This window comes from Heptranchias perlo, chromosome 2, assembly GCF_035084215.1.
Source record: "Heptranchias perlo isolate sHepPer1 chromosome 2, sHepPer1.hap1, whole genome shotgun sequence".
NCBI lineage: Eukaryota > Metazoa > Chordata > Chondrichthyes > Hexanchiformes > Hexanchidae > Heptranchias > Heptranchias perlo.
Window position 1 is genome coordinate 78,212,140 of NC_090326.1, and position 129,363 is coordinate 78,341,502.

Consider the following 129,363-nt stretch of genomic DNA (forward strand, 5'->3'; position numbering starts at 1 on the left):
AGCACCATCCTTGGCTTCAATGAGAAGGAAAATGGGGGTGAGGTGTGTAATGGGTGGCCAATCTGCTGCCACCTGTTTTGTGCCCCTGCCAAAGCTGAATCTTACCCTCTAACATCCAGCATGCCTCACATATTTTTGAGCACCATGGAACTCCAATGAGTACAGCAATTAGGTGCAACAGCTGCATTCATTCTGACATGGGGGATGACCAATGGTGGATTAAAATGAAAATGAAAAATACGAGCACATTTAAACCCAAAAACCACATAGCAATAGGATTTTGTGACTTCCTTACAATGTTCATTTAAAAAATGTTTTCCTCTATTTTTTGCAGAATGCAATAACTGGCCATCAAAATGGTAGCTGAACCTGATTTTTCCAGCAGGTGTTTTCGTGAAACACAGCCCTTTCATTCAATCAATCACAATGTAGAAATGCTGTTTTCACACCTTCCAGGTAGCCAATTAGCCAGTATTTCTGGTGGAAAGTTTCAGCACTGACACTATTTTGTTTGTGAAATCTATATTTAATATAAAATCAAATTCTCACGTTGAATACAGGCAGCACATATGGAGGATAAGGTGCAAATCCAGATTGAAAAATAACACAAAAAAGAGCACATACAAATATTTTCAAGGCTAATATGTTTCTGACTCACTCAAATCCCTCAAGAAGCCCTTAAACACATGCCAGATGTCTATTTAATTCTATGAAAATAATTAGACATTATAAATTCAACGATGTTCTGAAGGTTGAGCTGTACTATTTAAAATGTGTTATTGATTTATTTATAAGAAATAATGGTTTTTAAATCAAGCAATTCAATCACAACTGGTGCAGTCAATCTATAGCTATTAAAGAAATTGCACTTATGGCTTTTGGCATGTCTTGAGGACGTCCCAAAGTGCTTCACAGCAAATAAATTACTTTTGCAGTGCCGCCACTTTTGTTATGTAGACAAACATGACAGCTAATTTGCACAAAGCAAGGTCCCCCAAGTAGCAAATGAGATAAATGTCCAAATAATCTGTTTTGGCGATGCTGTTTGAGGGAGAGGATGCCACGAATACTCCCTGCTCTTCAAATAGTGCCATGGCATCTTTTAGATCAAGCTGAACAGGCACCTAGGGCCTTGGTTTACATCTCTTTCAAATGGCACCTCTGATAATGCAGCACTCGTTTAGTGCTGCACTAAAGTATCAGCCCAGATTATCTGCCCAAGTAATGGTTTTTGACTCAGATGAGAGTGTTAACACTAAGCCAAAATAAACCATTTCAATGTATTTTATTAGTACAATTTATTTATTTACGTATTTCCTCAAAACGTATTGAAATTTTACAATATATCAGGCACATAAAAACCACAATGCATGCTTAAATAACATAATGGCAATATTTTATTAAGTTGTATCATGGCATTTTTATAAAACATAGCTGAAATATGTATACCACTCTTTTATTGGACAGCATTATATTTAGTTTATTTTTTAACAATAAGCATTAGATGTGCTGATGCTTAAAAATGTGGACCTTCTGTTGTGTAACTAACACCAGCTCTGAATGTGAGTGCAGGACTCACATTATATTATCTAGTTATGCATTGATGATAAATAACTTTGGCACATGGCAGTGGACTTGGCCATCTGGAATATCAAAGTGGCTAGAAATGCATGCTGAAGGCAGACGTCAGTCACGTAACTGATGAGGGCACAGAGATATGGAACCGACAGCTGCTGGAAGGCGTTAGCTGGAGGCTGGATATAAGAACATGCTTTCACATATACAGGGCTTAGTACGTACTACGAATGGGTTGCAGAGAGGCCAATCTACAAGTGGGGATAGGAGGAGGGGGGGGGTTGGGGAGGGGATAGGAGGAGGAGGAGGAGGAGGGGGGATGGTGTTGGGGAGGGGATAGGAGGAGGAGGGCGGGGGGTGTTGGGGAGGGGATAGGAGGAGAAGGAGGAGGGGGGGGGGTGTTGGGGAGGGGATAGGAGGAGGAGGGGGGGTTGGGGAGGGGACAGTGTACCCATGCTGTGGTCAAGATGGTGGTGATGTATACATGTATTTTATAGAATCATAGATATTTATGGCACAGGAGGCGGCCATTCGGCACATCATGTCTCTGCTGGCCGAAAAAGAGCTATCAAACCTAATCACACTTTCCAGCTCTTGGTCTGTAGCCTTGTAGGTTACGGCACTTCAAGTGCATATCCAAGTACTTTTTAAATGCGATGAGGGTTTCTGCCTCTACCACCCTTTCAGGCAGTGAGTTCCAAACCCCCACCACACCCTGGGTAAAAAAAAAATTCTCCTCAGCTCCCCTTTAATCCTTCTACCAATTACTTTAAATCTATGCCCCCTGGTTATTGATCTCTTTGCTAAGGGAAATAGGTCCTTCCTATCCACTCTATCTAGGCCACACATAATTTTACACACCTCAACTTCCTCTGTTCCATAGCTAAAATTCTCCAGTCCTGGCACCATCCTCCTAAATCTCCTCTGTATCGTCTCTAGTGCAATCACATCTTTCCGAAATGTGGTGACCAGAATTGTATGCAGTACTCTAGCTGTGGCCTAACTAGTGTTTTAGACAGTTTTAGCATAATCTCCCTGCTCTTATATTCTATGCCTTGGCTAATAAAGGAAAGTATCCCGTATGCCTCCTTAACCACCTTATCTACCTGGCCTGCTACCTTCAGGGATCTGTGGACATGCACTCAGAGGTTTCTCTGTTCCTCTACACCTCTCAGTATCCTCCCATTTATTGTGAGCTCCCTTGCCTTATTTGCCCTCCCCAAATGCATTCTCACACTTCTCTGGATTGAATTCCATTTGCCGCTTTTCTGCCCACCTGACCAGTCCATTGATAGCTTTCCTCCTTTTATTTATTTGTTCATGGGATGTGGGCGTCGCTGGGGAGGCCAGCATTTATTGCCCATCCCTAATTGCCCTTGAGAAGGTGGTGGTGAGCCGCCTTCTTTAACCGCTGCAGTCCGTGTGGTAAAGGTTCTCCCACAGTGTTGTTAGGAAGGGAGTTCCAGGATCTTGACCCAGCGACGATGAAGGAACGGCGATATATGATACAAAAATTGACCTAGTGTGGCTTGGAGGGGAACGTGCAGGTGATGATGTTCCCATGTACCTCATAAGAACATAAGTAATAGGAGCAGGAGTAGGCCAATCGGCCCCTCGAGCCTGCTCCGCCATTCAATAAGATCATGGCTGATCTGATCCTAACCTCAAATCTAAATTCACCTCCAATTTCCTGCCCGCTCCCCGTAACCCCTAATTCCCTTTACTTCTAGGAAACTGTCTATTTCTGTTTTAAATTTATTTAATGATGTAGCTTCCACAGCTTCCTGGGGCAGCAAATTGCACAGACCTACCACCCTCTGAGTGAAGAAGTTTCTCCTCATCTCAGTTTTGAAAGAGCAGCCCTTATTCTAAGATTATGTCCCCTAGTTCTAGTTTCACCCATCCTTGGGAACATCCTTACCACATCCACCCGATCAAGCCCCTTCACAATCTTATATGTTTCAATAAGATCGCCTCTCATTCTTCTGAACTCCAATGAGTAGAGTCCCAATCTACTCAACCTCTCCTCATATGTCCACCCCCTTATCCTCGGGATTAACCGAGTGAACCTTCTTTGTACTGCCTCGAGAGCAAGTATGTCTTTTCTTAAGTACCTGTTGCTCTTGTCCTTCTAGGTGGAAGAGGTCGCGGGTTTGGGAGGTGCTGTCGAAGAAGCCTTGGCGAGTTGCTGCAGTGCATCCTGTGGATGGTTCAAACTGCAGCCACGGTGCGCCGGTGGTGAAGGGAGTGAATGTTTAGGGTGGTGGATTTGTGCCAATCAAGCGGGCTGCTTTGTCCTGGATGGTGTCGAGCTTCTTGAGTGTTGTTGGAGCTGCACTCATCCAGGCAAGTGGAGAGTATTCCATCACACTCCTGACTTGTGCCTTGTAGGTGGTGGAAAGGCTTTGGGGAGTCAGGAGGTGAGTCACTCGCCGCAGAATACCCAGCCTCTGACCTGCTCTTGTAGCCACAGTATTTATATGGCTGGTCCAGTTAAGTTTCTGGTCAATGGTGACCCCCAGGATGTTGATGGTGGGGGATTCGGCGATGGTAATGCCGTTGAATGTCAAGGGGAGGTGGTTAGACTCTCTCTCGTTGGAGATGGTCATTGCCTGGTGCTTGTCTGGCGCGAATGTTACTTGCCACTTATGAGCCCAAGCCTGGATGTTGTCCAGGTCTTGCTGCATGCGGGCTCGGACTGCTTCATAGATCATAGAATCATAGAAGTTACAACATGGAAACAGGCCCTTCGGCCCAACATGTCCATGTCGCCCAGTTTATACCACTAAGCTAGTCCCAATTGCCTGCACTTGGCCCATATCCCTCTATAGAATCATAGAGGGATATGGGCCAAGTGAGGGCAATTGAGGGGTTGCGAATGAAACTGAACACTGTGCAATCATCAGCGAACAACCCCATTTCTGACCTTATAATGGAGGGAAGGTCATTGATGAAGCAGCTGAAGATGGTTGGGCCTAGGACACTGCCCTGAGGAACTCCTACAGCAATGCCCTGGGACTGAGATGATTGGCCTCCAACAACCAATACCATCTTCCTTTATGCTAGGTATGACTCCAGCCACTGGAGAGTTTTCCCCATGATTCCCATTGACTTCAATTTTATTCGGGCTCCTTGGTGCCACACTCGGTCAAATGCTGCCTTGATGTCAAGGGCAGTCACTCTCACCTCACCTCTGGAATTCAGCTCTTTTGTCCACGGTTGAACCAAGGCTGTAATGAGGTCTGGAGCCGAGTGGTCCTGGCAGAACTCAAACTGAGCATCGGTGAGCAGGTTATTGGTGAGTAAGTGCTGCTTGATAGCACTGTCGACGACACCTTCCATCACTTTGCTGATGATTGAAAGTAGACTGATGGGACGGTAATTGGCCAGATTGGATTTGTCCTGCTTTTTGTGGACAGGACATACCTGGGCAATTTTCCACATTGTCGGGTAGATGCCAGTGTTGTAGTTGTACTGGAACAGCTTATCTAGAGGTGCAGCTAGTTCTGGAGCACTAGTCTTCAGCACTACAGCCGGGATGTTGTCAGGGCCCATAGCCTTTGCTGTATCCAGTGCACTCAGCCATTTCTTGATATAATGTGGAGTGAATCGAATTGGCTGAAGACTGGCTTCTGTGATGGTGGGGATATCGGGAGGAGGCCGAGATGGATCATCCACTTGGCACTTCTGGCTGAAGATGGTTGCAAACGCTTCAGCCTTGTCTTTTGCACTCACGTGCTGGACTCCGCCATCATTGAGGATGGGGATGTTTGCAGAGCCTCCTCCTCCCATTAGTTGTTTAATTGTCCACCACCATTCACGACTGGATGTGGCAGGACTGCAGAGCTTTGATCTGATCCATTGATTATGGAATCGCTTAGCTCTGTCTATAGCATGTTGCTTCTGCTGTTTAGCATGCATGTAGTCCCGAGTTGTAGCTTCACTAGGTTGGCACCTCATTTTTCGGTACACCTGATGCTGCTCCTGGCATGCTCTTCTGCACTCCTTATTGATCCCCTGGCTTGTTGGTAATGGTCGAGTGAGAAATATGCCAGGCCATGAGGTGACAGATTGTGCTGGAATACAATTCCTCACTATCAACCACACGGTCAATTTTTGTATCATCTGCAAACTTCTTAATCATGCCCCCTTCATTTAAGTCTAAATCATTAATATATACCACAAAAAGCAAGGGACCTGGTACTGAGCCCTGTGGAACCCCACTGGAAACAGCCTTCCAGTCACAAGAACACCTGTCGACCATTACCCTATGCTTCCTGCCGTTGAGCCAATTTTGGATCCAACTTGCCACTTTCCCGACCAGTCTGCCATATGGGACCTTGTCAAAAGCCTTGCTAAATTCCATCTAGACTACATCAAACGTGCTGCCCTTATCAACCCTCCTTGTTACCTCCTCAAAAAATTCAACCAAATTAGTCAGACATGACCTTCCCTCAACAAATCTATGCTGACTATCCTTGATTAATCCATGCCTTTCTAAATGACAATTAATACTGTCCCTCAGAATTATTTCCAATAATTTGCCCACCAACGAGTTTAGGCTGACTAGCCCGTAATTATTTAGTCTATTCCCTTTCTCCCTTTTTAAACAACGGTACAATGTTAGCATTCCTCCAGCATCATGCCTGTAGCCAGGGAGGATTGGAAAATGATGGTCGGCGCCTCCGCTATTTCCTCCTTTGCTTCGCAGCAGCCTGGGATACATTTCATCCAGTCCTGGCGATTTATCTACTTTCAAAGATGCTAATCCCTTGAATACTTCCTCTCTCACTATGTTTATCCCATCCAATAGTTCATACTCTTCCTCCTTAACTACAATGTCTGCATCGTCCCCCTCTTTTGTGAAGACAGAAGCAAAGTGTTCATTTAGAACCATACCCACATCTTCTACCTCCACACAGAGGTTTTGGTCTCTACTCTTTCCTTAGTTATCCTCTTGTTCTTTATGTATTTATAAAACATCTTTGGGTTTTTCTTGCCAATAATTTTTCATGCCCTCTCTTTGCTTTCCTAATTTCCTTTTTAATTTCACTCCTGCACTTTCTATACTCCTCTAGGTTTTCTGCAGTATTGAGCTCTCCGGTATCTGGCATAAGCTTCCCTTTTTTGCCTCATCCTACCCTGTATGCTTCTTGACATCCAAGGGGTTCCAGATTTGGGAGTCCCACCCTTTTTCTTTGTGGGAACATATTTGCTCTGAACCCTCACTATCCCCTCCTTAAATGCCTCCCACTGCTCTGACACTAATTTAGCTTCAAGTAGCTATTTCCAGTCCACTTTTGCCAAATGACATCTCAGCTTAGTAAAATTGGCCTTTCCCCAATTGAGAACTTTTACTCCTGGTCTATCTTTGTCTTTTTCCAAAATTACACTAAATCAAAATGAATTATGATCACTACCACCAAAATGCTCTCCCACTGATACCCCTTCCACCTGCCCAGCTTCATTCCCTAAAACTAAATCCAGAACTGGCCCCTCTCTTGTTGGGCTTGCTACGTACTGGCTAAAAAAGTTATCCTGAACGCATTTTAAGAATTCTGCACCCTCTATACCTTTTACACTGATTCTATCCCAGTTAATATGGTGACTACAGTACCTTAAATCAGGCATATAGGATTAAAAGGAGAGCAGGCATTTTTGCTATGATCGTTTATCGTTTTTTTACATCCAGTTCATCAGTTTTGAAACCAATCATTTTTAATACAGTTCCAACAACACATTGCTGAGAAATCCTGTTGTTTGCACTTTTATGACCAGCTGCAATTATCCCAACAGATAAAAAACTAATTCCATATAATTAAAAACATATACAGTATAAGGTTAGCAACCAAAATTCCCACATCTTCCAGCAGCCACTTCCTGCTCCATTAAAATGCTGTGTAGTTTTCTTCAAGGGAGCAAGTACCGTACTACAAATGGTATGTTCGTCATGCACAAGCACGGTTCATACTTCAAAAGTCCTTCATTGGCTGTGAAGCACTTTGGGATGTCCTTAGGACTTGAAAGGTGCTATATAAATGCAAGTTCATTCTTTTTATTCCAGGTCTGCACTTCGGTAAGAAATTCACCTTACGCCGTGTCTCCATAACCGGAACACAACACCAGTGACCTTTAACAAGGCATTAGGTTTAACTGGCTTTTTCACATTTTGGAAGCCTTTCAACCACATTTTTGTGAAGTATGAACACTCATCATGGATAAATAACAATTTAATTGCCATATTCTCTTTTGGTCTCACCACAAACTCCGTTCCCTTGCCATCAACTCCATCCCCTTGCTTGCGAAGCTGAGGCTGAACCAGACCGTTCGCAACCTCGGCGTCCTATTCGACCCTGAGCTGCACTTCCAACCCCTTATACTCTATCACCAAGGCCGCCTACTTCCACCTCCCTAATATCATCCGTTTCCGCCCCGCCTCAGCTCATCTGCTGCTGAAACGCTCATCCATGCCTTTGTCACCTCCAGACTCGACTATTCTAATGTTCTCCTGGCCGGCCTCCCACCTTTCACCCTCCGTAAACTTGAGCTCATCCAAAACTCTGCTGCCTGTATCCTAACCTGCACCAAGTCCCGTTGACCCATCACCCCAGTGCTCACTGACCTACAATTTGCTCCTGGTCCGGCAATGCCTCGATTTTAAAATTCTCATCCTTGTGTTCTAACCCCTCCATGGCCTCGCCCCTTCCTACCTCAGTAACCTCCTCCGGCCCTACAACCCTCCACGATCTCTGCGCTCCTCCAATTCTGGCCTCTTGCACAGCTCCGATTTTCATTGCTCCACCATTGGTGGCCATGCCTTCAGACATCTTGGCCCTAAGTTCTGGAATTCCCTCCCTGAACTTCTCCGCCTCTCTCTCCACCTTTAAGTTGCTTCTTAAAACCTACCTATTTGAGCAAGCTTTTGGTCACCTGTCCTAACATCTCCTTATTTGGCTCTGTCAAATTTTGTCTAATAACACTCCTGTGAAGCGCCTTCGGACATTTTTACTAAGTTAAAGATGCTATATAAATGCAAGTAGTTGTTGCTTATCATTCTACTACTTTTTAAACCACATCTACTGTTTCGTAAAGCTTCATGAACCGAGCAATGTTGGCCCCTGGAATTAACTGTTGTGATAATTTGATTGTCTAGCAATATTACTGTTTTTCATGTTAAATTTCTCACTGCTTTCAATTAATGTAAGACATTACAAATGGAAGATGACATCTACACAACATCCTCCAGCAACATAAATCATCAAACAGCTGCAAACTTTGCTTAATGATGCAGCTTTTCAAAATGTAACTTAAACAACAAGCATATTGTGTGAAGCCTCAGGACAATAGAATATAAACTCTCAATGGAGTGTTTTCTATTGAAATCATATTGTATAAAATATTTCATCTTTACAGAGTTGAAAATATACTTTCAAGTCACATTATCATTCTTTGGACTGTGAAACAGATGAAGAAAAGATCTGTTAAAGACGCAGCTAATCAGCCAACAAATATTCTTGGATCAAAGTTATGGTTACATCAGGATTTTTATAAACTACAGATTAAAAACAATCAATTTGCTATGCATTATACCATACACCATTAATCATTGATTCTTAAATCATTCTGAATGAAAACAACAGAAGACACCTTAAAATAATTTATTGTACTCAAAAATCATTAGACTTTTAAAATGCTATTTCTAGGGGAAATTAGGCAGAGAATTGAATATGTTTAGTGAGCTAAACATTAAAACTAAATAACCGGGGAACATTTTACGCTTGGACAAGAAATTTGCATTTAGATGTTATTTTTATATTGGGATTTCCATAAATGAAAAATATTTGGTACATTTCAACTCTGCTTGAAGTCAGTACCCATACATCAATAGATGACACTGTTTCCCAATGCATTAACCACATGGTTAATTGGGAATCCAGATTTGGATAATTGCATTTATGATTAGTAAATAGAAAACGAGTAAGATACCTTCCTTGGGCACATGATCTCAATATTCATATTTAGACAGCGTATGCATGTGTACTTTAATCTTTTGGTGCATTTGTTGGTAAAATTGTAATACGAAAAGCAGAGTGTGCAAGTGTTTTATCATTGAGAGTGCTTTACTTCCTTAGTTACTGAATGGTGTTAGATGTTTGTTAAGTAAATATACGTGTGTAGTACATTTACCTGTTTTGTGTGTGTATTAAGGCATTTTGTATGAAAATTATGCATGTAGCTAAAATGGTATCGCCGTAGCCACAATTGTGGCTAGTCATCAATTTCCATTGGACAACACTGGACTGGTAGTAACTGGCTGAAGCAAAAGAACCAATTAATAAAGGTTCTTTAAGTTAATTGATTGAATTAATAAGGGGCCATGAAATGGTAAACAATAATGTTCAAACAGAAGACAAAGAATGAAAAGGTTAGTGCCTTCTCCAACTTAATGTTAAAATCATTTATTAACTAGAGGAATTATTCCTGGAAGGTACAGAGTGGGTTAAAATTGAAGACTCTCTCACAGCCTCAGCTCACTCTATGGACTTGATAAGATGGTGCTCTCATTCCCTCTTACTTTGCAATCATATGTGATGAAAGTTTTCAATCTCCAGAAGAACCATAGCTCCGTTGTTCAGTAATGGAAATTTAAAGATTATGGGGAAGGGAATTTGTTTTCCTTATTTGGGATAACAGAAGAAGTTGCTTCATTAAATATTTACTAAGTAATGGTTCGCTTAAATGTTGTCAAAATCCCCAAATGTGACCTTCCAGATAATAAATCATTCAAATATTGAACTTGAGCATAATGGCTGTTCTTGGCAAGGCTAACTTCCTTCATACCAATCTGTTTTTTGCCTTAGTGCTGCAGTACAATAAAAGTCATTTAGTGTAAAATATCTGCAAAACTTCACTATTATAACTTCCTTATGAGTAGAATGATATGTACTTTGAGTCCAAATGGATGGAAGACTATTTGATTTGCAAACATCCAGTTACTCCAAATGGATGACTTAGTTTATGTAATTATAAGGTTCTGTGTAGGATTCACTTCTCCTTTATTGCAATTTTTTGAATATATAACAGAGTTCATAGCCGAGATAAGGCAGTGGATATTAGATATGCTGATGTTTAGAAAGCAAGAAGTAAGGTCTCTTCCAAGTTATTTAAAGCTACAGAGAAAGAATTAAAATATGAACATTAGAATTTTTAGGAATAGAAAAATGTTATTAGACAAACCTGTCCCTTTTTGATAGATCAAGGCCAACTACCTACCTTTTTGACATATGTACAAGAATATAAGTTTTAATGAAAGCTCATTGGATCCAAAGTGCAGATGCAAATAAGTTATTAATTGTCAAAGATGACAGGAAACACAACAGTGCTATTTGTGGTAATACCTCCAATTTAGCAAGTGATTATTGTAATACCTTAGGGATTGCTCCTATACTCTTCATTCTTGATTATATTTAAGAATGGTCCCTACAAAAGTATTTCAAGCAGAATGCCGAAGGTTACAGTTGACACAAATTAATGAAAGAAAATCAGCCAATTAGAACGTGATAAAATAAACCAAAGGCTAAAGTTAGGTAACAAACATGATTTTTTTTATTGACTTGAACAGGCAGCTTAGTGAAGCTAACCCCAGTTGGTTCATTTTAAATGAAAATGGGCCTAATTAATAAAAAGTAGAGGGGAGATTGTTTGGAGTAGGAAAATGACCAGGACCTGAGTAAACTGAACAGTCTTTTCTCATTGAATCCTGTACGGGAACTGATTACACATCTCATTTACACTCCATGTGAGTGCAGCACTTTGCATGAATCATTTACTACTTTGAAACTGAAATAAATAAAGTTAACTGGAAGTTCTCCCGATCTCATGCTGTAACTTCAATGAAAGATGGGTGGAAACAGCAGAAATGGCCATTAATGCAGGGTTCCCACCGAAGTCACGGTGGGATATCGAGAAAACCCCCTCTGAAATTCTACCCTAGTATCCTTATGATAGCATATTCTTGAGGAAACATCCAGCAGTCAATATCCTACTCATACTATTTCAATGATCTTCAGTACCATTATCACCTAGAACTTCACTCAGATAAATCTGTTTAAAACGTTTAGATTCAGCACAGGTTGAAATCTTTTGTATTCCTAGCCCAATAAGTTTTTCTATGCATTGATAGTTTTAAACCTTGAAAGCCAAAATCTCCCACAAAAAAGTGACTCACTTTCCCAAGAATATAATACCCCGGAATGGTGAAAGGTTGAGTAGATCAGCTCCTCAGTCACCTCTCTGTGATGCCCTGTATTTAAGCCAAAATTAATCCAGACATCTGAGCAATTCATATTTTTAAAACTACTACCAGACTGCTCCTACTTCCTAATCCAGTACACATGGGGTTTGGTCTGCTGGTTCAGTGGAAATTGATTTTTTTTCCCCAGTGGCAAAACTGGTGTTTCACTTCCCCATCTGTCCTCAGTGGGGTCCAGGCCCAGAAGGAAATAAACAGCTTTTATTAATGACAGAGTGATGATATTAATTTTTTTTCAGTGCCAATGAACTCTTAGCCCCCACGAATGCAAAAAGGTCCATGATGCACCATCTTAGTTTCACCCAACACCATTCAGTCCCGTCAACTGAAGCAGTTCAGTTTCGACCAGCATGTGGTGCCAGTGTTTCCTTGACACTCTGCATTGTTGTATATTCAGTAACACTTAATTGGCGTGGCTGGATTTCTAAAGTTTAGTGTGCTTGCCTACTGTGTTCTGAATTGTACAGAGTAATTAAGCCTTTAGCTGATTTTGTAGAGGTAAAAATATAGGAGAATGTTACCAGAATTGCGAGGATGCAACTATCAGGAAAGATAGTGTAGGCTGGGCTATTTTTCCTGGTAAAGAGAAGATTGAGGAGACCTGATCGAGGGGTTTAAAATTATGAAGGGGTTTGATAGGGTGGATGTGGAAAAACAGTTTCCATTTGTGGGTGAGTCCAGAACAAGAGGACATAAATATAAAATAACCATTAACAGATCAAATTAAGAATTTAGGAGGAATTTCTTTACACAGAGTGGTGGAACTCGGATAGCATTAACACACTAAAGGGGAGACTTGATGCTTACATGAGGGAGAAGGGAATAGGGGGTATGGAAGCAGGGTGGGAAGAGGTAATTAGAGGAGTATTAGCACTGGCCTGTTTCTGTGATGTAGATTTTATGTAATATGGGAATGAGCTTGATGTGGTCTAGCCAGATCTGGTGATGGATAGCTTAATCAGTTGAGCACCAGATACGCCCAAGCTTATTGCCCAAGTGTTGTGCACCAGATGTGCCCAAGCGTTGTGCACCAGATGTGCCCAAGCTTGCACCCCTTGGACTTGAGGAGGCAAAGATGGGGGCCATACCAGGGAGATCGACCAGGATGGGAGAGGGAGTAAAGGTGTTGCTGGGGACAGGGGCATCAAAGGTGGACATGAGAGTGTGGTTAAGCAGATAGAGTTGGAAGGGGGTAGAGGGGTGTGGATAGTGAGGGACACAGGTGGTTGGAGATGAATGACATTAAGCTGCAGGTTGTTTGTCCCTGCAATCCTCTCCAATTTCAAGTCCCACCATTCACCCACACTGCACCGTTCTCCATCCCCAATGTTTCATCCTCAGTCTCAGTCTTCATCTGCCAATGACTGGTCTCTGAAATTATCCTCTTGAACCTCTTTGCCTTGTTACATCTCTCCCCACTTTCAGAATCCACAAAACTTACCATGCCTTTGGCCATCCCCCCTTGCAATCTGGACCAAATATCACATTCTACTAGTTCTTAGGAACTTCAAATGAACACTTGAAGGAGTTTCTACCACTACTAGTGACAGCCCACTTACTACCTTCAACAGTTGAGGTGTTAGTGACTATTTTGTTGAGCTCACAACAGCAGTTAGATTTTAATTGTTTATTCAGCACAATGTAAAAACAGGCCAACACATTGCTGGACAAAGTATTACAAAACTGGAAAGTATGTTTAACTTTTACCTTTCCTTCTGAAACAAAGCTGTGTATTTCTTCTTGCCTCTTTCTTCCTCAAGAGGACACATGTTTATCAGTTGACTTTTCTTTTGCAGTAAGGACTTCAGTGGTAGCAGTCAGTGTGTTTTTTTTAAAAATGCTCTCGATCATATTCACAATTTTTTGAAGGTTATTTATCTTTTTCCCAACATAAAGTACACGTTAAACCAAAACATAATACAAGTCTCTCATTAATGGCAAAAACATTCACCACTTGTCAATCTTCTACATCAAAAGGTTCTAGCCCTGGCAAAAACAACTTCACGTACAGGTCATGAATGAGGACTTTCACCTAGTCATTGAAAAAAGCATGTCAGGAGTAGTCCAATTGGTACTTGGCTTTCCTTTACAAAATAATTGTGTATTATAAGTGAAAAAATGGCAACAGTAATGAACAACATACATAGGTTGGACTGTCCATTTTCCAGTAATTTTTGCAAGAAAAACCTTAAATTTTTCTCAAATTAAATAGTACCCTCAGGAGAAAGAATCAAAATTTAAAAAAGTAATAATGAAAAGAACTCCACCCCACTACCGTTCTTCATTGAAAACACTTTCCCAAAGTTGTGCAGAGCACCAAAAGGCTGCCTCATAAGTTCTCCCTCTCCATTACTAGCCTATTGAAGTCACCAGAAGCATTGATAAAACAAACCTTATTTGACACAACTAATGAAATTACATTGCAAAACATAAATCTGGGAAAGGATTTATGTTGCAGCTTCACCCAGCAGTTCTGATTTGGTTTCATCTGCAAAGGCACTGGCCACAACGGTTTCATCTGATACAAAAGTATTGGTTTCTTTGTGAACAGTGTCAGGAGTTTCAATCCCCCAAAAAAAGTCATCCTTTAACACCTGGTCAATTCTCAATCTGTCATTAGGGTTGAAACAAACCAACCTTGACACCAGGCTCAGCAGTTTGGGATCCTTAGGGAAAAAAAAGGAAAAATTACTTTTTTAACACACAAACTACGGAAATGATTGTGGCACAGATACTCTCAATTCACTGTTACTAAGTGTCAAGTTTCTGGATTTTTTAACCTTTTTTTTCCCCATAGGAAATGATCTAGGTATTATTTATTTCAAAATGTGCTTATAAGTCAAAGCTTGCTTTAAAGGGGTTAAATCCACAGCACGGCAGGACTGGTAGCTGTGTGTTAGGTTTCAGACAGGGCATCTGACACCGACATCCTGGAGTTGATGAAAGTTAATTTGACATTCCAGGCACAGTTCACATTCATTGCTACTGTGACAACCCTATTAGTTTGAACACAGCAGGGGTTTTTTTTGGCGTGGGGGGAAGGGTAGTCGGTTTTGACTAAAAGCTGAAGCAGTCAGGTTTTTAATAAAAGAGACACCAAAAAGCAGTCTGGCACTTTGACATAGGGCACGACACAGGCAGTTAGGCAGAAAAACACTGCAACGAGAGAAGGTTTTCCCTCAGGACAGTAGGGCAGAATGCAGAGCGGTTATTCTGTTTAAGATGAGCCAAAATAAGATAGGGTCAAGTGTTCTTTATTCCATGTCATTACCTGAATGTAGGTTGTACCAACTGAACTAAGCAATACTGCTCATAACTGTTATGCTGCATATTTTACCTCACTGTGGAATACAGCAGCTTATAAATCAAACAAATTTCACATCATTTAGTGTTACCTCAGTCCACCTTCAGACATTGAAGGAACACGAGCAAAAAATTCAGACATCCAGCCCAGATTGCAAAGTGGTACTATTGTTACTTCCCTTGGTATCACCTAGGGGAGCAACTGACACCACTGAACGTGATGTGGAGATGCCGGTGATGGACTGGGGTGGACAAAAATAAGGAGTCTTACAACACCAGGTTATAGTCCAACAGTTTTATTTGAAATCACAAGCTTTCGGAGGCTTCCACCTTCGTCAGGTGAGTGTAGGATTCCATAAAGGTATAGCATATATAGTCAGAGAACAATGCCTGGTGATTACAGATAATCTTTCCAACTGCCCGTTCACAAAGCAATCAAAGGAGTTGAATGGTGTTCAGACAGGGAAACATTACATACAAGACTACCGAATGTCCTTGACTGCTGAAGTGTTCCCCGACTGGGAGGGAAGGACAGCCGTCAAGGACGTTCAACCTCCGATCTTCGGGTAAGCGTTCTCCAAGGCGGCCTTCGGGACACACGACAATGCAAAATCGTCGTGCAGAAATTGATAGCCAAGTTCTGCACCCATGAGGACGTCCTCAACCGGGATCTTGGGTTCATGTCACGCTACGTGTAACCCCACCAGGGGAAAAAAAAGTTATCTGCTTTTAATATAACTGGTCATTCTATCTCTTTCTCTGCCTTTCGGGTGTGTCTCTCTCTCTCTCTCTCTTTGTGTTGTGACCGTTTGTGTATTCGGTAGTCTTGTATGTAATGTTTCCCTGTCTGAACACCATTCAACTCCTTTGATTGCTTTGAGAACAAGCAGTTGGAAAGATTATCTGTAATCACCAGGCACTGTTCTCTGACTATATATGCTGTACCTTTATGGAATCCTACACTCACCTGACGAAGGAGGAAGCCTCCGAAAGCTTGCGATTTCAAATAAAACTGTTGGACTATAACCTGGTGTTGTAAGACTCCTACCACTGAACGTGAGAAGGTATCTATGGCAGACGTGGATTCTTAACATAACACTTTTAAAAGGGAATTGGATAATTAATTGAAGGGGAAAAATTGCAGGGCCGGGAGAAAGAGCCGGGGAGTGGGAATAATTGGATAGCTCTTTCAAAGAGCCGGCAAAGGCACAATGGGCCGAATGGCCTCCTTCTGTGCTCCATGATTCTATGAAGGAATTGCCAATAAAATGCATTAACTCTTGTATATGTAATCATTCTGAAGAGTACTTAACGAGCTAGTATGGCTCTATTGAGTAGTTATTCTTTCCAGAAGCTGTACGAAGCACGTGCTGTATTTGTAGCAACCTAAAGATTAAATGGAACTTCAGAAAAGCATGAATTTCAGGCTCCTTCAGGAGACGTCACCCACTGCAAAATTCAGATGGGTTCATCTGAGAGAAAAAAAATTCTATAACTGTGAGCAGTTCAAGTGAGATGAAATTAGCTGCCCCCTCCCCACACCAAAATTAAACTCAGTAGCCCTTTTATTAAATCAGTTGATATTACTAATATGCACATATTGAGTTTCAAAAGATTACTCATCTAAATGCAATGAGCTGAATGCATACATGCTAGGCATTATGGGTAAACTGATTACTTTGGGTAAATCATTTTGTGCAAATATCGCATTTATATATATATATATATATTTAAAATGTCCTCCGTGCCACCATGGCACAATCCCCCTAAGTCAGCACTGCAGCATTGCCTGCAAGTGGGTGCAGCCAGGTTTCAGGCCACAGCTATCTGTTACGTCACCGCACGTGGCAGCTCTATGCTGCAACGTTGTCTCATGCCAAAGCCTGCAGAGAGGTGCAGCCAGTCAAGTAAGGCTGGTTCTTGATCATGCTGGCATGCCCTCCAGCATAAGAGTTAGTCCCAGAGTCTGCTGAGACAGCTTCAATTAGAAAGAGGAGCCTCCACCAGCACAAAGCCTGCCAAAAGCGAGGTAAATTCACCTCTCTCTGCAGATGCGGGGGTGTGGGTATCAATGGAGTAGCATGGAGCATCCCTCGGACCTGACTTGCCTGTCGTCCTTCAGCACAGCCTCCTCTTCTTCCAAGCACCTCAGCTCAGGGGATCTCTACTGGCAAACTTACTGGTGCTAGTAAAGAGGGCTGAGAGCCAAAAATAATTAATGACAACTGGCACAATGGCTCATGAAAGCCCAAGTGCCAGCTGGAAAAAAATTACAAGAACCGAGAAAGGGGCCACTTATCTGAACCTCAGTGAGCCCTTTAAAAGCCCTCCTGCCCAAAGCAAGCTCTGAGTTTGGCCTCCAGCACACCCATGAGCCGGAAAATGGAGCAGTGCTCTTCTCTACCCCTTTCGAAAACCTTAATGAAGCTTCTGCTTGCTGTGGACAGAGCTTCCAACATACGTACAAAGCCTAACTACAGAATGGAGTGAGGCCAAGACTGGGCAGCATTCAGCAGAATTGGTTTCTGACAAAATTCACACACTCATATGTCCAGTCTGCACCCGAAATTTGGGGTGCACTGGATATTAAAATCAACCCTAAAAGTGTACGGTAAGACCATGTACCTTTACCAATGACTTAGTAATTGGCTAATTTTTTTTCCATTCCAACAAAGTAAATTGCATTCTCAGAGAGTGCAGGTTTCAAAACCACAGGTTCACACAATTTTGTTAATGGACCAAAAACCGTGATGGAAATGGACATTTTGACAAAAGATGAAAGTTGGGCCCACTCTCTGTGCCAGTGGTCATGCTGCACTAGAGAGTTTAGGGAGCAACAAATCCTGCAACCAAAAATCAAATCGGAAATATAGCTTCACAAAACTAAACTTGCTTTTAGTGGAGAAAAGACTGACGGGGCATGATTCAGCTCTTGAAAATTACATGTAATAAAAAGTTATGAATTGAAACCAAACCTTATTAGCTACAAATCTGCTTACCATGCTTAGCTCACTAAAATCTGGAGTTCCATCAGGGTTTACTGTGAACTCAGTCTTGGGAACATTCAGCTGCAAAAGTATGAAACAATATAATGGATAGTTTCAAATTTAAGCATTTTGAAGTCCCATTAATTCATTATTCGATATAAATTAGAACATACCCACAGAAGCAGGCATCCATAAGCAAAAACATCAGTTGCGGGGACAGCAGATTGGCCTCTTCTGACTTCCGGGGCTACAAGATCCAGCTTATCAGCTACCATCCAGTTGGCAATATTACGCTGATCCTACGCATGCAATAAAAGAGGTTACACTCATGGAATAGGTGGTTAATTCTTCACAACAGATCTATTTCTTTGCTGCGCTATGTGAAATTTATGCAATTTTGACAAGTCTATGGTGACACAACAGTTCCTTATTGTTGAAACTTAAGGGGGTTGATTTTGGGAGGCAAATGCGGGTGCGTTGGGGGTGGGGGGGCTCCGAAAATCGCGGAAATCCCGTTCGGGTTCGGGTTCGGGTTCGGAAGCCGGCTCCAACCCATCGACTTCCAAGTTTCCCAGGGACCCACCTGTGTGCCCACGGGCGACCCAAAAATGGAAGTCCTGCTGGCAATTAAAGCCAGCGGGATGACAGTTAAAGAGCCACTTAAGGCACTTTACCTGTGACAGAGTAAGTAGTTATAAAGATTTTTTAACTTACCTGGGCGGCTTGCCCACCACTTCTGATTTGCGCCTGGTGAAACCAAGAACGAAGGGCCGAATCAGGGAAAAAGAAACTAAATAAATTAAACAAAAAACCTGCAAGGAAGTGAACACACTAAATGCACCTACCTTTGAAACCTGATCCGATGTCCCCCTCTTCACCCTCCCGATGTTCCTCTGATCTTCCCCTCTCCACTCCACTCCACTCCACCCTGCCCCCCGGTCTTCCAGTCCAGCACCGGATCTTCCATTCTCTTCCCCCCCCCTCCCCCTCCCCCAGTCTTCCATTCCAGTGCCAGATTATGTCTGGATCTGTCTCTTTCTCGGCCCCCCCCCACCCCCCTCGCGTTGCAGCTCCTGACAGCAGCCAGCCTGTCAATCAGGCGAGCTGCCGGGTGCGAAACCCGGAGAGGACGTTAACCACTATCAATCAATGTGCAATCGTGTCGGAAACAGTAAGTTTGGTTCATGCGGGTTTGGCACGTGCCCAATCGCCCCCTGCTTCCATCCCACCTCCCCGCTAATATCGGAGCCAAGATTTCTATTAACTTGTTTATAGTGGCAAATGGGAGTCAAATTAGTCAGAAATTGGACTATTTGCCACTACAAAGATCCAAAATTGCCCATTTCTGAATCGGCTCCAGAATAACAAATTTTACCAGATGTATGTTGAGAGGCACATTATAAATGGGATAGGTAGCCTATGCTATTAAATTCCCATGCTATAAAAATATAGCAGATAACATCCTGATTGTCACCATTTCCATTTTGTCCCATAGCCAAAAAACTAAGTCCAAAATCATAGAATGTCACAGCGCCAGTCTGTGCTTGTATTTTTCTTTGCATGACCACCTAGACTAATCCCACTCTCCTGCTTGTTTCCCATATCAGAGACCTTTACAGGAGGATTGTAAACAATTTTACAACTCCAAGTTATAGTCCAACAATTTTATTTGAAATTCATAAGCTTTCGGAGGTTTCCTCCTTCCTCAGGTGAATGTGGAAATGAAATCCTTGAACCCTTCGCATTTATAAATCACAGAAAAATACCTGGTGATTACAGATAGTCTTTCCAACTGCCCGTTGCCAAGGCAATCACAGTGTGCAGACAGACAGGTGTTACCTACAGGGCCACCGAATATACAAACAACCAAAAATAAACAGAGAGAGAGGCAGAAACATAGAAACATCCGGAAGGAAGAGAAAGACAGCAAATGACCCGTTATATTAAAAACAGATAACTTTTGTTCGCTGGTGGGGTTACGTGTAGCGTGACATGAACCCAAGATCCCGGTTGAGGCCGTCCTCATGGGTGCGGAACTTGGCTATCAATTTCTGCTCGACGATTTTGCGTTGTCAGAAGGAGGCTATTTGGCCCAGTATGCATGTGCTGGCTCTCTGAAAGAGCTAACCCACTTAATTCCATTTCCATGCTTTTTCTTCTTAGAAATACAACAGCCAAATGTGATGGAAATAACATGACACGAGGGAGTGCTTGCTTAATGCAAAACATACACTAGTCAATCTCCCACTGTAACATACATAGGGAGTCAAGACCAAGTGTTGTCTTCGGGTAAAGCTTGGTTAGAGTACAGGAATAAATGGACCAGGACCTGCAAAGATAATTCTATCCTTGTTTATATATTTCCATTATAAAATTCTATGTCCACATTTACAATGAAAACCGCCTAAGTAAACCGGTCACACAGTAATTCTACCCACCCTCCAGTGGTGGAGGAGGGTGTAGTTATGGTAGACATGTTTACATCGACCATTTCTATTCTAAATGTGGTCACAGGAATCTATACTTTAAAAAATTTCGTAAGGCAGATGATTCTTTATTACACACACAAGACGACTTCCCACAGCATTGCTCATGATAAGTGAGAGAATTATCTGTTTTAGAATAGAAGTATTCATGCCATGTAAGGAATGACATTAGGGCCATGGATTTACAGTAACTAAATAAATCAATTTTTTTTATTAAATGATATATTGGGATTTTTATTGGTGCTTTGGGGACTGAATTCCACAACTCTAGCTATTACTCTGTGAAAACCAAAGTTTCCTATCTAATTCTTTATCTTTGTATTTAATTTTTAAAGCTGAGAATACACATCAAGATGGTATGCAAGATGTAACAATTGGAGGCATACATCTGGTATTTAACAAGGAGGGGAAATGAGGTTTAGTTGCACTCAGGAGTCCTGGACTTTGGTTGCACTGGAGAATGCTCCTGGGGTTTGGCAGAATTGGGGTGGGAGTTCTCGAGTTTAACAGTACTGCAGTAGTGGGTCTGGAATTTGATGCCAGATCTAAGAACTTCTCGTGCTGCCAATATGGAGGGCAAACATGAGATCGGGCACAACTGGGGAATGGAATGTGATATTTGGCTCATAGTGGACTCCTGATGTCTGTCAGCTGTGAGGGGAGAACAGGGCGTGGTCCTGAGAGCACTCTGTGTGGATATCCCATGTCTGACAGCACTGGGTTGTGACTTTCCTAGTGATCTCTGTAAACATTGAATTTGATGTTTTCTGATTGGTCCTTGGACATGTACCTCTGTGTCTGTCTTTTTGTGTCTCTCTCTTTCTCACAGCTGTAAGAAAATGTAAACATTCTAATATTATTGACAAATCACAGGTAATGATCAGAGCTTTCTAAATTCAACTTAATTTTGTTCTTTTAAAATTTGAAAAAATAATCAAATTAAGGTGAGTAAAAACTATTTCTCTCTCTGTTGCCCCCTCAGTAACTGACAGCTGTTAGTGTAAGGAACATTTACATTTTCTAACTGCCGCCATAATTCTTGTAATAATCAGAGATAATTAGAGGCTGTTAGCTCCAAGTTAGGGCATTCGATATGTAGATTGAGGTGGGGGGGGTGGGAGGAATCAGGAAGTTATGGCACCGGACAAGCCTTTGGGAGCATCACCAGCAGGTCCAGCTGAAGATTTGAGTTCAGTTTAAATTTTGGATAATACAGTTGTCAAATAAATTACCATGGAAGGCCTTTAAAGCCGACGATCTAAATGGGTTCAATTGGTGCTTTCCGGAAAGAGAAGGGAATAAGGCAAGAGGATCAGCTAAAAAAATCTATTTTTAAAAAAGGGACAGACTTGTTGAACTTAATCAAAATGTTGACCTACTAAAGCCTTCCAACCAAATTAGCTAAAACTGTTCACAAAATAAATGGGAAGCTTCGTACTAAATCATAAAAACAGCTAAATGCAGAAATAAGCAGATATCAGGTTGTAATTCTCTCAGAAATTACATAATTTAATATTTTGCACCACACGAAAATACTTACAGCAGTCTTGGTAAAATCAAAGTCTCCAACAATTCCACGTTCACGGTTTACAGCAAACACATTGTGCGGATGGAGAGCGGCATGAACAATGCTCAACTTGTGAAGTGTCTGTAGACCAACTGCCACGCCTTGCATCACTTTAATTACCTCCTTTAAACATAAATGTGGACGGTATACAGTTTAAGTAATAAAACGGATCTATTTAGTGAAGAGGTACACAAATTACCAGGGTTATTTTCCAAATTCGTTTCCGGGAATTGTGGGTGCACTCCATTAATTTTGGACAGAGTATTATTGGCAATCCACCCACAATTTTCTGATGATGCTGCTGGAAGGTTAGGGTCCTCGCCAGTAGTTTGAACTCAGAAGACTATCCCCACAATTGGAACATGCATTCACATCCAAGATAACCTGGGTTGGTAATTCTGAAATCTTATTACAGACCCCCCCAAATAAAACCAAAGCAGCATTACACAGAAACCACAAGGAACACGTGTTGCACATAAATCTAACCTGCATCAAGCCGCTCAGTTTTCAAAAAGATGTATAACAATTCCCAAGTATTAACACTAGTAATGACTTCCAGCACTGTTCACCAGCAAAGTTTGCTTAAATACAAGACCTTCTTTATTCATTCATGGGATGTGGGCGTCGCTGGCAAGGCCAGCATTTATTGTCCATCCCTAACTGCCCTTGAGAAAGTGGTGGTGAGCTGCCTTCTTGAACCGCTACAGTCCATGTGGTGAAGGTACTCCCATCAGCAGTGTTGAGTCACCACTTTCATTAAGCAATAGAAGTGCTAACAGGGTCTACGTAAGTAATAATTCCACCACTACTGCACATTTAATGTAATTTCTCAGCAAGAATATTGATTAAGTCAGAATTTAGTAGCTATAAGTGGACAATATCAGATTGAGGAAAGAAAATATGGCAGCAAAAACTAAATGAGAGAGAAAAAAAAGCAAAATTATTGGGGTAAACAAATAATCTTTAGAGGATGGGGTAAGAAGTTAATTAAAATGTTCTCTTCGATGTTCTCAGTAATGCTGACAGTTATGATTAGTCCCTTAATGTTATCAACATTTCAAACAAGACAGCCATAAATTAAAAAATGTATAGAGTTAGAAGATCTAAAGTATTTCAAGCACAGGACGTAAGACAATGGTACAAATTATTTATCCACTCAATGAAAAATATAGATATTGAGTGCTCTGGTTTTGAATACAACTGGAAAACTAACACCTGAAGAAACTTCCTTCTGTCAAAAATGATGTGGCCACTGGATGTGACTATCCAAATATGGTGTAGAATCATAGAATTTTATCATCCAGGAGGAGTATTTATTTGTATCCCTAATAATTGCTTCCAGCACTGTTTCTGGGAGGGTGTTCCAAGTCTTAACAACCGATGGTGCAAAAACATTTCTCTTAACCTCTCTCTTTGTTTTTTTTGATGATTTTAAATTTAAGGCCTCCAGTTACCAACTCATGACTAGTGGAAATAGTTTTTATTTTCTTCTTACAGTCTCAAAACCCATAAATTTTGAACACCAATTTCTTTAATCCTTCCTAACAACTCAAGGCGCTTATCCCTGGTATCATTCTAGTGAAATTCTTCAATACCCTTTCCATAGTCTTGCCTTCCTTCCTAAAGTAGGATGCCCAAAACCAGACATAATGGCCTTGATTTTAACTCCCCCCACACTGACGGGCAGGCAACCCGACCCCATTGCTGCCACTTTAAATTTGCAGAAGTCAGGGCATGGACGGGGCTTCCGTTAAAGGCAGGCAGGCGGGGGGCCTAATTAACATACCAAAGTGGTGGCGTGGTAGCCTCATGACATCATCGGCGCCGCAACTTAAATTTATTAGTAAGTGAGGGGGAGGCCCGACCTGTAGAATTCCCGGCAGCTGCCGACTCCCTCAAGATAAGTGGCTCTTTCAGCATTCCTTGTGGGCCAGGAGGAGAAGGAGTGCTTCCCCCAGGCCCCACAAGGAAGCCTTCGACTTCACGGCCCGATCCCCAGTCTCCACCCCCCTTCCGCCAGCCCTCGCGATCCCCAGTCTCCCGCCCCGCCCCCCTCCCCTCCCCTCCCGATCCCCAGTCTCCCGCCCCGCCCCCCTCCCCTCCCCTCCCGATCCCCAGTCTCGCCCCCCCCCGATCCCCAGTCTCGCCCCCCCCGATCCCCAGCCTCACCCCCCCCCCCGATCCCCAGCCCCCCCGATCCCCAGCCCCCCCGATCCCCAGCCCCCCCGATCCCCAGCCCCCCCGATCCCCAGCCCTCCCGATCCCCAGCCCTCCCGATCCCCAGCCCTCCCGATCCCCAGCCCTCCCGATCCCCAGCCTCGCCCCCCCCCCAATCCCCAGCCCTCCCGATCCCCAGTCTCCACCCCCCTTCCGCCAGCCCTCGCTATCCCCAGTCTCCCGCCCCGCCCCCCTCCCCTCCCGATCCCCAGTCTCGCCCCCCCCCGATCCCCAGTCTCGCCCCCCCCCGATCCCCAGCCTCACCCCCCCCCGATCCCCAGCCCTCCCGATCCCCAGCCTCACCCCCCCACCGATCCCCAGCCCTCCCGATCCCCAGTCTCCACCCCCCTTCCGCCAGCCCTCCCGATCCCCAGCCTCGCCCCCCCCCCGATCCCCAGCCCTCCCGATCCCCAGCCTCGCCCCCCCCCGATCCCCAGCCCTCCCGATCCCCAGTCTCCACCCCCCTTCCGCCAGCCCTCCCGATCCCCAGTCTCGCTCCCCTCCCGATCCCCAGTCTCGCACCCCACCCCCGCCAGCCCTCCCGATTCCCAGTCTCCAACCCGCCCCCCAGAACCTCAGTCTACCCCTTCCCTCAGCCCTCCCAATCGCCAGTCTCTCCCCAGCCCTCCCGAGCTGATGTTCCCTTCCCAGTTCCGGGACCATCCCACGGTTCCCCGGTTACAGCATCTTACCGCTAGCGTTCCCTCCCGCCCACCAAGTTGTCGATTTGGCCAGCTGCCATTCAATATGCTAATGAAGTCCTGTGGTTAAGATCAGCAGGGTCCCCACCTCCCCGGGTTTTCAGACACCCTCCCTGCCTCCTCAGAAATATCAGGGTCAATATTCTAACTGTGGTGTTACCAATGATTTATGTAGGTTTAGCATTAGCTCTTTGCTTTTGTACTCTAAGCCCTTTTATGAAACCTGTATCCATATACCTTTTATTTTAAAAAAATGCTTTATCAACTTGTCCACACACTTTTAAAGATCATAGAAAATGTTCCATGGCATTATACGCGAGGAGTCAAGGCCAAGTGTAGTCTTCAGGCGAAGCGGAGTAAGAGGATGGGGATAATTGGACCTGGTTGCGCAGTTGTAACTCAGTCTCGTTTTAACTTCATACTTATTTTTATATAATGTTTGGATTTTATATTGTGGCAATTTTGGAAGCAAACAAGTAGTTATTTGGAGTGTAGGAGTTTCTCTTGAGTACATCATGAGGAGCTGGGTAATGCAAAAGTGAGGTGCTACAGTACCACCATTGGCGGGGGTGTAACTACAACGTGACTAGTTTACATAGGCAGTTTCCATTAAAAACGTGAACACAGGAATTTATGGTGGAGAAGTTGACAACAGAAAGTAAAGTTTTGTATATGCAGATATAAGATTTTTATTATTTAGATGTGTACCTGAACTAAGTCTCTCCATTATGCTGCTACTCTTAACGTTTTATCATTTAGTTCATATTTCCGCTCATTCTCCTAAAATTCATTATCTCACACTACTATGCTTAATATTTTAAAGTGCTTTTCACCTCTGCTATATTTGTTGTTAATCACTGCCTCTGTCTTGCCAGTTTGATTCCTCCCATATTGTTCTAAATACTGTCTCTGTAAGGGAGTTGATACAAGTTCAGTTTAGATGAAGCCTTGCCTGTATTTTAATTTGTTCTTGGAGTGTGTGAGACATTGGCAAGACAGTATTTATTGCCCATCCCTGGTTGCTCTGAGGGCATTAAGAGTCAACCACAAATTCTAGGACTGGAGTCACACGTAGGCCAGACTGGGCGGGGGGGCAAGTTCCTTTCCCTTAAAAACATCGGTGAACCAGTTGAGTTTTTAGCACTTTCGGGCAGATTTCGTGGTCATTTTCTGGTGCTATCCCACAAATTATCAGATTCTGAGTTCAATTTCACAATTGCCATTCTGGGATTTGAACTCACGATCTAGTCCACTAACCAAAACCACTAAGCTACCATACCCGAACTCGTCCCCATGTCCTATGAATCTGAAAACTTCCCTTCTATACCATATTTCTGTCCACTAGTTGATATATCTAGGCCTAGAAATTGGGTTGCATATTGCCCATTTTTCAGGCACTGTGCAGCCTCCTAAGTCCCCAAAATGGCAGGCATGAAACGTGTGAACACTTCTGGTCAGAATTGGCCGCCCACCATATTGGATAAGGACAAAGAGGCGTCCTTTACCCACGCCTAAAGCAGGCGTTAGGCCTCTTGCATATGTAAATAAGGGGTCTAACACCCGCTTCAGATCCCAGCTGCAATAATGGCTTATCGCTGGCTGCACTCAGGGAAACCAACAGTGCTGTTAGGAAGGGACTTCCAGGATTTTGACCCAGCGACGATGAAGGAACAGCAATATATTTCCAAGTCAGGATGGTGTGGGACTTGGAGGGGAATGTGCAGGTTGTGGTGTTCCCATGTACCTGCTGCACTTGTCCTTCTAGGTGGTAGAGGTCACGGGTTTGGGAGGTGCTGTCGAAGAAGTCTTGGCGAGTTGCTGCAGTGCATCCTGTGGATGGTACACACTGCAGCCACAGTGCGCCGGTGGTGAAGGGAGTGAATGTTTAGGGTGGTGGATGGGATGGGATACCAATTAAGAAGGCTGCTTTGTCCTGGATGATGTCGAGCTTCTTGAGTGTTGTTGGAGCTGCACTCATCCGGGCAAGTGGAGAGTATTCCATCACACTCCTGACTTGTGCCTTGTAGATGGTGGAAAGGCTTTGGGGAGTCAGGAGGTGAGTCATTCGCCGCAGAATACCCAGCCTCTGACCTGCTCTTGTAGCCACAGTATTTACATGGCTGGTCCAGTTAAGTTTCTGGTCAATGGTGACTCCCAGGATGTTGATGGTGGGGGATTCGGCGATGGTAATGCCATTGAATGTCAAGGGGAGGTGGTTAGACACTCTCTTGTTGGAGATGGTCATTGCCTGGCACTTGTCTGGCGCGAATGTTACTTGCCACTTATCAGCCCAAGCCTGGATGTTGTCCAGGTCTTGCTGCATGCGGGCTCGGACTGCTTCATTATCTGAGGTGTTGCGAATGGAACTGAACACTGTGCAATCAGCAGCGAACATCCCCATTTCTGACCTTATGATGGAGGGAAGGTCATTGATGACTATAAGAAAAGGGTAAGTTACTTATCTGCAAAGCAGAATCCCGATCACTGCCGCTCCTGGCCCCAACATCCAGACTCCCAAGCCCTGGCCCCGACTTCCATCCTCCCAGGCTCCGATCTTCCTTCCCCCCCACCACCACTCCCCTCGCCCCCACCCGACCTCCAGTCCCTGATCCCGCAGACAAGCTGATAAATGGCAAGTATCATTCGCGCCAAGCAATGGCCATCTCCAACAAGAGAAAGTCTAAGTACCTCCTCTTGACATTCAATGGCATTACCATCACTGAATCCCCCACCATCAACATCCTGGACGGGGTAATCACTGACCAGAAACTCAATTGGACCAGCCACATAAATGCTGTGGTTACTACAGCAGGTCGGAGGCTGGTTATTCCGCGGTGAATGGTTCCATCACCTGCAAAGCATATGTCAGGAGTGCGATGGAATACTCTCCATTTGTACCAATTTTGTGGCTCTCCTATGCACCAATTCCCAAGCCTCTATGCATCAAAATGTGAGCTGATGTGGCATGATTTTTATATGGGGAGGGACTGAATTAAATGTCCAATTTTCCAAGTGCCCTTCATAAATAGATATCATGAGATATTCCCCGACACAACTTTGCAATCCAGAGGAACGCAGTAATCTGAAATGCCTGCCATGTGAATGTTAATTGAACTGGGTTTGAAGCTCCGGTTCAGCAACAACTGGACATAAAGATAAGATTGTAATGATATCATTAAAGACCTTGTGGACATTTTCTGGATGCCACAAGAGACCTATAAAATGGTAGCGAACCAAATGCAAATCTCATAATGCCGTGACGTGCTGCAAGAGATTTTGGAATTAAAATTCAATTGAATGCTATTTTTAGCTCACAGGCTAATGAATATGTAGGGAATTCCCCCATGAACTATTTTAATTAAGTTATTAATCCATTTACTTTACTCCAGGAATCAAGATCAGACTAATCACAAAATGAAACTCACCACTGAGATCAGAGGGTTGGTGGCCTGCACAGTTTTCAAACACCACCCTGGATAAAATGGTACCATGACATAGGCCACTGGTTCAGACTAGAGAAAAAGTATAGAATAGAAACACAACCATTTCAGTCAATAAAATAATTCTTTAATCAGATTTACCATTAGTGTATCTTGACAGATTTACTATTATTGAATGCACTGTAACAATCATAGTAAGCTAGAAAATACACAGCAGGTCCATCAGCATCTGAAAAAAACAGTTTAACGTTTTGGGTGGTACTCTTTGTCAAAACATGTTCTGAATATTAGTTAAAAAAGTCCCACTGGAACATTAACTTGTCTTTTCCCTTTTCAGATACTGGTAGACCTGCTGTGTATTTCCAGTATTTTAGAACATAAGAAATAGGAGCAGTGGTAGGCCATGTAAGAATTCTGGGAATTCTACCTTTTCCCTGAGTATGGAAAACTTTGGCCATTGACTAAAATCCTAAGATGGAAGGATAGGTGAGAGGTCACCAGACGAATCAACACACACACAGTGGAATGTGGGAGAATTACCGCTTCAGACATGTCTGTTTTAATGCAAAACCTACAGCAGGTGGTCAAGATCAGAAAGACAGGAGGCCATTGAAAGAGGCAACTGCTCCAGCCATAGTGGGTCCATGTCTTTGTTTTAAAGCAAAACCGATCAACACCTAGGACGTTGGATACAAAAGGAGCCCTGTGTACCAGGTGATCAACAAATCGGAAAGAACAATGGCCCATCGAGAAAAGCAATTGCAACTTGATGAGAGACCATCAAAGATTCTTAAGGACTTTGTAAGAACAGTTTAAAAAAAGGCACTTCATGTCTGTTTAAAGTGATGATGTGGAGATGCCGGTGATGGACTGGGGTTGACAATTGTAAACAATTTTACAACACCAAGTTATAGTCCAGCAATTTTATTTTAAATTCACAAGCTTTCGGAGGCTTCCTCCTTCGTCAGGTGAACGATGTGAAAATCGTTCACCTGACGAAGGAGGAAGCCTCCGAAAGCTTGTGAATTTAAAATAAAATTGCTGGACTATAACTTGGTGTTGTAAAATTGTTTACAATTGTTTAAAGTGATGAAGACCATTGTAAGAGGAGGGACATATAAGTGGAAACTTGAAACCCCTCTCTCTCGTGTGCTCTCTCTGGCTCTTGTGTTCTGCCTGTCTCTTGGAGGAGAGCAGCTTCAAGCGAAACCAATGAACCCTACATGAGAAAACCAGTCAGCCAGACCTACAAGTGCAAAGGATTGGTGAGCCTCGACCATACGTGTGTGTGTGAGAGAGAGAGAGAGAGAGAGAGAGACTCCAGGGTCCCCACCAACCTCTTAGTTTAGCGGGATAAAGTACTGTAGTGGGTGTGTGTAACTCAGTGTATTGTGTAAGACCGTTTGTATTGTTATTTTCTTCATATTGATGGTATAATAAAACCAACATTCCAATTCCATTCAAACACAGAGTTTGTGTGTTCTCTGTGCTATTTGACTGCGTGATCAATCACCGGGTGCGTTAGCGTAAGTCCTGTTTTCCTGAACCCCCGGTCTGTGAGGTATAAGTGTTCCTTGGCTAGACTGGGGACCAGATATCTGCACTGATCAATAGGGTGAGAACAACCCCAAAACACCCTACAAGGAAATGGCGAGTCAGGCAGGAGAAACAGGCAGTGTGCCCATTGGATCACTGAGTCATAGCACAGTAGAATTGAAAGGGATGGAAAGGCAGATTAACAGCTATGCCGACACGAAGATTAATGTGGCTAAGCAGTGGGTTCTGGACTTGGTACACTCCAGCTGCCCCAACAGAGTGCGGCGGTGAGGACGGGGTCCAAAGACCATAAGAAGTCTCAGGAGAAGGCCGTTTGGTTGCTGTGTCTAGTGAAACAAGTCCAGCTGTTAAGAGAGCAGCTGGACCAGCTAGAGCAGATAGGAAGCAGAAGCAAGGGGTGTAGTGTCGAGCCAGTTGTTAGAAAGGCTCCACTACACAGAGCATGAGATGAGTAACCAAGTAATAGCATACAAGGCTACGGACCAAATGCTGGAATATGGGATTAGAGTTGACAGGGCTTGATGGCCGGCACGGACACGATGGGCCGAAGGGCCTCTATCCGTGCCGTATAACTCTCTATGACTCTAAAAGCCTCCCCAACAGGTAGAATTCCTAAGGGGTCAGCTGACCGAGGCAAGAACCCTGGTTAGGAACAGTCCAGATGAAATACGAGCATTAGAGTATGAGAATGCAGAGCTAGAAGAACGTCTCAGGGATATGAGGGGCACGTATATGGTGATGAAAGAAACGACCCAGGGAGGGAGACAGATCACAGTCTGTGCCAGGAAAGGATTCAGGACTTAACCCAAGCTCTGTCCAACGCCAGAGGAATGGTGTGTCTGGTAGCGCAGGGGGCAGCCTCGGTGGCCAGGGATGGGAGACGATGGGGAGGTAGCATAGCTGAACCCGAGGTGAGGGTGGCTGTAGGGTCCCAGGGTGGGACTGACGGGGGGAGCCTGCCCCAAAGGGCGGAGCTGAGCATCCCCGATGGTCCGACGGGGCCAGGGAGACTCAGGGACATGGGAAGTCCGGAGCATCCAGGGAGGCCTGAGGATCCCATGGGTGCGGGGAACCTGGAAGGCCCGACGAGGTCCGGGAACCTCGGGTATGCGAGAGGCCCCGATGGTCCGGTGAGGCCAGGGAATCTCGGGAACACGGGAAGTCCGGAGGGTCCGGGGAGGCTCGAGGATCCCATGGGTAGGGGAAGTCTGGAAGGCCTGAATTGGTCTGGACCCTCCGTTGGGACCAGAGGGAGGCCCCTGGTAGGTCCAGTGAGGGCAGGGGAGCTCCCGGGAAAGGGAAACCTAGAGGGTCCGGTCAGGCCGAGGCGACCCATGTACCCTCTGTGACAGCAGAAGTTCGGCCCGCCGGCAGTAAACGGGGACCGAGGGCAGTTGCAGAGTGACGTCGTGATTCCATTCGACACGCAGCAGTTACAGGCAATGGTGGTGGGGAAACCGCACCTAACCAGAGAAGGGGATGCCTCCATCCATTTTGCTACAATAGAGCAGGTGGGTGGGCTCCACAGGTGTAATGAGGGGGAGATCAACAAGCTCTTGTTGTTCTCCCTAGATGGGAGTCTGTACAGAAGCCTCCCGTCCACCGTTAAGCACGGGGGCGGACGTACAGAAGAGCTGAAGGAAGAAATCCTCAGAGCCATGGGTCATCATAAGGGTAGTCCGTTTGCCCAGGTAGAAAGGACGAAGCAGCTACCGGACGAACCACCGGAAGCCTTCGCGATTCGGTTGTGGCCAGTGTACAGCCGGGCCACGGTAGGAATAGTGGGAGACAGGTTCCAGCTCGCAGAGGATGCGAGGAGTCGTTGGCTGCGACTCTTGGTGGCAAACTGCCTACCGAGGGTGTGGCAGCACATCGACAACCGGTTCGATGGGGAAGACCCCAATCTTACCGAGGAAGTGGTGGTGCGCCGGCTCACAGCGGCGTACCAGAATGACACCGGGGACGAGCCAAGGGGAAGGGGAAACTCCATGAGGCTCAGCATGGGGAGAAAAGGAGAGAATGGCATCATGAAGGGGGTAGTGGGCCCCCGATAGAGCGTAAAAAGGTGTGGTGCACCAATGGGGGTAGTGGGCCCTCAAATGTAACATGCTTTGGGTGCGGGAAGACGGGCCACTACCGGAGGGACTGCCCTCGGCCGATGCAAAGACCCTACCAGGAGCGCGCACAGGAGGGCGATGCTTAGGAGCTCACCCTGTTGATGCGTGCCGTGAGACAGGTCCTGGCACAGGGGAAGGGGAAGCTGGACGCAGCCGTGCCCAGCACTGCCCCTGTTGCAGCCCCACAGCCCTGACCAGAGAGCACCCAGCCCGTACTCCTGTGTCCATTGCACTATGACGAATGGGGCAGACCCTGCGTGGAGGTGGAGGGGGTCAAGGGGGAGTATCTGATTGACACCGGGGCATCGAGCACAGTGATCAAGGAAGATAACCCGGCCACTTCACCCCTGTCCAGCGGGAAGCCGTTCGACCTAGTGGGCTTTACAGGAGACGAGCAGGCGGGCACGATTTCCAAGCCACTAGAGGTCCACCTGGGAACCCTTCGCACACGGTGGAAGGTGGTGCTTCTCAGGTGGAAGCAGCCGGGATCCGGTGTCCTCGGGGCCGACTTCATGTTGGCGCACCGAGTGATAGTGGATCTCCGGAACCACTGCTTGTGGGGAGTAGGGGGTTCCGAGAAGGCAGAGAAAGTGTTAGTTATCCCAAGGGCTAGGGAGCTGCTGCACCTTGTGGCAGAAGGGGAGCTACGACCTGGGGAATCTGGTCGCAAGCACCCCAGCCCCGTTCCAAGGGATTGTCCAGGCGAACTCGGCAGCGTTCGCCTTGCACAAGCATGATTGTGGCCGAATGACGGGAATGGAGGTCCGGGTCGAGGGGGACCCGATGTCACGGCCACAGAAGCAGTACCACTTCCCGAAGGAAGCCGAGGCGGACCTGGAGACAGTACTTGGGATCCCTTGTAGAGCAGGGGGTGTTGAGAACGATAGCAACCCATGTGAACTCGCCATTGTGGCCGGTTAAGAAACCGGACGGTCGTGGCGAGCTACAGTGGACTACTGCGTCCCGAACAAAAATATCCCAGCGTGCGCGCCCATGGTCGCAGCCGTAGTCGAGTTGATGGGGGAATTCCAGCCACCGCTACAGTGTTTACGGTGCTGGACATTTCCAACGGGTTCTGGTCCATACCCCTGAAAAGGGAGGACCAGTACAAGTTCACGTTCAAGGGACAGCAGTACACGTGGACGTGCCTACCCCAGGGGTTTCACAATAGCCCCTCCATTTTCCACCAGAGCATGGCTGAAGCCCTGAAGGCGTTCAGCCAACCCCACCAGTTGGTACAGTATGTAGATCACCTCTTGCTGTTCTCAGAAGGGGAGGAGGAGCATGGGGCCCTATTAGACAAGTTACTTAGGTTGCTCAGGGAGGCGGGGTTGAAGGTTAACCCCAAAACGGCCCAGATTGGTCAGGAGGAGGTCAAGTTCCTGGGTCTGACCATACGGGCAGGAGAGAAAGCGATAGATGAGGCAAGGAAGGAGGCGGTATGTGAGTTGGCGGAGCCAAAGGACATTACGGGGGTAAGGTCTTTTGTGGGACTCACCGGGTACTACCGAGACTTTATTGAGGGCTACGCCGCCACAGCAGCCCCTCTACTTCGGCTCCTCCACAAGGGAGTCGAATGGGAGTGGGATTCCAAGTGCAAGGCGGCGTTCGAGTGCCTCAAAGGGGATCTCCTGACAGCGCCGGCACTCGGGGCTGTGAATGGGTGGGAGGACTTCTCACTGGAGGTGGCTGCGGGCGAGGACAGCTTGGGGTCCGTGCTGCTGCAGGAGAGGCACGACAAGCTGTGGCCCATAGCGTACGCCTCCCGAGTCCTCACGGATGTAGAGCGGGGGTACTCCAACTGCGAGCGGCACCTCTTGGCCACGCAATGGGCCGTGAAGCGCTTCCAGGATCAAGGACAGCACAGTGAGCAGTGCTCGCATTGCGCACTGGACCTTGCTTCTGTCTCAGCTAAATCTGAAAGTGCAGGGACTCACGGAGCCCCGCTTGGCGCTGAACCTCCTTTATATGGGAGAGCCCTATAGGTGCTCGGTCGAGGGGGTTTGGGACCAGGACATAGGTTTCAAGGCCGGTATTTGTCCTACCAGCTGGGATATCTATGTTGATGGGTCCAGTTCAGTGGTGAAGGGCGAGGGGCTCACAGGTTGTGGGATTTATGACCCCGAGAACCAAGTGGAAAGGGCGATTAAACTCCCGGTAAAGTTGAGCGCCCAACAAGCCGAACTTGCGGCGGTAGCGTACGTGGTCACGCACCCCGCGCTGTTTCCCCCTCCTTACACCATTTGCTCAGACTCGATGTTCACGTGTGACTCGTGTACTGAGTATCTGGCGATCTGGAGCCGCCATGGTTTCAAAGCGGCGGATGGGAAGCCCCCAGTAACAGCACCATTATTAAAGAGAATCCGGAGCGCCGTTGAGGGGAAGGAAGGGTTTTATATCCATAAGGTCAAGGCCCACTCAGAGAATGAGCCCCGATGGAAGGGGAATTCTAGGGCAGACGAGCTGGCCAAGAAGGGGGCCAGAGAGGGAGATGTATGGGACCCCTATCCGATAGGCCCGGTAGGGGCGATTCGAGACAAAGGAGGGACACGGGGTAGTGTTAACCCCAGACCTGCACCGGGAACAGGAGCAGGACCCCGAGATCAAGGCGGTCATAGGGGCGTTGAAAGAAGGGAAGAATGTACAAGGACTGTATGGAGCAGCTGATGTAACGTTGAAGCAAGGAATGCTGTTTAAGGGCGACAAATGGGTAGTCCCGGAGCAGCACCGGGAGGATTTCCTCCAGCTGGCACATGGGGGACCAGGAGCGGGGCACCCCGGGCCAAAGACAACGTGGAAGCGGGTAGAAGAGGCCGGGTGGTGGCCTCAACTTAGAGGGGACGTACGGGAGTTCTGCACTCACTGTTTGGTGTGCGCAGCAAACAACCCTGATCCCCAGCGAAGGAAGGCAGTTTTGGGCCACGTTAGAAGGGCAGAGGGGCCATGGCGGTCCCTGCAAATTGATTACATTGGGCCGCTGCCAACCACGAGGTCGGGGCACAGGCATTGTCTAGTGGTGGTAGATGTGTTTTCGAAGGGGGTGGAAGCATTGCCCTGCAGGTCGGCCACAGCATTAGCAACCGCGAGGTTGCTGGTGAGGAAGGCGTTCTCCCGGTGGAGGTTGCCACACGTGGTGTAGTCCAACCAGGGGAGTCACTTTACCGAAAGGGTAATGCAGGCCACGCTTCAGCTTTTGGGGATACAGGGGAAGTGGCATGTGTCCCACAATCCTCAGTCGTCGGGAATTGTGGAACGCATAAACCGGACTCTGAAGGAGAGATTAAGGAAGGAGATTGGCGCTTTTCCCATGCGGGGGGATGAGGCCCTTCCTACGATCCTCATGGGGGTACGGGCCAGCCTGGTTTGTCAGTACCTTCACGAGACGCTGCGGGCGATTTACCTGCAAGCTGCAGGTAATATAGGGAGGCAGCACAGGCAAAATCAGTTACTGCTGGAGCCACAGCGCTGCCAGGAATGGAAGGTCGGGGACCAGGTGATGGTCCGTAACTACGCCACTGTACATGGGGCCATTTAACATCGTAGATAAGGCTAGCCCCATGGTTTATGCAGTGAAGCTCCCCAGGAGGATGAGATGGCTGCACATCAATCAGTGCAAGCTACATACTCCTAGGGAGGAGAGAAGGGCAGCCAAGGTGAAGGACGGCACAGGTCAGGTGTCCTCGTTGGCGAGCCGTGGTCTCCCACTGATCATGTGGGATGACTAGGACGAGGCCAGGTTGGGGTGAGAAGGAGCGATTGGGTGCGTCGGCCGCCGGAGCGGTGGATGCCACCAAACTCACCCCCGCGGTGTCGCAAAAACCCCGGCTAGTTTCCCTGTAGTCGTGGGTGGCTTTGTCGACAACCATGTATATAGTAGTTTCAGTTTGTGTTGTACAGTTTCACAATAATGTTTGTTTAATAATCACGGACCTGTGGAGGTAGTCGCCTCGCACCGAGGATTATGGTGGAGTTTGTTTGTTTTTTTGGGTTTCAGAGACCACGAAGGCCCAGCGGAAAAGGCCAGCACACGGCGCCATTATTGACAATGGCATTCATCCCGGGAAAGCTCCAGACCGGGAGCGCAAAGAGGGGAGATACTGAAGCATCCTTCGTGTACGGATGTACTGGAGGACTCGGACCGACGGTGACTAAAGGGGGCGTGGGGATAGTGGACGGACAGGGTCAGTATTCCCATGTGGGGAGGTGGCCTGGGTGGGTAGGGTCGAATTCGACGCGCTACCTGAATGAGACTGGGTACACCTTCGGGGAAGCATCCATGCCATGTCTCCGGACTCGGATAGTCGCCAACTGGGTTGGGGTAGCTGAAGGCAAGTGCGTCGGCCTCAGATGCGCGGGACACAATTCCCTGGAAAGATGGTGGTGGTTGAGGAAGTTAGATCAGGACAAGGGCAATGCCACAGCAGCCTGGAGAGGCTAGGGAACGACACCGACCGGACTATCACAGGGAAACAAGGGGGTGTAGAAGTGTGTTGGAAAAAGTGGTGGAAGGAGGAACAAGGGATGTGTGTGTGTGTGTGTGTGTGTGTGTGTGTGGATCGTTGTGGGTCTGTCCGAAGGGTGTGTCGATTGCCTTCCAGAGGCAATGGCAGGACGAAGGGACAGGTATGGGATGGTACAGGAGTCACATTTCCTGTGTGTCCCTGGATCCCTACAACACAATAAATGCCACCGAGATTGTGACACAGGAGAAGAGGCCCCCGCCAACACCCCGACCGGTTAGGGAGGATGAGATAGGATGTCCGCACACCACACCGGGTTCCGGGAATGGGTTAGTGTTAGTCCCCACGGGAAGGGTATTATACCACGAGGTACACCATCAGATCACCTGAGTGATTCTGAACCTCACGCGAGTCCAGTCTGGTAGAGACGGAGCAATTGTACGATACATTGCTCAGAACCACATACCATCACAGTTCTATGAATTAAGCTACGGTGAGGATCATTCAAATGTTGAGAGAAGCGCCAGGGAAGGCGCCGGTTCTAGTAGGTCCAAGCGTGGACTGATAAACGATGCAGCGACTGCATTCAGTACGGGAACGTCGGTGATTAACAGTCTGGATAATGCTGAGTTACAGGTACAGATAAACACCCTCAGGAACCAGTTGCGAAAGGTCCTGGGGGACGGGAACGAGATTGTCACGAATGAGTTGCATGAGGACCAAGCAATGACCATCCACTTGCATGAAGTGATCGCCCAGCTTGAGTCTCATGCTAGTACCATAAATGCTTTAATGATGGAAGATAAGAATACCTCTGCTCAGGCGGCGCGGAACGACTCTCGCGTGTTTTACGGTGCCTGGCTGTTAAATGAAGGATGCAGTAATTTGGAAGACCTTAGGGAAGGTTGTGTCCCTTCACGGGTCACAAACATGCACCTCGCAGCAATCAGTCCGTACCACAATGACCTGAGTTTGTGTCAGCTTCGGTCGGCCTCGGAAGTGTTCCCAGTTCCGATGGACTGCGGCCAGTCGAACCACACAATTATGGGGATAGTGTTACGGTTACCGGTGTTCAGCAGGGGTCAGAGGCCTGCGCCGGTATACCGAGTTGAGAACATTGGGGTAATAAGGAACGGTGTCCGTGTGCGACACCGGGAGGTCCAAGCATACGTGATCCAGTGGGAGCACGGTCTGGATGGGAGTGACCCGCAGGGATGTCAGATGCGTGGGGAACACCTTGTCTTGTGCCCTCAGCATCTGAACCCATTTGATCAACCGGTGTGTGGGTTTAAATCAGAGGGAACTGAGCCGTTGAGTTGTACCATGGAGGCGATGGATGGGGATCACTTATCGCCTCAGGTGGCGTACTCTGGGAACGGCACGTATTGTGTCACCGCGGGGGTGGACAGGTACAGGGTTCACGAGGACACGTGGTGTCCTGCGACCGAAAGCACCTTCTGCTTTAAGCCCAGCACCAAAGTACAGATTGGGAATGAGCAACTGCTTCCGATCGCAGGGAAGCAGTTACGGTTGGAAATCAATGATTCTGTGGGGGACTTACAGAGGTATCTGGCCACATTTGGGGACGACATCCCACCTCTGCCTGATCACCTCACAGCCTTGATTAAAGCAGTGGAACTGGTTCAGGCTCATTTTTACAAACTGGAACAGCACAGTAGAGAGATAGGGACAGCGATCCTGGATGTGGTATCGCCACCGTGGTGGGACTTCGGTTTAAATATAGAGATCCCACCGTGGATCCAAATAATTTCACATGTTCTAGTAGTGTTACAGCTTCTCATGGTTCTGTACCTGATACGAAAAGCTTGCGTAGGGAATCGAGACATTCTCCGGCACAGACGGGACCGGTTGCTGGAAAGACCCACCGGGGCCCCAATATACAGCCCATGAGATGCACGACACGCTATGATGAGTTGTTTTAAACTCTGCAATTAAAGGTTTCTAGTTCTCTGTAATGAAAAGTCCAAAAGCTTGTACCATCCTCTGTAGACAAAAGTTTGACCAAAGGGCATCTTCTGTAATGTAAGGTCAGATGCCAGTGTTTGTGATGTAATGTTTCACATGTACAGTTAAGTTGATTTTGAAAATCTGTATGTAACTGAGAGGGGGGGAATGGACGAGGCAATGCCTCCCCGAGTTAGTGTAATGGGGGAGGGAGAGCTTGGTTGGCATCGCTGCGGGGGGGGGGGGGGGGGGGGGGTAGGGGCCGACTCACACACGCGCCGCACCAGGAAACATCAACCAGGGAAAAGTATGTTTCGAATAATCCACATCCTTTGAGGGACTCGCTTCCTCGTAGGGGCGACTGTAAGAATTCTGGGAATTCTACCTTTTCCCTGAGTATGGAAAACTTTGGCCATTGACTAAATTCCTAAGATGGAAGGATAGGTGAGAGGTCACCAGACGAATCAACAACACACACAGTGGAATGTGGGAGAATTACCACTTCAGACATGTCTCTGTTTTAATGCAAAACCTACAGCAGGTGGTCAAGATCAGAGAGGCAGTAGGCCATTGAAAGAGGCAACTGCTCCAGACATAGTGGGGCTATGTCTTTGTTTTAAAGCAAAACCGATCAACACCTAGGACGTTGGATACAAAAAGGAGCCCTGTGTACCAGGTGATCAACAAATCGGAAAGAACAATGGCCCATCGAGAAAAGCAATTGCAACTTGATGAGAGACCATCAAAAGCCATCAAAGATTCTTAAGGACTTTGTAAGAACTGTTTAAACAGACATGAAGTGCCTTTTTTTAAAAAAAGTGATGAAGACCATTGTAAGAGGGGGGATATACAAGTGGAAACTCGAAGCCCCTCTCTCTCGTGTGCTCTCTCTGGCTCTTGCTTGCTCTTGTGTTCTGCCCACTCACTTATCCTGTCTAAATCCCTTTGCAGCCTCTTTTCCTCTCCACAGCTTACTTTTCCACCTAGCTTTGTATCGTCAACAAATGTGGATACATTACACTCGGTCCCCTCATCTAAGTCATTGATATAGATTGTAAACAGGTAAGGTCCAAGCACTGATCCTTGCGGCACCCCACTAGTTACAACATGCAAACCTGAAAATGACTTGTTTATTCCTACTCTCTGTTTTCTGTCCGTTAACCATTCCTCAATCCATGCTAATGTATTACCCCCAAACCTGAGTCCTAATCTTGTGTAACAACCTCTTGTGTGACACCTTATCGAATGCCTTTTGAAAATCCAAATATACTACATCCACTGGTTCCCCCTTATCGACCCTGCTTGTTACACCCTCAAAAAACTCAAAGATTTGTCAAACACGATTTCAGTATATATTTCGGAGTTCCAGCATTTACAGTTGACATTGTCAGTGAATTTGACCATGGTGTATTTTCACTCTTTGTCCTCCTCGACCTGCCTGCAGCCTTTGATACAGTCGACCACATCATTCTCCTCCAACGCCTTTCCTCCATTGTTCAGCCCAATCGAACTGCCCTAGATTGGTTCCACTCTTATCCATAAAATTATCACGGGGGTATCTTCAGCAATGGTTTCTTTTCCTGCTCCCGTACCGTTACCATGGTGACCCCCAAGGATCAATCCTTGGTCCCCTCCTCTTCCTAATCTACATGCAGCCCCTTGACAACATCATCCGAAGACATGGGGTCAGATTCCACATGTTCGCTCACGACATCCAGCTCTATCTCTCAATCACCTCTCTCAATCCTTCAATAGCCTCTGTGTTGAGACTGCTGGTCCGACATCCAAATCTTACATGAGCCACCATTTCCTCCAGTTAAACATTGGGAAGACCGAAGCCATCTCTTCGGCCCCCGCCACAAACTCCGTATCTCTCGCCACTAATTCCATTCCCCTCCCCAGCCATGGGTTGAACGAGACTGTTTGTGACCTCAGCATCCTCTTCGATCGCCAGCTGACCTTCCGATCCCATGACATAATCACAAAGATCTGATATTTCCACCTCCGTAACATAACCTGCCTCCACCCATCTGCTGCTGAAACCCTCATCCATGCTTTTGTTTCCTCCAGATTCAACTATTCCAATGCTCTCCTGACCAGCCTCCAATCCTCTGTAAACTTCAGCTCATCCTATGCTCTTATGTCTGTATCCTATCCGGCACCGTCCCGCTCACCCATCATCCCTATTCATGCAGAATTACACTGGCTCCCCTGTCCCCCAACGTCTCCAAATTAAAATTCTCATCTTTGTGTTTAAATCCCTTCATGGCCTTCACCCTCCCCATCTCTGTAACATTCTTCAGCCCGACAACTCCCTCAGAACTTTCCATTCCTCTGACTATGGCCTCTTGTGCATCTGGGCCTTCCTCCACCCCACGATTGGCAGATGTGTCTTCAGCCACCATGGCCCACCCACAATCAAATTCTCTCCACCTTTAAAGACTTGCCTTAAACCCACCTCTTCGACCAAGATTTTGGATACCCCCTCTTAATATCCCCAATGCTTTGGTTCGGCATCCATTTTTCTCTGATTATGCCAACTGTTAAGTACCTTGGTGCTTTTTTCTACATTAAAGGCGTTTTATAAAGGCAAGTTGTTGTTGCTGTTAATGTTTTTATCTCTACCTGTTTATTATATTGTATTGTTTTACCTACCTTGCAAGCAAACAGGTAGAGAATAGGCAGAAGTCCAGATTCTTCTTTCAACACAGACCAAGCTTCATGATATTTAGCAGCTCTTTCTATCATTTTGGCTTCTGTGGCAATATCTACAGAATAGCCCTATTAAAAGAATGACTGAATATATCACTGTTATCAGGGAACCCACGAGAAAAAACACTGAAGCAGTCCATAGCAACAGGAGAACAGGAGTTAAAGTTGTCTCCAAGCTATTTATGAATTCAGAAGTCATAAGGTGGGGGTGGGGAGGAGGAGGAGGAATCGATATTTTATAGCAAGATTTAAAGAGAATTATAAAAAAAACCATCATTAGGAGTTTATCTGCAACAAATACTACCTTCAAGAGGATTCTCTGGGATTTAACTTCAGAGCACACCAATGGTCGCTTGCTGCTCAGTTCCCTCATGGGTTCGGGATCAAACAAATCCCGTTCTAGGCTGTCAGTGAGTAATCCAGCAGATTGCTGGAAAAAAAATAAGGCAATATCAGAACAAGTTAACTACTCTATGAGAAAGATATTTTGGTGTGGAGGCAGGGACGGAGAAGGAAAAACTATTGAAAACCATACCTTAAATAAAATGCTTCATTTTATATTTTTATCTTCAAAACCATTCCCAGAGCACGGCCACATATTATCATTACACTCTTATCAGCAGAATTTTCAGCCTATAGCTTCAATTCAGTTATTTAGAATCACATTTCTCATCATCCTTCCAATTCCACAACAGCCTGTTACAAATTACATGTTATAAACTCCCGGAACACATTAAAAACATATTAGATTACCAGGTACATAACAGTCAGGGATTGTGCAAAACAGTTACTCGTGTGTTTGGGAGAGAGTTCGTCTTTAGGTTTGCTAACTGTATAAAAACAAAATATATAACCTGGTAAACATCCTCAGGATACTCCTATACACACACAGTTCAAGCCATCGATGTACATGTACTTTTTCATTCAATTTGTTCACTCTCCCTCCCCCCTACCACAAAAAAGAGAGCTACTATGCCCTAGGTCTGTCATTGCCTAGCATATTAAATGCACAGTCAGTGGCAGTGCATTAGAACAGAAGAACATAAGAAATAGGAGCAGGAGTAGGCCAATCGGCCCCTCGAGCCTGCTCCGCCATTTAATAAGATCATGGCTGATCTGATCCTAACCTCAAATCTAAATTCATGTCCAATTTCCTGCCCGCTCCCCGTAACCCCTAACTCCCTTTACTTCTAGGAATGAGATTAGTACTATAGAAACTACTTTTCCAGTTAAAAAATGTTTTGGGGCAACCTTTTCCCCCTAAAGGTTGAAAAGGCTAAAAACTGTAAAAATGAAAATTTGAACATTACGCTGAAGCTCATTACCATGTAAGTTTTGATCCCTGCTTCAGGATGGAGGAGAGGGAGTTCAGGAAACCAATTCTGAACTACATTGCCAAGTCTCTCCTGTAAAGCAAAAACAGACCCATTAATCTAGAAGGCCTGACAAAATCAATGAAATCTTAGACACATTTCTTCTAGATGCACACACAATCTTGCAATTGCCAATCTGCCAACCTCCATATCTAAATTTCCTGTAAGTGGGCTGGATATATAAAATACATATAATTTAGTAAAGTGAAGCATTTCTCATTCTTTCAGCTCTTGGAGTTGGGGTCACAATCTTAGGGAAGCTCACTGACTACAAAGGAGTCGAGGAATTACAAGAGAAAGGACTGATGTAGCTTTTAGCGCAGATGTAGATGAAGGCCTGTAGCTGCTGCAAGGCAACACCGACCAAAGCTGTTAAAGTGTTGTCCCTCTATGATTTCCTTCATAGGATGATGAACCTGAATCTTGATTCATGTTCCCCTCTCCCTTGTCTAATGCACCAACTGCAGCACTCTTAGAGTAATGGCATTAGCTGAAAACAATGACTTCCCATTTTCCCTCTCAATCTCCTTATGAGAATACGCTTGGCTTCTGCTCAGCACCGCCATACAACGACAAGGAAACCAGGAAGCCAAGAGTGGCAGTGAAGAACCTGCATCCCACCAAGCAGTAGCATCGCGATGTTGTGCTCCAAGAGGCACCACTGTGCAGGAGTTTTCTCTGCACCTTCCCTTTACATAAGATGGATTTGTAACTGCAAGACCTCATATATAGAGCTTGAGACTACATAAATGAGATGTATAAATTTAAATCTGCTAAGCTCTTCTACATCTAAATTTTAAAAGGGGTCAAATGCATCATTCTGAGGTAGATTATAGTTCAATGACTCTACAATATTAGGAATTCACAGAAAATTCTGTTTCCAGAAATCATTTGGAAGACAGACCATTTTCTAAATTTAAGTACTGCAGATGCTGGAAATCTGAAACAAAAACAGAAAATGCCGGAAATATTCAGGTCAGGCATCATTTATGGAGAAAGGAAAAAGCCTAAAGTAATATGTTACAGATGAACAGCTTTTAAAAAGAAACAAAGTAAGGGAAAGAGAAGAGGGGGAAGATCACACACACACAAGAAAAGAAGAAGAACGACCTGTAAAGTGATTAGGTGGAGAATAGGAGATGGTTTGCTGATAGTGATAATAACGTAAGACAAAAGGAGGCATGATGAGAGAAATTGGAGAAATAAAAAACATATACGAGAGCCAGAAAATGTGCAGAGTGTCTATTGACACCACTGTGTCACCAATGAGTTGGAGGTGGGGCAGGACTTATGGCTGGACTCACAGCAAACAGTGTATATTACAGCAAAAAAAGTCTATTTACTCAGCAAAGAGTCTGTTTCAACAGCACACTACAGCAAACAGTCGACAGAGTCTATTTAAAAAGAGTCTCTATGAACTTCAGCAAACAGAACTCATGACCGAAACCACAACAACGTCTCCCAATAAAAGCAGGGTGATTTCTCCAGCAAAATGCTGTGAGTGGAGAATAGTTACATATAAATTATGTGCATAAAATCAATCCCAGTCACCTATAGCAGTGCAGTCTCCAGGCATGATTGACAGGAGAATTACTGAATCATCTCCATTCAGGTCAGGAGTAGTGGTGTCCCTATATGCAGCCGAAAATATGTGAACAGTTAAGGCAAGATAGCAAAGTGGGTAGAAAAGCATGAAAAACTGGAAAAGCAGAGCATGCTTCAGTGGTCCACGAGTTTGGTGGAAGAAAAAGGCAGGTCGACACCAGGGAAGCAGAACACCACCACCCCCCCATCCCCGGCAATGTACCAATTGGAGATCCCCATCTCAAGCACCAACCCGGTCCCTGCCCCATCCCTGGAAGCAGTGGTACACCCACCCTAATTTTTTCCTTTCTCCATAGATACTGCCTGATCTGCTGAGTGTTTGTAGCATTTTCTGTTTTTGTTTTAAATTTAAGTGTTTGAATACATTCGGAGTCAATTTTAAACTTCCAGCTGTAGCTTTCCGCATGATGCAAACTGGTCTCCAGAGTACTTTGGCTAGAATTTTGAAGAAGTAAAACACCAATTGGTTTCAATATATATAGATGTGTGTTCAAAAAGCAGAAGAACATCACTGTGCTCCAAATTAAAAGAGATACTCAAATAAGGCTCACAAAAACCATATTTATGAGCATCCCTGCATAGCTGATAGTTCCTTAAATTAAAACAAAGTTAAATTTAAGCTTACCCAGAAAAGTTGTTTTATTTCTTATTTCTCCAATGGCTGTCTGACATATGGGGGTCATTTTAACCCTAAAGAACAGGTAGGTTGGGGGCAGGTGGGAGATAAAAATAACAGATTTTTGAAGTGGGACCGCAACCCAGCTCCAACCCGCCCACTTCCGAGTTTAACCCAGGCGTGTTTGGATGCGTGCGCATCCGAAACCCAGAAGTCCCGTTCCTACTTAATGCTGGCAGGCAGATCGTTAAAGGGACAATGTACCTCATTGCAATAGCTGAGGCACTTCATTTTTTGTGGGTTATAACGGTAAAATGTATTTAACCTTTCCTGCATAGGTTTCCGATTGCTTCTGATTCTTGTCAGGTGACAGGAGGCGAGAAGGGTGGGATCCATGAGGTGAGTCCCTTTATTGCACTGCTTGCGGGCCAAGAGCAGGAGTGCTTCTAGACACAAAAGGCATCAAGGGACATGGGGAGAGAATGGGAATATGGTATTGAGATAGAGGATCAGCCATGATCATATTGAATGGCGGAGCAGGCTCGAAGGACCGAATGGCCTACTCCTGCTCCTATTTTCTGTGTTTCTATGTCTAGACCCAACAAGCTCACCTAGTGTGATCGGACCCCTGCAATCGGCCAACACACCCCCCCCCCCCCACCCCTGATGGTGGAGAGCCCCCCCCCCCATGGCCGACCCCCATCCTCCGATGTCTCTGACCCCTCCCTCCGGTGTCTCCGACCCCCACCCACCCCGGTGTCACCTATGCTCCCCACTCCAGTGACTCCGACCTACTCCCCCCCCCCCACCACCCGATGTCTCCGACCACCCCCCTCCCGGTCATCAACCAGCCTTCTCCGACCATTCTCCCGACACGAGCACCTCCCCCCACAATGTTGTCCACAGCCCACGGTCTCTCCCTCCCTCCACTCCAATTCATGGCTCCTTTCCCTCCTGACAGGCAGACAGCGTGTCTATCCGGCTGGCTGGCGGCGCGGGGAACCTGGAAGCATAAATAATTACCTCCAACTGAATCGCAATCACAGAATGCGACGCACTCACATAACTTCCGGGTTCCTCACATGAACATCTACCCACGCGCTGAGTTCCCGGCTCCGAGTGAAAATCATGCCCAATGGGTCAACTGCAATCAACACAAGGGTCCAATGCTAATTTTCAAAGTGCTTTGCAACGGAAAATGTCATGATAATGTGGCAGGATGATATCAGATACATGAACACGGCCACAAATATGGTTATTGCGCACTTCCCAGAGTGTTCCTTCAAACTTCTGTGTAAACAAAGCTTTTATTTCCACATCTCCTACCTTACACTGAAGCAGTGCCATTGCCAGAGAGTTTATTTCAGTTTTTTTCCTGAAAGTTTTTAAAATTTAAAACAAAGGTGTTATAAACAGAATAGCAAACTGATGAAATAGAAACAGAAAATGCTGGTGACAGTCAGCAGATCAGTCAGCATCTGGGAAGAGAACAGCCAAAGTTGACATTTCAAATGTGGATCCCTCATCAGAACTATTGGGACTTCTCTGTTCTCTCCATAGATGCTGACTGACCTGCTGAGCGTTGCCAGCATTTTCTGTTTTTGTTTGAAATTTATAGCATCTGCAATTTTTTGCTTTTTCCTGACACCAAACACATGCCCTATTTTTAAATTTATTATTTTGACTCATGATATCAAGTCATGACCTCCATCACAGAAATAAAAGACATTTAACAGCCATTCAGTACCTTGTATAAAAAGAATAAAACAGTCTCTCAAATACTGCTGAACTACCCACAATACGAATACAGGTTCAACATCCTTACATATTCTTTCCGTTCGCTGCAGATCTCCTCATAGATGTTATCCCTAAGTCTGCGTATTTCTTCCTTCATCTCCTGAATCTTTACTTCATCGTAATTGCCCAGCTACAAGAAGGAAATTGTGTATACACATTATGCGTCATCCATATAGTTCAAAAATAACTAATTAATGTGCTATACACCAAGTTCTAATAGAACCAAAGAAAAGATACAGCACAGAAGGGGGGCCATTCGGCCCATCGTATCCGCGCCGGTTCGAAGAACAAACAGGTGCCCATTCTAATCCCACCTTCCAGCACCCGGTCCGTAGTGCTGCAGCTTACAGCACTTTAGGTGCAGGTCCAGGTATTTTTTTTAAAAAAAGATTTGAGGGTCCCTGCCTCTACCACCAATTCGGGCAGCGAATTCCATACACCCACCACCCTCTGGGTAAAAAAAGATTTCCCCATGTCCCCTTTAATCCTTCCGCCAATCAGCTTAAATCTATGTCCTCTAGTTCTTGAATTCTCTGCTAGGGGAAACAGGTACTTCCTTTCTACTCTATCTGGGCCCCTCATAATTTTGTACCTCAATCAAGTCACCCCTCAGCCTCCTCTGCTCCAAGGAAAATAACCCCGGCCTATCCAATCTCTCCTCGTAGCTGCAATTTTCAAGCCCTGGCAACATTCTTGTAATCTTCTCTGCACTCTCTCCACAGCAATTACGTCCTTCCTGTAATGTGGTGACCAAGAACTGCGCACAATACTCCAGCTATGGCCGTACCAGCGTTTTGTACAGTTCCATCATTACATCCCTGCTTTTGTATTCTATACCTCGGCTAATAACAGAGCATTCTTCACAACCTTATCTACTTGTACTACCACCTTCAGGGACCTGTGCACATGCACTCCAAGGTCTCTCACTTCCTCTATCCCTCTCTATGTATTCCTGTTTACTGTGTATTCCCTTTTACTGTTTGTCCTCCCTAATTTATATATGTAGACAACTTGACATCATATTAAACTTCAGCATAATACCTCCCTTCATCACTATTAAAGCAGACTTGATTTGTAAAGGATAAATCTACTGTGCCTCAAATAAAAGATCAGATTTTTTTTCTAGATTATCCATGCACAATGTTATGAGGGAATAATATTTGAAATTTACAGATTGTTTACTTACTGCACCAAACTCAGACCTTCAAACCATGGTTTGAGCCAAAAGTCAGTAACACTGACATCTTAAAAAGTAAAGTTTTAAGTAACCTCAACATTCCAAAAATATTTAAATTATACCAATGGATCTCCCCTGGCATTATTCACAGTAAACTGGAGGATGCGTTTTTTATAAAGGCAGGAGGATTGATTATACAACGCAACGCACAAAGGGAGACACACCTGCAATTTAGCAGCAGAATAATACATGGAAGTGTAATTTCATCACAATCTTGAAATCAATTACATTCTGAAATTTATCTCAGCAGATGCTCTGGTCAATTAGAAACCAGACTTACTTCCTTTCTTTTGTCTATTTTTTAAGTGTGACTCCTGACCTCAATTGAGGGTATTTTCTGTACCTCACGCAGGACAACTGGAGGCTAGTTGTCTTCGAAGATGCTCAGGTCAATTAAGACCAGACTGTAATTGTTATAGCTTTTTGAAAAAAGTAGAACATAGAAATTTGCATGCGAGACATCTAAAGTGTGACAGATGCGGATGTGCACTAGACGCAACATTTTACAAGTACTCAGAATTTGTACATACATCTTCCAGATTGTTCTTTTCTACTAGTTTCCACCTCAATTGAGCTTTAAGATTCTTCACTGATTTTTTGATCGACAGCAGATCTCCGATACTGGGATAAGTATTAAGCCATTGTCCAACTTGCTCCTTAAACTACAAAGGGTTGAGGACGAAGGGGGAAAAAAAACAGCAACCCACTAAATAGAGTTTATAGTTCCAAAATATCAAAAATGAAGCTGGTACATTTTCTAATAAACACATCTTGAAAATTGAAACAAACATGAGCAATAGTAAAAGTACAAGTACCATTTGTTACTGGTCTACATTAAAATGTTTATTAGGAATCTCAAACATAAGTCAGGATTGTTCAGATAGGAAAACAAGACGACCAGTATGACTAATTTATTGCATTACTGGAATTTTATCCATCAGGAAGACAGTAAGAAGAATTCACAATTAACACATTGGTTTAAAAAACCCTATACAGTACTGTCACAACAGAAACATGCATGAAATCCAACTGTTATTTATCGAATGTGCACCAACAACTTTACTAGCATGCAGAATGTACAGCAATTGTACATATTACTCCCGCCTTCATGTTTTCAAGGAGCCAATATAAACCTAACGCGAAGTATTCTAAGTGAAATTTATTCATGGATTGAGAAGTAGGAAAGGAAGAAAAGTAGAATTTTAAAAATAACTTAAGTTTTAATGGATTTATTACCAGGTTGGAATACCACTAAAATGGATTTACAAAAAATTGAAAGTCAGGTGTTAAGCATACAACAATAAAGTTACCTGAACACTGGCTGCATATTTATTTTGTAAAATCAAAAGGAGATCCTGTTCCTCATGGATCTTCTGCATCACGTTGTTGAAAGTACTACAGATTATCTTCATATCAGCTTCACCTTTTTGCTTAAAAAAGGGTAAATTAAGTTACCTGCTGTGAATTTACCATATCATGACCAAAATCTCCCCCCCACCCCTTTTCCCCCAAAAGAAATTTAAATTTATACATCTACTTACACACATAATGAATGGCAGATATTAGCCAGTAGGTAGTTACAAAAGAATATTAAACAGTTGCACTAAAGGAGGAATTGGATTGCAGTGAGTTAGGGTACAGCCCTTTCACCTCTGGAATTCTGGTATCAATTCAGCCCAAACTGGCTGGGTGAAAGTCTCCTCTCCAAATGGTCATAAGGGTCCTAAATGAAATGAGATCGAGTGCTCCCAACTCAGGTTCTAGTGGGAGTACATTCCACAGGACAAAACTACCCACAATTCAGCACAAACCAGTAGTCGCACTGAGACAGGTCATGACAATGGTGGGGGTGGGGGGAGTGAAGATACCCTGAATTTCATTTGAGCACATTGCTGGGAGCACATATACACATTTTAAATTTATGCCTAACCAGGAGTGACTGATATCAACAATAAGAACAAAAAAAATTCCCATTCCCAGCACAAAAAATAGTTGTTCTTAGCATATTAATCAAAAATATTTAATTAAAAGGAACACTTGTTGGAAATAGAAAGTTATAAATGGAAACCTACTCTAATAACTAAAAGCAAGTTTAGGAAAAGCAATTGTCTACTTGGTTTTCATATTTTATGTAGTAAAATAAAAACTGGCAAACTATAACACTGGATGAACACTTACTGTGGTTGAAATTTCAAGTTCTTTGCTTACATCGTGTTCAGCTTCATCCAGCATAACATCAACACTTTGGACGACCTCCATTGAGGATAATGAAGTACTGGAGTTCAGGTCAAAAAACTTGAGAAAAAGACAAAAAAGTTACCAGAATACTTGAGCTCACATTACTCCAAAAAGAAGCTTTATAATAATTAACCAGTGAAAAAACATCAGGCAAAGAGTATTTCACATAAAAGATGCAAATTGGACACAAATCATCCACAATTTCTATACAGTAGTCGAAATATGTGGGCAGAATCATTGGCAGTTCCACAGTTCTAATATCTGTAGTTTTAGGAACATAGGAACAGAAATAATCCATTCAGCCCCTCGAGCCTGCTCCACCATTCAATTAGATCATGGCTGATCTGTACCTCAACTCCATATCCCTCAATACCTTTACGAACAAAAATCGATCTATCTGGGTTTTGAATTTTTCAATTGACCTAGCCTCAACAGCTTTTTGACAGAGAATTCCAGATTTCCCCTACACTTTGTGTGAAGATTCGCTTCCTGACATCACCCCTGAACAGCCTAGCTCTAAATTTACGGTTGTGCTCCCTTGTTCTGGACTCACCCACCAAAGGAAATAGTTTCTCTCTATCTACCCTATCAAATCCTTTAATCATCTTAAACAGCTCAATTAGATCACCCCTTAATCTTCTATACTCGAGGGAATACAAGCCTAGGCTATGCAACCTGTCCTCATAATTTAACCCTTATAGCCCCGATATTATTTAAGAGTGTGCAAAACAGCCTAGCACCATTTACAAAATTGTTTTAACGACGCTAAATTTAAAATACAAGTATACAGAATCTTAATCACTGTGAAAAAGTTAACCAGATGTTTACCTTCATAGCTTTGTCGAACCACTCAGACAGCACTCGCAGAGAATTGTCCGTTCTATGCTTAACTTTATTGAACTCCTGTAGTTTACTGTTCCTCCATTCAAAAAACTGATCAAGTACTTCATAAGAGTTGTGTTCCACCTCATAAAGGCCATAAGCAGCTTCCAGTGAACAAGCTAAAGACTAAAGATACATGCACATAAATTATCACATTATGGTTTTGAACAATTAGCTTCACTGCATTATTTTTGTGTAAAAGAGAATGCTGTACTCGTGAAAGTTTTCTGACTGAAGTTATCTGGAAGCAAGAATCAGATTTACACTGTCAAATGAGGCTTAGAATGAAATGTAATCTGAAGCCAGGTTACAGACTACGGGATAATTTTAATTTTCGGCGATAGTGTAAAACTGACTATATCAGATTGGCCGCCCCTCATACATCCCGCCTGATTTTCCTTTCCAGTGAAGTCAATCTATCAACTCCATCTCCCTCCACGGTTGCCGACTGAGGTTGAACCAGACAGTTAATAACGTTGGCGTCCTATTTGATCCTGAGTTGAGCTTCCGACCCCATATCCTCTTCATTACCAAGACCGCCTACTACCAGCTCTGTAACATCGCCCGTCTTTGTCCCTCCTCAGCTCCTCTCCTGCTGAAACCCTCATCCATGGCTTTGTCACCTCTAGACTGGACTATTACAATGCTCTCTGGCCGGCCTCACAACTTGCATCCTCCGTAAACTTGAGCTTGTAAGGAACTATAGATTTAGAAGGTATTTAGGGGAACCAGGCTCAAAAGGGTTAAATAGTCAAGGCTTTGGCTGAAATTGCTGTGTCACCGAATAGACTGCTTTTGATTTAACTTACTGAAGCTGCAGGATGACTAACAGCCATGAGCATCCTGTCATTGTAAACTAAGGGAGGAACATAACAGTATCTCCACTCCTTCAGACATACTGAAATGAAGAAACTAGCTAGAACTCCTGTCATCTTCAAATCCTATAGGGTGACTCATCAACTGCAGGGACTGAGAAACATTGTACTAAGGATAAAGGAGAGATAAGGAGGGCCACAAAGCACTGTCTCATCTGGACAAGTACGTGTTGTCCATATGATTGGGTAAATTAAGGGGAGTATTGGGGAAAATACCTGATTGGATGTATTTTGCCATTCAGGACAAAGCAGCTCGCTTGATTGGCACCCCATCCACCACCGGCGCACTGTAGCTGCACTGTGTACCGTCTACAGGATGCACTGCAGCAACTCACCAAGGCTTCTTCGACAGCGCCTCCTAAATCCACGACCTCTACCACCTAGAAGGACAAGGGCAGCAGACACATGGGAACACCACCACCTGCACATTCCCGACTTGGAAATATATCACCATTCCTTCATTGTTGCTGGGTCAAAATCCTGGAACTCCCTACCTAACAGTACTGTGGGAGAACCTTCACCGTACAGACTGCAGCTGTTCAAGAAGGCGGCTCACCATCACCTTCTCAAGGGCAATTAAGGATGGGCAATAAATGCTGGCCTTGCCAGCAATGCCCACATCCCATGAATGAATAAAAAAAAGTTCCGTTCTTTCTTGTAAGGGTACAAAAGTGAAGGTCTGTAATTGATAGGGTATAGAAGTGAGAGGAACGAGAAGCAGACATACCTCTACCCAGAATGGAACAGGTAATATAATTCTTGTTCTGTACTGCTAGCTTAGCTACTGCTTAGACACTTGCATGCGTTGATCCTTGTGTGAAGTTAATAAAGTATTATATCCAACTGGAGTCAAGTCGAATCATTCTGACAAGCTCATCCAAAACTCTGCTGCCCAGATCCTAACTCGCACCAAGTCCAGTTCACCCATGTACTCGCTGACCTACATTGGCTCCCAGTCCAGAAATGCCTCAATTTTAAAATTCTCATCTTTGTTTTCAAATCCCTCCATGGTCTCGCCCCCTCCCTATCTCTGTAATCACCTCCAGCCCTTCAACCGTTCAAGATCTCTGCGTTCCTCCAAATCTGGCCTCGTGCGCATCTCTGATTTTCATCGCTTCACCATTGGCGGTCGTGCCTTCCGCTGCCTAGGACCTAAGCTCTGGAATTCCCTCCCTATACACCTCTATCCTCTTTTAAGACGGTCTTTAAAACCCACCTCTTTAACCAATATCTCATGTGGCTCGGTGTCAAATTTTGTTTGATAGCGCTCCTGTGAAGCACCTTGGGACATTTTACTATGTTAAAGACGTTATATAAATGCAAGTTGTTGTTGTGTATAACGGGAGGCCGATCCAAAATCACCTGTTTACACTATTGCTGAAAGTTAAAATTACTTTGTATACAAGTCCACCCTGAGTTCGTGTAAATTCTGGAGAGAAAAACTGTAATCTTGTTTTCGGTAAAATGCACAATAATTACTCCCTTCACTCTCTCAGCTGAAGCGGCTTAAATTTATACCCAGTGTAAACTCTATCCAGTGTGTGCTGAATGTTTATCATGTTGTAAATCTTGGTAGCAGTTCATTAATTCTTTAAATTGGTGCTAACAGGGAACAACCATTTTTGCTTTAATAGGAGTCTTATATAAACATTTTCTTGGGAATCTGTACAGAGTTAAATTGAATAATCTTCGTTAAATCACAAAACAACAATCTTATTCATACATTAGAAAGGACAAGAGACAAAATGGCCAGTTTTCTCATCATAGACAATGCATAAAACTAGGCATATCCATATTTTTGCATTTTCTCTCTCCATAATTTTCATTCCTTTCTAATTTCATCTCCCCTTCAAAGTCACAAATCTGTACAGGGTTAGTAACTGGAATCAGGTGGACACTGATCTACTGTACCGCTCCTCCCCCCCACCTCCCCACAATCCCCCCACAAAGCATACACAAAAGAGATCTTGTTTCTCTACCAGAACTTAACTAGGAATATTGTTTTTAATCAGATCCAGTCTGAAGGATAACAGCTCAATTCACATCGATAACTTATTTGAAGAACAAGAAAAAATTGCAGCATGACGGTACTGCAATGAAATTAGAGTGTGTCCCCACAACCCCTGCATGCTGAATTCTCAGTCTTTAACTATGTTGCCTTAGAGAAACCATCAAATTCCCATTAGAGGGTGGAGAAACACGATCAGCTCGTCTCCAGGCCAATCCAACCTCATATTGCTGGTTTAGCAGCTGCACTGGGGGAGGCTGGGGTATCTCATTCCACTTACGCAGGGTAAGCAGTATGGGAAGACTAAGAAAGTGAGGAAATAAAAGGCTGGTCACTTACTGCCTTGCCTTGCAACTATCCTTTGCATTAAAAAAATTATACAAAATTAGTGTAACCTTGCATCATTCATATCTACTTGCAGATCCTGTATACGTTTTCCCACCAAATGTACCGAGGAAATGGCTGTTGCAATAACCACCATTTTCAATAACTGCTAAAATAGCTTTTCAGCACCCACTGAAGTGGTAAATTAGTGCTCAACTGCTGTTGCTTGCCATTAATACCACAGAATTTTATGCTTGGAATCAGCTGAAAACATTAAAAATTCTAACCTTTAGAACATTTACACGATCCCCAATGGGCAACCTGTCTACTTCAGAGATAAACTCTTCTGCAGCAGCATAAAGTGTGTAGCGCACTTCGTTACGCTTGTCAATTAGGCTGTGTACTTCATCCTGAGGGTTGTAATCAAAACATGTCACAAATTATAGTATTGCAGACTATACACAATTACAGCAAATATCCCCATAGAGAGGCTCCTATGTGGACTATCCAATGCAGTTAGAATATTCTGCGTATATAAAAATATAAATACATTAAAAAAAACTGATGCGAGACAGGAAACAGGAGCAGGGCTGCAGGCCTGAGGGGTCTATGGCTACCTCCAATTGGGCCTTCTGGCTGGTGCTCTCCAGCAGCAGCCAGAATGCAGGGGGACCAGAAGATTGTCCTGAGGGATAAGGGAGAGGAGAAAATATTGACCTCACTAGCAAAACAGATTTAGAAGCCACATCAAATTCCAAAGAAGTGCACTGCAATTAAAACTAGAAAGTAATGTTTCGTAAATGGGTTTGCATATGCAAAGCTGCTAATATGGGGCAATCCTATCAATTAGAATCTGATTAAGAGATGCCCAAAAAACAACTGCGAAATAGGTGGAATGACTTATCAGCCTTCCCTGGATTTCTTCACTGCAAGCTGACAGTAGTGTATATTACACTCAACCATTCATTTAGACATCTGTTGCCTAATCACTAAGTTAGCCTTTGATCCTAACACCACAGAAAACAAATAACTGTCAAGACTGCCTAAATTGTGCGGTAAGATGTAACAATTAAGGTTAATGCTAGCATCTACATCATGGAAACAATGTTCTATTCTGACTTTTTCTTCATCCAAACAAAACTAGGAAGCAAACTTAGGTGAATTCTAAGTACTGCCCTCATCACAATGCTAAATCAAATACATCTAGTCTACAATAAAAGCTGGCAGTTCACTAAGCCTGCAAACCAAAACAGTAGTTTTCCATGTAAGAATTTAAATTCTCATCTTTGTAGAGGTTTAAACGGTGGGTATATTAACTCATGAAGAATTAAATTAAGATCCCAAGGGAAGCAGTAACAGCCTAAATAGGTACAATTCCCAAGCTTGGAACATCAACTAATGCTATCCTTCTGCAAATGTGGGAGAACCTTCACCACACGGACTGCAGCGGTTCAAGAAGGCGGCTCACCACCACCTTCTCAAAGGCAATTAGGGACGGGCAATAAATGCTGGCCTTGCCAGTGACGCCCACATCCCATGAATGAATAAATAAAGGTATGAAAAGCTAAAATACTACAATATGAAACCAAACAGAATTAAGTTAAAACCAATGTTGAAAAAATAGTGCTGATAGTCCAGAATGCGCAAAACATCACAGGAAGCAGGATTAACTGACTTGGTAGAATAACGATTGCATAAACTTGTCATTTTGTGTTAAAAGCTCCAATAACAGATGCCCTGAGGGAACTGAACAAGTAATCTAGCACCAGGGATGGGAGACCCAGATATAAAAGTAATTAACTGGAAGGTCTCTGGGTTTGGATGCAATATTTGACTTTGCTTATCTGATATTTGTAAACAATTTTACAACACCAAGTTATAGTCCAGCAATTTTATTTTAAATTCACAAGCTTTCGGAGGCTTCCTCCTTCGTCAGGTGAACGATGTGAAAATGAAATCCTCGAGATGAAATCGCATTTATAATTCACAGAACAATGCTTGGTGAGTACAGACAGTTTTTTCAACTGCCCGTTGCCAAGGCAATCAGTGTGCAGACAGACAGGTGTTACCTGCCAGGTCTCACAGAATATACAAATCACCAAAAAAAAACAACAAACAAAAAAAAACAGAGATAGAGAGGTAGAAACATAGAAAAGACATAGAAAATATCCTTATCTGATATAGTCAAGCACATAGTTTAGATTTTGTGAACAGCTATTGTTTAATTTATGTTGGATAATGAAGCTTTTAAAATTCATAACTGTGACCTTGGTCTCCATCTGAGGAAGAATTAGTTGGGACAAAACACAGCTAATTCAGTATAGCCCTCCACTAGGAAAGCCTCCATTGCATATAATAAAGCAAAAGCAGGAGCATAATTTAGAAAAAGCAACTAAGAATGGCCAACTGAACAGAAGACCAAAAGGTATTAAAGCCCTGAATTTGAGACAGGGGAGAAAAAAATCTAGGCTGCGCTTGCCCATTACGTGGGGACATCCGGACCAACAGTGGGAAGGGCTTGCCCCTTTGAATTTAGTGAGACAAGCTCCATGCCCCTTTCATTTCCAAATGTTTCCTGAGCAGCGAAAACATGTGCAGGGTGGCCACCTGCATTTTATTTGGCTGGAAGCTGCAAAAGTAGGCAGCCCAATTACCATTAAAGGAAAGTTCACTACTATATTTGGGCATTATGATGAAGGAGTGTAGTAGCTGAGAGGAGTTATACTATTGTTTCATAGATAAAATGTGTACAATGAGTTCAGTACATATTCCTTAAAGGTCTTCCTACAGGAGATGCAGTGTGATGCAGTGAGCATGGTGCCAAAGGCCAATGCTCTTGTCAAAGCATAGGTACAAGTTGCATGAATGGAGGTAGCATAGCGAGTGAATGAAGTCTCCCACGTCCATTGCACCTGGGACCACATGCACAAGAATTTCAGGGGCATCATGATCACCAAGGTAAGTGTAACCAACTTTGTATGCATGATTGTTATTCATCCATAGAAGCATGGCTCCAGTGTAGATGATTCTCTCCTGTACTGTCAGAGATAGCATGCTGAGAACATTTACAACACTCCATACAACAGAAGCCAGAGAGCATAATTGTAGTGGATTACAGTAATACTTTGCACATAAGAGTTTGAAGTTCAATCGCCAACAAATACTGCTTACAGAAACACCGTGCTAACTCATTTGCAAAGTCCTGGCACCAGATGATGGTCATCCGGGGCAACTCGGGTAGTTGCTAACATCTTGCTAGATATATTCGGGTTGCAGGGCACAACTTCTTGAGCTGTGACCCAGCAATGCTTAAATAGCTCACCTGCTATGAGGAAATGGTCCAGGCTTTTTTCGGCCACAAATCTGTGAAGGAATTAGCCAGTGTAATTTTGGAAGTATGGTGCTAGTACTCAGCGAGTACTCTCAATTTATTATTATCCTTCCTACAATGACTCACTTTTAATCTTCACAGCAAGGGTTAAACTTGCTAAGCTCGATCATGATGCACAAAATGGCTAATGATCTTAATTCTATTTGAAGGCATTGCTTTGGGGAGTCATTGTATACAACAATAACAACTCGAATTTATATAACAGCTTTAACATAATAAAATGTCCCATTAGGATAGGTGATCAAACGCTTGGTCAAAGAGGTAGATTTTAGGCTGTGCCTTAAAAGGTGGAGAGGTTTGGGGAGGGAATTCCAGAGCTTAAGGCCTAGACCGCTGAAGGCACGGCCGCCAATGATGGGGCAAAAGAAGTGTGGGATGCACAAAAGGCCAGAGTTGGAGGAAAGCAGAGCTCTCGGAGGGTTGTAGGGCTGAAGGAGGTTACAGAGATAGGGAGTGGTGAGGCCATGGAGGGATTTGAACACGATGATGAGAATTTTAAAAACGAGGCATTGGTGGACCGGGAGCTAATGTAGGCCAGCAAGCACAAGGATGATGGGTGAACAGGACTTGGTGCGAGTTAGGATACGAGCAACCGAGTTTTGATCGAGCTCAAGTTTATGAAGGGTGGACGATGCGAAGCCGGCTAGGAGAGCATTGGAATAGTGGAGTCTGGAGGTAACAAAAGCATGGATGAGGGTTGGCAGCAGTAGAAGGGCTGAGGCAGGGGTGAAGACAGGCAATATATACCTTCCTTTTCCATTCTTGTAAGTTTTTTTACAATTTGAGGAAGACAAACAAGTGGCAGCAAGGATCTTGACATTTAGCAGTAGGTTGTGTCAAGCACTGCCCCCCTGCCTCTATCACCCCAGATAATGTAAGTAGACAGTTTTTATGAACCTGCACTGGGTGATTTACAACTCATAAGTGAGGAGGAGCAAGTGAAGATAAAAGGAGAGGAATTGGAAAAATATGACTAGGCTGCAAGCACAAATGATTGATCTTTTTATTTCTTAGTGTGGGCAGTGTTTGTTGGGTATAACCATAGAAAGGTACTAAATACTAATAGTGGGGCAAAAAGATGGTACTTCAACTTCAGTAGAGGAAATGTGTGGCATGTTCCAAGAGGGGGGGGGGGGGGGGGCGGGGAGACAAGAGGGTTTTTTGTAGCAGAAACAAAGTAGGCCATTGGTCAGATGTGTCCGTTCCTGACATCAATTTCCCTTTCAGTAAATCATCTCCCTCCATGGTGACTTCCGACTCTCCTCGTCCTCTTTCTGCGTGCCGACAACCTCATGGGCCTTCTCATCGACCTGCCGCATGCTGATTCCTTTTTGGATGGCAAAATTGTGCAGGGTGCAACAGACTGTGATGATTTGGGAATTTGGTTGCTCTATAGAACAGCACCCCGTCTGAGCAACAAATCAACTGAATCATAGGTTTGGCATCCCTATGATGTGCTCATCAATAATTCAGGTCACAGCATGGGCCTTATTTTATTTATGCTCGACTACTGTGACGGGAATAGTAGCCATGTTTCCCAACATCCATCCGTTCATTTTCTCAAGACCTTCAAATAATGCAGGCACTGTGGATTTCTGCTTAATAAAGGCATCAAGGGCGCTGTCTGGATAAAATGCAGGGGGCAGAACATCAACCAAGTTGTGAAATTCAATGTCGGACCTGATTTAGATTTCGCTTGTCTGTACAGCTGGTGCATTACAAAATTAATGCACCATGAATTGGACGTGCAAGACCAGGGGGTGCAATTTTCCAACCTGGGCCCTTCAGATTGACTAGAAGTTTTATCATTCATAGGTCAGGTCACTGCTGACGGTTTTGTAAGCAAAATACTAAACTAATTTTTCTGAACTATAGTTTTTTAATCCTGCCATTGAGATGTGTCAAATTAAAACATGTGTCAATGAACTGTGGGTTAATTCAGAATATGTTGCAGTGCAAAAGACCAACTGCATATTTTACTGAAGTAGTACATCCACATGGCCCCAAATATCTAGTTACCAAAATAAATCCACTAGTCCAGACATCAGTCCAACTCACCACAGACTTGCATATTTGAAGTGTTTCCTGAGCACAGTTGTATTCATTCCAAGTACTTTCTAGCCTCTTCATTGAGAGTGGTGTGCAAAGACATCCCTCTGTGATCACTTTCACTGCTTCAGAAAGATCATCTCCAAAACGATTCTCATTGAACTCGCTCCTAGAAATTCCAACAAAAAAAAAATTCAGTGCTAAAGAGGAGCGTTCACAACTGACTTGTGCTTTATAGGTGAGGTTTTTTGTAAACCAAAATACATTTTACTTGAACTTTTCATTTTGTTTATCTACTTTGGTGTCAGCCTTGCCTTAGTGGTAGCATTCTCGCCTGAGTCAGAAAGTTGTGGGTTCAAGCCTCAGTCCAGAGACTTGAGTTCATAATCTGGGCTGACACTTTAATGCAGTACCGAGGGAGTGCTGCAATGTCAGAGGTGCTGTCTTTCGGATGAGACATTAAACCGAGGCCCTGTCTGCCCTCTCAGGCAGATATAAAAGATCCCATGGCACTATTTGAAGTAGAATAGGAGAGGTGTTCTGGTCAACACTTATTCCTCAACCATGTCACTAAAGAGATTATCTGGACATTTATTTCATTGCGGTTTGTGCGACCTTGCTGTTTGCAAATTGCCTGTCTCATTTCCCTAGATTACAAGTGACTACACTTCAAAAGTACTTCATTGGCTGGGAAGCACTTTGGGACGTCCTGAGTTCCTGAAAGGCTCTATATCAATGCAACTGGACTCACAACTTTTGCAAAGACATCTTATTAAGCAGGTTGGGGTTAAATAAAACTGATACATTTCACACTGAACACTTGACCAACAGTTCAATGTGTGAAATGCAGGAAGATTAACATAATGAAAATCAGGTTGGGGTCAACTGAACCATTTGACATTGGCACATTTTATTTTGGTACAGTAGGCAGACAATTAGTGGCAGGTGTAATTCAATGTCAGTAAGTGTAAGATGATACATTGTGGTTTAAAAAAAACAGCAGTAAGTATATTCTGAATGGAAGTTGGTTTGGAGCTGTGGAAGAGCTGAGGGATTCAATGGTACAAGTTCTCAGGATATTAAAGGCAGCACCTCAGCTTGATGAGGCCATTAAAAAACTAATAAAATTTTAGGTTTTATCACAACAGGTACAGAACATAAAAGTCAAGAGATAATGATGAGCTTTATAAAACCTTAATAAGATCTGTTAGAGTACTGTATTCAATATTGGGCTTCACATTATAGGAAGAATATTGAGGCTTTAGAGAAGGTACAGTATAGATTCACTAGGATGTTGCCTGGTGTGAGGAAATACAAATACAAAGACAGACTTGAAAAATTGAGGCTTTTTTCATTAGAACAGCACAGCTTATGGGGAAATATGATAGAAGTATTTAAAATTACAAAAGGATGGGACAGGGTAGATATATGCAGACTTTTTCCAGGAGTTCAAGGATCTAGAACGAGGGGCCATAGATACAAGATTAAATATAAGAGATTTAGAACAAAGGGCAGGAGAAACTTCTTTACAGGGAGTTGTGAGTTTGTGGAATTCACTTCCAGGATGAGTGGTTGAGGTAGAAACTATGTCAATTTTCAAGACTAGATTGGACAGATGGATGAAGGAAAAAGGAATATGGGAACAGGGCGAGTAATTTGATTAGAACTATTTACTCCTGTGGAGGGTAAATGCCAAGAAAGACTGGTTGGGCCAAATGGCCTGTTTCAGTGTTGTAACCTTTATGTATTTCTAGTATTTAATTATAGTGGGGAAAACCATTTGTGGAAGGAAACAAAGGAAAAGTATTACAGGACAAAAATTCTGTTTTGTCCTCCGTGTACATCACAGAACACTTGGGATCCTGATCATGCCACAACTGACAGAGCTAGAACAATGTGCCATGCCAACCAAATTTCCTGTTCCAGCTGGTGCCGAGAAAGCCTCAAAAACATGGAAAGGCAGCTCGTGCCAGCAGACCGATCTGCATTCCTGAACTCATTCCCAATAAAATCCTGGCATAACAGCTGTCCCCATTTACAACATGGCTTTTTACCTGTGGTTTGTGAACAGTACTAAATGAGGAAAAGTAAGTGATTTCCATAACTCTGGAACTACAAGAAAATTCCAAAATGGACACTCCACGAATTCTAGGCATATGTTCAGTACATTTTACTTGTCACAATTTATATTGCAATTTTAATTAAATGTCAGTCAAGAATGTTTGACATTGCTAACTGACATCAAATGCTTCATCTATATGATAATGAAATATTACATTAAAACTTCAGATGGCATTACTAAAAATTAACTATAATAAACCGGCCAAGCAAGCAATGCAAACTCTTACCTAACCCATTTGAGCTTTTCAACCTTGCTTGCCAAATATTTGAGCTTCGTTTCAACAGCATGTTTTAGTTCATCTGCTAATTTCAATTCTGCTTCTTGTTGTTGTTTTAATTCTTCTTCCATTTTCTAGGGAACAGAAAAACATAGATAATGACAGCTTTAAATTTCTACACTAACAACCATGGCGCACTTGACTTTTAGCAAAAGAAATTTTCAGTACACGCCTTTCATTTTGTACCTCCTCGTATCCCCATGCCACACACCAACTGCAGCCAACAGCCTGTCAATGGACCTCAGAGCCAGCCATCATTGGGCGTGCAACATCTTTGGAGGAAAACACCTGACCCCAGTTTGACACCTCCAACAGCAACAAAGTTGAGATTGAGAACTAAAATGGTTATCATTCTCAGTAATCTTCAATCAATACATAGAAACGCAGTAGGAAGCCAAGCTTGGAAAACAGAAATGTTCTATAAGTGGCAAGTCTTTTGATCGTTCATTAAAAAACTTCTGGGATTTTTAGGCAGAGATGTATGTTGGGAACTGTAGTTTGCTAACGTTTTGAGTTTCTTCAGATGGCAGTAATAAGCCCCATGAACTCAAGCCTCAGGTGTCTCAGAGAGGCACAGGCCAACAGAAAATGTTGTTAGAATCATAGAATGGTTACAGCTTAGGAGGAGGCCATTCGGCCCATTGAGACTGTGCGGCTCTTTGTAAGAGCAATCCAGTTAGACTCATTCCCCAGCTCTTTCCTCGTAGCCCTGCAAATTTTTTCCCTTCGAGTATTTATCCAATTCCTTTTTGAAAGCCACAACTGAATCTGCTTCCACCACCCTTTCAGGCAGTGCATTCCAGATCATAACTACTCCTGCATAAAAACGGTTTTCTTCATGTCGCCTTTGATTCTTTTGCCAATCACCATAAATCTGTGTCCTCTGGATCTCGACCCTTCTGCCAATGGGAACGGTTTCTCTTTATTTACTTTATCTAAACCCTTCATGATTTTGAACATTTCTATCAAATCTCTTCTTAACCTTCTCTGTTCCAAGGAGAACAACCCCAGCTTCTCCAGTCTATCCATGTAACTGAAGTCCCTCATCCCTGGAACCATTCTAGTAAATTTTTTCTGTACCCTCTCTAAGGCCTTCACATCCTTCCTAAAGTGTGGTGCTCAGAATTGGACATAATACTCCAGTTGTGGGCGAACCAGTGTTTTATAAAGGTTAAACATAACTTCCTTGCTTTTGTATTCTATGCCTCTATTTATAAAACCCAGGACCCCGTATGCTTTTTTAACCGCTTTCTCAACCTGTCCTGTCACCTTCAAAGATTTGTGCTCGTATACCCCCAGGTCTCTTTGTTCCTGCACCCCCTTTAGAGTTGTACCATTTAGTTTATATTGCCTCTCCTCATTCTTCCTGCCAAAATGTAACACTTTGCACTTCTCTGCGTTAATTTAATCTGTCATGTGTCTGCTCATTCCACCAGCCTGTCCATGTCCTCTTGAAGTCTATCACTATCCTCCTCACTGTTCAGTACACTTCCAAGTTTTGTATCATCTGCAAATTTTGAAATGTGCCCTGTACACCCAAGTCCAAGTCATTAATATATATCAAAAGAAGCAGTGATCCTAGTATTGACCCCTAAGGAACACCACTGTATACCTTCCTCCAGCCCAAAACGCCACCACTCTCTGTTTCCTGTCACTTAACCAATTTCATATCCATGCTGCCACTGCCCTTTTATTCCATGGGCTTCAATTTTGCTAACAAGCCTATTATGTGGCACTTTATCGAACGCATTTTGAAAGTCCATATACACATCAACCGTAATGCCCTCATCAACCCTCTGTTACCTCATCAAAAAACTCAACCAAGTTAATTAAACACAATTGCCTTTAACAGATCCGTGCTGGCTTTCCTTTATTAATCCACACTTGTCCAAGTGACTATTAATTTTGTCACGGATTATCATTTCTAAAAGCTTCCCCACAACCGAGGTTAAACTGACTGGCCTGTAGCTGCAATCTTTATCCTAACACCCTTTTTTGAACAAGGGTGCAACATTTGCAATTCTCCAGTCCTCTGGCACCACCCCCATATCTAAGGAGGATTGGAAGAATATGGCCAGCATCTCTGCAATTGCCACCAGTCTATTCTCATACTCTCCCTTTGCCCCACTTATTTCCTTTTTCACTTCTCCTCTGTACTTTCTATATTCAGCCTGATTCTCACTTGTATTTTCAACCTGAGATCTGTCATACACCCACTTTGTCTGCTTCATCTTACACTCTATCCCCTTTGTCATCCAGGGAGCTCAGGCTTTGGTTGCCCTACCTTTTCACCTCGTGGGAATGTACCTAGACTGTACCTGAACCATCTCCTCTTTAAAGTTCGCCCATTGTTCAATTACAGTTTTACCTGCCAATCTTTGATACGAATTTACCCGGGCCACATCTGTTCTCAACCCACTGAAATTGGTCCTCCTCCAATTGAGTATTTTTACTCTAGATTGCTCCTAGTCCTTTTCTATAACTAATATAAACCTTATGATACAATGATCACGGTTCCCTAAATGTTGAATTGAGAACTAGGAAAGGATATAAGACTATCGTGGGAGTTGTGTATAGGAACCCTGGCAGCAGCTCTGAAGTGCTAGATTGTATAAATGCAGAGATTAGACAAGCGTGTAAGAAAGGCATAGTGGTCTTATTGGGTGACTTTAACCTTCACATAGATTGGGAAAAGCAGACTAGCAACTGTCAGAAAGGTAGTGAATTTCTTGTGTGTGTCCGGGATAGTTTTCTACAGCAGTATGTCCTAGAGGCAACAAGGGGGCAAGCCATACTAGATTTAGTACTGAGTAATGAACCAGATTTAGTTAACAGCTTAACTGTGTGTGAACATCTATCAAATAGCGATCATAACATGATCGAGTTCAAGGTAGTGTTTGAAAGGGAAAAAAGTGAATCAGCTGCTAAGATTCTAGACTTGGGCAAGGCCGACTTCAATGGGATGAGACAGAGACTGTCCACAGTAAACTGGGCACATCTGTTAATGGGTAAAACGACTGATGATCAGTGGGAAATATTTAAAGAAACATTTAACGTGATACAGAACCGGTTTATACCCTTGAAGGGCAAGAATTCTAGGTGTCCATGGCTGGTTTTTTTTGGCAAGTAAAGAGGTAAGGGGCAGTATAAGACATAAGGAAAGGGCATACAAAAAGGCAAAAAATGGCACAGATCCTGGTGAATGGGAAAGATACAAAGATCAACAAAGGGTCACAAAACAGATAGTGAGAGCTACAAAGAGTATGGAAAAAAAACTTGCAAGGGATATCAAAACCAATACGAAGAACTTTTATATTAGGAAAAAGAGGGTGGTCAGGCGCAGTGTTCGCCCCTTAAAAACTGAAAGTGGGGATATTGTCATTGACAATGGGGAAATGATGGAGAGGTTGAGTAATTACTTTGCGTCAGCATTTCCAGCAGAAAAAGAGGATAGCATGCCGGAAATCCCAAGAAAACTAACATTGAATCGGGGACAGGGACTCGATAAAATTAACATAAGTAAAACAAAAGTAATGAAGAAAACAATAGCACTAAAAAGTGACAAATCCCCAGGACCAGATGGTTTCCATCCCAAGGTTTTAAAGGAAGTAGGTGAGCACATTGCAGATGCCCTAACTATAATCTTTCAAAGTTCTCTAGATTCAGGAACTGTCCCTCTAAATTGGAAAATTGCACATGTCACTCTGCTTTTTAAGAGAGAGAGGGAAATCAGGAAATTATAGACCAGTTAGCCCAACATCTGTTGTGGGGAAAATGCTGGAGTCTATAATTAAGGACAGAGTGACTGAACACCTCGAGAATTTTCAGTTAATCAGAGAGGGCCAGCATGGATTTGTGAAAGGTAGGTCGTGCCTGACAAACTTGATTGAATTTTTTGAAGAGGTGACTAAAGTAGTGGACAGGGGAATGTCAATGGATGTTATTTATATGGACTTCCAGAAGGCATTTGATAAAGTCCCACATAAGAGATTATTAGCTAAGATAGAAGCCCATGGAATTGAGGGAAACGTAGACTTAGTTAGGAAGTTGGCTGAGCGAAAGGCAACAGAGAATAGGGATAATGGGTAGGTACTCACATTGGAAGGATGTGACTTGTGGAGTCCCGCAGGGATCTGTTTTGGGGCCTCAATTAATCACAATATTTATTAACGACTTAGATGAAGGCATAGAAAGTCTCATATCTAAGTTTGCCAATGACACAAAGATTGGTGGCATTGTAAGCAGTGTAGATGAAAACATAAAATACAAAGCGATATTGATAGATTAGGTGAATGGGCAAAACTGTGGCAAATGGAATTCAATGTAGACAAACGTGAGGTCATCCACTTAGGACCAAAAAAAGATAGAACAGGGTACTTTCTAAATGGTAAAAAGTTAAAAAGTTAAAAACAGTGGATGTCCAAAGGGACCTAGGGGTTCAGGTACAAAGATCATTGAAGTGTCATGAACAGGTGCAGAAAATAATCAACAAGGCTAATGGAATGCTGGCCTTTATATCTAGAGGACTAGAGTACAAGGGTGCAGAAGTTATGCTGCAGCAATACAAAACCCTGGTTAGACCGCGCCTGGAGTACTGTGAGCAGTTCTGGGCACCGCACCTTCGGAAGGACATATTGGCCTTGGAGGGAGTGCAGCATAGGTTTACTAGAATGATACCTGGACTTCAAGGATTAAGTTACGAGGAGATATTACACAAATTGGGGTTGTGTTCTCTGGAGTTTCGAAGGTTAAGGGGTGATCTGATCGAAGTTTATAAGATATTAAGGGGAACAGATAGGGTGGATAGAGAAAAACTATTTCTGCTGGTTGGGGATTTTAGGAGTAGGGGGCACAGTCTAAAAATTAGAGCCAGACCTTTCAGGAGTGAGATTAGAAAACACTTCTACACACAAAGGGTGGTAGAAGTTTGGAACTCTCTTCCGCAAATGGCAATTGATGCTAGCTCAATTGCTAATTTTAAATCTGAGATTGATAGCTTTTTGCCAACCAAAGGTATTAAGGGATATGGGCCAAGGGCAGGTATATGGAGTTAGATCACAGACCAGCCATGATCTTATCAAATGGCGGAGCGGATTTGAGGGGCTGAATGGACTACTCCTGTTCCTATGTTCCCCCACTGACACTTGCTCCACTTGACCCAATTCATTCTCCAGATCCAGATCCAGCAATGCCTCCTTCCTCATTGGGCCGGAAACATACCGATCAAGAAAGTTCTCCTGAACACACTTAAGAAATTCCTCCCCCTCTTTGCCCTTTACACTATTACTATCCCAGTCGATATTAGGATAGTCGATGTTCCCCATTATCACTAGTATAGGGTTCTTGCACCTCCCTGTAATTTCCCCGCAAGTTGAAGGCATTTCAAACACAGAAAATGCTACTGAATAGATAAATCTAATCATTTTCTTGTAATTATGTCTCATTATAACTCTTCTTACTGTAGTAAATCAGCTTACTAGTGGAAATCAACATGGTGGCCAAAAGGATATTCAAAAATGTTTGAAGCGATTTCATTGGTTCCTCTTGTCCTTTCTTCTATTGGTACATTGTGATGATGGTTGATGTTTGATTCATTGTTTTCATAAATCGTCAGTGATTCCATATTTGTAGTTGCATTCTTCAGTGGCACAATTGCTTACCATCTGATGTGGTGGGAAGTGCAGCTGAAAGGTTTTTTTCAAATAATACAAGACTGTTTCCTAACTCAACATGTCAAAGAGGAAACCAGGGGTGATCATATAACAGGTCTAGTGTTCATTTGCGAGCCAAACTTGGTATCAGACCTCCATGTGGGAGAACACCTGGGAAACAGTGACTGTTATATTAGTAGGTTTCAATTGGCTGGTAGAACCAAAGGCACCGAAAATCTACAATTAATTCCAGATTTCAGAAGGGCTAACTTTAATAAAACAGAGGATTTGCAGCAGGTCAACTGGTCAGCCCTACTGGGTGAGGATGCAACTGAAGCTGAGTATAAATGACATGCTTTTAACAGCGAATTAAAATGCATAGAAGCCATGTACGTCCCCAAAGTCACTGTAAGAAGAAACCAAGGTGTCTGACTGGTCATGTAAAAAGACAAATAGGACGTAACCAAAAATGTTCCCATAAATTGAAAGTACATAATAACCAGAAAAACAAAGACAAGTACTGTGAACAGTTGAAGAAAACTACGGCTGTTATAAGATCAGCTAAAAGGTTAATGTAAAAGAGGATAGTGGACAACTGTGATAGTAATGGGAATGTGAAAGAGTCAGAGGAGCATCAAAGACTGTCTTGGGCCATTGAAAGATGCTCAAGGACAGATTACAATGACTCTCAGGGCATGGCAGAGATACTAAACAAGTACTTTGCATCGGTCTTTATTTTTGAAGACAGTATTAAGTGGTGCTGAAAAATTGTTCATATTAAAATAGATGAGGATAAAAAACCTTAAAATAGATCAGGCTGTCGGCCCAGATGATATAGGCCTGAGGGTTGTTAATGAAATGGGACAGGTGCTATACGAGTGCTTTGCTATATCCTGACTAGGGGACTGTTCCTTCAGACTGGAAGGATACGAACTTAGCTCCAATTTTTAAAAAGGGTGCTAAGGCAGAACTGGGTAACTGGAGGTCCATTAGATTGACTTCAGTAATAGGCAAGATGCTTGAAGGTATCATTAGACATCCACTACATGACCACTGAGATAGAGAAGGCTTTATCAGGGACACCCATTACGGCTTCCAGAAAAGAAGATTATGCCTTACGAATTTGATTCAATTTTAGAGGAAGTCACCAGCTTAACGGATGAAGGTAACCCGGTAGATGTTGTCTACCTGGACTTAAGAAAGCTTTTGATAAGGTAACTCACAAGAGGCTTCTCTACAACATAGAATCCTGTGGAATTAATGGCAATCTGTTGTGGTGGATTGAGAATTGGCTGAATGCTCATAGGCAGAAAATCGTTGTCAACGGATTTAGGTCTGCTTGGAGACCAGTTACCTGTGGTATCCCACAGGATCGGTGTTACGACTGTTGCTATTTACTATATTTATTAATGATCTAGATGTAGGTATTCGGCGAATTATACGCAAATTTTCGGATGATATGTGGAACAATTATTTCAACTGGACAAGTCGGGGAGAACCATGGGTCACAATTACAAGTTATGTAACGGCAGAACTAGGTTGGATGTTCGACGGTTTTTCTTTTCCCAGATAGTAATGGACCTATGGAACAGCTTGCCGGCTCGTGTGGTGAACACTGATTCGCGGTATTCCCAAGCAGGACCGAGACCGATGTCCTCGCGGGGGTGTTTGCTAGTGCTGTTGGGTAGCGTTTAAACTAGAATGGCAGGGGGATGCGAACCTGAGCAGGGAGACAGAGGAGGGGGAAACAAGGATAGAAACAAAAGACAGAAAGGAACGAAGCAATAGTGGAAGGCAGAGAAAACAAGGGCGAGAAATAAATAGGGCCATAGTGCAAATAAAACTAAGATGACTAGCAATCTTAAAAAAAGTCTAAAGGCATTGTGTCTTAATGCGCAGAGCATTCGCAATAAGGTAGATGAATTAACAGCGCAGATAGATATTAATGGTTATGATATAGTTGCGATTACGGAGACATGGCTGCAGGGTGACCAAGGATGGGAACTGAACATCCAGGGGTATTCAATATTTAGGAAGGACACGCAAAAAGGGAAAGGAGGTGGGGTAGCATTGTTAGTAAATGAGGAAATCAATGCAATAGTAAGGAAGGATATTGGCTCAGAAAATCACGATGTGGAATCTGTATGGGTGGAACTAAGAAACACCAAAGGGCAGAAAACGTTGGTGGGGGTTGTCTATAGGCCCCCAAACAGTAGTGGAGATGTAAGGGAGGGCATTAAACAGGAAATTAGAGATGCAAGAAGGGTACAACTATAATCATGGGTGACTTTAATCTACATATAGATTGGTCAAATCAAATTAGCAATAATATTGTGGGGGAGGAAATCCTCGAGTGTGTACGTGATGGTTTTCTAGACCAATACGTGGAGGAACCAACTAGAGAACAGGCGATCCTAGACTGGGTATTGTGCAATAAGAAAGGATTAATTAACAATCTTGTTGTGAGGGGTCCCTTAGGGAAGAGCGATCATAACATGATAGAATTCCTCATTAAGATGGAGAGTGAAGTAGTTGAATCCAAAACTAGGGTCCTGAATCTAAATAAAGGAAATTACGAAAGTATGAGGTGCGAGTTGGCTATGATAGATTGGGGAACTTTACTAAAAGGGATGACGGTGGATAGGCAATGGCTAATATTTAAAGAAGGTATGCAGGAATTACAACAATTATTCATTCCTGTCTAGCGCAAAAATAAAACAGGTAAGGTGGCTCAACCGTGGCTTACAAAAGAAATTAGGGATAGTATTAGATCCAAAGAGGAGACATATAAAATTGCCAGAAAAAGCTGCAAGCCTGAGGACTGGGAGCAGTTCAGAACTCAGCAAAGGAGAACAAAGAGATTGATTTGAGAGGGGAAAAATAAAGAATGAGAGTAAACGAGCAGGGAACATAAAAACTGACTGTAAATGCTTCTATAAATATGTCAAGAGAAAAAGATTAGTGAAGACAAATGTAGGTCCCTTACAGTCAGAAATGGGGGAAATTATAATGGGGAACAAAGAAATGGTAGAACAATTAAACACATACTTTGGTTCTGTCTTCACAAAGGAGGATACAAATAACCTACCTGAAATGTTAGGGAACCAAGGGTCTAGTGAGAGGGAGGAACTGAAGGAAACCAGTATTAGTAAGAAATTAGTGCTAGGGAAATTAATGGGGCAAAAGGCTGACAAATCCCCAGGGCCTGATAATCTACATCCCAGAGTACGAAAGGAAGTGACCCTGGAAATAGTGGATGCATTGGTGATCATCTTCCAAAATTCTATAGACTCTGGAACAGTTCCTACAGATTGGAGGGTGGCAAATGTAACCCCACTATTTAAAAAAGGAGGGAGAGAAAAAACAGGGAATTACAGGCCAGTTAGCCTAACATCAGTAGTGGGGGAAAATGCTAGAGTCTATTATAAAAGATGTGATAACAGAACACTTGGAAGGCATTAACAGGATTGGACAAAGTCAGCATGGGTTTATGAAAGGGAAATCATGCTTAACAAATCTACTGGAGTTTTTTGAGGATGTAACTAGTAGAATCGACAGGGGAGAACCAGTGGATGTGGTGTATTTGGATTTTGATAAGGTCCCACACAAGAGGTTAGTGTACAAAATTAAAGCACATGGGATTGGGGGGAATATACTGGCATGGATTGAGAATTGGTTGACAGACAGGGAACATAGAGTAGGAATAAACAGGTCTTTTTCCGGGTGGCAGACAGTGACTAGTGGGGTACCGCAGGGATCAGTGCTTGGGCCCCAGCTATTCACAATAAATATCAATGATTTGGATGAGAGAACTAAATGTAACATTTCCAAATTTGTAGATGACACAAAGCTGGGGTGGAATGTGAGCTGTGAGGAGGATGCAAAGAGGCTCCAATGTGATTTAGACAAGTTGGGTGAGTGGTGCAGCAAGCAGTTAGCAAGGCGAATGGTATGTAGGCCTTCATTGCAAGAGGATTTGAGTACAGGGATGTCTTACTGCAGTTATACAGGGCCTTGGTGAGACCGCATCTGGAGTATTATGTGCAGTTTTGGTCTCCTTATCTGAGGAAGGATGTCCTTGCCATGGAGGGAGTGCAACGAAGGTTTACCAGACTGATTCCTGGAATGGCAGGACTGACGTATGAGGAGAGATTGGGTCAACTGGGCCTACATTCACTAGAGTTTAGAGGAATGAGAGGTGATCTCATCGAAACATGTAAAATTCTAACAGGACTAGACAGACTAGATGCAGGGAGGATGTTCCCGATGGCTGGGGAGTCCAGAACCAGGGGTCACGGTTTCAGGATAAGGGGCATGCCATTTAGAACAGAGATGAGGAGAAATTTCTTCAGTCAGAGGGTGGTGAACCTGTGGAATTCTCTACCACAGAAGGCAGTGGAGGCCAAGTCATTAGATGTATTCAAGAAGGAGATAGATATATTTCTTAATGCTAAAAGGATCAAGGGATATGAGGGAAAAGCAGGAACAGGGTACTGAGTTAAGACGATCAGCCATGATCATTTTGAATGGCCTGAAGGGCCAAATGGCCTACTCCTGCTCCTGCTCCTATTTTCTATGTTTCTATGTATTCCTTCAAGGGTGAGTCATTCAATGTTGATGGTGTAGTCCCCTCCATATTTGAGTGTCAAAAAAGCAGATTAGGTGATCACGTTCCTGAATATCTCCCATCTGCAAACATGATCCTGACCTCCCTGTGGTTTGTCACTTTAACTCATCACATTCCTACTCTGAACTTTTAGTGTTTGACCTCCTACATTGTTCTGACCAAGTCAGGAACTGTATTGCATCCTCCTGGATACTTTACAGCCCTCTGGTGTGAACATTAACTGAAGCAACTTCAGGGGGTAAATTTTAACCCCGAAGAATGGGTGGGTTGGGGGCGGGGGGGGGGGGCGAGGGGCAGTGAAAATTATAGAATTTGGGAGCAGGAAAGAATCCCGGCTCCAACCCGCCGACTTCCGTGTTTGACCCAGACGCATCCGAGTGCACGCTCGCTTCTGGAACCCGAAAGTCCCGCCAGCACTTAAAGACGGCAGGCCAATATTTAAAGGTACAATTAAGGTAGCTGAAGTCATTAAGGGCATTAAATTTTAGTGTATTGAGGCAGACAAACGATTTTAACTCTACCTGAATGTGTCTCCCGTGGCCTCCGAAAGACGCCATGGAAACGGAGGTGAGTTGCAGCCGTCAGCCATTTGGACCTTTAAATCAGTGACTGACACGTGAAGAAAAGGTGAGTTTTTGCAGCAGGGCAGTCAGTTCTCTCAGACAAACCTTTGGCTGTGAGTTCTGTGTGTTTAGACTGAGATTTCTTTGTTCACACTCAGAATTCTTGTGATCACACATATTAACCTACATTTTGGACCTCCTCAAACTGACACCATCAGGATGGGTTGGGGGGGGGGGGGGGCGGCGCAATGGATTTATTCAGCAGTACATCCGAGGAGGAGGCACATCACCATCTGCGGCAGGCACAGCGTGCAGTTCTGGGAGTTGCAGCTCCACAAGGCAGAGGTGCGCCACAGTGACCTACAGAAGAGCAGAGAGGGGACGAGGTTGCAGGAGGCACTACCCACGTGAGGGGGTCCACAGGCAGAGGCTGAGCTTCCTGGACCTCCCTGAGGAGCAGTGCCTACACAGGCTCAGATTGAGTCGCCAGGTGGTCGCAGACATCTGCACGTTCCTTCATGCAGAGGTGCTCCCAGATGGGCCTGGTGGCCACGCACTGCCCGTCGCAGTTAAAGTCACCACTGCCCTCAATTTCTTTGCCTCCAGATCCTTCCAGGGCGCCACCAGTGACATCACCAGGATCTCTCAGTCGTCTGCACATAATTGTATATGACCGGTCACGGATGGCTTGTTTGCCAGGCCATCCGACTACATCAACTTCCCCATCGACGATATCAGCCAGACTGAGAGGGCAGTGGATATCAACTCTCTGGCTGGTTTCTCACAGGTACAGGGCGCAATTGATTGGACACATGTAGCAATCCGAGCACCTCTACATGAACCAGGACAGTTCATCACTCCATCAGTGCGCAGCTGGTTTGCAACCACCGGAAGAGGTTTCTGCAGGTGTGTGCTAAATTCCCTGGCAGCTGCCATAATTCCTTTGTTCTGCACAAATCCAACATCCCGGCCCTCTTCCATGCACAAAGCAGATTTATGGGCTGGCTCCTTGGAGACAAGGGATATCTCATAAGGAGATCTGCAAAGTGAAGATAGTCAAGTACTCAAACCACCTGGAACGAGCACCACCAACACCAGCAACCCCCCACCTCCACGTTGCACAAAACCGTCCTATAACCACACACACCCATTGTAAACGCACCCAATGGGTGGCATGAAGTCTCTGGTTCATAATGAAGCGCATGAAAGGGCACTCTCACAAAAGGGACTCAAGAATGGACAAGACGTGGCAGTGATGGAGAGAATTATAACATTTAATGTGCATTTAACAAAAAACAAATATAAATGAAAAATATGACACTCTGTCATACCCTTGGTGATTACTAAACCTTAGATTTCCTCTTCCTCCCGCTTCTACATGGTGCATCCCATGGCTGCAGCAGAGGCAGTGGCAGGTTGCTCAGATTCATATCCTGACTGCTTAGATGCTTTCAGCCTATGACCTCTGGGTTTTGGAGCCCGTGAGGTCCCCCCGAAAGACTGTTCCACCTGCACCTGTGCAGGGGCAGACTCGGCCATCGGGCGAGGAGGCAGCATTGTGGGTACCGGTTTGGGGGGGTGGTGGGGGGTGGGGGGCACCAGGTGAGACGTGGGGGTGCTTTGAGTGGAGTCCCCACTTCCACATCCCGTTTCGCCATTGTCCCTCTCCTGGGCCAGGGCCACATCACTCCTACCTCTCTGCTGGACAACAGCTTGGAGGACATTGCGATGCCAATGCTAATGTTTCTGACTGCCTGTTTAAGGTGGCAGAACGTTGTTCACCCTGAGACCGTACGGCCGTTGCCAGGGCCTGAATGGACTCATTTGTGAGCCGTGCATGAAGCGCAATGAAAACTGCCATTCCCTCCATCGCAGACATCCCCACACTTACCTGCGCCACCAGTCCACTTAAGCTGGAGGTGGACTCCTCCATCCTTTGCGTCAATGTGGAGACTGAGCGTGGCAAGTCTTCCAGTACGTCACAAAAGTGCGTTTGTACCTCTATCATTCTCCTTTTCAAGGATGGCCCCCGGGGTTCAGTATCCGTGCCCTGCTGAGCAGAGCTTGGAGAGGAGTGCGCCCAATGATGCAAACTTGCCACAGCTGCCCCTGCCACCAGTGTCTGCTCGTACTCACTTGTGAGTGGTGAATCACCAGGTGACAACCCAACTATCTCTCTAATAGGACCCACCAAGGTGTGAGTATCTGCACTGGTGCACGGCTCCCTAAGATATGACAGTGTGCCCTTAGAGACATGGAGCTCCTCTCCACGTCAACACTCCTTGAAGGCCCTGGAAGAGCACATACAGCAATATTAAGAATCATCGCAGAAGTAATGTTGCAATGAGCATGCTGAGGTGTGCAACAGGTCAATCATTGATAACATCAATCCATGTTGTGTGTGTGGGATGTTAAAGTTCTGTCACAAGATGTTTGCAGGGTGCCAGTCTCAGCATCCACGACAGCCAGGCACTCTATCGTTCGGCTGATGTCCAAGGCCGCCTCCTCCGCCTCTTTAAGGACCACTATCCCTGCCGGCCCCCCTCCAGTCCAACTCCTCTCCCTTGCATTTTGCGCTCTCTTCTCCTACAAGGGGAGAAAGTCCAGACTTGCAAGTGAGTAAGGGTGATGTGGTTATCCGACGGATGCATTGCTCTGGGTCAGGATGACAATGAAGCAGATGCATCAGAGGTGACTATCAGACAGATTGATCACATTGCATCAGGACTGGAGTGGTAGAGGTAGGTGCACAAATAGGGTGGTGAAAATGTGCACGGAAAGTGAAGGTAACTTGACCCTGAGCCTTAAGTGTGTGCGAGGAGTGATGTGATGGAGATGGAGAAGGTTTTGCAGGGCAGAGTTTGAGGTGCGGGCTAATGTGCGCCACAGAATGCAGGTGAATCACTAACTGTACTCACTTTTCCTGACCTGATTAGGTCATTGAAGTGCTTCCTGCACTGCATCCACATCCAGGCGACGGTGGTGCTGCTGCTCACCACCTCTACCACGTCAAGCCAGGCCTTCTTGGTGGCAGAGGCAGGGCGTTTCCTTTTGTCAGCCGGGTACAACGTTCCCCTCCTGCTCCTCACACTGGCTAACAACAATTCCAGCGAAAAGTTACTGAACCGGGGTGCTAGCCTCCTCCTCTGCTGCTCCATCTCCTTAAATTGCTCCTTTCTCCCTCTAAACCAATGGCTCTTTAAACAATCCATGTCCCAGCACGTCGTTCGGGTGTGCAATGCGCCCGCTGCACAGCCTGCAGATGTAAAACCCGGAAGCCACATTAAGGGCTTTCAATTAGGTCGTGATCGCTCGAGAAAAGGCATGAAAAATTTTTAGGGGCTTCCCACGCGAGACTGACCCTCCCCCCACCATCGCTGAGATTCTGCCGGTAATGTTAAAATTTACCCCCAGATGTCAGCCATTTCCCAGACAGTTTCTTTCATCACCAATCTACTTTTCTCCCTTTTATTTGGGAGCTTTTGTCTTTCTAACACCTTTTCACCGCTTAACTGAGTTATCTAGCACTTTTAAACTTTCCCACTTTAAAAAAAATCCATTCAAAGGCTTATTTCTTTGCATTAGTACTTTGCATATCTGAATTTCATTTGTTATTTTCCCCTGCCTTCTGTTTTGCTCAATCCTATTAAAAGGCTCTCCTGCCTTCCTTTTTCAGTTCTAACAATCTCCACTGGAAATATTAACCCGTCTTTTCTCTTCTCGGATGCTGATGGACCTGCTATGCATATCTAGCAGTTTCTGTTTTTACTTTCCACCATTGATAGTCTTTTCCTTTTCATCAGAAACATACATTAGGTTAGTTCATTGTCACACATCTTTAAAATCATATGGAAACAGCTAACACCAGAAGTAAAATGCTGGTATTTCATTTTTATATTCCTTTGGCTACATGAAACCTGAACCTCTGAAGAGCAGAACCTCCAGTATAGTTTTAGAACTAGCTTCAAAACTTAAAGACCTATAATGGAAACCGTTTTAGAAACAAACAAAAATGGAAATTTTTAGAACAAAATTAAGGAAGTCTCAAAGTAAGTGATCACATCTATTTAACAATAGCATACCTTCAATTCAAGTTGCTGCTGCTTAAGCTGCCCTTCCAGTAAATGGCAATTTTGGAGATAAGTGCTGTTTTTTGCTCTCAACTTTTCATTTTGATCTTCCAGTAATCTTTGGTCATGCTGCATCTTGATCATGTTGAGCTTCTGTCCTGAACTACATTGAGCTAATGTTTTTCTTTCCCTGAAAAGAGCAATTTAATATAGTTACTGGAATATATGTTAGGTTTCTAGGAACATAGGAACAGGAGTAGGCCATTCAGCCCCTCGTGCCTGCTCCGCCATTTGATAAGATCATGGCTGATCTGTGATCTATCTCCATATACCCGCCTTTGGCCCATATCCCTTAATACCTTTGATTGCCAAAAAGCTGTCTATCTCAGATTTAAATTTAGCAATTGAGCTATTATCAACTGCCGTTTGCGGAAGAGAGTTCCAAACTTCTACCACCCTCTGTGCAGTATCCATTAATTCCTTATGCTTTAAAATTTCTAACTTTGACGTAATTTGCTTAAACACAGCAGCATAAAAAACAGGCACTTTTGCTACCAAACATTTTTTTCACATTTCCAAAAAATGGAGAAACTTGCCTAACTCTTTTTGGAGCAGCAACGGTACTGATTAAAGGAGTAGATCTGCTGCCACCTTTTATGCAGAAAGGACCATGAACCTCAAAAGTTCTTGGAACTTGACAGGACCCAGCGCTCCTCCCACTCTAAGCAATGGATTATGCATTAGTTGGTGGAACTGCCCTGTTACCAACTTGTGGAATGGGGAAAGAAAGATGAAAATTTCCAGTATTTTAGTTACTCTCACTTCTAACTATTAGATTGTTATTTTGAGCTCCCTAAATAGTGAGTCATTTGCTAGGGTCACCCAATTAATAGATCAAGCCCATCAATAAAAGGCTACATGATCATAATTTTTCCAGTCCTAGGTGTCGACCCAGAATAAATCAGTAATTTAGAAATTCTGTAACATCTGAGTATATGACACTGTCTGCTTAGCACTATTGAATAATTTTATCTCAAATGCAATTGCTGGTAATAACAGTGTAAATAAAACCAACTTAATTGCCATTTCAAAAGCAGAATATCTTGCACTTACAAAGAATATCCGGTACTTACAATGCATGTACAAGAGCATTTTCCCCATCCATCTTTAGATCTCTGGTTTTTTGTTCCACAGTGTCTACTCGTCCCTTTGGTTTGTTTCCCAGCTGACCATTTCTTGAATCCAGCATATTCTTTACTCTCTGTGAACCACTGCTGAGTCCCTGAAACCCCTCTACATTTCTGCCAGAAATCATTGGGGCTGTATTACTCTTTATTCCTTTGTAGTTGTGGACAGAGGCTGCATTGCACTTTTCAGCAAACCCTTTTTCAGCAACCTCTTGGCCAATATCGAGAGCATCACTTTCTGCATCAACAAGAAAGGCTCCATCCTGAGCTGTCTCTCTGTGACTGATCCGGATTATTTTGTCATTTATCAAACTGGCCAGAAATCTTCTTCCCTGAAGAAAGGGCGAAGAAAATGGCATTAGAACAATTAAAAAAGGTCTAACTATCCTTTGCTGTATGTCCAGTAACTAAGGAACTCATATGCAATGTTTTATCAGATTGAGGCTCGAAAGATAGGGGAAAAAAAGTAGTCGAGAAAAATTGTACACAAAATCTATTTTTATCATACATTCCAAGAATGGGAGTACAGAGAAACAAATGCATACACGCTAGCTGTCTTCTGCGGCATCGCCCATGGTGAGGGTCCTTGCATGAAGAGATTTGCAAGTAAGTGACCTATTTCATTGGCCACTTCTTTATAAAATTCATCTGGGCCTTCTTTTGCTCAGCCTATCAGTGACTGCCTTATCTGAAATTTCTATTTGTTTGTACTGCCTCTCCTTCTCCCTTCCCCAACCCCAGAAATTCAACTTCCATACTGGGGAGTTGCCCCATCTGTGAACACAAAAGAATTTGTTTTGAATTTTTACTATCCCTTGGAAACTTGATATCATGTCACCTTTGGGATCTTTCAGTGACCCCACCATTTCCTTTAGACTTGCTTGCTGAAAATATATTTGTAGAAATGCATGACATTTCTTTTAATATCCCTGCTACACTAACCTGATTTTCTATTTTAGTTCTCTAACCAGTTTCTTAACCTCCTTTACTTTATTTTTATACTCTTCTCAGTCCACCATGCTACCTATACACATTAGGAACAATCTATTTTTTGCCTTAATTCCCTGCATTATTTCCATTGCTGTCACCATTAGTTTTTTTCCCTTTGTTACCCTTCTTCCCTAATGGTAGATATTTGTTCTGTACCTGTGTAGTGTTTCTGAACATTATCTACTTTTCTGCCATGCTTTTCCCCTCTAACAGTGATATCTAGTCCAGTTTCCTTTGCTCACCTCATCCCCTCGAAAGTGTTCTCTGCCTCTGACCTGCTCTACCAAACCTTGGTTACTGCTTATTACTGCTATCAACCCAGCCTCTGAGCAGAGCAAGTTGCCACGCAGCTGGAAAAGTGTGAGAGAGGAGAAGACACGCCCACAAAATCTGTCAGGAAGAGAAGTCACGCCCACAGATTCAGCCTGCATTGCTCAAGCAGGCAAGCGGACTTCATTCATTTAAAGTTAGCATTCTATATGTCAATATAAATAAAAATTGTATTTTTTTTAAATTAAAAAGCCAAAGAAACACTTGAATTAAAGTAAAGAGACAGAAGGGAAAAGTAAAAACAAAAAAAAATTAAATTTTTTTCATTTAAAAAAAATTTTAATGACTAAAACTATTAAAATAAGGAGTAACCCACCCGTTCTTGGGGTTTAAAATCACCTCCGTTGTTTGGTGCAGCAGGGTCACCACCTCCAAGGCTATGTTCCAACATTCCTAGTATAGAGTTGGTGACAGGGTGACTATGTCTTCCTGACCTCCTATTAGCACCGCTGCTTGTTTGTGGACCAATTATTCCTTGTAACAAGCCAATATTATGTCCAAGATCATGCTTTAATTTCTACTATATTCTTTATAGATTTCTCAATATAGCCCTGGTAAATTGAAGTCACCCTAACAACTGCATCAGTTCCTGGACATGCTTTTCTAATTTGACAACAAAGTTCTTAGTCCAATCTGTCCTCTTGACCTGCTTTTCTGTAGTAGATACCCAGAGTTAGTTTCTTTTCCCACGAGTCTCTCAACCCTATCCAAAGGGTTTTCACATTATTCACACCCAGACCCGATAGGTCCAGTTCTTTTTCACGTAAAAGGCCAATTTCCCTCCAGTTTGCCTTTTCTATCTCTATGAAGTAATCTATATTCCTCTACATTTATTCAACCCTGTGGCATTGTTGAATCAAGTCTGTGTCATGCCCGTGATAGCATAGCCTCCCTTCTCCAGCAAAGACTCCAGGGCTCCCATTTTGTTTCTAAGACCCCTAATGTAAATATATATAATTTCTAGGCATCCATTTCTCCCATTTCCTAGACAGGTGTTATTTGTTGATTTAATTTGTCATTATTATCTCCCTGCGTGGTTATATCCTTTTATAAGTCTGCTGTTAGCCCCTCCCCTCTCTTTAGTTTAAATCCTCTCTCACTGTCTTATTTACCCTCTCTGAATTGGTGCTGGTCCAATTCAGATAAAGCCCATCTCATTCCATCTATATAGTTTCCCCTGCCCTAGAACTTGTCACAATTTCCTGGGGGAAATCTGAAACCCTCCCTTCTATAACCATCTTTTTAGCCACTCATTGACTTGCTTAATCTGCTTCCCCCCAAACTTGCCCAGCACATGGTACCTGGAGTAACTGCAAGATAACTATCCTCAGGTTTTTGCTCTTTAATCTAGAATCTACTTCCTCAAACTCTCCCCGCTAGACCTCCATCTATCCTTGCCTACATCATCGGTTACTGCACATAGAATTTTACAGCACAAAAACAGGCCATTCGGGCCAACAAGTCTATGCCGATGTTTATGCTCCACATGAGCCTCCGCCCACCTTACTTCATCTCAGCCTATCAAGGTATCATAGGAACATAGGAAAGGGAGTCGGCCAGTCAGCCCCTCGAGCCTGTTCAGTCATTCAATGAGATCACAGTTGATCTGTATCCTAACTCCATTTACCCGCCTTGGCTCCATATTCCTTCATACCCTTGGTTAACAAAAATCTATCGCTCTCAGATTTTAAATCATTATTTGAGCTAGCATCTACTGCTTTTTGTGGGAGAGAGTTCCACACTTCTACCACCCTTTGCATGAAGAAGTGTTTCCTAAATTCTCTCCTGAATGGCCTGGCTCTGATTTTAAGGTTATGTCCCCCTGTCCTGGACTCCCCCACCAGCGGAAAAAATTTCTCTCTATCTATCTTATCAATTCCTTTCAAAATCTTAAAAACCTTAATCAAATCACCTTGTAACCTCCTATATTCCAGGGAATACAAGCCTAGTTTATATAATCTCTTCTCATAATCTAACCCTTGGAGCCTGGTAACATTCTCATGAATCTGCACTGCACTCCTTCCAAGGCCAATACATCCTTTCTGAGGTGCGGTGCCCAGAACTACACAGTACCCCAGATGTGGTCTAACCAGGGCTTTGTATAGCTGTAGCAAAACTTCTTCCCCTTTATATTTTAGCCTCTTTGATTATTTGTGGCTGGTTCACCTTCTTTTCAGTGCAGAAGTGACATCCAGTGGTACAACATCAGTACTGCTCACTATGCTCCTTTTATAGTTAAAAGCATTTATTTTCTTAATGTGGACACTGTCTCTCAAGTTTGTTCAATATTTCACACAGATTTGCTACAGAATGTTAGGGCTAGCTTACAGCAAGGCCCTGGTGGCATGTCACAAACACAACAACAACAAAAAAATCAGTGATGTAGCACAAATTTATAAACATTAATTTTTAAACTTGCACAACTATTCCTCTCATTTTTTAACGTGATGTACAAAACAATTTAGATAACACTATTATATACATTACCAACTGTCATTTAGAAAAAAGGCACATGGTAACAAACAGCCTTACAAGACAGAGGCAGAAGGCAAGTTCTGGAAAGTTCTTGTTAATGTGCTCATTGCTAAATGACACTGACAAGTTGAACTGAGAAAGAACATCATGACAAATAATGGCTTCCCATTATGTTCTACCAAGATGGCGTCCAGCGCATGTCACACTATAAGTGTGCACGCACATTCCGGACGCCATTTTGCGTCCTTAGGAGGCCGCATAGCACCTACAAAACAGGCGCGACATGGTCCAATTTATAGCCCATAAAGTCTGTGTGTGATATAGCAGTGATAAATCACTGTTCCACCTTCTTTTCCAACCAGCAAGACCAGGAGAAGCCAGCTAAGCAACGTGATTATACCTTCCAACTTTGGAAAGAAAACCTTAACTGTAAAAAGAAAAATGCACATTAGGAGTGTTTCTCCCTCTTCCACTCCCTCATACATCGATATTAAAATTAACGTGTGCACTCTTCTCAAAAGATAAGTAAACAATTCCCATGGAATTTGCAATATTAAAATGTCAACAATTAGCTATCACGATTCCCAGTCATGTCTTTCAATAGAATTTCCTATTTTAATAATGAGCAATGAAGTGTCACTAATTTCTGTCCTGCTAACAGGTCCAGCTATACCACCAGATGGAGCTATACAGCCTCCCCATCCTTCAGCACTACCAAATACATTTGAGCAAAGAGGTACAGCTACAGTTGCCTCACTAACCCCTCTTAGTGTTGTTCCACTGAAGTGAGAAGTTTCTTTCATTTAAAAATGCAATTTTTTGTTCGCTCCCTCCTTACCGTCCTGGACCCTAACTTACTCATTCACCTGCTTGCCGCTCGAGCAGCTCTTCTGCAACCCACTCACCCCAATACCAGCCCCACATCTCCATGTCGTCCTATCTGCCTGCAGCCTGCTAACAAGCAGCCCCTTCAGCACCTGATGCTTCTGCTACAATTATTTATCATTATATATGATGCATGTTTATTACGACTTATTGTGTTATGTTAACCAAAATTAAGTTTTTGTAAAATCAAACATGAAAAGAATTATATACCCATGCCAATTAAAAAATGTGTGCTTACAAAGAAAGCATGTGGTTGCAATGTGACAAGTGTACATTGTGATGTGATGTATAATTGTATTTTGTGTTGCGTAATGAAGTTGTATTCTGCATTTGATTAAAGATGGTTACAAACTGCGAGAACAAAAGCAAAAATGTGACCAAATGCTTACGCTCTGTGCTTTGTCATTCGCAACAGGATGACTTTCTGTTTGTTGTAAAACATATGAGTAATACCTTTCAATTGTCAGACAAAGACCTACAAGTTGGTAGCCCTATTTAAATATAGTTTTTTTGAAGGAACAATTTTGGAGAAAAAACAATTAATACTGACATAACCGTAAAAGGAGTCTTGTTAAGACCAGCAAGGGGAGAACAAAAGAAATAGGAGCAGAAGGCCATACGGCCCCTCGAGCCTGCTCCGCCATTCAATAAGATCGTGGCTGATCTTCGACCTCAACTCCACTTTCCCTCCCAATCCCCATATCCCTTGATTCCTCTAGAGTCCAAAAATCTATCGATCTCAGTTTTAAATATACTCAATGACTGAGCATCCACAGCCCTCTGGGGTAGAGAATTCCAAAGATTCACAACCCTCTGAGTGAAGAAATTCCTCCTCATCTCAGTCCTAAATGTCCGACCCCTTATCCTGAGACGATGTCCCCTAGTTCTAGACTCTCTAGCCAGGGGAAACATCCTCTCAGCATCTACCCTATCAAGCCCACTCAGAATCTTATAAGTTTCAATGAGATCACCTCTCATTCTTCTAAACTCCAGAGAGTATAGGCCCATTCTACTCAATCTTTCCTCATAGGCCAACCCTCTCATCCCAGGAATCAATCTAGTGAACCTTCGTTGCACCGCCTCTAAGGCAAGTATATCCTTTCTAAGGTAAGGAGACCAAAACTGCACACAGTACTCCAGGTATGGTCTCATCAAAGCCCTGTACAATTGCAGCAAGACTTCCTTACTTTGTACTCCAACCCCCTTACAATAAAGGCCAACATACCATTTGCCTTCCCAATTGCTTGCTGCACCTGCATGTTAACTTTGTGTTTCATGTACGACACCTAAATTCCTCTGAACGCCAACATTTAATAGTTTCTCACCATTTAAAAAATATTCCGTTTTGCTATTTTTCCGACCAAAGTGAATCTCACATTTCCCCACATTATATTCCATCTGCCACCTCCTTGCCCACTCACTTAACCTGTCGATATCTCACTTTTTTTTTTTATTCGTTCATGGGATGTGGGCGTCGCTGGCAAGGCCGGCATTTATTGCCCATCCCTAATTGCCCTTGAGAAGGTGGTGGTGATCCGCCTTCTTGAACCTCTGCAGTCCGTGTGGTGAAGGTTCTCCCACAGTGCTGTTAGGAAGGGAGTTCCAGGATTTTGACCCAGCGACGATGAAGGAACGGCGATATATTTCCAAGTCAGGATGGTGTGCGACTTGGAGGGGAACGTGCAGGTGGTGTTTTTCCCAAGTGCCTGCTGCCCTTGTCCTTCCAGCTGGTAGAGGTCGTGGGTTTGGGAGATGCTGTCGAAGAAGCCTTGGCGAGTTGCTGCAGTGCATCCTGTGGATGGTGCACACTGCAGCCACAGTGCGTCGGTGGTGAAGGGAGTGAATGTTTAGAGTGGTGGATGGGTTGCCAATCAAATGGGCTGCTTTGTCCTGGATGGTGTCGAGCTTCTTGAGTGTTGTTGGAGCTGCACTCATCCTGGCAAGTGGAGAGTATTCCATCACACTCCTGACTTGTGCCTTGTACATGGTGGAAAGGCTTTGGGGAGTCAGGAGGTGAGTCACTCGCCGCAGAATACCCAGCCTCTGACCTGCTCTTGTAGCCACAGTATTTGCGTGGCTGGTCCAGTTGAGTTTCTGGTCAATGGTGACCCCCAGGATGTCGATGGTGGGGGATTCGGTGATGGTAATGCCGTTGGATGTCAAGGGGAGGTGGTTAGACCCTCTCTTATTGGAGATGGCCATTGCCTGGCACTTGTCTGACGCAAATGTTACTTGCCACTTATCAGCCCAAGCCTGGATGTTGTCCAGGTCTTGCTGCATGCGGGCTCGGACTGCTTCATTGTCTGAGGGGTTGCGAATGGAACTGAACACTGCGCAATCATCAGCAAACATATCCATTTCTGACCTTATGATGGAGGGAAGGTCATTGATGAAGCAGCTGAAGATGGTTTGGCATAGGACACTGCCCTGAGGAACTCCTGCAGCAATGTCTGGGGCTGAGATTATTGGCCTTCAACAACCACTACCATCTTCCTTTGTGCTAGGTATGACTCCAGCCACTGGAGAGTTTTCCCCCTGATTCCCATTGACTTCAATTTTACGAGGGCTCCTTGGTGCCACACTCGGTCAAATGCTGCCTTGATGTCAAGGGCAGTCACTCTCACCTCACATCTGGAATTCAGATCTTTTGTCCATGTTTGGACCAAGGCTGTAATGAGGTCTGGAGCCGAGTGGTCCTGGCGGAACCCAAACTGAGCATCGGTGAGCAGGTTATTGGTAAGTAAGTGCCGCTTAATACCACTGTCGACGACACCTTCCATCACTTTGCTGATGAATAAGAGTAGACTGATGGGGCGGTAATTGGCGGGATTGGATTTGTCCTGCTTTTTGTGGACAGGACATACCTGGGCAATTTTCCACATTGTCGGGTGGATGCCAGTGTTGTAGCTGTACTGGAACAGCTTGGCTAGAGGCGCAGCTAGTTCTGGAGCACAAGACTTCAGCACTACAGCTGGGATGTTGTCGGGGCCCATAGCCTTTGCTGTATCCAGTGCACTCAGCCGTTTCTTGATATCACGTGGAGTGCATCGAATTGGCTGAAGACTGGCTTCTGTGATGGTGGGGATATCTGGAGGAGGCAGAGATGGATCATCCACTCGACACTTCTGGCTGAAGATGGTTGCAAATGCTTCAGCCTTGTCTTTTGCACTCACGTGCTGGACTCTGCCATCATTGAGAATGGGGATGTTTGCAGAGCCTCCTCCTCCCGTTCGTTGTTTTATTGTCCACCACCATTCACGACTGGATATGGCAGGACTGCAGAGCTTTGATCTGATCCGTTGATTGTGGAATCGCTTAGCTCTGTATATAGCATGTTGCTTCTGCTGTTTAGCATGCATATAGTCCTGAGTTGTAGCTTCACCAGGTTGGCACCTCATTTTGAGGTACACCTGGTGCTGCTCCTGGCATGCTCTTCTACACTCCTCATTGAGCCAGGGTTGATCCCCTGGCTTGTTCATAATGGTAGAGTGAGGAATATGCCGGGCCATGAGGTTACAGATTGTGCTGGAATACAATTCTGCTGCTGCTGATGGTCCACAGTGCCTCATGGATGCCCAGTTTTGAGCTGCTGGATCTGTTCTGAATCTATCCCATTTAGCACGGTGATAGTGCCACACAACACGTTGGATGGTGCCCTCAGTGCGAAGACGGGACTTCGTCTCCACAAGGACTGTGCGGTGGTCACTCTTACCAATACTGTCATGGACAGATGCATTTGTGACAGGTAGATTGGTGAGGACGAGGTCAAGTAGGTTTTTCCCTCGTGTTGGTTCGCTCACCATCTGCCGCAGGCCCATTCTGGCAGCTATGTCCTTCACGACTCGGCCAGCTCGCTCAGTAGTGGTGCTACCGAGCCACTCTTGGTGATGGACATTGAAGTCCCCCACCCAGAGTACATTCTGTGCCCTTGCTACCCTCAGTACTTCCTCTAAGTGGTGTTCAACATGGAGGAGGACTGATTCATCAGCTGAGGGAGGGCGGTAGGCGGGAATCAGCAGGAGGTTTCCTTGCCCATGTTTGACCTGATGCCATGAGATTTCATGGGGTCCAGAGTCAATGTTGAGGACTCCCAGGGCCACTCCCTCCTGACTGTATATCACTGTACCGCCACCTCTGGTCGGTCTGTCCTGCCAGTGGGACAGGATGGTGATGGAAGAGTCTGGGACGTTGGCTGAAAGGTATGATTCTGTGAGTATGGTTATGTCAGGCTGTTGCTTGACTAGTCTGTGGGACAGCTCTCTCAATTTTGGCACAAGTCCCCAGATGTTAGTGGGGAGGACTTTGCAGGGTCAACTGGGCTTGGTTTGCCTTGGTCATGGTCCGATGCCGGGAGGTCCGTCCGGTTTTATTCTTATTATGATTTTTTTTTAAGCGAGATTGTACAACCTAATGGCTTGCTCGGCCATTTCAGACGACAATTAAGAATCAACCACATTGTTGTGGGTCTGGAGTCACATATAGGCCAGACCGGGTAAGGACGGCAGGTCTCCTTCCCGAAAGGACATTAGTGAATCAGATGGGTTTTTACGACAATCCGGTAGTTTCATGGCCACCATTACTGATACTAGTATTTTAATTCCAAATTTTATTGAATTTAAATTCCCCAGCTGCCGTGGCGGGATTGGAACTCATGACTCCGGATTATTAGTCCAGGCCTCTGGATTACTAGTCCAGTAACATAACCACTATGCTACTGTACCCATTATAATTTCTCCTTTCTCTGCCTCCAAGGGACCCACATTTACTTTCGCTAATCTCTTTCTTTTTATGTACTTGCAGAAGCTCTTACCATCTGTTTTTATATTTCTTGCTAGTTTACTCTCAGATTCAATTTTCTTCCCCTTTATCAATTTCTTGGTTATCCTTTGCTGATTCCTAAAACCGTCCCAATCCTCAAGTTTACTACTCTTTTTGGCAACATTGTAAGCCTCTTCTTTTAATCTAATACTATCCTTAACTTCTCAAGTTAGCCATGGTTGGATTACTATTCCTGTGGTGTTTTTATTCCCCAAGGGTATGCATACTCGCTGGGAATTATGAATTATTTCTTTAAATGTTCGCCATTACTTATCTTTTAATCTAATTTTCCAACTCGCCCCTCATACCTATATAATTGTCTTGTTTAAATTTAAGACCCTAGTTTTGGACTTAACTGCATCACTCTCAAACTCAATATGAAATTCAATTATATTATGATCACTCTTCCCCAGAGGATCCTTTATTATAAGATTACTAATTAATCCTGTCTCATTACACAATACTAGATCTAAAATAGCCTGTTCCATAGTTGGTTCCTTGACATACTGTTCTAGAAAACTGTATTGGTCACATTCCACCATCTCATTCACCAAACTACTTTTGTCAATTTGGTTTGCCCAGTCTATATGAAGATTAAAGTCCCCCATGATTATTGCATTGTTACAGGCTCCTCTAATTTCCTGATTTAAATTCTGTCCAACACTATAACTACTGTTAGGGGGACTGTAAACTACTCCCACCAGTTTTTTCTGCTCCTTGTTATTTCTTAGCTCCACCCATACTGATTCTACATCCCGATTTTCTGAGCTAAGATCCTTTCTCACTACTTTCTTTATCTCATCCTTTATTAACAGGGCTACGCCCACCCACAGTTTTTCCATTTTGCCTATCTTTTCTAAAAGTCAAGTACCCTGGAATATTTAGTTCCCAACCTTGGTCACCCAGCAACCACATCTCAGTAATGGCTACTAGATCAAATCCATTTATCTCTATTTGGGCTATTAATTCATCTATCTTGTTATGAATGCTTCGTGCATTCAGATACAGCACCTTCAATTTTAATTTTTTTTATTTTTTTCCCTGATGTGACCTTAGTCACTAATGCCCTATTACCTTTGTTAAACTCTCTGTCCCTTCCTCACACACCCTGCTTGTTTTTAACCCAAATCGCTACTCAACTCTACAACCCTGACTTTTCTTTTTAACCTGATAAATTTACCCTTACCTGAACCCTGCCTCACTCTTATTAGTTTAAAGAAAAAGCTTTCTTCACTTGCAAATGTCTGGGTTAACTAAGTCTCATTGTTAGAACCGTGATAATGAGATTGTAAATATGTAATAAGCAAAAGGACCTTGAAGATGGTTAAAAAAGATACAATAAGGAAGGAAATGGATCCTAAACAAGAGGCTCATTAAGTCTGAGCATAGGTGAAATCACAGTCATCGAACAAGAGAAGACAGCGACAGGCCAAGACCACTGAGAACAGAGAATCCTGGGCAATGGACAGAATAGCCAATAGGCAGTTCGAACGGAAGGACTGAAGTGGAAGGCCATATGCAATGTCTTACTAAATTCACTAAAATTATGAATAAACTTAGAAATTAGATGTATGAAAGTCTCTGTCTCCCTCGGTTCCTGAGTTACCTACAATTCATAATTGGCATAAATGGTTCCAGACGATTAAGATGAAAGTCGAGAATGGAAATATTTCAGACAAGTTGAGATATAACAGCCACCTGCTGCTTCCTGATTGGACAAATGACTCTTGCCCTGCATGTAAAATGCCAGTGCTGATCCCACTCTTGGGAAAATACTGCTCCCCACAAATGATACTTTCCATTCCAAGTGCTTCACCTGACTAAAGTGTGCATGACGGCAACTGGCTAGAGAGCCACACTATAAGTCACCTAATAGGTCAAAGAGGCGCACGTGAGGAGCAGAAGAGCAACACGTTGGCCACCGCTGCTCTTAGTACAGCGGCTTCACCCTAAAAAAACTCACTCTTTTCATAACCCTAACAATTGCAGTGTTTGCCTCTTTCATGATATTTGATGTTGCAGAGCTTTCAGAGAGTTGTCGTGCATGCACGCGAGGGGGAACTGGGAGCTGAAGTTGACCGGCAAACATCACAGTTGAACAACCAATTTCAGGAACAAGATGGTGAGCATTCTGACCAGAACGTGACCAATCTCCAAGTGAAAAGATTTTTTAAAAATTTCTGAAGTCAATTTTTTTTCACCCACCGTTCATTTGATTTCCATGAGCTTTTGCACTGGAAGTTAGAGATCCAAACGGTGCATCCTACAGGGCATCTGGAGCCTGTGCGGACAGGACAAGCAAGCTCCTTAACCAATCAGATTGAAGGATCGTTAAAAGCAGCTTCTGAACCAGGAGGTGTAAGTTTGAATAGTGAATTCAATCTTAAATTAGGTACAGAAAGCGAAATAAAGAGGGCAAGAAAGGTTTGATGAAGAACATAGGAACAGGAGTAGGCCATTTAGCCCCTCGAGCCTGTTCCGCCATCCAACCTAACTCCATATACCTGCCTTAGCCTCACATCCCTTACTACCTTTGGTTAACAAAAATCTATTCAATTTCAGATTTAAAATTAACAATTGAGCTAGCATCAACTGCCCTTTACAGAAGAGAGATCCAAACTTAGAGTCATAGAGTCATACAGCACGGATAGAGGCCCTTCGGCCCATCGTGTCCGCGCCGGCCATCAGCCCTGTTTACTCTAATCCCATATTCCAGCATTTGGTCCGTAGCCTTGTATGCTATGGCATTTCAAGTGCTCATCCAAATGCTTCTTGAATGTTGTGAGGGTTCCTGCCTCCACAACCCTTTCAGGCAGTGAGTTCCAGACTCCAACCACCCTCTGGGTGAAAAAGTTCTTTCTCAAATCCCCTCTAAACCTCCCGCCTTTTACCTTGAATCTATGTCCCCTTGTTATAGAACCCTCAACGAAGGGAAAAAGCTCCTTAGTATCCATCCTATCTGTGCCCCTCATAATTTTGTACACCTCAATCATGTCCCCCCTCAGCCTCCTCTGCTCCAAGGAAAACAAACCCAATCTTCCCAGTCTCTCTTCATAGCTGAAGCGCTCCAGCCCTGGTAACATCCTGGTGAATCTCCTCTGCACCCTCTCCAAAGCGATCACATCCTTCCTGTAGTGTGGCGACCAGAACTGCACACAGTACTCCAGCTGTGGCCTAACCAGTGTTTTATACAGCTCCCATAACCTCCTTGCTCTTATATTCTATGCCTCGGCTAATAAAGGCAAGTATCCCATATGCCTTCTTTACCACCTTATCTACCTGTTCCGCCGCCTTCAGGGATCTGTGAACTTGCACACCAAGATCCCTCTGACCCTCTGTCTTGCCTAGGGTCCTCCCATTCATTGTGTATTCCCTTGCCTTGTTAGTCCCTCCAAAGTGCATCACCTCGCACTTTTCCGGGTTAAATTCCATTTGCCACTGTTCCGCCCATCTGACCAACCCATCTATATCGTCCTGCAGACTGAGGCTATCCTCCTCGCTATTTACCACCCTACCAATTTTTGTATCATCAGCGAACTTACTGATCATACCTTTTACATTCATATCCAAGTCATTAATGTAGACCACAAACAGCAAGGGACCCAGCACCGATCCCTGTGGTACCCCACTGGCCACAGGCTTCCAGTCACAAAAACAACCTTCGACCATCACCCTCTGCCTTCTGCCACTAAGCCAGTTTTGTATCCAAAGTGCCAAGGCACCCTGGATTCCATGGGCTCGTACCTTCTTGACCCGTCTCCTGTGGGGGACTTTATCGAAGGCCTTACTGAAATCCATGTATACCACATCCACTGCGTTACCCTCATCCACACGCCTAGTCACCCCCTCAAAAAATTCAATCAAATTAGTCAGACATGATCTTCCCTTGACAAAGCCATGTTGACTATCCCTGATTAATCCTTGCTTCTCCAAGTGGAGACTAATTTTGTCCTTCAGAATTTTTTCCAATAATTTTCCTACCACTGATGTTAGGCTCACTGGCCTGTAGTTCCCCGGTTTTTCCCTACTCCCCTTCTTGAATAATGGTATTACATTAGCGGTTCTCCAGTCCTCTGGCACATCCCCTGTGGCCAGAGAGGTTCTGAATATATGTGTCAGAGCCCCCGCAATCTCCTCCTTTGCCTCACACAGTAGCCTGGGATACATTTGTGAGGCAAAGGAGGAAACACTTCTACACCCTTTGCGTGTAGAAGTGTTTCCTGACTTCACTCCTGAAAGTACTGGCTCTAATTTTTAGGCTATGTCCCCTAGACCTAGACTCCCCAACCAATGGAAATAGTTTCTCTCTATCTACCCTATTGGTTCCCCTTAATACCTTGAGAACTTTGATCAAGAGAGATTAAGAGAGAGATAAAAGAGGCAAAGAAAAAGTTATTAAAAAATTTTAATTTAAAAACAAATCTCCAACAACAATTGAAAGCTGAAGGAATGAGACTCCACACTTGTAAAAGTTAATTTTCAGTGCCAGAGAGTTGTTTGGCAGTAACTAAGACTTATCAAATTGTTAAAAATGGTACTTAGACTGAAAAGGACAAGCCCTAACTTTCTGTGGTGAGTTTACTTCATAACCCCCATCCAAGTACAGGAACTTCACGCCATTCAATTGATTTAAGCCACGCAGACCATATCCAAATGGGTTGGAACTTTTCAGTAGGTTAACTAAAGTTTGAATGTCAATAATCAAATTATGGCATTAATTCCAACAATGCTGGCAATATATTTTGCTTCACCTGGTCAAATGGATTTACATCTTGTTTAGGTGGAATCTGAAGACCCCAAAGTCTGAACTTGCTGGCCAAACCAGGACACTGCAAATCTTCTGGAAGTTCAACAATACAGGACTTTTTAAGAGTTTCAGAATTTCCATAATCGACATAAGTCATCAGACACTGAAAAATAAAAGAATAAATTTGGTGGTTTTTTTAATGACATTATACACATATACTTAAAGCAGTTTAGTTCATGGAATTTTTAAAGTTCAGTTTGGATTAGCTGGTATTGTACATGACCTTCATGGCCTTTACATCTTTCTTAAAGGAAGGCAGCCAAAACTGAACACAATATTCTAACCGCGGTCTCACCAATTATTTGTAAATGTTTAGCATTACCTCCCTGCTTTTGTACTCTATATCTCTACTTATAAAAGCTAGGATCCCATTTTTTAAAATATAAATACAATTTATCAAATTGCTCCACTTCTAAAAATGTGTACCTGAACCCTTAAGTTTCTGCTCCTCTAATTCCTTTTAAAGTTTTACTATTTATTACCATATTTCCTTTCATTCTTCCTCCCAAGGCGCACCACCTCACATTTCTCCACACTAATTTCATGACAATCTGAATGCCCAATTTACAAACCTATTTCCTTCAGAAGTCACTAACAGTCCTCTTCATAGTTAACCACACTCCCCATTTTTGTTTACATGTAGCACTTTCTGGATTCCACCTCCCCACTAATTCCTGGCTTTGGTCAACATGAGAAGCAGTAATGAATAAGGTTATTTCCATTAACAATGGAATAAATAATGGGGTACTGAGTCTTTAGGGGTGGAGGAGAAGCAACTGCGTAAAAAAAGTCAAGACACCAAGCATTATAAAGCATATTTTATGCTTTAAAACATGGAAAAACATTTAAAACTAGTAGGAACTAAGGGCTGAAGATGATGGCTTTGTTTTTTCCAATGTTTAAGTGGAGGAAATTTAGATTCATCTAAGGCGGGATGTCGGACAAGCAGAATGACAACACAGAGGTAGTGGGAGGTCGAGAGAGGCAGTGGAGAGGTAGAGCTGGGTATCATCGATGTACATATGGATTTGAATCCATGTTTGTGGGTGAGCTCATGTTTATCATCAAGAGGCAGCATGTAGATAAGAGGAACTGGCCAAAGGTGCATTCTTGGGAAACTCTGGAGGTAACATGTGGGGTGGGGGGGTAGAGAAGCCATTGATGGAGTTGTTCTGGCTATGATTGGATAGGTAAGAGTGGAACCCAGAGAGGGCAGTTCCACTGAGCGGGACAACGGAGGAGAGGTGCAGTGTGGCTGACCATGTCAAAGGCTGCAGAGAAGTCAAGGAGGGATAGTGCACCACGGTCACAGTCACAGATAATGTCATTTGTGACTTTGGTATGGGCCATTACAGTGCTATGGCAAGGACGGAAATCTGATTGAAGAGATTCAAACAGGGAGTTGAGGGGAAGATGGACACAGATCTGGAAGGGGACGACACATTCAAGGATTTGAGAGGAATGGAGGTTGAAGATGTGGTGGTAGTTTGCAAGGTCAGAGGGCTCGAGGGCGGGTTTCTTGAGGATGGGTGATGATGGCAGTTTTGATAGGGAAGGTAGTACCTGAGGAGAGGGAGCCATTTGCAACATCAGCTAACACTGCGGCCAAGATGGGACATTGGTAATCAATGAGTTCGGGGGGAGCCTGATGAAAGGTTTGGCTTTGTGGGCAAGGGGAAAGGGCGGGGGGGAGAAACAGCAGAGGCAGCTGAACGGATAGCCTCAATCTTAAATGATAAAAAAAAATCCATATCACGTGTTGTTGGAGGTCAGCATTGAGGGGGGCAGGACAGGGGTTTGAAGAGAGGGGTGGTAGTGGAGAAAAGAAAATGGGGGTTATCTTTGCTCTCCATGATGATCTTGGAGTAGTGGGCGATTTTGGCAGGGGAAAGAGAGGTCTTATAATGCTTGATGTGATCCAGCCAGATCTGGTAATGAATGACTAAACCAGTTCTGTGCCAGTTTCAGTGAAGTATGCACCTGTGAACATGGAGTCATACCAGGGAGAATGACTGGGACTTGAGAGAGTAAAGGTTTTACTGGGGACAAAGGCATCAGAGGTGAAGGTGACGGATATAACAAAGGTGCAATCTTTATATGTATAAACAAACATCAGTGTTGATCATCACTAGCTTTTGAATGCCAAATCATGATGCTCCAAGAAAGATGGATCAGGCACTAAGATTCATTTAACCCGCTGAATGTCACTGGTACCAGTTAATACAGATTTAGGTTACCGTGTTCTGGAATCCTGGGTTGACTCATGCAGTTTTGTCAAGTGGATACCTGTGGGAATTACTGTCCTCTTCATCTGATATTTCATGGTTTTGAGTCTTTATGTGATCAAAGAAAGGCAGACTACAGATGTTTTCTATAGTCAGGAGTGGGAATTGACTATTTTTTCCACTTTGGCCTGCAAAATTACTTTTAAGCATTTTAAAGACTTTTTTTGGATCTAAATAATTGATGAACATATCAAAATCACTTCCTGTGGGACACCTCAGACAACAGTCACCATCCAAAACCAAATCTTCCATGTTGGATGGCTGGGCTAAACCGCTCACATTTAAAGAATAACAATACTTCCAAGTATGCAATACCTTCTCATTATTCATCATTTTTCTCAGTTTGCATCTATACCAACACTGGTCTTCAGAATATAATCCACCATAAATCTGTAGGAATAAAAGCATTTATATTTTTGGTCCCTGTTGAAGAGATATTACATCTGAAATAATATCTAAAATAATTTTTAAAAGAATGTTGCCATTAACACAAGTGTGTTCTGTCCAGGACAAGATTCAAGATACTACCCAATATCACCAATTTTAAAGATTACAGTTGGGTGTACAGGTTGTGTGGTTAAATTTAAGGAGTATGAAATAAAATACATTTTACACCTCCTCAAAAACTTTTGGCTAGCTTGAGTAAGATGTAAGTTTAGATACTCTCCACTTGCCTGGATGAGTGCAGCTCCAACAACATTTAAGAAGCTCGACACCATCCAGGACAAAGCAGCCCGCTTGATTGGCACCCCATCCACCACCCTAAACATTCACTCCCTTCATCATCGGCGCACCGTGGCTGCAGTGTGTACCATCTACAGGATACACTGCAGCAACTCGCCAAGGCTTCTTCAACAGCACCTCCCAAACCCACGACCTCTACCACCTAGAAGGACAAGGGCAGCAGGCACATGGGAACACCACCACCTGCAGCGGTTCAAGAAGATGGCTCACCACCACCTTCTCAAGGGCAATTAGGGATGGGCAATAAATGCTGACCTCGTCAGCGACGCCCACATCCCATGAACAAATAAAAAAAAATCCAGGGAATACTGCTTCCAGAAGGTCAATAATCCCTGCTATATCACTGAAGAAGCAGGACCCAATTTTGATCTTTATTCCCCACAGCAAGTTTTCAGCTGTGAGATCAAGGAGAGGTGCAGGCACACCTCCCTAGAGGGCTAATTTGAACATTCCAATGAAACAATGCATTACTAAGAAACCTGGTTTTGAAACAGTTTCTACTGCTGTTCGTACTGAGGCTTTCTAAAGGATCACAAATTGAAATACAAATACCGAACTGTCAGGGAGTGCAGCATGACATCAATTTACACCCAAACAGGAAGTAGCTGCTCTACTAGAAGAACAGTCCAGCTGTCAACTCCAAGCAAGTAAAGCAGTATCTAAACAGGAACACTTCAGTGATATTTCAACCTCCAGCTTTTTCGCAACCTTACACCGTGAACAAAGCCAGAGTAACCAGTGTGTCTTCCATTTTCCTTGGTCTACATTTTTATAGAGTGAAAAGCCTCAGCTCTCTCTGCGTATTATGGTAAATAAGGCCCTCTAAATTAGGTCTTAATCTAGAGTCCCTCCTCTGAACCTTTTCCAGGGCCTGTATATCACCCACCATGAGAGAGGACCAAAACTGGTCATAGTATTCTAGATGAAGCCTAACCAAGGTCTTGTACAAGGACAGTATAGTACTTTTTATTTTGTATTTGATTGTCCTAGCAATAAGTCTTAATACTCTGTTTGCTTTTGCAATAGCTTCATGGCACTGGTCATGAGCCTTCAGAGATTCATGTACTATGACAGTTCACAATCCTTAAGTTCACAATCCTGCATGGTGGACACATGCTAGGCATTAGTTCTACACACACGCATAACACTACATTTATCCATATTAAATGACATTTCCCTATTGCATCTAGATCTGCTGGTAATTATTTTTCTCTCAAACCTTTGCATCATCTGTGAACTTGTAGACAGTTCCCATCACACCTCCATCTAGATCACTGATAAATACAGTGAAAGGCAATGGCTTTAACACTGATCCACTAGTAACCAGTCCCCATGCAGAGCCACGGCCATTAATACAAGTTTCTGCCTAGATCAATCGGTACACCCAAATCCAGATTTGTGCCAGATTTAACCAAAATGGAAGTGAATTCAGTGCCATGTTGCAATTATAAACAATTTTACAACACCAAGTTATAGTCCAGCAATTTTATTTTAAATTCACAAGCTTTCGGAGGCTTCCCCCTTCCTCAGGTGAACGATGTGAAGGGGGAAGCCTCCGAAAGCTTGTGAATTTAAAATAAAATTGCTGGACTATAACTTGGTGTTGTAAAATTGTTTACAATTGTCAACCCCAGTCCATCACCGGCATCTCCACATCATGTTGCAATTACACCAAGAACATTACAGTGATCAACTCTCTGTTGACTACAGAATGATACATGCGAGGAAGGTACAAAGACAAATATACAAATAATCCTCAACAGCTCCTTCATCCAATTTATCAAATCAGTAAGATACCTTTTCTGGAACAGGATCTCCAAATACTTTGGCAGCAAACGGGCAGATTTCAGTCAAAGCAGTAGACATCTTAAGAAGCTCTTGAATTAATTCAATACTCTGGGTGTGAAGCATAGACCAGTAAGTACAAAGTAAATAGTTTTCATTAACAAAGCTGTTTACACGAGCTTCAAATTTAACAATATTTTAACAGTTTAGAATCCAGATTATAGTGCCATGTTGTGGTGCCATGTTGTGCATTTGATTTAAATAAACAGAACATCCTATACAGTCCAATATATAATAGGGAGGGAGGGTTAAAACTACATAATATCTTGTCACCTTCTAACATTTTCTATTCCAAAGTAAAGATAACTTGTATGCCCATGATCAAATCCATTACAGATGGGACCTGGGGCTAAAAGACATTATAGTCCAGAAATTACTGTTTGCAAAATTAGCAAATGATCACTTAATGTGTTTGTCGGACATTCCACAGACAGTTATTTTAAATAGATTCATTAATCCATTTAAAATAAGCATTTTACACATGCACTAAATTAGCAAAGAGAAATGTCAGAAGAACTCGTTAAGCATCCATCCACCATTATCGTCACAAGTAATGTCTATGACAGAGTTCATCTTGGATTAGAAACTCAACACTAGTGCATATGAGCATAACCACAAAAACATTGCCAAGTAATTAGAGTTAAAAATGGCACCGGGGAGGTATCTGCCTCCTTTTCAGTGTCTTAAGAGTCTCCTATAAACTAGATAAGCCACATTGAAGATGGACTTTCTTATGGACCAGCCTTAAATACTTCCCAGCTACTTAATAATACAGAACCTACAATACTACTTGCAATTATATAATGCCTTTTACATCAAAATATCTTAAAGTACTTCATACGATGAATTATTTTTTTGAAGTGCAGTAGGAAACACCCAGCTCTTCTTCAGTGCAATGAGATCAATAACATCAATCGGAACAGACAGGCAGAACCAGTTTAACATCTCATCTAAAATACAGCACTTCTGACAATGCAGATTTTCTCAGCACTGCACTAGAGTGTCACTTTAGATTATGATGTTATGTCTTTTGTGTGAGCCTCAAATCCACAACTTCTAACCCAGAGAGAATACAATCAAACAAGCCCAATTAACACAGTTGGGAGATTCTCAAAACAAAAAACTGCAGAGGCTGGATATCTGAAACAAAAACAGAAAATGTTGGAAACACTCAGCAGGTCAGGCAGCATCTGTAAAGAAAAGAAAAAGTTAACGTTTCAGGTATAATGCGTTTGATAAAATACCATATTTCAAATTGTTCCATGTGCCAAGTGTACGTCACACATAGAACCATAGAAAAGATGCAGCACAGAAGGGGGCCATTCGGCCCATCTTGTCCGCGCCGGCTTGAAGAACAACCAGGTGCCCATTCCAATCCCACCTTCCTGCAGCATTTAGGTACTACAGGTCCAGGTACTTTTTAAAGGAGTTGAGGGTCCCTGCTTCTACCACCAATTCGGGCAAAGAATTCCATACACCCACCATCCTCTGGGTAAAAATGTTTTTCCTCATGTCCCCTCTAATCCTTCCGCCTATCAGCTTAAATCTATGTCCTCTAGTTCTTGAACTCTCCGCCAGGTGAAACAGGTACTTCCTGTCTACTCTATCTAGGCCCCTCATAATTTTGTACACCTCAATCAAATCACCCCTCAGCCTCCTCTGCTCCAAGGAAAACAACCCCAGCCTATCCAATCTCTCCTCGTAGCTGCAATTTTCAAGCCCTGGCAACATTCCTGTGACTCTTCTCTGCACTCTCTCCAGAGCAATTACATCCTTCCTGTATTGTGGTGACCAGAACTGTGCACAATACTCCAGCTGTGGCCTTACCAGCGTTTTATACAGTTCCATCATTACATCCATGCTTTTGTATTCTATACCTCGGCTAACAATGGCGAGCATTCCGTATGCCTTCTTCACAACCTCATCTAACTGTACTGCCACCTTCAGGGACCTGGGCACATGCACTCCAAGGTCTCTCACTTCCTCTACCCCTCTCAATATATTCCCGTTTACTGCGAATTCCCTTTTACTGTTTGACCTCCCTAAGTACATTACCTCACACTTCTCCGGGTTGAACTCCATTTGCCACTTTTCTGCCCACTCCGCCAACCCGTTGATATCTTCTTGGAGTCTACAGCTATCCTCTTCACTATCAACTGCACGGCCAATTTTTGTGTCGTCTGCAAATTTGCCAATCATGCCCCGTACATTCAAGTCCAAATCATTAATATATACCACAAACAGCAAGGGACCCAACACTGAGCCCTGTGGCACACCACTGGAGGGGCTCAAATAACCACAGCTTCAAACAATTTATAATAGGAAAACAATAAGCCAAAGGTAGGTCAATTATATAACAAATCAAGTGTTACATAGTATAATATTCTTGTCATTATAAAACAGCATATCTAGATGTCAACCTTGGCTCAGTGGTAGAACTCTTACCTGAGTCAGGAGGTCGTGGGTTCAAGTCCCACTCCAGAGATTTGAGCACCTAATCTCGGCTGACACTCAGTGCAGTACTGAGGGTGTGCTGCACGATTGGAGGTCCCGTCTTTTGAATGAGACATTAAATCAAGGCCCCGTCTGCACTTTCAGTTAGACATAAAAATCCCATGATCCTGACCAATATTTATCCCTCAACCAACATCACTAAAACAGATTTTCTGGTTATTATTTCATTGCTGTTTGTGGGACCTGGCTGTGCACAAATTGGATGCCGCAATTCCTAAATTATAAAACATTTAACCCTGAATTTACACAAAACGTTACGTCAAAAAGTGCTTCAAAAGGTATTTCATTGGCTGCAAGGCATTTTGGGACATCCTGAGAAAGGTGCTATACAAATGCAAGTTTGTTTTTTTTTAAAACTGACTCACAATGAGTAAATGGGCGATCCACTTTTTAAAAAAAAATTTACTTAAACTACCCTGTGCATGAGTGTGTATTTTTAGCATAGGCCAAAAGGTACAATATTATTAAGGAAGGAAGGGTACAGGATAGCAGTATTAATTATAGACAATATCACAGCACTAAAGTACAAGGATTTAAATACAAAACTGGTCCAAACAGAATCTCTTTGGATTGAACTGAAGATTAGCAAGGAACCAATCACGTTATTGGGATTGGTTCCTTGCTAATCCCAATTGTAGACTGCCGAACAGTGGAAAGGAAATTGAGGATGAAATTTGTAGAAAAATTTGAGAAGTATATTTTAACAATAGAATCATAACTGCAGAAGATTTTAATTACACAAAATAGACAGATAGGGAAAATGTTTGTGGTGAGAAAAGGGAAGTTTTTTTGCAGTTATGCAAGGAAGTTATAATGAACCTTTATAAAACACTGGTTAGGCCACAACTGGAGTACTGTGTCCAATTCTGGGCACCGCACTTTAGGAAGGATGTGAAGGCCTTAGAGAGGGTGCAGAAAAGATTTACTAGAATGGTTCCAGGGATGAGGGACTTCAGTTATGTGGATAGACTGGAGAAGCTGGGATTAGAGCAGAGAAGGCTGTGAGAAGATTTGACAGACATGTTCAAAACCATGAAGGGCTTAGATAAAGTAAATAAAGAGAAACTGTTTGCATTGGCGGAAGGGTCGAGAACCAGAGGACACAGATTTAAGGTGATTGGCAAAAGAATCAAAGGTGACATGAGGAAAAGCGTTTTTATGCAGCGAGTAGTTATGATCTGGAATGCACTGCCTGAAAGGGTGGTGGAAGCAGATTCAATCGTGGCTTTCAAAAAGGAATTGGATAAATACTTGAAGGGAAAAAATTTGCAGGGCTACAGGGAAAGAGCGGAGGATTGGGACTAGCTGGATTGCTCTTACAAAGAGCTGGCACTGGCTCAATGGACCAAACGGCCTCCTTCTGTGCTGTAACTATTCTATGATTCAGTGTGATCAGTAATGTTTTCTCAGTCAGAATGTTGCTACTCCGACAAGGAAGGGAGCACTACTTGTCTTGGTTCTGGTAATGAAGTAGAATCGCTGGATAACCTAAAAGTAGACGAACATTTTGGAAAGTAGGCTGCCTGCAATAGCAGTAAAGGTAAAAGTCCAAGACAGAGTATTTAATTGGAAAAAAGCAGATTATACTGAGATAAAAAGGAGATCTTGCCCAGGCAAATAGAAGGAAAAATTGGCAAGCAGAACTTCAGCTCAACAATGAAAATTATAGGAAATGGAAGGGTACAAATCAAATACATTCCAGTAAAGAAAAAGAGTGCATTAAAGGCTGAGGATCCACAGATGAAGGAGAGAAGCTTGTGGTGGAGAGATATTAATAAGGACATGGCCTATGTTTTAACGGAGCAGATCTATATTGAGACTGTAGAGTCTGGGAATGTAATGGTAGTGGAGGTTACTATTTAAAGAGATGTTAGTGAAGAAGCTACTCAAACTTAAGGCTGATAAATCTTGACACCAAGTTGGGGGAGGAGGGATGACAAATTGAGATGAGGATTGTGAAAGACTGCAAACGGATATATATGCAAGAATAGAGAAAAGAAATACGCCTTAGATGGTAAGATTTTAAATGAAGGAAAGGAGTGCAGATATATGGGTAAGGAAATGTGGTAACACAATATGACGACAAAAAAGTGGAATTCTTGATTTTGTAAAATACAAAAGCAAGGAGGTAACGTTGAACTTGTACAAGACCTTAGTTAGGCTGCAGCTGCATTATTATGTACAATTCTGAGCAGCACATTATAGTAAGGATATTAAACCAATGGAAACAGTGCACCACTAATTCATTAGGAAGTTATCAGGAATGAAGGGTTACAGTTATGAAGTGAGCCTTGGCAAGTTAGGGTTTTTTCACCAGAGCTGAGAATGTTAATGGATAACCTGATAGATCTTCAAGATTATGAAGAGTTATGGTAAGGTAAATAGTAATAGATTGATTCTGCTCGTCAGCCAAATGGTAATGAGAGAGCACTAATTTAAGATAATCACAAAAAGAATTAAAGGGGAGGTTAAATTTTTTTTGCACAGAGGATTGGTATAATATGGAGTTATCTGCCACAAACTGTTGTTGAAACAAAGTCCATAATTTTTTTTCAAAAAAGAAATTATACTTGAGGATAAGGGGGCATAATAAAATGCAATAGGGAGCACGCAGGAGAGCGAGATTAGACTGAGCAGCTTGTGGACAAAAGCATTGATATAGACCTGATGGAACAAATAGCCTGTTTCTGTGATGTAACTTTGTACGATTCTATTTATATAAAGTGGAACTCTGAGTTAAGCTAATTCCTAGTAGTATCCCAATAACATACATACACAAATTCCTTCCATAAATCCATAATAGAAAGCTACATTTTACTGCACATCAAAGAAATTAAACTCGCATTACCTGACCCCAGAAAGTAATTGGATCTTCAATGTGACTTCCCATTATATCTTCAACTTTTAACACTAGAAATTAAAAACATTTTACATCATTACCATACAGCATATTTCTTCAATATTCAGAATTTATGCAGTGTGAAATAAACAAAAATAGCATTTCAATATAGACCCTTAAATAAATTAAGGAGTTTTGCTGTTTACCCTGTATGTTTTAGTATAGCATGAAACCAGATAATCTTGAATTAACTCTACATTCACAGATTTCAAGTTATTTGAGAGACCAGATGGTGCTTTGGGTTAGCACAGCCCTTCCAGTGCTGGTTCCTAGATTCAAATCCACAATATAGGAGAACCTCAAATTTCTCTGCAGCCTCTGATCTGAACATTAACTTTGATAACTTCAGACCTGAGTTATATCTACCATTTTCTTTGCAGCATGGGGTTACTAATGAAGGTCATCATTTGGAGAGAGGGGAGGTAGTTTAACATTTTGGGTGTAGATCATCTGACCAGTTTTGGTGGGGTGGGGAAAATTATGCGCTCATGGTATTGACCTGTTTTTTTCCCTTTTGGGGACCGGCTATCCTACTGTGTTCTCAGCATTTTCCATCTTCACTTCAGACCTCCAGCATCTGCAGGTTTTTAAATTATTATTTCTCCAATTTCCCCCATTTTCTTGCATGTACCTCCCCCTTGTCTTTTCACTGTCCTGGTGGTTTTCACATTCTCTTGTTTTTTTAAGATCTTCCACTGCCTCAGTGAAATCATCATTCAACACTTTCTTATTAAGTAGTATGGAGTTATTTAACCCAACAACTTTGCACTTATTAAAATATCTACAGTTTCTTCACCTTCATATTAAAGGGCTTGCTTATCTTAGTTTTCAGTTCCTATAAAACGTTATACTGAAAATTCCAACATGCCTTTTGTCTATTAGTTGCTTATTGATCAACAGTTAATTTCAAGAATTTTCTGTTTCAGTAGATGCAGTTTTTTTTTTAAATTTAAAAGTTTCCTCCACCTGCTGACTGCAAGAGTCCATATTCCGGTCTCCATCTGGTTCCTAATGATTGTTGACTCACACTATAATGGCTAATATGGGAACTGGAAAAATTCCCAATGTTACTTTAGTGAGTGTCCTTTTGATGCTGAAGCAAGGTCTGCAGTTGGTCAAAAAGTTTGCTCTAATTCTGACCATATTTGACTTAACAGTACTGAATTCTGGTACAGGTAATAAAAGTAGAAAATGTTTCCTTTCCCAGCAGTGACCACCTGAGTGTTACACAGTTCGAAATGTTTGATATAGACAATCCAAATTTGGATGAACAAAATCTCCGACTACGCTATGTTACGTTTTTCACAGTTGAAGTGGAAATTTCATGTGCTTCCCATTCTTTGAAATCCTCCTGCATGCAAGGTGAATATGGAATAATTAAAGGACACACCAAGGGCTCGATTTTCACAGCCCCGAGCGGGTGCGTTCGTGGAGGGGGGGGCTGCGAAAATCAGGGATTCCTGGGGCGGGTCCGGAGCCCGGCTCCAACCCGCTCACTTCCAGGTTCCCCAGTGACTCGCTAACATGCGCACGCAGCCCCCGCATGTGGGACTCCCGCCGGCAATTAAAGCCTGCGGGGTGCCACTTGAAGTAATTAACCAGGTACTTCAGGTCGTTTACAGACCTGATATTTTAGGAGGGGTGGGATTTTCCAAACAACTGGGACTGTTTCCCGTAATGGGGGAAACACTCCCAGTTGAAATGGACGCGTTGCAGCTATCAGCCTGTGGCAGCTGCAGAGGTCCATTTGACAGGTGGGGAGGGGGGGGGGAGGAGGAGGGGGGGGAGGAGGAGGGGGGGGAGGAGGAGGGGGGGGAGGGGGAGGGGGAGGGGGAGAGGGAGGGGGGGGGAGGGAGGGGGGGGAGGGAGGGGGGAGGGGGAGCAGGGGGGGGGGGGGGGGGGAGGACCCTCACTCATTCCAGGAGGCCACTCTGTCACTTTGGACAAAGTTTGGCCTCCACCACCCTCCTCCTAACAATAAAATTCACCAACTTGCACACTTACCCCGGTGTCCAGACACACGTGCCTACTTTGCGGACCCCCTCAGATGTACATCTTCCGGATGGGGGCCGCTGTAGCTGCAGTCATGACCTCCTTGGAGGACAAACAGCATCACCAGCCTCGCCGTCCACCTCTGACATGTGGAGCTCCACAACACAGTGCAGTGACACATCCACCTGCACATCGTTCACCTGACGAAGGAGGAAGCCTCCGAAAGCTTGTGAATTTAAAATAAAATTGCTGGACTATAACTTGGTGTTGTAAAATTGTTTACAATTGTCAACCCCAGTCCATCACCGGCATCTCCACATCATGTATTATCCATGGCAGACAATTCAAGTGGTAGAAAAGACAAAGTGCACTTGTCCTGGTGCTGCTCTGTAAATTCCAATTCTACCAGCTGGATGCTTTTCCAGTGACAAAATGCAAGATAACACTGTGAAAGGGAGGGGGGTGGAGTCGCTGGACTAATTTGAGATAACATAATGGCAGCAGAAAAAAAGGGAAATAACTAACAGAAAGATAGAAACAGAATCCATATGGATTGAAATAAAATATAAGAAGGGATCGATCATACTAATAGGGGTATACTACAGACCACCTAATGGTGGAAAGGAGATGGAGGAAGAAATGTGTAAGCAAGTATGTGAAATGAGTAAAGGATATAGAATAATAATTCTGGGAGATTTTAGGACTCCTTTCTTACCCAGTATGTAAAAAGCCCAAGAGGAAGCACTGTTGGATCTAGTAAAGGGAAATGAACCAGAACAGGTAAGACAAGTAAGAATAGGGCATCATCTAGGCAATAGCAATCACAACATAATAAGGCTTAAGATAAAGATTGAGAAGGACATATGTAAGACAAAGGCAAAAGTAATAAATTGGAAAAAAGATGCTTTTCTGGGGATGAGAATGGAACTAGGGCAAATAAACTGGAAATATCTACAGCTAAAGAAAGAAACAAAACAACAGTGGGAAACATTTAAAACGATCAGTAAGGTGCAGGAGAAATATATCCCACTATAAAGCAAGAACAAACTAGCGAGCAATTATACACCATGGTTGAATAAAGAAATAAGGGCAAAATTGAAACTAAAGAAAAAAGCATACACTAAGTACATAGACAACAAAGGAGAGGATGACAAAAGGGAATACGAAAAGGTTAGGAAAGAAATTAAAAAAACAATTAGGAAGGCAAATAGAAACTACGAAATTAAATCAAGAAATATAAAAAGAAATAGTAAAGTATTCGACAGATACACAAATAACACAACAAAAATCAAGATAGGGATAGGGCACTAAGGGATGCACATGATAAGCTCACAGGTAATGACAACAAAATGTTAGAAATATTAAATAATTACTTTGCCTCAGTATTAGCCAGGGAGACTAACACGGTGGGCATGACATTAGAAGAGTTCAAAAAAGATATAAAGACATTTAAGATAGAAAGGGGGGGGTGGAGATAACTGATAAACTAATCAAACTTAGAGGGGTTAAAACCCCTGGTCTCGATGGATTGCATCCGTGCATATTAAAAGAAGTTAGGGAAAAGATAGCAGAGGCACTATTACTTATATATAAAAATTCATTAGAATAGGGAATAATGCCAGAGGACTGGCAGACAACTAATGTGATTCCTATATTTAAAAAGGGAGATAGAACCAGTCCAGGGAACCATTGACCAATTAGCTTAATGTCGGTGCTAAGAAAGATAATGCAATCCATATTTGAAGAAGTAATAGAGAAACAACAAGAAACAGAACATATAGTAAAGAATAGTCAGCACGGATTTCAAAGGGGAAGATCATGCTTGACCAATGTCATGACAAAGGTCAAAGCCTGTGGAGTCAGGGGACAAGTAGCAGAATGGATAGCAAGCTGGCTACAAAACAGAAAAGAGAGTAGGGGTTAAAGGTAGTTACTCAGACTGGTAAAAGGTGGGAAGTAGTGTTACACAAGGATCGGTGCTGGGAACAATGTTGTTCACCATTTACATAAACAATTTGGACTCGGGAATTGGAAATACAATTTCAAACTTTGCGGATGACACCAAATTGTGTGGTGTGGTTAATACAGAGGAGGATTGTGACAAAATACAGGAAGACATGAATAAACTTACAGAATGGGCATGTAATTAGCAAATGAAATTCATTATAGGTAAGTGTGAGGTTTTACATTTTGTTAGGAAGAATAAGGGGGCCACATACTACTTGGATAATAAGAGTCTAAAGGGGTAGAGGAGCAGAGGGATCTGGGGGTACAAACACACAAATCACTAAAATTAGTAACGCAGGTTAATAAGGCCATTAAAGAAAGCAAACCAAGCACTGGGATTCATTTCTAGAGGGATAGAATTGAAAAGTAAAGAAGTTATGTTAAACCTGTATAGAACCTTGGCTAGACCATACTTGGAGAACTGTGCACAATTCTGGTCTCCATATTATAAAAAGGAAAAAGAGTCTCTGAAGAAGGTGCAAAAAGAATTTACTAGGATGATACCAGAACTGAGAGATTATACCTATCAGGAAAGATTGAGCAGGCTGGGGCTATTTTCTCTAGAAAAGAGAAGACTGAGGGGTGACCTGATAGAGGTCTTTAAGATTATGAAAGTGTTTGATAGGGACAGTATAAGACATAAGGAAAGGGCATACAAAAAGACAAAAAATGGCACAGATCCTGGCGAATGGGAAAGATACAAAGATCAACAAAGGGTCACAAAACAGATAGTAAGAGCTACAAAAAGAGAGTATGAAAAAAAACTTGCAAGGGATATCATAACCAATACGAAGAACTTTTATAGTTACATTAGGAAAAAGAGGGTGGTCAGGAGCAGTGTTGGCCCCTTAAAAACTGAAAGTGGGGATATTGTCATTGACAATGGGGAAATGGCGGACATGTTGAACAATTACTTTGTGTCAGTATTTACAGTAGAAAAAGAGGATAGCATGCCGGAAATCCCAAGAAAACTAACATTGAATCGGGGACAGGGACTCGATAAAATTAACATAAGTAAAACAACAGTAATGAAGAAAATAATAGCACTAGTGACAAATCCCCAGGACCAGATGGTTTCCATCCCAGGGTTTTAAAGGAAGCAGGTGAGCACATTGCAGATGCCCTAACTATAATCTTTCAAAGTTCTCTAGATTCAAGAACTGTCCCTCTAGATTGGAAAATTGCACCTCACTCCGCTTTTTAAGAAAGAAGAGAGAGGGAAACCAGGGAATTATAGCCTAACATCTGTTCTGGGGAAAATGCTGGAGTCTATAATTAAAGATAGGGTGACTGAACGCCTCGAGAATTTTAAGTTAATCAGAGAGCCAGCATGGATTTGTGAAAGGTAGGTCGTGCCTGACAAACCTGATTGAATTTTTTGAAGAGGTGACTAAAGTAGTGGACAGGGGAATGTCAATTAATGTTATTTATATGGACTTCCAGAAGGCATTTGATAAGGTCCCACATAAGAGACTGTTAGCTAAGATAGAAGCCCATGGAATTGAGTGAAAAGTACGGACTTGGTCAGGAAGTTGGCTGAGCGAAAGGCGACAGAGAGTAGGGATAATGGGTAGGTACTCTCATTGGCAGGATGTGACTAGTGGAGTCCTGCAGGGATCTGTCTTGGGGCCTCAATTATTCACAATATTTATTAATGACTTAGATGAAGGCATAGAAAATCTCTTTTCTAAGTTTGCCGATGACACAAAGATTGGTGGCATTGTAAGTAGTGTAGATGAAAACATAAAATTACAAAGCGATATTGATAGATTAGGTGAATGGGCAAAACTGTGGCAAATGGAATTCAATGTAGACAACTGTGAGGTCATCCACTTTGGATCAAAAAAGGATAGAACAGGGTACTTTCTAAATGGTAAAAAGTTAAAAACAGTGGATGTCCAAAGGGACTTAGGGGTTCAGGTATATAGATCATTGAAGTGTCATGAACAGGTGCAGAAAATATCAATAAGGCTAATGGAATGCTGGCCTTTATATCTAGAGGACTTGAGTACAAGAGGGCAGATGTTACGCTGCAGCTATACAAAACCCTGGTTAGACCGCACCTGGAGTACTGTGAGCAGTTCTGGACACCGCACCTTCGGAAGGACATATTGGCCTTGGAGGGAGTGCAGTGTAGGTTTACCAGAATGATACCCAGACTTCAAGGGTTAAATTACGAGGAGCGATTACAGAAATTGGGGTTGTAATCTCTAGAGTTTTGAAGGTTAAAAGGTGATCTGATCGAAGTTTATAAGATATTAAGGGGAACGGATAGGGTGGATAGAGAGAAACTATTTCCGCTGGTTGGGGATTCTAGGAGTAGGGGGCACAGTCTAAAAATTAGAGCCAGAACTTTCAGGAGTGAGATTAGAAAACATTTCTACACACAAAGGGTGGTAGAAGTTTGGAACTCTCTTCCACAAACGGCAATTGATACTAGCTCAATTGCTAAATTTAAATCTGCGATAGATAGCTTTTTGGCAACCAAAGGTATTAAGGGATATGGGCCAAAGGCGGGTATATGGAGTTAGATCACAGATCAGCCATGATCTTATCAAATGGCGGAGCAGGCACGAGGGGCTGAATGGCCTACTCCTGTTCCTATGTAAATGGCTCCTCTAAAACTATAGTATTATACATTGACTGCAGCAAAACTTGATGTGCTGTTATATAGCAGTATATTAAGTTTTGCTGCAGTAAAAAAAATGCATAAATTAGATAATTTATTTAACAAGCATGGTTTTCCAACTTTTTTTGAGGATGTGAAATTCTGCTTTCTCGCTGCACTACACTCCTTAGTTTCTCCAAGATATGCAGTCAGTGGTAAACAAAGTTGGCAGCTTGACCTGCTCCCAGACATTTACAAATGCCAGTCGAGAAGATGCAGAGCATTAACTCAGCAATGGCTCTTCTCTTTCTTCTCCTCTCCCACCTCAGTGATGATTCTTGTGCCTCTGCCAAACGCCACAATAATTATGTAGGATTTGCTAATACCACTTTGGAAACAGTTATGCACCTTTTCCTTCAGAAGCATTCACTTCCTTTCCATTATCCATCTTGACAATCTGCTAGAAAAAAAGTGTAAAAATAAATATTTATTTTTCATATATATAAAAAGATATTTATTCCTCCAAACTTTCCATATGAAACAAACTTACTCCAGTCAACCTGACAGTTGAAGAGCTAAGCCAATACCACTCTATGATTACAGTAACATCAGGAGGTGCACAAGAACAGACCAGGACACTGATTGTTCCCTTTTCTTTGTGAGGAAACACCCATCTACTCAGCCTCACTGCATCAGCTTCAGATCAAGAACCTGATCCTACCATTTGAAAAGGAGCATTAAAACAATTTTCTGAAGGGAAATACCAATCTTATGGTTTGTCATACTGGATATCTCAGGATGTGTGTATTCTGCAACATTAGCATTGCGATGTAGCAAATATTGATTCATTGCAATGCTGAAGTTGCCATATAACCATGTGACTACAGTGCAGTGTCAAAAAGGTTTAATAATGTCCAGGGCTCAGACCCTAAATACTGTACTTTTTAAAACTTAGCCAGGGCTTATTTATGTGTTTCAAAACATGTGTTTAATGGCTATGAGAAGAGCTTTATGCACATGTATAATGACAGATGAAGAGCTCTCTCGTGATGAAAATCATTTGAATTCGAGTCAATGGATTACAATGTACAGCTTGGCTGGAACCTATTCTGTAGCTACACTATATAGCTACCATTAGAGGGCCATGTTCATCAATACTTTTTTAAAAAAAAAACTACAAACAATTGACCACCTTGTGCTTATATTTTTTGGGTTTTAGAATACCTTTGTTTAAAACAGGCTAATGATGGAATAAATGGCATCAGCATAGAGAGCTTAATGTAACCCAACAAGTGTTCTTAGACACACACTATTAAAAGAATCTACTCTCCATCATCACCTCTACCTTATACAATTTTCAGCCTATCCTACGTGTCTTAGTTTCACTTGGATGTCACACTTTGACCCCAATAACCAGATCAGCATCATTATTAACCACAGTATATGAAACAGAGTCACAGATATGAAACCTAAAGGCAAAGCAGGTCATCGGTGAAAGTGAAAAGCAAATGGGAAAAAGTGTGTTATTTTAAAAATTAATTCAAGAAATAAGTATTGTTACTTTCCATCTATGTACACAGAACTTACGTTCCATTTGATTTAGATCCTGTCATAACACTTTACACTAGACTGGGTGGGTAAATAACCTTCATTCACAACAATAGCAACACTGGTCTGTAACCAGCCACTAGATGCACAAAATCTCCAGGTCAAATCTTGCTCCAGTTTCCACACCCTCCATCCCCTAAGAAAGCATCTCGATGGCAAGGTCAGAAGCTTGCCAGGCCTAGAATACAAGCACAAATTCATATTCCATTACTCCATGATAGTAGCATCCAAGTTTGTAGGTGATACAGAAATAGGGAAGTATAGTAAATTCTTTAGAAGAGGTTCCCAAATTGGGGATGCGCATGAGGTTATCAGGGTTGTGTGAGGAGGACGCTAGCTGTCACTCATTAACAGGTACTGCCTGTAATATGTATTTTCTCCATTGGCTGTTGCTGTACAAAAGAACAGGAGCAGGCCATTCAGCCCCACGAGCCTGTTCCATCATTCAATGAGATCATGGCGAATCTGTATTCTAACTCCATTTACCTGTCTTGGCTCCATTTCCCTTAATACCTTTGGCTAACAAAAATCTATCGATCTGAGACTTAAAATTATTAATTGAGCTAGAGGCTACTGCTTTTTGTGGGAGAGAGTTCCACATTTCTACCACCCTTCGCATGAAGTGTTTCCTAACTTCTCTCCTGGATGGTCTGGCTCTGATTTTAAGGTTATGTCCCCTTGTCTTAGACTCCCCAACCAGCAGAAAAAGTTTCTCTCTACCTACCCAATCAATTCCGTTCAAAATCCTAAAAACCTCAATCAAATCACCCTTTAACCTTCTATATTCCAGGGATTACAAACCTAGTTTATGTAATATTCTGTTCAGTTCTGGACACCGCACTTTAGGAAGGCTATATTGGCCTTGGAGGGAGTGCAGCGTAGATTTACTGGATGATACTTGGACTCCAAGGTTTAAATTATGAGGAGAGATTACACAAACTAGGATTATATTCCCTGGAATTTAGAAGATTAAGGGGTGATTTGATCAAAGTTCTCAAGGTATTAAGGGGAACTGATAGGGTTGATAGAGAGAAACTATATCCGCTGGTTGGGAAGTCTAGGACTAGGGGACATAGCCTAAAAATTAGAGCCAGGACTTTCAGAAGTGAGGTTAGGAAACACTTTTACATGTAAAGGGTGGTAGAAGTTTGGAACTCTCTTCCACAAACGGCAGTTGATGCGAGCTCAATTGTTAATTTTAAATCTGAGATTGATAGATTTTTGTTAACCAAAAGGTATTAAGGGATATGGAGCTAAGCCAGTATATGGAGTTAGGTCACCGATCAGCCATGATCTCAATGAATGGTGGAACAGGCTTGAGAGGCTCAATACTCCTGTTCCTCTCCTCGTAGTTTAACCCTTAGAGCCCTGGTAAAATTCTGGTGAATCTTCATGGCACTCCTTCCAAGGCCAATATATCCTGAGGTGCGGTGCCCAGAACTGTACACAGTACTCCAGATGTGGTCTAACCAGGGCTTTGCATAGCTACAGCAAAACTTCCTCCCCTTTATATTCTAGCCCTCTAGTTATAAAGGCTAACATTATCTTGATGGCAAGAGACTGGAAAGTACTGCAGTACAAAGGGATCTGAGGATCCTAGTGCAAGAAAATCAAAAAGTTAGTATGCAGGTGCAGCAGGTGATCAAGAAGGCCAACGGAATGTTGGCTTTTATTGCTAGGGGGATAGAATATAAAAACAAGGAGGTATTGCTGCAGTTATATAAGGTATTGGTGAGACCGCACCTGGAATACTGCATACAGTTTTGGTCTCCATACTTAAGAAAAGACATACTTGCTCTCGAGGCAGTACAAAGAAGGTTCACTCGGTTAATCCCGGGGATGAGGGGGCGGACATATGAGGAAAGGTTGAGTAGATTGGGACTCTACTCATTGGAGTTCAGAAGAATGAGAGGCGATCTTATTGAAACATATAAAATTGTGAAGGGTGGATGCGGTGAGGATGTTCCCAAGGATGGGTGAAACTAGAACGAGGGGGCATAATCTTAGAATAAGGGGCTGCTCTTTCAAAACTGAGATGAGGGGAAACTTCTTCACTCAGAGGGTGGTAGGTCTGTGGAATTAGCTGCCCCAGGAAGCTACATCATTGAATAAATTCAAAGCAGAAATAGACAGTTTCCGAGAAATAAAGGGAATTAGGGGTCATGGGGAGCGGGCAGGAAATTGGACATGAATTTAGATTTGAGGTTAGGATCAGATCAGCCATGATCTTATTAAATGGCGGAGCAGGCTCGAAGGGCCGATTGGCCTACTCCTGCTCCTATTTCTTATGTAACATTCCATTGGTCTTTTTGGTTATTTTTTGTCCCTGACCACTACATTTTAGTACATGGGCCCATAAATCTCTTTGGACCTCCACTGTTCCTAGCTTTCACCATTTAAAAAAATACTCGAATCTATCCTTTTTTTAGTCCAAAATGGACGACGTCATACTTACCTGCGTTGAAATCCATCTGCCGTAGTTTTCCCCGCTCACTTAATCTAACAATGTCGCTTTGTAATTTTATGTTCCTGTCTACACTACTTACTATGCTTGACTCTGCCCTTTCCAAAACTCAGGCATCCCCTGCAAACAGTTCCAGCTTACAAGAATATTCAATATTCCTTAGTTAAAAAGCATTTCTTTCATTTAAAAAAAAGTTGTTTGCCTTCTGGTCAGTACCTCTGTGCAACATAAATGTCTTTTAGAAGTATTCATGACCCTTGGGTGCCCACGGCCATAGAGAAATAAATAAATAGTAGCAAGTACCCCTATCGATTCTGTTTCAAAGGTCTGTTGAAAGGTTCTTTGCCCCAAGTTCTACAGCTCTGTGGAGAGTCCATTTTTTTTGTCCCTGCAGCGAAGTCCTAATGAGCCTTTGGGTCCCTGCAATGTATGGAGGGAATCGATAAATGGCCCTCCTTTAGAAACTTGTCTCAGCCTGAAAAATTACTTTATTGCCCAGTGCCCTGCTCTTTTCTTGCAAGTTTATTTTGCCCTGCTTAGATTTTGTGTTGCTGTTCACTTGGCGTCATCTTAAATTGAGAGATAAATTAATAATTGCATCTGCACTTGTTGATCTTCGATGTTTGCACAAAAAAAACTTATATTTTACCTCCTCCAAAGCAACCAACGAAGCGTTACTCTCTGTTCCAATCCCAAACAACCTGACAAGACGCATTCTAGTTCCATCTGCAGAGAATTTTTCTACCTGCACCTGGCTTGTATCCCCAAACCAAACAGAGGAGAGGCCCACAGTTTTGTTTTCAGTGCAGTTGCTAACAGTGTCAGTGACCAGGAAATACCTTGGATCTGCTCACTGATTTCTGGCATAACTTAACCAGAACTGCAGGGGAAACCCCATTTAAACTTCCGGCAAAGTAACGCCAGCGAAGTGAGAGCAGATCCCAAGAATTTCCTGGCCAATGAGTTCTGATAACAACTTGCATTTATATAGCGCGTTTAACGTAGTAAAATGTCCCAAGGTGCTTCACAGGAGAGTTAGCAGAAAAAATGTGACACCAAGCCACATAAGGAGATATTAGGACAGGTGACCAAAAGCTTGGTCAAAGAGGTAGGTTTTAAGGAGTGTCTTAAAAGGAGGAGAGAGAGGTAGAGAGGCGAAGAGATTTAAGGAGGGAATTCCAGAGCTTAGGGTCAAGGCAGCTGAAGGCACTGCCAATGGTGGAGTGATGAAAATCAGGGCCATAATTGGAGGAGTGCAGAGATCTCAGAGGATTATAGGGCTGAAGGAGGTTACAGAGATAGGGAGGGGCAAGGCCATGGAGGGATTTGAAAAGAACGAGAATTTTAAAATTGAGGCATTCCCGGACTGGGAGCCAATATAATCAGCAAACACAGGGGTAATGGGTGAACGGGACTTGGTGTGAGTTAGGATACGGGCAGCAGAGATTTGGATAAGCTCAAGTTTATGGAAGGTGGAAGATGGGAGGCCAGCCAGGAGAGCATTGGAATAGTCAAGTCTAGAGGTAACAATGGCATGAATGAGGGTTTTAGCAGCAAATGAGTTGAGGCAGGGGCGGAGACGGACGATGTTTCGGAGGTGGAAGTAGGCGGTCTTGGTGATGGAGTGGATATGTGGTGGGAAGCTCATCTCAGGGTCAAATAGGATGGCAAGGTTGCAAACTGTCTGGTTCAATCTCAGTCAGTGGCCAGGGAGAGAGATGGAGTCAGTAACTAGGAAACAGAATTTGTGGCAGGGACCAAAGACAATGGCTTCGGTCTTCCCAATATTTACTTGGAGGAAATTTTTGCTCATCCAGTACTGGACATCGGACAAGTCGTGTGACAAATCAGAAACAGTGGAGGGGTCGAGAGAGGTGATGGTGAGGTAGAGCTGGGTGTTGTCAGAGTACATAGAAATCATAGAAAATTTACGGCACAGAAGGAGGCCATTCGGCCCATCATGGCCACGCTGGCCGAAAATGAGCCACCCAGCCTAATCCCACTTTCCAGCATTTGGTCAGTAGCCTTGAAGGTCACAGCACTTCAGGTGCATATCCAGGTACTTTTTAAATGAGTTGAGGGTTTCTGCCTCTACCACCCTTTCAGGCAGTGAGTTCCAGACCCCCACCACCCTCTGGGTAAAAAAAGTTTTCTTCAGATCCCCTCTAATCCTTCTATCAATCACTTTAAATCTATACCCCTTGATTATTGACCACTCTGCGAAGGAAAATAGGTCCTTCCTATTTGGTACACGTGGAACCAGACGTGTTTTTGGATGATGTCGCCAAGGGACAGCATGTAGATGAGAAACAGGAGGGGGCCAAGGATAAATCCTTGGGGGATTCCAGAGGTAGCGATGTGGGAGTGGGAAGAGACGCAATTGCAGGTGATTCTCTGGCTACGACTGGATAGATAGGAATTGAACCATGCAAGCGCAGTCCCACCCAGTTGGACGACGGTGGAGAGGCGTTGGAGGATAATATGATTGGACTTCATATTAAAACCCAAAAATGTATGGGTGCACAATTAAAACAGCTCAAGTGACAAAACTGCTGAAAATATTCTGGGTTACCAGCTATACCTACACCAACATTAATTATTCAAAAATGCTATTTCTTAGAAAGAGTGGGGTGCGCTTATGACATCAATCTCCGAAGGTGGTGGGGTGGTGGGGGGGGGCGGGGTTCAGCAAAAACATTTGTGTACCTCTGCTTTAGAAAACCAAAGGAAGCTATAAAGGGATACTGATGAGGGAATGGGCTAGAAAATGTCAGATAGAATTAAATGTCACTAAGTGTGAGGTGATGTATTTTGGTAAAAAAATGCAGCATTAACTATACACTGAATAGCAGTAGGCTCGGTGGGTGAAACGGCAGAGGGATTTGGGGGTACAGGTTCACAGGACATTAAAGGCAGCACCTCAGGTTGGTAAGGCTTTAAAAGGTAATGCAATTTAGGTTTATCATAAGAGGTACAGAATCCAAAAGCCAAGAGATAATAATAAACCTATATAAAACCTTAATGTGCAGTATTGGGCACCACATTATAAGAAAGATATTGAGGCTTTAGAGAAGATTCAGTAAGCTGTTGTCTGGTGTGAAGAAATACAAGTACAAAAACTTGAAAAATTAGGGCTTTTTTCATTATAACATAAATTATGAGGCAGTATGAAAGAAGCATTTAAAATGATGAAAGGATGGGGCAGGATAGTTCGAAGCAGACTGTTTCTAGTTGTTGAGGGGTCTAGAATGAAGATCTATAGATACAAGATTAAATGTAAAGATTTAGAACAGAGAGCAAGAGAAACTCCTTTACACAGGGAGCTGTGAATTCACTTCCAGGGTTATTGGTTGATGCAGAAACTATGTCAACATTCAAGATTAGATTGGATAGGTGGACGAAGGAAAAGGGGATGAAGAGATATGGAAACAGTGGATGTTTGAGATGGTGAATGGGCTACCAATCAAGTGGACTGCTTTGTCCTGGATGGTGTCGAGCTTCTTCAGTGTTGTTGCAGCTGCACCATCCAGGCAAGTGGAGAGTATTCCATCACACTCCTGACTTGTGCCTTGTAGGTGATGGAGGGGCTTTGGGGAGTCAGAAGGTGAGTCACTCGCCGCAGAATACCCAGTCTCTGACCTGCTCTAGTAGCCACGGCATTCATGTAGCTGATCTAGTTGAGTTTCTGGTCAATGGCAACCCCCAGGATGTTGATGGTGGGGGATTCAGCGATGGTGATTGGACTTTCTGTTGAATATGATCATTGCCTGGCACGAATGTTACTTGCCACTTATCAGCCCAAGCCTAAATGTTGTTCAGGTCTTGTTGCATGTGGACATGGACCATCTAACTGTGGTCAGATGCCTAGCCTCCTAGCAAAATCAACAGCATTGAATGGAAATCACAGCTCTTGTGCAGCTTATCATTCATAGGCCCCCCAAGAAGAGACCAAAAGATATCACCCCATTATTGGTGTCATCCTCTCAGTCTGGTGGGAGGTTTGCATCTTCCTGGAGATCCCACTGACCTATCAGTCCCCTCCCCAATTTGGTACAATTGGGAGCTCCCGTAGGCACTCACAACAGGCTGATTCAAAGCCTGGCATGAGAAAGATCATCTAGGTCAGCTCATCTACAATGGAGAGATTACACTCTTTCACCAGTTAACTGGCAAACTTCATTACTCCCAGAATGTAGCAATATTTCAGACTCCAGCACCTTCATAACTGCCCCTGCAGTTATTCCTCCACTCCCAACTCATATCAACACTCAGTGCACCCTGATCACCTCCATGGCCAAAAGACAGGTCAGAAAACCTGAGGGCAGCCTGGGAAAGGCACCCACCAACATATATTCTGGTTTAACTCTGCAATCATCCATTCAGGGCAGCAGTCAAGGAGACAAGGCATGTGCCGAGTCCTGTAATCCTACAGGACCCAGCCAAATGCTTGCTGGGACAAACTACTGGACAGTAAAGGCAACATACAACAGGCTAGCACAACTAACTATAAAAGGGTGTTTTCTTCCTCTATTGTGCATTGCAGACCTTCTAACAAGAAACAGGTCTTTGAAACACATAGGGCAGTGAGCAATATTCAGCCTCAGTCTCAGTCTAAAACTAGAGCCACACATCTGGGACATATGCGTGGAGGCCTATTTGATACAAGCTCCCCCACCCCAGGAGTACAGCAACCAACCCACTGATAAAGGCCAACAACCCCAAAACATGACTTCTACTAAGCAGGACCTCTTCAATTTACCCCCTTTCCACATCTAATTGATCCTCAAGAGACCAAAATCAAACAAACTACCTTAATCCTTTGACTCGCAACGCTCCCTGCATAAACACAATTATGCCAAGAAACCTGGGTGTATCATAATCCCCTCTCAAGTACCATGTAATCAACATATACAATGGCTTTGTGAATGCATACATGTGTGAACATAGACTGGAGAACACAATTTAAAAAGACAACTGGGGATTGTCAGCTTAGTATGTCTTGTAAGTGATAACTGCAAAACAATGCTTCCCTTCAGAATCCCTAATCATTAAATAACCACCCTTTAAATAAATCAACCGTGGTTTCACAAATAGCATTTTGCTCCCCTCCCAATGCAGCGTAGAGAAGCCAACAGAACAAAGCTCGTGCCTCAATTCACCAACACGTGCCTGACCGTCCCGGGGGACAGAGATGTGCGTAAAAATACCGAGAATCAAGTCCCAGTTAATTTGCAAAACACAAGATTTTCTGACATAAGGTTTTAATTCAAACCTAAGCACAGCACATCCCCCAACTCTCATCTGCGATTTTCCAAAAAGTTTTGTGTATCTGCCCAGGATAATCATAAATTAAAAACTTAACAAATAAAAAGGTTGCACCGACACCGCGCGCTCCGGCCCACCTTCCAATCTCCAGGTCCTGGAGTCACGTGGAAACCTCGATAGGCTGAGGAATGCACTGTTCCTCAGAGCATTACATCATTCCACCTGTCCTTACACACTCTGCCGAAATACTCTCACCAGCAGCCTTCCGTCAAACGGCGGGGAAAGGAACAAACTGCTAGTCTCTTCTCGCGACACCAGCGTGCTGCAAGAAAGTAGAAATATTTGCAACGTTGCCATACTTTCATTGCATTGTCAGAAAGTTATAAATGACATGAAAACCCTGGAACAGGGCAGTCTGGCGGTGAAGCGCCTCCCTTCCAACATTCAACAATTTTTCATCGGAATTTTGGGTCTGTCTTATTTAGCATATGCATTTATGCTGTACCATTAGATGTATGTAACGTCACAAATGCAATCCCAGGTTAATCGCTCATTTTTTTAAAATTCCTTCATGGGGTGTGGGCGTTGCTGGCAAGACCAGCTTTTATTGCCCAACGCTAATTGCCCTTGAGAAGGTGGTGGTGAGCTGCCTTCTTGAACCACTGCAGTCCGTGTGGTGAAGGTTCTCCCACAGTGCTGTTAGGTAGGGAGTTCCAGGATTTTGACCCAGCGACGCTGAAGGAACAGTGACATATTTCCAAGTTGGGATGGTGTGTGACTTGGAGGGGAACGTGCAGGTGGTGTTCCCATGTGCACGCTGGCCTTGTCCTTCTAGGTGGTAGAGTTCACGGGTTTGGGAGGTGCTGTCGAAGAAGTTTTGGCGAGTTGCTGTAGTGCATCCTATAGATGGTACACAGTGCAGCCACTGTGTGCCGGTGGTGGATGGGATGCCAATCAAGCGGGCTGCTTTGTCCTGGATGGTGTTGAGCTTCTTGAGTGTTGGAGCTGCACTCATCCAGGCAAGTGGAGAGTATTCCATCACAATCTTGCCTTGTGCCTTGTAGATGGTGGAAAGGCTTTGGGGAGTCAGGAGGTGAGTCACTCGCCGCAGAATACCCAGCCTCGGACCTGCTCTTGTAGCCACGGTATTTATGTGGCTGGTCCAGTTAAGTTTCTGGTCAATGGTGACCCCCAGGATGTTGATGGTGGGGGATTCAGTGATGGTAATGCCGTTAAACATCAAGGGGAGGTGGTTAGACTCTCTCTTATTGGAGATGGTCATTGCCTAGCTCAAATGTTACTTGCCACTTATGAGCCCAAGCCTGTATGTTGTCCAGGTCTTGCTGCATGAGGGCTCGGACTGCTTCATTATCTGAGGGGTTGCAAATGAAACGGAACACTGTGCAATCATCAGCGAACATCCCCATTTCTGACCTTTTGATGGAGGGACAGTCATTGATGAAGCAGCTGAAGATGGTTGGGCCAAGGACACTGCCCTGAGGAACTCCTGCAACAATGTCCTGTGACTGAGATGATTGGCCTCCAACAACCACTACCATCTGCCTTTGTGCTAGGTACGACTCCAGCCACTGGAGATTTTCCCCCCTGATTCCCATTGACTTCAATTTTACTAGGGCTCCTTGGTGCCACACTTGGTCAAATGCTGCCTCGATGTCAAGGGCAGTCACTCTTATCTCACCTCTGGAATTCAGCTCTTTTGTCTGTTTGAACCAAGGCTTAACCATGGATCTGACCATCTCTTATAGCCCTGTTACAATAACAAACTTGGGTCGGGGATGTTCAATTAGTTTGACTGGTGGAAATCTAGTGAGTATATTAATATTGTTTAATTCTTTATTATACTTAGATAAAGTGATGTTTGAGTAACCTGGTTAACTGGTTTAAGCGATCTGGGACATTTTTATATGTCAAAGGCTCTATATAAATGCAAGTTGTTTTTCTACAATTAAGAGGTAATGGCCAATTCTGCGGTGTGGTGGTTATGGAACGACCCTCATTTGCAGGACTTAATGTTTTCTATGCAAGATATTTTCTCGGGTTCTTTGTCACGAGCTACTTCTATAAGCAGACTTGGGAACATAGGAACAGGAGTAGGCCATTCAGCCCCTTGTGCCTGTTCTGCCATTTTGATAAGATCATGGCTGATCTGTGATCTAACTCCATATACCTGCCTTTGGCCCATATCCCTTAATACCTTTGGTTGCAAAAAAGCTATCTATCTCACATTTAAATTTAGCAATTGAGCTAGTATCAATTGCCATTTGCGGAAGAGAGTTCCAAATTTCTACCACCCTTTGCGTGTAGAAATGTTTTCTAATCTCGCTCCTGAAAGGTCTGGCTCTAATTTTTAGATTGTGCCCCCTACTCCTAAAATCCCCAACCAGCGGAAATAGTTTCTCTCTATCCACCCTATCTGTTCCCCTTAATATCTTACAAACTTCGATCAGATCACCCCTTAACCTTTGAAACTCTAGAGAATACAACCCCAATTTGTGTAATCTCGCCTCGTAACTTAACCCTTGAAGTCCGGGTATCATTCTACATCACTTACGATCCAGAATGCACATTTTTCTGCCCAATATCAAGGTAAATGATAGTGAGACCCAGGATCATAATAGAGAATCTGTGCTCTGAACATGGGCTAATGGAATGTAGCACTCCAGAATTTGAGCACAAATCTAGGCTGACACTCCAGTGTAGAACTAAGAGAATTCTGCATTGTCAAAGGCACTGTCCTTTAGCTAAGATAGTAACTTGAGTCTCCATCTGTCTATTCTGTTAGTTCATGTGGATGTTAATGGTCCCATATTTTGAAGAAGAGCAGGATATTCCCTGGCCAACATTTCTCTAAAACAAATTAACTCTTTGCTATTTATCTAATCTTGTGTGTAAAATAGATGCTGCTTTTGGCTACATAACAATAGTCACTGCAAAGTAACTTCTGAGAGGTGCAAACTCTAACAGTGCCTCAGACACCCATGTTACGTATATGATGAGCAGAAATGGTTTTAAAAAGTCAGTTATCAGTAAACCTCAATAATACTGGGTGACTTGTGATTTTGGGACAGGATGAACCATTTAACTGTTAGGAGCCATTTAAAGGAAATGTCTGAAAGTGACCACGAATGAAATCCCCAATACTGATGGATTCTTTAAAACGTTCAAATCACTGCAGGATTGGCATTCTCACCAGGCTACCCTGCACCTCCTACAGCAGCCCGCTGGAGTCCTGCGAACCTATAGATTCTATGTGTCTCTAAGACAAGCAACATCTTCTGATATAAACGCATATGCTGCATTGGATCCGCTTGGAGCCCCTGACGAGCTCTGAACCCCTTGCAATTGCACAGGTTGCAATTCCTTATGCCACCACTGTGTCAATCTGTATCAATGCTTCAACAAATTTAGTTTGAATATCCAGAACATCAAGGTGATTAGGACTTTGCAAGTTGTCCTCCTTCGGTCCTTCCATCAAGCTGAAGTCAGCTATATGTTGTAGAGCTGCTGGGAATATCTGATGCTGAGGATAACAGCTGCTTGAAGACATCATGTGAAAACCAGATACGAGGTTCGGTGTCCACAGCCATTAGAAACATAGAAAAACTTATAGCACAAAAGGAGGCCATTCAGCCCATCGTGTCTGTGCCAGTTGAAAAAGAGCTACCCAGTCTAATCCCACTTTCCAGCACTTCATCTGTAGCCTTGTAGGTTATGTCACTTCAAGTGCATATCCAAGTACTTTTTAAATGTGATGAGGGTTTCTACCTCTACCACTCTTTTAGATAGTGAGTTCCAGACCCCTACCACCCCCTGGGTGAAAAAAAATTCTCCTCAGCTCCCCTCTAATCCTTCTATCAGTTACTTTAAATCTATGCCCCCTGGTTATTGACCTCTTTGCTAACGGAAGTAAGTCCTTCCTGTCCACACTATTTAGGCCCCTCATGATTTTGTACATCTCAATTAAATCACCCCTCAGCCTCCTCTGTTCCAAAGAAAACAACCTCAACCTATCCAATCTTTCTTCATAGCTAAAATTCTCCAGTTTTGGCAACATCCTCATCAAGCTAATCTGTGCCCTCTCTAGTGCAATTACATCTTTTCTATAATGTGGTGACCAGAACTGTATGCAGTATTCAAGCCTAACTAGTGTTTTATACTGTTCTAACGTAACTTCCCTACTCTTATATTCTGTGCCTCGGATAATAAAGGAAAGTATCCCACATGCCTCCTTAACCACCTTATCAACCTGTCCTGCTACCTTCAGGGATCTGTGGACATGCATTGCAAGGTCCCTCTGTTCCTCTACATCTCTCAGTATCCTCCTGCTTATTGTTTGACCTCCCCAAGTGCATTACTTCACACTTCTCTAGATTGAATTCCATTTGCCACTTTTCTGCCCACCTGATCAGTCTATTGATATCTTCCTGCAGTCTACAGCTTTCCTCCTCACTATCAACCACACGGACAATTTTTGTATCATCTGCAAACTTCTTAATCATGCCCCCTACATTTAAGTCTAAATCATTAATATATACCACAAAAAGCAAGGGACCTAGTACCGAGCCCTGTGGAACCCCACTGGAAACAGCCTTCCATTCACAAAAAACCCGTCAACCATCACCCTTTGCTTCTTGCCACTGAGCCAATTTTGGATCCAATTTGCCATTTTCCCTTGGATTCCCATGGGCTTTTACTTTTTTGACCAGTCTACCATATGGGACCTTGTCAACAGCCTTGCTAAAATCCATGTAGACTACATCAAACACACTACCCTCATCAACCCTGCTTGTTACCGCCTCAAAAAATTCAATCAAGTTAGTCAGACATGACCTTCCTTTAACAAATCCATGTTGACTGTCCTTGATTAACCTGTGCCTTTCTAAGTGACAGTTTATACTGTCCCTCAGAATTGATTCCAATAATTTGCCCACCACCGAGGTTAGACTGACTGGTCTGTAATTACGAGGTCTATCCTTTTCTCCCTTTTTTTAAACAACGGTACAACGTTAGCAGTCCTCCAATCCTCTGGCACCACGCCTGTAGCCAGAGAGGATTGGAAATTGATGTCAGAGCCTCTGCTCTTTCCTCCCTTGCTTCTCTTAACAGCCTGGGGTACATTTCATCCAGGCATGGTGATTTATCTACTTTCAAAGATGCTAAACCCCTTAATACTTCCCCTCACACTATGCTTATCCCATCCAATATTTCACACTCCTCCTCCTAACTAGAATCTCTGCATCGTTCCCCCTCCTTTGTGAAGACAGACGCAAAGTATTCACCAAGAACCATACCCCATCTTCCGCCTCCACACACTGACGCAAAAGTAAAACAGGAAAGGTGGCTCAACCATGGCTTACAAAAGAAATTAGGGATAGTATTAGATCCAAAGAGGAGTCATATAAAATTGCCAGAAAAAGCGGCAAGCCTGAGGATTGGGAGCAGTTTAGAATTCAGCAAAGGAGAACAAAGAGATTGATTAAGAGGGGAAAAATAGAGTATGAGAGTAAACTAGCAGGGAACATAAAAAATGACTGTAAAAGCTTCTATAAATATGTCAAGAGAAAAAGATTAGTGAAGACAAATGTAGGTCCCTTACAGTCAGAAATGGGGGAAATTATAATGAGGAACAAAGAAATGGCAGAACAATTAAACACATACTTTGGTTCTGTCCTCACAAAGGAGGACACAAATAACCTCCCGGAAATGTTAGGGAACCAAGGGTCTAGTGAAGGGGAGGAACTGAAGGAAATCAGTATTAGTAAAAAAAAAATAGTGCTAGGGAAATTAATGGGGATAAAGGCTGACAAATCCCCAGGGCCTGATAATCTACATCCCAGAGTACTAAAGGAAGTGGCCCTGGAAATAGTGAATGCATTGGTGGTTAGCTTCCAAAACTCTATAGACTCTGGAACAGTTCCTACAGATTGGAGGGTGGCAAATGTAACCCCACTATTTAAAAAAGGAGGGAGAGAAAAAACAGGGAATTACAGACCAGTTAGCCTAACATCAGTAGTGGGGAAAATTCTAGAGTCTATTATAAAGGATGTGATAACAGAACACTTAGAAGGCATTAACGGGATTGGACAAAGTCAGCATGGGTTTATGAAAGGGAAATCATGCTTAACAAATCTACTGGAGTTTTTTGAGGAGGTAACTAGTAGAATAGATAGGGGAGAACCAGTGGATGTGGTGTTTTTGGATTTTCAGAAGGCTTTTGATAAGGTCCCACACAAGAGGTTAGTATGCAAAATTAAAGCACATGGGATTGGGGAGAATATACTGGCATGGATTGAGAATTGGTTGACGGACAGGAAACAGAGAGTAGGAATAAACGGGTTTTTTTCCGGGTGGCAAGCAGTGACTAGTGGGGTACCGCAGGGATCAGTGCTTGGACCCCAGCTATTCACAATATATATCAATGATTTGGATGAGGGAACGGAATGTAACGTTTCCCAGTTTGCAGATGACACAAAGCTGGGGTGGAATGTGAGCTGTGAGGAGGATGCAAAGAGGCTCCAATGTGATTTACACCAGTTGGGTGAGTGGGCAAGAACATGGCAGACACAGTATAACGTGGATAAATGTGAGGTTATCCACTTTGGTTGTAAAAAACAGAAAGGCAGATTATTATCTGAATGGTGATAGATTGGGAAAAGGGGAGGTGCAACGAGACCTGGGTGTCCTTGCACACCAGTCGCTGAAAGCGAGCATTCAGGTGCATCAAGCAGTTAGGAAGGCGAATGGTATGGTGGTGTTCATTGCAAAAGGATTTGAGTACAGGAGCAGGGATGTCTTAATGCAATTGTACAGGGCCTTGGTGAGACCACATCTGGAGTATTGTGTGCAGTTTTGGTCTCCTTATCTGAGGAAGGATGTCCTTGCCAATGGAGGGAGTCCAATGAAGGTTTACCAGACTGATTCCTGGGATGGCAGGACTGACATATGAGGAGAGGTTGGGTCGACTAGGCCTATATTCACTGGAGTTTAGAAGAATGAGAGGTGATCTCATCGAAACATATAAAATTCTAACAGGACTAGACAGACTAGATGCAGGGAGGATGTTCCCGATGGCTGGGGAGTCCAAAACCAGGGGTCACGGTCTCAGGATACGGGGTATGCCATTTAGAACCGAGATGAGGAGAAATTTCTTCACTGAGGGTGGTGAACCTGTGGAATTCTCTACCACAGAAGGCAGTGGAGACCAAGTCATTAGATGTGTTCAAGAAGGAGATAGATATTTTTTTAATGCTAAAGGGATCAAGGGATATGGGGATACTGAGTTAGACGATCACCCATGATCATTTTGAATGGCGGAGCAGGGCCAAATGGCCTACTCTTGCTTCTATTTTCTATGTTAACTTTTATGGTCTCTAATAGGCCCTACTCTTTCTTTAGTTATCCTTTTGCTGTTTATGTATTAGATTGCAGAAAAGCAAGCAGTTGTTGCCATACTCCACATCTCCAACTAGTGACGCCAGCATTTGATGGGTATGGTTTGTGTCTATACTGTGGTCAGGAGGATGGTGGTAATGTATTCACAGATTATAATGAATTGTATTGCTCACCATGAGGAGTTCCAAGTATCTGTTATTTATCCAGCAAGGACTCAAACCCACACTTGTCAATTTTCTAGTGACAAACTAATGCATCTCCTTGGGCAGGAGGAAAATAGAATCATAGAAGTAGAATCATAGAAGTTACAACATGGAAACAGGCCCTTCGGCCCAACATGTCCATGTCGCCCAGTTTATACCACTAAGCTAGTCCCAATTGCCTGCACTTGGCCCATATCACCCATGTAACTGTCCAAATGCTTTTTAAAAGACAAAATTGTACCCGCCCCTACTACTGCCTCTGGCAGCTCGTTCCAGACACTCACCACCCTTTGAGTGAAAAAATTGCCCCTCTGGACCCTTTTGTATCTCTCCCCTCTCACCTTAAATCTATGCCCCCTCGTTTTGGACTCCCCTACCTTTGGGAAAAGATTTTGACTATCTACTTATCTATGCCCCTCATTATTTTATAGACTTCTATAAGATCACCCCTAAACCTCCTACTCTCCAGGGAAAAAAGTCTCAGTCTATCCAACCTCTCCCTATAAGTCAAACCATCAAGTCCCGGTAGCATCCTAGTAAATCTTTTCTGCACTCTTTCTAGTTTAATAATATCCTTTCTATAATAGGGTGACCAGAACTGTACACAGTACTCCAAGTGTGGCCTTACTAATGTCTTGTACAACTTCAACAAGACATCCCAACTCCTGTATTCAATGTTCTGACCAATGAAACCAAGCATGCTGAATGCCTTCTTCACCACCCTATCCACCTGTGACTCCACTTTCAAGGAGCTATGAACCTGTACTCTTAGATCTCTTTGTTCTATAACTCTCCCCAACGCCCTACCATTAACGGAGTAGGTCCTGGCCCGATTCGATCTACCAAAATGCATCACCTCACATTTATCTAAATTAAACTCCATCTGCCATTCATCGGCACACTGGCCCAATTTATCAAGATCCCGTTGCAATCCGAGATAACCTTCTTCACTGTCCACAATGCCACCAATCTTGGTGTCATCTGCAAACTTACTAACCATGCCTCCTAAATTCTCATCCAAATCATTAATATAAATAACAAATAACAGCGGACCCAGCACCGATCCCTGAGGCACACCGCTGGTCACAGGCCTCCAGTTTGAAAAACAACCCTCTACAACCACCCTCTGTCTTCTGTCGTCAATCCAATTTTGTATCCAATTGGCTACCTCACCTTGGATCCCGTGAGATTTAACCTTATGTAACAACCTACCATTTTTTTGGGGTGAGTTTGCTCCAAGATGATATTTTTGGCAACGAAAAATTGGACTGAATCAACCACCTGCGGTAGACTCTAGTCTAATACGAGTCAGGTAATACTGATGGTGACTGACCACCTGATCTGGCTCACTAATAAGATCTAGAGGGGGAGACCTGTCACTGGGAGCTGGGATTCTTCTCACTTGGCTCCACATAACACTGCAAGCCATTGCCCTAATGATAGGGTAATCCTAGTTGGACAAGCAGTAAGAATCCTACCAGTGCTTTCTAATGGTAAGCTGTGAGATTTTTTATTTGCTGGTTAAGCTCTATCAGTGCCCCCTAACTGGGGATCCCTAAGCATTGGCTCTCTGGATTGAAGTAAGTGAGTGATGCCCCTAAGGGAGAGAGTTTGTATTGCATATTAGGCAAACAAACATTTCACTTGTGTGAATGCCTCAGTAGCTTTGTTTGGAAACTCTCAAGCATGGTAGTGGATTTCTGTGTATGATAGTTAACCCACTGACCAGCAAAAAGTGTGAATATAAATAGGCTACAGTATTTGAAACCAGATATCTTTGGAGTAATACCTTTTTATGACTGAAAGATGTATTTTCCTGCTGGATGTCAGCTGGGCTCAATGGTAGTACATTCATCTCAGTCAGAAGTTGTGGGTTCAAGTCTCACTCCAGGTCTCAAAACACATATTCTAGGCTGATGCTTCAGTTTACAACTGAGGAAGTACTGCATTGCCTTCGGTGCCATTTTTGGCTGAGATGTTAAACCAATCTGTCTGCTCAGGTGGATCTCTTCTCCAATGCTCTCCCATCCTCCACCCTCTACCCTCTACATTTAAACCCATCCAAATCTCTGCTGCCCACATCCTGTACTGCACAAATCCCACTCAAATCCATGTCCTTGTTGACCAATATTGGCTCCCAGTCCTTCAATGCCTCAAATTTAAAATTTTCATGTTTGAATCCCTTCATGGCCTTGCCCCACCCTATCCTCTAGCCCTACAACTCCCCACCCTCCCCCCAAACTCTCCAGTCTTCTGACCATGACCTCTTGTCCATCCCCACCATTTAGTAGCTTCAGCCATCAAGGCCCCATGCTCTGGAATTCCCTGCCCCTCCTTTTTAAGGCCCTTCTGAAAACCCACTTCTTTTGAACAAGCTGTTGGTCACCCTTCCTAATATTTCCTTCTTTGGCTTGGTGTCAATTTTTTTTTGATTACACCTCTGTGAAATGCCTTGGTACATTTTTTCTACATTAAAGGTGCTACATAAATGCATGTTGTTGATGTAAAAAGCCCCATGGAACAAATCAAAGAAGAGCAGGGGAGTTCTCCCAGTGTCTTGGCTGACATTTATCCCTCAACCAATGTCACCAAAACAGATTATCTGGACATGTATCTCATTGTTATTTGTGGGGCTCTGCTGTGAGCAAATTGATTGTCACAATTACCTACATAATCATGGTGCCTATACTTCAAAATTAATTCATTGGCTTTGAAACATTTTGGGACTTCCTGAGGTCGTGAAAGGAACAATGTAAATGCAAGTTCTTTCTTTCTATTATGCAAAACTGCAGATGCTAACAATCTGAAACAAAAACAGAAAATCATGGAAACATGAGGTCAGCCAGTATCTGTGGAGAGAATAGACCAGTTAATGTTTCAGGTGCAGACTATTCTTTCTATATTATCTTTGAATTTTGCC

At 43.4% G+C, this 129,363-nt stretch overlaps 1 protein-coding gene across 1 annotated transcript; it reads right to left on the reverse strand.

The window, feature by feature from the left end:
- Positions 1-13,527: 13,527 nt before the first annotated feature.
- On the reverse strand, positions 13,528-119,068 carry LOC137333814 (serine/threonine-protein kinase 31-like). The gene is made up of 24 exons (XM_067998174.1): positions 118,965-119,068; positions 109,899-109,950; positions 102,833-102,894; positions 97,423-97,521; positions 95,197-95,271; positions 92,541-92,699; positions 78,238-78,623; positions 77,117-77,294; positions 62,143-62,267; positions 59,804-59,963; positions 54,642-54,764; positions 51,094-51,273; positions 50,206-50,322; positions 49,338-49,457; positions 48,558-48,689; positions 46,819-46,920; positions 42,725-42,805; positions 41,704-41,829; positions 41,343-41,468; positions 28,574-28,660; positions 22,204-22,353; positions 18,351-18,476; positions 18,190-18,258; positions 13,528-14,553 (listed from the first exon to the last, which is right to left on the reverse strand). Exons 2-24 carry the CDS (start codon positions 109,936-109,938, stop codon positions 14,335-14,337), a joined length of 3,042 nt encoding a protein of 1,013 aa, XP_067854275.1. The 5' UTR covers positions 109,939-109,950; positions 118,965-119,068; the 3' UTR covers positions 13,528-14,334.
- Between the last annotated feature and the right edge of the window lie 10,295 nt (positions 119,069-129,363).

What these genes read in the sequence shown, in the direction of transcription:
- LOC137333814 (XM_067998174.1), bottom strand. Translation starts at nt 109,938, where the DNA reads ATGGATAATGGAAAGGAAGTGAATGCTTCTGAAGGAAAAG. An exon ending in ATGTAAATCCATTTGACCAG is followed by an intron (nt 78,624 to 92,540) that starts GTGAAGCAAAAT and finishes CCCTTTCTTCAG; the next exon opens with GGAAGAAGATTTCTGGCCAG. An exon ending in CCAACCCTCTGATCTCAGTG is followed by an intron (nt 22,354 to 28,573) that starts GTGAGTTTCATT and finishes TTATGTTTAAAG; the next exon opens with GAGGTAATTAAAGTGATGCA.